Genomic DNA, 118,292 nt, shown 5'->3' on the forward strand with positions numbered 1-118,292 from the left:
AGCTGTATTACTTCATTCAGATTCAGTAAGAGACAAAACTGAGAGCAAGCAAGGTAATTAAGTGGAAATACAGGCAGTAACAGTCACATGTAGCCTGGGTGAGAGACTGAAGGTCTACCACACGTTGCCAGCCCAGATTCAGCACTGCAGCATATATGATGGAAGTCCCTGGTACAACTCTACTCCAGCTGGCAGCGGCCACCAGCTCAGAGTCTGGGATTTCAGTACACACAATAAAATTTACCTGTTGCCCATCTTCTCATTCAGGTTTTTTCCAAACTGCTTTGACACATCTGTGCTGCTAATTCTGTGACTCTCTTTGGTGGCCCATTTTCAAGTCTACAGCATTCAAGTGTCTTATTTTACAACAGAACAAGATAGCAAGCCAATATAGGATCACATTGTTAATGTAATCTCACTAGCAGTTACTCATATTACAAGGAATTTAGGAGACTAAATTCAAGATTGTTAAAACATGGTAAGTAGATTGTTCTAACTTTTTAACTGCACTTAATGGGAAAGGTTAGCTTCATTCTGCAGGTAGACATTGGTGTTAGTTAAAAATTTGTGTAAAAAATCTTTTAACTAAACTGTTCCTAATTAATTGCACGCAAATAAGTACCTTGGGCCGAAAATGAAATGTAGCTGCCAAGGTTTTCATAGGCAATCTGCACTGACCATAAAATGGTCAAGTTTTCACTCTTACTGACCCCTTGTTGCTCCACCTCCGTTATGGATGCTCAAACACCACTGAAAATGAGGCTGCATTTATCTAGGTAGGTGAACAGAAATGTAGTCACCCAAACTGATACACCTTAGTCCTAATAATCAGGGTCCTTTCACTACCTACTAAGCCCACAAAATTGCATTTACCAATATTTTCTAACTTACTGTTACATAATTAGAGGATGAGTTTTAATTTTAGCTGGAGTTTCATATATATAAAGACAACACTAAAACCTTCTGGCAGACCGAAGCCTAACAAAAACACAGGGAAGCATCATGAACTATAAAAATCCAGAAAAGGGACTTATTTATAGAATAATGATAGTAGTATTGGTACACCGATACTAAGATGCGAGTGAAAATACACAGGCGTTTCCAGTGCATAGTCAGAATTAAAATAATGGAGGCATCTTCCTCCATAAAGTAACAGCTGTAAGTTGTTTTAGATCTTGGAAGGATTAATTGAAATTCATCCATTAATGTCTAAGGAAAACGTTAACTTTTTAAAAAATGTTCTGTCTAACTTAACATGTGTTACTTATCTGTTTCTTTTCCACGAACCTCATTCTCCGAGTGCTGAGATCCACGTCCCAACCATTGGAACCAGAAACCTTCAACAAGTGTTCACTCGCAAGCTCTTTTCCACAAATGCATGCTTTATTTTACCTAGGGACATAAAAGGGCTTGGAAGGCGCCGGCTTTCTTGTAGAACTGCAGCAATGCTCAGATACAAACATGCTCTCAGCTACCAGATAAGGGTGTTAAAACAACTGAAAAATGGTTGAGTTTTCCTCCATCACCGTTAACTGAAAAAACATAGCTCCTGTTCTTGAAGACTAAAGGTGTAGATTTCCAAACAGCTGACACTGTGAGACCGTAAAAGTTACTTCACGCTGATCTATCCTAATGGATACATAGAAAAACCATACATAGTAGAAATTAGCTTTTCTACTCTATTTAAGAGAAATATTCTGCACCATCAGAGCTGTCAGAACTTCCAGGGTGTGGGACAAGCCAGCTGCTGGAGATAGAGGACTTGAGAAAGTGAGCAAAAGCAATGGAGTAAGTTCCCACATCACGAAGGTATTCTGTTGAAGAATTTATGGGAGGCTTGAACTTTTGGGGGGGTCAAGGCAAGGTGGAAAAGCCAGTAGTGGTTGTGTTTTAGAGGCAGATCTTATCAGGACATTGGGTAGTGCTTAAGGAGAAGGGCTGGGCCAGAAGGGCTAAATCCTATGGAAAGATCTAGGTGAGGTTAAGACCTGGAATAAACTTTTGGAAAACTATTATCCAATAACTTGTTATCCCAGGCAATAGTGAGGAAATCCTACAAAACTTTCCTCTCGGGTACTGGGATCATAGGGGCTATGCCAACACTAGTATTGCATGAAGCACATGTGTGATACTGACCTCTATTTCCTTATTCCCAGTCAAATCCCTCACACCATTCTTCATACATAAAACCACATGCAATCCTAGCAACAATAGGATATATTTATATAATTTAGAAATCTTTGCCTGAAGTACCCAAGAGATCAACTGAAACTTTAAAGTAGAGCGCACTCTATACACTTCAATGTAACTAAAACTGGCCTTGCTTGATTAAAAACAATTAGGTTGTGCAATCATTTGGCTCCATGGCTTTTGAAATACAGGATGCTGGGCTACATAAGGGACAGGATGATTTTGAGCTCTAACTGGTCGAATCAAAGAACATCGTTTGCTGTTACAAGAGCACCTTCTACTGCCTGTGGAATGGCATTGTGTTAGGAATGCTAAATCTTAAGACAGGTCCCTCTGAACCTTCAGTCCCATCAGTGCCTTCCTAAGAACTTCTAAAGGATGATCTCATGTATAATGTGGCAAAGGAAATTATGTAGATTTCAGAGTACTTGTATTTTTAGAAATAAAGATTCTTTGCGCTTCAATTCAAAATCCCATATATTTCCATGCTTATACTCTCTGATCCATAGAGATGCTTTCCCCACTTTGTAATAGATTGTACATATGTTGAATTTCTAGGTCCTGTTTCAGTTCATCAAGTATGGCTGTTAGTACTATTTCCAACTTTGCAGGAGTGGGGTATCACATAGCTCACAAACCACCTATTAATCAAGCAGTAATTTTAATTACAATATGTTTCTAATGTTTAGGCATATGAATTTCACATTCTCAAGGAACAGTGTCCTGCCAAACTATGCACTAAAGGAACTCTAAATGTTGTTTAGCAAAATGCTACTACAACCATCAGATACATTTAGCCATTACAGACTTATCTGCCAGGGAATATTGGAGCTTTTCCTTCTCTTTTTTCTTTGTTTTGTCCTGTACCCTCTTGATAAATCTGCCCAAGTTAATACTGAGTATCCTCACCTAAATATCTCTTTCAGGGGAAAAATATCCATTCATGAGCTGCATGTTAACTATTACATTAAGCATTAAGCAATTGCAATATGAGACCAGAAAGAAGCTCTGACCTTAATAAACCTCATGGACACTAAAAGGGATGACTCAGCAATTGAATGCAAAACAATAGGCTACAGAAATCATCCATTAAATCATTTAGTGGTGACAAATTTCTGTGCCTTGCAAAAGACTTGTGTACATCATGTTATTTCCAGTCTTTCCATGAGTTAGTTACCTATTTCTCCCCTAATATCAGGAACCTTTGCCACAAAAAACAGCGTACTGTAGGCACTTGTGCTAATGGTTAACACCCTCGCTGTTCCCTCAATCACCAAATGATTGCCATTAGGTAAAAGAGAGGCTGTATCCTCTTCAAAATCTGTTCAAGTTTTCTACTGTACCTCATAATTCCCCTTGATTTCATCCTGATGTATTTCCACCTCTGCTCTTGACATTTCCTCTGCAAGATCTCTGACACACACACACACAAAGCAATTTTCCCCAATTACACCTGCATTTCCCTTCAGTTCCTTCGGTGTCCCCTCACCCACACAGTGTGACATCTTCCCAGGGGAGGCTGGTTTCACCCCCCAGGGACTTTAGGGGATGACTTGCTAAGTCTGCAGAGCCTGAGCTCCTTTCTGAAGGGGACTGGATGGAACTGCCAGCCAACATTACTGAGCAGCAACTGGAGGAAGAGGAAGAGGATGCCAACATTTTGAAGAAGGGCCCAGCATCCTGAATCGATAGAAGACTTTATGGGCCACCTCTTGAAGGTAGACTTCCACTTACAGGAAATAATACTTTCAAAGACACTGAGTTCCAAATGTTTCCTAAAAAACACCCACTCCATTTCAGATCCCCCTCTCTGCCAGTTTGTATATAGATAACCTACGCTTTTTTAAAATCTAAGGAATCTTGAAAAATCTAACCCAGGACTCTGTTCCAAACGGTTCCTATTTCAGACATGCTATGCAAAAAACAGCCTACACAAAAACTCAAAGAGCTTAAAAACTAATATGCATGGCCACCTGCAAACAAGTAAAGAAAAGAGATTTTTGTTCTCTTAGAAAACCGGCTTGGGACTGGCACTGCAATACATCTATCTGATTCTGGTTTTATTCTGTCGTCTTTGAAGGTAAGGCTTCCAGGAGCTGTTCCATGAATATTCTCTCTAACGATGTGTATAAGCACTTGGAGTTTATTGTATTGTTCAATCAGGATGCAACAAGATAGCCTTGTGTATATGCTACTGTCATCCCTTTGCATAACAGTGCCCCAGCGTACCTGAACACTAAATGAGAAGGCTAACGAAATAATTTTCAGAGATGAATATTCAGCAGAAATCTTAGCACCTCATTTTTGCATAATATTTTCCCTTTTAGCTTTTCTCCCTTTCCTAAGAGTGTCTGGATAATATAAAACGCTTGCAGTTAGGCTAATTCTGCTCTTGTGTGAGTGAATTCATTTTGACATCATGCTAGACTTGGCATCGGTTTTGGGTACATACCACTGGGGACAGGTGGAATTTCAATAATAACTCTTGTCTCCTTGGTTGTGTTATAAAGCTAATCTGTGGAATCCAAGCAGATGAAGCAAAAGTGTGCTGAGGTAAATTGTATTTTATAGCGACTGAACTTTTTTATTATTGAGTATATATCTTAAATCCTATAGACAACTCTAGTTTTACCACTTTTTATGTCGTGAATCATACAGAATAGTGATTTGCTTTTATAACACTTATTTCCTTTGCCAACTTCTAAAATTATGTTGTAAGAGCCCGGATATAACAAGAATTTTATAGAACATTTGTGGAATAAAAAATTTGAGGAATTACTGCAGTTTGTTTATTTATTTAAAATGAACTGCAGTATAAAGCTAGTTACACTGCACTTAAAATATTTCCCCATATGCTCTTAATAAATAGTGCTGCTGCACTACACTGGTATGAAATGGATGAGGGTAACCATCTGGGGCCATTTCTCACACAAAGGGAAATGGCTGAATAATTTCATTATTTAACATGACTGCCGTAATTAGCCAAGATGTAACATAGTCATATAATTACTCCAAATATAGACTTTTTGAGACTTCGAAGAGCTTGGCTGGCTGTTTGTAAAAATAGTTTCAGCCCCCCCTCCCACAAGCAGTTTAGCAATACGGGCTAGCGGCCGCTCTGCTCGGTCTATTTTTGCCCCCGTGTGTTTGTGCATTGTGTGTTGACAACTGTAGCATGTTTGTACTATAAACCGTGCTTTGAATGAGGGCTTAAATCTGTTCAAGTTTTCTAATGTGAAAGGAATGTTGGCACGGCTAGAGAGAAAAAGAAACCCTTTTAAAAATCTTCCTGCATGAAGAAAGAAACTTTTTCTCCACAGTAAATGTGATGTGAATAGAACAGAAGGACTAATTGTTTTCCTCTTGTTCTGGCACATATGTTGTGAATCGGGTGTGACCATATTTAACTGCAGCATCTATTCAAATTGGTAGCAAATAATTAAGCACTAAATAATAGTTTTATTTGGGAAGGAACTTTTGTACAGCCCTTGCTGTAGATTTCAACACGTACTCCTCCAGTGGAACGCTTTTTCAGAGATTATGCCTTAAAAGACATAATATACATATATAGACACACCGAGCAGACAACTCAAAGGCAGGTAGCCTAAGTGACAGACATGATAACCATCTTTCACTGCAGGTTACTGCAAGGAGTAATCTTTTTTCTCTGTGTCTTTGGTGGAAACAACAAGGAGTCACAGGCTTGAACTGAAATGAAAGCTGCTTAGGATAGGCATTTTGAAAAGTTCTTTCTAATTTTAAGGAAAGTGTAGAAGTGTAGTAGATTGCCTAGAAAACTATGGAGCCTGCATCATGGATATCTTTAAGGACACACCATGTAGGTATCCGTCAGGAACAACCACAGTGCTTTTGATCCTGCCTTGGACGGAGGGATGGACTGCCTGCTCCCCTCAGGTGGATGGAAGTGGGTGTAATGGTAGATTTAAGCATCTTTTCTATTTCTTCACCAGAAAATGGGTCAGAGAAGACCCCTGTACAGGCCTTAACTCTACAGGCCTGTCCAAGACTTGTCTGTGTCAAGTGCTCCACGTAGCTTTGAATCTGCTCAGCAGTATGTGTAGCCCTCCCTCACTGCTCCCTCCACCCTCCATGGCTCCTGTGCACCCGAATTTGCAGGTGGTCATCCAGAGAGAGCCCAAAGCTGTCCTTCCCTGTGCCACAGTGGTGATGGACCTGCTCTCCCACCATCAGGAGGGGAAGGCTGGGGTACCTATTCTGGATGGATGCTGCTCAGGCCTTTGGCAGGTAATTTTGGGCAAGAGGAGCTGGTCAGACAATAAAACACTTCCTTCCATCCCTTGGATGTACTGGAGAGAATGCAGTGTATTAGGAATATCCCTACATATCTGCCCTGTTCTTATGCTCTTGTCCAGGCATCTGCTCTTGCCCGCAGCCGGAGACAGGGATTTGATCCAGGGAGTTGACAGTGCCTTCAAGCAAAGCCAGGGGCATCTTAGCAGGTAGCTGTGCCACGCCATCACCATCCAGACACCATCCAGAGGCATGGTCTTATGTGCTACAGGGGTGGCAGTGAACACCATGGGCTGCCTCCCCACATGCCAACATGCAGCTACCCGCAGCACCCGCACGCCCATCCCACCACCGCGATGGAGGAGACAGCGTGGCCAGACTCAGTGCTCCACAGGCAGCAACGGCCCGGCAGCGAACGCAGCAGCTCTTCTCTACCCATCCCGCTCACTGGGGAGATCCCCCTTGGCAGATCCCATCTGTGGGGCACCTGCAGAAAGCGGGAAGGGAAGCAATCCTGCTCGCAGGCTGCCGAGCTCCTGCAAAACCTCCAGTCCCTCAAAGCCAAGGGGCGAGCTCGGTGCCATGCTGGCTCTCCATGGCAGAGGACATGCAGGGGCAGGCCCGCACCCCTGCTGCACATGGCACCGAAGGCAGGCAGCCATGTAACTGGTGCTGGTGGGAATGCAGAGGAGGAGCAGAAGAGTTGCCAGGACTGGCTGCTGCTCCTCGGTCAATAGCTTCTGAATACTCAGAAACCCTTCAGCCCGAGCTTGCCTCTCATGTGACTGGGGACAGGGACAGGATCTGCACCACGCTCCCACTGGGCATGGCACCGTTCCCCTGGCCATCACCCACCACGTTTGGGGTGAGGAGGAGACCCCCAAGCAGCATCTGTGCAGAGATGTCTAGGGGGCTGTATGGGCTCAGTCCCCCAGGAGGGAGCTGGGCGCCTGCGCTGGGTGGCAGACAGATGGGCTGTCTTTGATGGTACGCAGCAGCCGTACAGAAAGGCTCTCCCGCAGCCCAAATCTCCAGGGGGACTGGAGCCAGACTTGCCATATAGATCCCTTCTCCGGAGCTACGAGCCAAAGGTCCCAGCTCCTCCATAATCCTCAAGCACTCCCCTCCCACTGCATCAGCTTTGCAGGAGAAAGGTACAAAATGTACAAAAAGCTACACATCTACCAGGGGCACTGGCACAGGACAGTGGTGGATGTGAGCGGCAGGGAACGGGGATCCTGGAGGATCTCGCAGAGGGATGCAGCCTACACCCCGACTCACAGTATCCCCATCACGGCCTGGCATGCAGCTGATGAGGAGCTTCCAGTTTGGTTTCCTCTAAAGCGATGCCCATTCACAGATACCGAAACCCCTCCATATGTTGGATCAATGCATGGTAGAACAGAGGCAAGCAGTTCATTTTAAAACCCCTCTACAGCTCCAGAATAAATTGGTAGTGTGGATGCAGCCTTAACGCACAAATGTCAGGTGAGATTCTCTTTTATTCCTTTCAATCTTGTTTCTTATCATACTTTTGCTTTTTCTTTGTGTGACTTCCTCACAGCAAAACATGTTGAGCAAGATGATAATAGAGATAATATGAAACTTATCTGTACTGTTTGGAGCAGTCTGTCAGAAGCCATTAAACATTACCATTAACAATGAAGAAAAATATCAACATGAAGGTCTCCAGACAAACTGCTTTTATTGCAGAGATATCCTTTACTTTTATGGCAGGTTTTGGTGATTTTAGAGTATATTGATTTAGTGCATCTTCTTCTTCCTTTACATGCTCATTACACATTTTAACTACACTAAAATAAAATTACAGTTGTAAAGTGAGGCATTCACAAGTTAAGGAATATAAAATTTAAATTCACCTAGGAAATTTTAATTCAATCCCCTTGTTAATCTATTAAAAAGACAATTATTCTGTCTTCTGCATCTTCTTCCTTCTATGTGCTTTTCAGTGAAAATCATCAAATTGCTGCGATTACTACATAATTATGCATAACAATCCTTTAAGCAAGGATTTGCAGGGACTTTGGAAAATCTCAGTTGGCTCTAAGCTACTTCTGTCAGTACTAAATGTACACGTCATATATATTTAGTATCCTGAGCTCTTCATTAATATATTCCTTTTCTGCCAGGAGGAAAGACAGACATCTCTGTCAAGATACTGAAACTGTGTATCTCATTGTCTGTTTGTCTAAATAGCTCTCCATTTCTAGAAGTCTTTTCAAGCTAGCTGCTGTTAATCAATAACCAAATATTTGAGGACGTTTGCTTCAGGTATGGGATACTGAGACAGAGCTAGAAAAGGGCTGAAAGGGTGAGGAGCCATGCATAATTTTTTACTTTTAGTTAAATCATTAATGTTTATTACCTGTATTGCTGACATTTCTAAAAATATCGCTCATATTCCAATGTCAGTGTGACATTAGAAAAAATATTTGAAAAAATAATTTTTAGATAAACTTCATGTTAGTGAAATGTCATAAAGTCAAAAGAGATATGAAGAAAAAAACATTTCAGTTCATGTTATGGACTGGCCAAAACAATGAAGTTCTGTTACTTGCATATTTTCTTATTAAGTTCTTTCAGTCTCCCTGAAAATAAGTAAAAATCTGCATCTTAGCTGGTAATCCAAGATGTACATCAAGCTGCTTGGTATATTAAAACGGTGTTGCAAGCTATTTGAGATGGACAGTGCCTATTCCTTCCTTCATGTTCATCTACTCACTCTTCTTTTCCCAGCAGTCAGCTTGGCTGACCCCTGGAAATCTTCAGTCTCTTGTCCCTTGTTATGGCAACCAACTGCCACCTCCAGCATCCACCGCTGTCCCCAGAAAACAAGTCCTTAGCTGAATTCAGCTGTTTTTATGAACATCTTGCTGCAGACTGAAGATTTCCATCGTTACCTCATCAGACCACGGAGCTTCAAAAGATAAACTCCCTGTCGGTTCCTGACCTGTTCTCTTCCTTCTTCCCCTCCATTACAAGATACCACAATTGCACTAAAACCAGACTTTTGACTAACTTCTGAACTTCTTCTCATTTTATCTCAGTAACATCCTCTTACACCTAGAGAAAAGTCAAATTATTTGTACTTTTCTATCATGAAAATGTAGTAAGAAAACTTTCAATAAAATGTTAACTTTTTAAAGAGATTCATGGATTTTTGGGTGCAGCTTACGTTGCATGAAAATAGTTCAAAGGAAGGGTTTATAAAGTTATATATAGTGTGTGGAGAAAGATGGCTCTTCTCCTCATTAAAAAGTGCTTTTGTCATAACACCAGTCCTTATAAAGTAACTGCATTTTGATGCTTTTTCTTCTCTTGGGAAAAACCACTCCTTCGCTTGCTCTGTCCGCATCTGCACAGAGCCAGAAATTACATTGGCAATAAAACATTTAGTAGCTGGTTTATTTCTGTTCCTGGGGGGTTTTGCCTCTCTGACTGGCAGACCTGGGAACACTGGGAAGACATTGTGATCAATTGTTTATGGGAAAAAAAAAATGCCTTACATCTTTCACTCGTTATCTTCCTAGTTGGTTAAAATACAGCAATTCCACAGCTTCTCATCCAATTTTCCTTAGCCAGAACACTGCTGGTAGGCAATGCAGGGCCTAGATTGGTAGAATACTGAAATGAGAAAGTCACAAAGAATGGAAGACGATGAAGGATGCTGTGCAATTTGAAATTAAGTAAGATCTTGTCTCTTTAGCAAAACCATTTACAAACACGCCAGTAATGACTAAGGGTTCAGAACACAGTGGGGTTTTGGGGGGTTGGTTGTTGGTTTTTTTTTCTATTCTAATGGGTGTCCCATTGCTTCTGAGTGAAGAGCAGCCAGCTTCACAAGACCTGCAGGGAGCCCGCTACCATCCCAGGTGGAACAGGGGCTCCACAGTGAAGCAAACCAGGCCAAGCCTGGCCTCTGGCTGCTACCAGCATGACGTACAACCGGGCTGACATTATTCAGCCTGCTGATGACTGGGGAATTCGTTTTTCCCTACTCCAGTTATGGAGTGCTAGAGATGCTCATGGTCGGATGGAGAATAAGCACCCTTGCCCAGGTACGACTTGTTATTGCAGCATTAGCAGCACGATAAATTTCAAATTTATCTTTAAATAAGATGTGTTGCACACAGCTATCTATTTGTGAGCAGTTTCGGGAGGAGGAATGCAGGCTAAGGCCCGCTACTTTTCTCGTTCTGCCAGTATACCCCCAGTGCGGCGGGAGCCCCTCAGCCCACTTGTGTGCGCCTGAGAGACCGAGCTGGACTTCTTCAAAGAGAAGTGTAAACTTGTGCACTTTGTACCCTGCCAGCGCTGAGTTTCACCCGAGAAATGACCCGCTTCATTCCCGCACCCCTCCTTCGGGTGCGCCGCTGTGCGCCGTGCTTCTTTCCAAGCACCACATGCAAGGCAAGAGGCAGTCTGCAAATCAAATGGGTATTTTTATAAAGGATGTTCCATATACCCTATTTGAGGTTATACAGCTTCTGTTCTACAGGAGGGTGGTCTGCACTATAATAATTAGCCTCCTTGGCCTTTAAAGCCTTTAATTTGCAAAGAAAAGTGTCTTTGCTTAAATAAATTCTACAGACATTAACTTACACAGCTAAAGTATTCTAGGATGTCTTTCTACTCAAATTCCTGGTTTCTTGTTTGTTCATTTTTGGAGGGAAAAGGAAGCTTAGTTAGATCCAAATTTAACAGTAAGACCTTTGACACCATGAAATATTTATGTCTGATTTCCGTCATGGGGTTTGTGTTGTTTCTTTGTTTTTCCAGAACTGCCAGTTCAAACAGCTGTAGAAAGGAGTATCATATCACTTATTTTTCTTCCTATTTGTTTCTATATCTGGAACTCTGGTGAAGTTCTTAGTGCTTGGAAAGGCAACTCTGGTTTATATACCATTATCAGGTATATAAATATCACACCCTTAGCACAGACAGACAAGGAAAAATGGTCTTCAGGAACAAACAGTAACATCAGCATTAACTAGAAAAATCTCATCTTCTAATTATAACTCAATACATGGCTATTTGTAAGGTCTTAGGCAAATCACGTCTTCTCTCTGCCTCGTAATCTCCATCTATAAGCTGTAGCTAAGTGCAAGAGTTAACTATGTGACAGGTGGGTATGGAAAAATAATTGATGAGCAAAACCCTCCCCACTCATTTTATACCTTCATAAAAGCATTGTTCTGATTTGCACCATTTCCAGTGAAAGGAGAATGAACAGTGCTTTGAAGAATTACATCAAGACAAAATATTGTATTTGGCATTTAAGCTCAAAGTTGATAGCTGTTTTAGAAATGCCTGAACCAGATAGTCAATGCCAAATGCTACATTTTTCATATTCTGTAATATTCTTCAATAATTGCTCCAAGACTCATACAGAAAAAACAGCGCACAATGAAGGCTGTTACTAATACTTTGATCAAAGTTATATGATTTGCCTTTCTGATTTTTTAAGGTTTCAAAGCTGGTTTTGCTTTGTTTTCTGTTGTAAGAGTTCTCAATGCGAAGTACCACTTACATATTCACCACAGCTCCTGAGGTTTGTACATGGGCTATGTAAGTACTAACAGTCAAGGTGGAGTAAATTTCCTGAGGATTAATGACCAGCTGGGAGGAGATGAAGGTCAGCAGCACAGCCAAGGATCATTAACCCAAGCTGATCATTAATCTCAAGAATTTACCTCGTGCCAAGGTCAGTATTGTTATTTTAAGCTGGAAATGAAAAAAACATGGCCATGTGAATTTTTATTTGATAGATTTAACTGTAACATCTAATGTATTTTAGAAAAAAATAATTTTATTTGGGAGAATCACATTAGCCCACCTTTCAGTGTTTGACTAGTTTTGCTTTCTTTAACATATGCACTGGACTATGATAGGCAGAAAGGATTTATAACATTTTTCTTCCATGTGCAATTGCTGTCGACCTATTAAATAGTGACCTTGTTTATGTATCTATTTACAAGTTTTGATTTCCATCCCAAATTTTATATCTGAGAGCTTACTGACATCTCTCATAAAATATTTGTTTGACTGAACATCTGTTCGAGTTATTAGAGTTTTGAAAGGGATGTTTCAAAAGATTGTTGTTTGTAAAGTGAGGGTATTATAGATAACTAGAGGGTGTCTACAATTTAGGGAGCATTTACTCCCTTTAGAAAGCAGTACTCCCTTTAGAAGAAAAATAAAATGGCAATTTTGATATCTAACTAATATTCACATTTGCATTTATGGTCATCTAGTATTTAAATTAACACTGCCAATTAATCCTTTCTGTAGCTATTCATCCTATTTGTATGTCAGTACAAATATGCTGGGCTTAAAACACTTTAGATTCTCCTGATTAGGAAGGATCCAGCCATCAGCTCAGCGGCATGCTTCATGAGGGCAGAGACCCCCCACACTACCCTGAAATAAGTCTCAAAAAAAGCAAGTGCTGCCAGTTCTTGTGTCTAGGCACCAAAGGTGCCCCAGGAGATCAAATGTCCCCCAACTCTTCTGGCACATTCCAATTTACCATTGATATAGGTGACAGTTGAAAAAAACATGTACAGACTCAGCAAAAGGAAAACAAATTGCAATTTATCTTATACAATACAAGAAATATTTAGATCTTTCTAAAGCAAATAACATTTTCCTTGTTTCAAGGTGGAGCTTGCCTTTTGTTTTATAATGTTTCTTCTTGCTAGGAAATTTGTCCCTGTGAGTTCCTCCTCAACATCTCAGCCTTTGCAGCTTTAAATCTCCACTCTTATTTCCCTCTCTGCTCCCAGATGGGGATTTGCTGCTGAAAGGGACCAAATGGATCTTCAGTTGGAGTTCAGTCCTCCAAGTTTGCATGCAACTGTGCAACAGACGCAGATCCATACAGCTTTGACTACGTTTGACCCAACTCACCACAGACCACAAAATATTTTCCAATACTTCTTACAAACTTTAGCTCCACACTAAGAGACCAAAGTGAGAGTATAATGTGCTACACAAAGAGAGCAGGAGTGACAAGGATCCGCCACAGCAATTTTACTTGCTCAGCTATATCCTGTTTCCAGCTGAGGTCAATCTGCAATGCTTTAGAGCATGGCTCACCAACCAGGCACCTTGAAGATTGTAATACAATTCTAAATCACCTAATTTATTCTTACTGACATATGTTATGTCTCTACTTGTAACACATTTTTAGTATTTCCTTTAAAATATATTAACAGGTGTGCATGTGAAAAACGGAGGTTGTTGTTGCTGGACAAAGACTCAATTTGAGTGTAGTCCAATTAAAATTTTAACCATATTGTTACCATATTAGTTAACCATATTGTAACCAATGTTAACCATAGGTTACATTATGTATCCTTACAAGCCAAAAAAAAAGTTCCCCAAATCTCACATTCCGATTGTAGATCAGACTAACTCAGCCAGAAAGAAGCTAATCTACAGGCTCCTTCCCACAATATATTTAGCTTCTTTCAATCATGCCTTTTTGTGTCTTCTCCTTCTACTTTTCCTTAAAAAAACTAGGAAACATATTTAAAGAAAAGTCTTGATGTAAAGTTATTTGACAACCTGCATAACCCATGAAATACAGGATTGCTTCATTATTTATTAAGTGCTAGCAAATGTTTGTTGCTATGGAAAGCCATAGCAAATGTGGACTCCCATCCATAGTCCTTAGCATTTAATTAGACTGTTTTGGTGGCAGTCTTATCTTGACTGCCTTGTACTGTGACAAAGTCCTTCATTATGGGCCAAATTTTGCTATTCTTTTTTTGACTGAACAATGTATGATTTCAGAAATGATTCTACTAAAATAGCCTTATGTCAATACCTGTGACCTGAACTTTTACAATGTATACTCATCAATCATCTAGAATATATGCAGCTATAGACAATATATATTTTGCATAACATTAGTGTCTTTTTCCTAAGTCTGTCAAGATGCTTTATTTATAAAACCCTCAAGAAAATCTCTCCTCTGAGGTGCCTGATGACATATTCTATCCAGTACCTACTAAGCTTGCTACATCAACATCCAGCGTTTTGGTAGACAGCTGCCTACTCCCCCCCACCCCCCCGCTTTTGAAGCATGACTGTAATGGAGTATCAAATGTCATTATGAAAGACATTTCAAGGTTGTTTTGAAATGAAAATCCTTTTTAATATCTCTTTATTAGATTTTCATACTAAAATACACACAGGGAAAACTGCCACCCAAAACATAATTATGTGCAGATTTTGTTTAGTTTCTTAATAGTCACACTTTCCTTTACTGACTATATGAACACATTAAAATTGTCCAGGAAATAGTATAGATAAGCACATGCTGGCAAAATGTTCATAATATATCCAAACAAAAAGAGAAAGAGAGACATAACATTTACAAATGCAAGAACCACAGCCTGCCTAAGCCGAGTATCAGTGTCAGTGTAATCAATATTGGCAGTGTCAGCCAGAACACAGTACACAAAGTCTTCTACAGGGAGGGTGGGTGTTTTCCCTGACATTTTTACAAGCATGTTGTATAATAAAGGACTACCAAGCAAGTTTTCAGATGACAGCCGGGAAGACCAGTTCTCTGGTGGAAGGACAAGAAGCAACGGACACAAGTTGAAACAAGAGAGGTTCAGGCAGGATATAAAGAAAAAGATTCTCGCCCTGAGGACAGTCAAGCAGTGGAATCAGTGAGGTTCGGCAGGCTCCATCTTTGGAGGGTTTCAAGACCTGCCTGGAGAAAGGCCTGAGCAGCCTGATCTGATCCCAGAGATGGCCCTGCTTGGGGCAGGTGGTTAGACCAAAGACCTCCTGAAACCCTTTCTCACCTGAGTGACTCTTTGATCCTATAACTAGAGGCCTTTTAATAGAAATAGATAAAAAGATAGAAAATATAATAATAGAAAAAATAGAAAAAGAAGAAAAAAAATAATAGAAAAAGATTAAAAAAAAATCAGGTCAAACCTTCTCACAATGTTTGGTTGTTCTTAGGGAACAGTCCTTAAAGGTGACTCAGTTCAAACTGAATCACTTTGCTTAGTGAGTTTCTCCTGGTACTCCTGGTGTAACCTGCTTCAGTGAGTCAACAGAAAATGACATTTTTTCTACTAATGACTCTCAGTAGCCACTCTTAATGTAGAGTAACCCCATCAGAATTAAAACTAAGTGCATAATGTTTGAATAACCTGACCGTTCAATAAATCTTACTCTAAATGCCCATTTGCAGACAGCTGCTTTTCATTTGAAGCAAAAGGGTTAGTGTCTTTTCTTGCCTTTTCCTTAAATAAATTGCTTCAAACTGTTGGCTTCATTTACATATTTTGAAAATTAGTTCTATTACTTAATTATATACTGTGGAAAAAAAAATCTTTCTTGCCTTTAAGTTTTACGGGTTCCTGAGAACTCAAAGTTTCAATTTCTTCAGTTCATACAATGTAGTTTTCAGTATTCACTGCTTTAAAAGCTTCAGTCACATTTTATCCTTACTCTCCCCTTCTCTAGCATTTAATCTATTCTCCAGAAAGCCAGTCTTTCCCTGGCTTCAACAGCTTTCCATCATCCATTTATGAGCTTCTTTACAAAACCAATGCACAATAAATATGATTATATATGTATATAAAAATATATATACACACATCATCATGTAACATATATTATGTATATACCATTTTTATATAATGCCATTATAGATGTATGTATGTTTATTATAGTAATTCCAATTTTACTTTCTCTCCTCTTCTAACCTAAGCTATTCCTATGCTACCTGTTGCATTTGTTAAAGAGATTTTCACTGGTTTTCCATGACAGTGATCAATTTTCTGGAAAGTGACAACAAATTTACTCTGAAATGTATATGGACAATTATAATTGTTCTGTCCATTTTTTGTGTCTTCTGTTTATGAACACTAGAGTAGCTATAACTCTGCTGAAGTCAATAGTTATAATAATTTAAAATAGGTAAAGATTTAATCTGCTGTATTTATACCTACTCAGATGCCTACGATAAGCATGCCTACGATAATAATGCCAAGATTGGTGTTTATTATAGTTTTTTCTAACACTGACTAATTTAAATAACCGACTGACTGTAGTGTTGCTGCTTCTCTACACAGTCCTGTACAATGTCAGAACTATTTCAGATAATTTCAGCACTTTGTCAACCTGTTTTTATCCTGGAAATTGAGCACATATTCTTTCATTTCCTTGTTAAATGTTCTCTAAGCCAAAAAGGAAGGTGTTATCTCTGGCTAGCTCATAGACTTTAATGTTCTATCAAACAAGGAGAGAAAGATTTAGCAACCAAAGAGCTTTCTTAAAGAGATGCAGGAAAAACTGTCCCTCTTGGGATAACTTCTGAATTTATTCAGTCACTTCTGCTTAGCTGTTCAGTAAGTTCTGTTTCACTCCAGTTCCAGTGGACTGACTCATATAGAAATTATCCATTATTCATGTAATGAAAGTGTCAGTTCAGCCTGAGTTCTGAAATAGGAGAGATTTTTCATCCTTTTTAGAACATATCTGCTGAACATGTATCCTAGAAGATTTTTTTCTATTGTATACAACCTTGGGAGAAATGCCCTTCTAGCCAGTATGGTTTTCTCCTGTGTCACATTGCTCCCTGAAGATATATACATTTCATTGATAATGTAATTAAAAAACAATAAAAGCCTCTGTCTTATGTATGCATACATTCACAACAGCTATTTCTCTGGTAAATTCCTTGACATGATCCTACTGAGCCTGACCGCACTGCAATTTTGCTATTTGTAAGAGATTCCAAATCAATCCCTTACATCTTCCTGTAGGTGATGGTACAAGCTAAAATGTACATGGAATACAGCTACGTTTTAGACTATCACGAGTGCTGCTGACAGACTAACACCGTGATTAGAGTAATCCACATTATTTGTAACCTTTTCAAAAAGGACTCCTGATCTTTTATAATTGTAAAGAAGGAATATTGCCTTGTGACTGCACATCATTTTCCTGTTTTCTCTCTTCCTCTCTGAATTCTCCATTCAAAGTCTTTGGACACAAGAAAGCACACTCAAAACCAGCAGTCATGATAGAGACTTCTCTTCAGTATTTGGGCAGGCAGGAAGTAAGGGAATCTCTTATCTTGCTAGTTGGTTCATCAGAAACCAATGCAATAAAACATTTTTTAGCCTTATTTACCTCTAAAACCTAGCAGTTTAAAGGCAAGAAAAAGCAGAAATGCCCTGAAAACAGCTGAAGGAGCCAGTCTGCCTGCAGGCACTGCCTGTAGGTTCTTGGGGAAATCAGGTATCATGCCTACCCACTGAAGGAGGCAATGTTGGTAACCCAGTTATAAAAGAAAGCTCTGCTATGACTCCGCTGCTTGAGGTGTTGTGTTTTAAGATGTAAGTGTAAACTAAAGGACTTGATCATTTGTGACTTAAAAATCCCAATTCCATTTTTTTGCATTAGCAGTAGGTTTTTCCTAGGTTTCTGGCCTACATCCAGTTAAAACAACTATATATGACTACTTACCTAAACATTCTCTTTCTGCTCAGTTGATTATGGTATTATTCATTTTCTCTCCTGAAGTGTTGAAATACTTTTGTACACTATTAAAAAGTTCCTTGCCTTCTCCCTGAGGTAGCTGCATTTCAATGATGAGTGATGCAATTCCTTCAATAGAATAGGCTGTAATTGGTTTGTAAAGTTTAGCATGCACTCTGGGATCTTTTCAGGAAGGGCTATGAACAAGTATCCATCATTCTTACTCTCTAATATGTCATCCTTGGACCTTTCCTTAGCAGGTCTCAAAATTCCACAGCTGTGATTAAATATTACCATGCCACGGTATATTGAAGTAATGTCATGATGTAAGGGCAAGAACTGTCATCAGTCAGTAGGGAAGCAAGGAAGTGAAAACAGATTCAATCTATTCACCTTAGAAATACAAAAGAAAGAACAGTGTGTAAAAAACAGCATTGACTCATCCAAGAGTTATCTATGGAGAACGGGGAGTTGAAAAGTTTTATTGGAGCATAAACTCCAAGGCTTGGCTTTTGGTATGGTCAGGGAATTCAATAATATGATTAGAAAGGGAAATGTAATCGGGAAATGTGACACTTGGAAAAAGAACTTCATTATCCAAAGACTAGAAATGAGTAACGTCCAAGTGTTCACCACATCAACAGTAGCATAGTTCTTCACTTAATAGTCAGGGAAGCAGTAAAAAGATGATACTACTTTTGACTTTGTTAAGTAATTAGTATGTTACTTCAAGGATGTCAAGGAAAATAACCTTACATGACTGACCATGGAATAATTTAATATAATTAAACAAAGGATAAACAAAGTAGGTCTGTAACTAAAACTCACTGTTCTAAAATGACAAGCTTTAATAATTAAGAGAATAATTGAATGAAATAAATCAAACTATAGAAGGGATTTCAGGATGTGAATGTGAAAGAGGTCTTAATTCAGGTCAAAAGGGGATGAAAATATTTGATCGTGGGAATGAATGCGTGCAGGAATAAGTTTCAAACCTAATTGGTTAAATAACCATCTCAAGCAAGATATTATGAATATGCAGAGTGTCAAAAAGTAATAGAAAAAAAGACTGATCCATAAAAAAGTTATGTCTTAGAAGCTAAAAAATACAACGTAAAATAAGAATTGTTAAAATCAATTTGAAATAGTCTTAGTGAAGATATTAAAACACAGAGCAAAAAGGTTTGCATGTGTGTTCAAAAAGACAAGAAGGAAAGAAGCAGGATCTCTACCGTTAAGCGGAGATTATGATTAAAAACAACAGATGGATGATGATTTTGGCCATGATGGCAAAGGCAGTACATCTTGCTACATTACTGCAGTGTCTGTCTCCATTTTTAAATATGAAAAATGAAGCACAATGAATCTACTTAGACTCCCATGCAGCTTTTGATGTGATGTTACATGAAAAAGTATGAACTAAGCTGGAGATGATGGAATTGGCAGAGGAAACATGAGGTGAACAAGAAACTGAATAAAGGTTAGATAGTCATACATCATACTGAAAAGGAATAGTATCAGGTTAAAAGTAAGTCACTAATGGTGACTTCCTGAAAGATCAATCTTGGGGCTGGTTTTACTTAGTGTTTTTATCAATATCCTTGACATCATTCTGATGACAACACGAAGTCAGGCGACATCATGCAGGGGGAACAAAACAACAAGAACATGAGTAACAGGCATGCAAAGTGGACTAGTAAAAACAATAAAATGCTACGGAATTCTCACTTTGTAGTCAGTTATTTGGAAACCATTGAGGAAAAACTGAGGAAAACCAGCTGATCACAAAACGGCAAGAAACCACTTTTGTGAGGAAAATGCAAACATGATCCTGGGATATATCAGGAAAGTTCCAGGAGAGATAATGAAGCCAGTAAATTCTGCAAAGCATCAGTAAGGCGTTACCTGGAGTATTTTGTACAAGTCACATTCAGGGTGAAGTCAGACTTGAATCCATACGCGGAAAGTCTAAAAGAGTGGTAAGAGAAATGAAAAGAATGTCTTATGACAGGAAACTTTTAAGAGCATGTCTTATTTAGTTAGGCAAAACAAAGGCTGATGAGAGGCTTCCTTTGTCTACAAATCCATCAAACAAAAACTATGAAAAGAACCGCTTAAGCTTACATACTTGCCAGAAGAATAAGTGAGTATAAAACCTATCACCACTGCATTTAGGGTGGGAATTATAAGGTTTCTAATCATTACACCACTAAGTGTTATAATAGCTTTTCATTAGAAATACTGATGGCAAGAAACCTAGCTACTTTTAGGAAGATACTTGCTCAGTTTAAGAAAGAGATTATATGATGTGGTTGCCTGCTGGACTACATAGGTAAAGAGATTTCCTCCAGACCTCCCTTAGCAGTTCTGTCCTTGCAGTGATCCTGGTGGCTCCACTTCCTCAGATGCACCAAAACAGGAGTATTCACGAGTCCAGCACAGGCCTAAGTCTCTTCCAGGATGCGGAGGGCCAGACACAGCCATGAAATGTTTGAGAAGTTTACGGTGGAGACCTCTGAGGGTTTTCAGGCAGCTAGGAAGTCACCGGTTAAGCATCACTGCATGACAGGAACAGCACTGAATTTCAAATGGGATAGAGCCATACAGCTTAGTTAGTGTAAACAAATGGTTATGATTCCTGTCAAGAACAATTTTTCATCTCCATAAAGCCTAGTTTAATAACATGGCACAGGCACCACTGAAAACGGGAATATTAGCTTTCCAACAATTTCCCAAAATTGAAATAGAATCTGTTTTGGCAAAAACAGTACAGTTGTCTACCAAGAAAAACATTTTAGGTAGTTATATAAGCAATAAAAATAAATGTTTTATAAAATTCACCCAGAAGGACTTATAAGTATTAAAAAAACCAATAATAATTAACCAGATTTCATGAAGTATGAAACAGCCAAAAATAACAACCAGTACAGCTGAAGATGGTGAAGTCATTTCTTCTACTGCAATCCAAAGCCTGACCACCTGTAGAGATTAAAAAATATGTCCAAAGAATTAATTTTCCTAATATGGATACAGTGCAAAATTCTGTCTCTTAACATGACTTCATTTTACCAAAGTAATGGAATTTTATGCAAACTTAATATGTTTTACAAGTACTTGTTCCTCTGGCGCAGAAGTAAATCATTGGGAAGACGGATGAAATGAAGGAGTATCTACTGGGTTTCCTTTTGCATTTAAAAAACTGGTATTGTCTCCAGCCAGGCTCCTGCTCACTTCTGCCCCCTGAAGCAGCCTATCTTGCTCCACTGATGATGGAGGTAATTCAGGAAGAGCAGACATTGTTAACCTCTGTCAGAACCCGCCATTCTGACACAAAAGTGATAATCCTACTCTGCATCAGCCACAGGATTTCCAGTAAAGGAAACCATTAGTGTCTTCTCACAGGCTAAGATCTCATTTAGTCTGTATGCAGACACCATGCTGAAAGGCAGAATAACTCCTCCTATCAGAAGAGGTTCAGGAAAGAGTACAATAGGGACATAAATTAGGAGGCAACAATGGTTAATTTTGTTGGTGAAATGAAGGTTGAGATGGGTTATGACACCACTTCATATGGGGGAATAAATTAAAAGAAAGTCACTTTTTAAACTAAAAGGTAATATTAGTACAAGATCAGCTCCATGAATAAATTTATTTGGGAAATTGAAGTTTTCTGGACCTCTGAGTTTCTACAATTGCTTTACATGCTAGACAGTGGAGCAAGGAACCTAAACTGTTTTAAGATAAAGCTTGATGGTTTCATTTCTATGATCCTTGAGTTAAAATTTCTTCTTTGTATCTCTGATTATTAATCTCTGGATATCTGATTGCATTGACTTACCCCAAAAGATTGGACATAAAGGACACTTGCTTACTACTGGCTTATCATAATTCTTTGTATGTATTTCTGGTGTATTAGGTATGATTCTCCATAATTTCTGTTGGCTACTTGAAAAGGCATTGGCTTTGAGGCTAAAGAGTAGCACGTTGATTTTACTCGGAAGCGTTGAAGGTGGGACACAGCTAAAGGCAGCTGTAAGGCAGGATGCACTACTACTGAATTTTCAGCTGAGTCTTCCAGATACCTGGCTGGTGAGCTGGTGTCCAGCACTTGGGTCAGATAACACCAGTCACCACATCTGCAGTAAGAGTGGAATTGTCCCCTGCTGTAAGAGTCACGAGCATTCAGTTTTTGCTGATCTTTTTTTGTCTGTAGTGTGCAGGCATAGTCCCCTCTCTAAGGATTTACCCAAACAAATTTCCTGTTACTGCAGGACTAAATATACTGATGACATCTTTTTTTCCTCACATGGGTATGTGGGATAGATGTTCTATGAACTTTCAGGACAAAGTATCTATTTCACAGTTCTTTGCAACGGAGGGTAAAGGGTGAGACCCCCCCATAAAGCAGGAGCTCCCTTTCTGTGTTTTCCTATATTCCCATGCAAAGCTGACCTGGGTACAGAAATAAACAGAATAAACCTAGCTTAAAAATTAGTTAGCTGCATTTATGAACTATGAGCTGCTCAAAAATCGAGTCGTTCTTCTGTAGGAATGAAAGATACCCTCTGTTTTACAGAGGCCATTTACAGTTCCAAGTGAAAAATAGAAATTGGTTATCTTTCCCTAGTTCCAGCGCCGAAAATGCAGGCTAGCAAACAAGACACACCTCAATCCTTAAATGTACTTAAGGAAAGAAAGATTAATCTACTGGATTAGTCATGTTCTTTTTTTTTTCCTTCTTTTCCCAGAACTGACCTTTGAAATTATTGTAACGTTTTAAGATTCTGGCCTGTTTATTAGCATCACCCTTTTCCTTCATTGACCTAGACATTTATCTCACTCTCAGAATTTGAGCGTTCAGTGCATTAATAATTGAACACAGACATCTCATGGGAATTAGAGCTTGTACCCCTCTCTCTCCTGCTTTTCATCAGAATTTGTTTGTTCATTTCTGTTTTGTTGTGCAGAGCAGATTATTAATCTGGTCTTTCCTCTGGAATTTCTCCTCAATTCTCAGCTTTTGGGAGAATTTGGAGTTCATAGGGTTGGACCTAAGGATGCTGTCAAGTGTCGCTGGCAAAGAATCACAGAAACATATTCTTTCCTCACTGGAAAAAAGAGCTTGATTTGAGTATCGATGCAAGCCTTTCCCCTGCATGCTTCGCTGTATAGAACTGCCACACAGAAACTTCCTCAGCACCTCTTTTGTTTGGCTTCCTGCTAACTTGCCATGCAAAGGTGGTACTTCTCATGATGGAAAATCAATTTATTTGGGATGCTGACGCAAAAATAATAAGCAAGAGTAGCAGGTCCCTTTGACATCAAGCCTCAGGGATGGCCAGGTCACCTACTGTGGGGATTGCTATGCTCACCTAAACTCACTTTTCCTGACTAGCGAAGATTTGTCATGTGGATCAATTAAATCAGCATAGTGAAACCTGACGTGGGAATTTCACTGGAAGCGGCTGTTACCAGTGGCAGTTAACACTGGCACTCCACAGACATGTATGTTAGGGAGTGTTTGGATAGTTTAGAGCTTAATGGTGGTGACGATAGGGTGGAGTGTCTATGGGTAAGAATCAGGGGGAAGGCCAACAAGGCAGATATTGTGGTGGGAGTCTGTTACAGACCACCCAACCAGGATGAAGAGGCAGACAAACCATTCCATAAGCAGTTGGGAGAAGCCTCACGATCGCTAGCCCTTGTTCTTGTGGGGGACTTCAACCTGCCAGATGTCTGCTGGAAATACAATATAGCAGAGAGGAAACAGTCTAAGAGGTTCCTAGAGCGTGTGGCAGGTAACTTCCTGACACAGCTGGTGAGTGAGCCAGCTAGGGAAGGTGCCCCGCTGGACCTCTTGTTCACAAACAGAGAAGGACTTGTGAGCGATGTGATGGTTGGAGGCCGTCTTGGGCAGAGTGATCATGAAATGATAGAGTTTCTGATTCTTGGAGGAGCGACAAGGGGGTGCAGCAGAACTGCCACCTTAGACTTCTGGAGGGCAGACTTGGGCCTGTTTAGGAGGCTGGTCAACAGAGTCCCCTGGGAGGCAGCCCTAATGGGCAAAGGAGTCCAGGAAGGCTGGACATTCTTCAAGGAGGAAGTCCTAAAGGCACAAGAGCAGGCTGTCCCCAGGTGCCGAAAGACGAGCTGGTGGGGAAGAAGACCGGCCTGGCTGAATAGAGAGCTCTGGCTTGAACTCAGGAAAAAGAGGAGAGTCTACGACCTCCGGAAGAAGGGGCAGGCAAGTCAAGAGGACTACAAAGGTGTAGCAAGGCTGTGCAGGGAGAAAATTAGAAGGGCCAAAGCTGAGCTAGAGCTCAATCTGTCTGCTGCTGTAAAAGACAACAAAAAATACTTCTTCAAATACATTAGCAGCAAAAGGAGAGCTAAGGAGAATCTCCAGCCCCTAGTAGGTGGGGGAGGGAACACAGTGACCAAGGATGGGGAAAAGGCTGAGATACTTAATGCCTTCTTTGCCTCAGTCTTTAATAGCAGGGACAATTGTTCTCTGGGTACCCAGCCCCCCAAGTTGTAAGATAGGGACGGGGACCAGAATGGAGCCCCCATAATCCAGGGGGAAATGGTTAGTGACCTGCTACACCACTTAGACACTCACAAGTCTATGGGGCCTGATGAGATGCACCCAAGAGTACTGAAGGAACTGGCAGAAGTGCTCACCAAGCCCCTTTCCATCAATTACCAGCAGTCCTGGCTAACTGGGGAGGTCCCAGTTGACTGGAGATTAGCAAATGTCACGCCCATCTTCAGGAAGGGCCGGAAGGAGGATCTGAGGAACTACAGGCCTGTCAGCCTGACCTCGGTGCCAGGGAAGGTTATGGAGCAGATCATCTTGAGTGCCATCACACAGCATGTAAAGAATAACCAAGGCATCAAGCCCAGCCAGCATGGGTTAGTGAAAGGCAGGTCCTGCTTGACTAACCTGATCTCCTCCTACGACAAGGTGACCCGCCTAGTGGATGAGGGAAAGGCTGTGGATGTTGTCTATCTGGACTTCAGTAAAGCCTTTGGCACTGTTTCCCACAGCATTCTCCTGGAGAAACTGGCTGCTCATGGCTTGGACGGGTGTACTCTTTGCTGGGTGAAAAACTGGCTGGATGGCCGGGCCCAGAGTTGTGGTGAATGGAGTTAAATCCAGTTGGCAGCCAGTCACAAGTGGTGTTCCCCAGGGCTCTGTGCTGGGGCCAGTCCTGTTTACTATCTTTATCAATGATCTGGACGAGGGGATTGAGTGCACCCTCAGTAAGTTTGCAGGCGACGCCAAGTTGGGCGGGAGGGTTGATCTGCTTGAGGGTAGGAAGGCTCTGCAGAGGGACCTGGACAGGCTGGATCGATGGGCCAAGGCCAACTGTATGAGATTCAGCAAGGCCAAGTGCCGGGTCCTGCACTTGGGCCACAACAACCCCATGCAATGCTACAGGCTTGGGGAAGAGTGGCTGGAAAGCTGCCCAGCACAGAAGGACCTGGGAGTGTTGGATGACAGCCACCTGAATATGAGCCAGCAGTGTGCCCAGGTGGCCCAGAAAGCCAATGGCATCCTGGCTTGTATCAAAAATAGCATGGCCAGCAGGACTAGGGAAATGATTGTCCCCTTGTACTTGGTACTGGTGAAGCCACACCTCGAATCCTGTGTTCAGTTTTGGGCCCCTCACTACAAGAGAGACATGGAGGTGCTGGAGCGTGTCCAGAGAAGGGCAAGGAAGCTGGTGAAGGGTCTAGAGCACAAATCTTGTGAAGAGCGGCTGAGGGAACTGGGGTTGTTTAGCCTGGAGAAAAGGAGGCTGAGGGGAGACCTTATCGCTCTCTACAACTCCCTGAAAGGAGGCTGTAGAGAGGTGGGGGTCGGTCTCTTGTCCCAGGTAACAAGTGATAGGATGAGAGGAAATGGCCTCAAGTTGCGCCAGGGGAGGTTTAGACTGGATATTAGGAAATTTTACTTCACTGACAGGGTCGTGAAGCACTGGAACAGGCTGCCCAGGGAAGTGGTTGAGTCGCCATCCCTGGAGGTATTTAAAAGACGTTTGGATGAGGTGCTTAGGGACATAGTACAGTGGTGGTCTTGGTAGTGTTAGGTTTACGGTTGGACTCGATGATCTTAAAGGTCTTTTCCAACCCATGCGGTTCTGGGATTTTGTGACAGCGACGCCGAAGGTGACACCGCGCGGCCAGCGACCGTTAGCGCCGCACGAGGGGCAGGGCCAAGCCGGCGCCCTCCCATTGGCGGTGTCGGTGGCGCGCGTGCCCTGGCGCGCCCCCGCCTCCCTGCGGCGGCGGCAGCCCCGCGCAGCGCGGCCCTTCCCCTCCTAGCCTCCGCGCGCCACGCAGAGCCCTTCGCCCCGCCCCCTTCCCCCGCCGCGTCGCCAGGACGGGTGGGCGTGCCGGCGCATGCGCGCCAGGGGGCGGGGCGGGAAGGGATGGCGTTGCCCGCGCTCCCTACCCCGCGGTACGACCACGTGGGGCCTCACGGCCCGTTCCGGGACGTGTACGAGCCGGCCGAGGACACCTTCCTGCTGCTGGATGCCCTGGAGCAGGACGCGGCCCGCCTGCGGGAGGCTCGGTGGGCGCGGCGGGGAAGGGCGTGGGAGCAGCCCTCGGGAGCCGCCAGTTGGGGGGAGGGGGCGGGGCCAGGGCGTGCCGCCGGGGGGGCGGGGCTAACGCTTCCCCGCGCGGGGAGGGGGAGGGAGGGAGCTGCCCCCTCCTTCGGGCCTGCGGTTTCTAAAGGCTGGGGAGGGGGCGTCGAGCCCCGCAGCCGCTTGTCCCCAGGGCGTGGGGCCCCGAGCCGCTAATCGGGTTCCAGGCCCTGGCGGGCGGGCGGGGGGAGGCGGTGCCCCCCTGAGCTGCCCCCTGGGTCGGGCGGCTGGCTGAGGGGAGGGCAGCGGTGCAGGGCCCGCGGCTCTCCTCAGCGCGGCTTCGGCCCCCGCTTGTGGGCCGTAGGGTGGCGGGCTGGAGGGTGATTGCACGAGCAGCCGTGCAGAGGGCTGATCCTTGTTCTGTTGGCAGCAGCGCGCATTTGAATGTGGTAAAGTGTCCGTGTCTCAGCCCTGAGGAAGCTACAGGAGGTAGCTTCCTAGGGTCACTAGGAAGGTGCTGCTAGGGTCACTGCCCTGTGTTAGTGGCTGTCATCTCCACAGCTGCCAACATAACTATAAACGCTATAGGAATCGCCCAAGGAGTTAATCTTATGCGTGATTATTTTGAAATTGCCTGCCACTGCTGCTTGTCCAATGCTAGCTGAAACTCTCCTGAGGTATTCTGTGTTTGAGTCCTGCTTTCGTTGTGGGGCTTTGTGGTGATCTTCCAAAACTTCTGTTGGAGTTCAATCTTGCTGCAAGAAATGTGTCATAAATGCTGTAGAAACGTAGCCTGTGCTGTTGAGATTGTGTAGTTAATGGAAACTTTAATGGTCAGCACGGGGGAAACATAGGTGTTTCCTGAAGTGGCTTGTGCTAACCAGGAATTGTCTGTATGGGCACAAGTAGACCTGGCAGCCATTATGAAACAGATGACATGATGTGGGCTTTGAGGGCCATAGGATCAGCAAGTATTTCAGCCTGTTTGGGAGGAGGGCACTCCGGCAGCAGGTTTCATGATGCTGTCTCGACTAATTCTGTGTCTGTTGCAGGTGCTCTTACATGTTAGAAATAAAAGTCATCCAGAGTTTTCTCTCTTTAGAGTTGAGGTCTGCCTTGAAATAGGATCTGGATCTGGTGTGGTTTCAACATTTCTAGCTTCTTCCATTATCGGATCCAGTGCACTGTACATGTAAGTATAATAGCACTTATTTAAACTGTTGCATGCAATAATAAAGAATACTTAGCCCTCATATATATACTTTTCATTTTCACATTTTGAAAACTATTCTTTTCACAAATAAATATTAGCTCAATTCTGCAGATATGGAAATCAAAGCAAAGGGAGTCTAAACTATTTAATTCAGGTTATGCAACAATTAAGTAGTCGTGTGACTAAATTCCATTTTCCCACTTCTTAGACAAATTGCTAAGCTTACACTTGTGTTTGCTGTGTTGAATCCTAAATTTTAGCCACTGACTAGTCTTACTGAGGTCTGATGACATGACATTAGTTACCTGGGTGTTGGCAGTAACTGAATTTTATTAGAGACTTGTATGCATATATATTTATGCAGAGGTAGTATTGAAAAGGAAATCCTATATTTCAGCTTTCAGACAGTCATTAAAACTTCCAGTCTAGTGTTGAGTGGTTTAGCTGCTGATAGATTGTGTGCATTTTACTGGCTATTTTTTGCTATTTCCTTGCAAAGTAAAGGATGCTGGAAAAGATATTTTTATTGAGAGTACATAAATTAGCATGTGGTTCACAGGTTTAAACTTCCAGATACAGTAGCCAGTAACTTACACTTAAGATTTTGCTTTTAGATGTACAGATATCAACCCAATGGCAGCTTACTGTACACTGGAGACAGCTCTGCTTAACAATGTTCACCTTCAGCCAGTCATTACTGACTTGGTAAGATAGATGTTTCAATAATATCTTCTTTATAGTTTTTGTAATATTTTTTAATACTACTAGAGATACTGAAAAGTAACCATAAAGTCTAGAACAAACATTCTTTTAATAAACACAGATGAAAAAAAAGAAAAAAACAAAATGCCAAAGTGTTTCTGAAAGAAGGGAAAAATAAACTACTCAAGCTCTAAAATTAAAACTTAAGCTTTAAAAATTAATTGCATTAATTTAAAAAATAAATTCTGTAGATATAGTTTGGAAAATGCTGCACAAGGAACTCTGCAGTGACCTACCATAGCCCTTCGTCTAATGCTACACAGTTCTTGGTTCTCAACTCTTTCTGATTTAATTAGGAACCTCATATGTTGTTACTTTTTGTTTCTTACAAAAATTGATATGGAGAAAAGCTTAAGGTTCTCATCTCTTTAGCAAGATATTTGTTTCAAATACCCTGAATATATATGTTTATAAAAGATGGTGATGATAGGCAACAATAATTGTCATCTAAAATGGATGAACAACTGCTCATACTTAAGAACCGAACTGCAGTTGTCACAGATTGGTCAGTTTGGGTAACAAGTGTTAACTGATGATAAATTCAAAATTCTTTTATATCTAACTCAAGTACTGAACTGGGCAAGAATAAAATACTGCCTTTGTGTCCACATATGTGTCTCTTGCTCTTCTATATCCCATACATAACATAGTCTTAAGACTATTGAAATTGTTCTGCTGTGCACAGGTACTTCTTGATGCTTCTCTTGCATATAGAAAGTAAAGTTTAGTGTTCCTGAGTCAGACTGAAATGCTCAGAATATGTAACTATGTAACTGTATTTTTACAAAATGTTTGCATTCTTGATGTTTCAAAAAAAAAAAAGTAACAAAAGAATCATCAACTTTATCTATAGGTCAAAGGACTGTCTCCAAGATTAAATGGGAAGGTTGATCTACTGCTATTTAATCCACCATACGTGGTAACACCTTCTGAAGAGGTAGGAAAAATTTGAAATACACAATAAAAATGGTATTTCTACTGTCAGAGTAGATGGCAAATCAAATAAGCTCTGGTATGAAAACTGTAGAGTTTTTTTGAAATAGTAAAGGATGTTGTAGGACCAGCACTGTTGTAACAGCACTTCTAACAGCACTGTTTTAGTGAAAATGATTTACTAGAGCTGGGAATGTGGATTGCTAGCTGCTGCTTCTCAATACCTAGTTTCTCCGTCAAGTATAAACCATGTCACACTTCTGTATAGAATACCTTAGCATGCCGAGCAGAAGACATTCAATGGAAAATGCATTTGTTCCTTGCAAAATAAAGATCCTCTGCTTCTGCAGACTCTGACGCTCAGAACTGGACCCAGTAACACTTAAAGGGTTTACTGGCCACCTTCCATTTGGCAAGCAAGCTCATAAAACGTTACAAGAAAACACATACAAATCATGTGACAAAATGTAGCTCTCTTAATTCAGTTTTAAGAACAGAACTTGAAACAAAAGTAGTATGTTCATTGTGTAGGAAATAGTTTTGAAGTAATTTTGCTGCATAAACTAATCTGCTGAATCAAAGTTGTCAGATTTCTAATGGCAGACACTTAAAGGTAGAGATTATGGTGACGTTTCTCTTGTAAGTACCACTGACACTTCTATCCTTCTGTATTAAGACAGTTTTTGCTTTCATTCTTCCTAGGTGGAAAGCCATGGAATAGAGGCATCCTGGGCTGGTGGCAAAAAGGGCAGAGAAGTAATGGATAGAGTTTTTCCTTTAGTACCAGACCTACTTTCACCAGGAGGATTATTCTACTTGGTCACAATCAAAGAAAATAATCCAGGTGAATGCTTTCCTTGGACCCTTAAATGTGCCAAACCAGATTTAACTCTGTATTAATGAAAATGTTGATCACAGCAATGTTCTCTAAGTTATCACACTTCAGTAAACAAGAAAAAGTAGTACATAACATCAGTTGAAGCTAATGTGGTGATAGCAACTAACTGAAGATTGACAGCATGTACTGAAATTCATATAGGTGTTCTAGGTCATTTTTTAGAAATACTACAGACAGCTAGAGTTTATCTGCATGCTTCATACAAACCATGGCATCTCTGTGGACTCTTGGGCTTCTCATCTTTCAAGTTTGTGTGGGTGTCTAATCTACAGAGCGACTTTTACATAACCTGATACCTCTTAGAATCCTTTTTCTGAACTCATGCCTTGTGCATCCAGTGTATGGTGAGCTAGACCAAAAATATAAGCAAATTTACCAAAACTAAGAGCTCTCTAGGCTAGTTTGGAAATATGGTAATATGTAGGTCCTGAGCCCAGCAGCTCCGCAAGACTTCGGTTCCAAGTCTGAAAGGTGACTATAAATCTTCTGAACTAAGTTACAACGCCAGGCCAACCCTTTTTCATGAAAGAGAATGGCATTGTAAACTTAAAAGGCCTTTAGTTGGAAATGTGAGGTCTTTCATTTTAACATGTGTAGAGAAAAGATTCAGACTTGCTCCTTCCAATCTAATACTTAGCGGCTGTATGTTAAGTAGTTTCAAGAAGAAAGATTATTTTTTCACACCTGATTGATTAGGCAGCTTTTGGGAGGAGGTGCTACAAATTTCAGTTTCTCCTACAAATTAGCTTCATAATTGAATTGGTCATTGCTATTAGTAATACCAAAATACAGAACTTCTGTTAGTAAATTGTAAACTTTATTTGTTCTTGGTGGAAGACCACTTTGCATAAAAATTACTGTCTGAAAGAGTAAGAGGACACAGTTTATAATCTTTGCTTTACAGCTTATGTTTGGTAGATACTTTAGCACTGCCTCTTATAGCTGATTTCTATATAAACTCAGTTGTAACACTGCACTTTCAATTGCAGATGAAATTCTGGAAACAATGAAGAAATGTGGCTTAGAAGGCACACGAGTACTTTCCAGGCAAGCAGGACAAGAGATGCTTACTATCCTCAAATTTAGGAAGTCTTGATAACTGCCCTTAACATTCCAGATACTAGGCATGCAGAAAGTTGAACACAGAGTACTGAAGTTGTCAAATCAATTTTTAAGCCAAGATTTTCACCCTCTTAAGGTGTATCCTCACTTCCTGATTACTGCAGTGAAACTGATCAAGACTCTGTATTTTTATTCTGGGTGTTAATCAGCTATTATCTGTTGTCAGAGGTACAGTTGTCAGGGAACTGTGAAATAACCTACCCTGTTGCATTTGCACTTAAGCACTAAAGACTTTTCCTTCTATAAATAGGTATTTGTATATTTGTCATTGTGGCTTATTAAAATAATGTACTTGATATAATTCTTCCTGTTTTAATAGCTAGTCTATACCTATGCTGGCTGTAAATAATTATTTGGAATCAGTGTTACTCATTTTGATGTAGTATCAGGCACTGTTACAGTCTAAGGCACAGTTATTGATTTTGTTTCTATAGTAAGGAAACAGTGTAATTCTGAAGAGAAAGATGCAGTAAGTGTATCTGAAGAGCTGGGAGGAAGGCAAGCTATTACTCTCCTGAAGTCTTCTGGGCAAAATATTGTGGTGATTGTGCTCCCTTTTATGCCATTTTATAAGGAGGGTACTACTATGGAGATGTAGATTAGATGAAGAGTTCTCATCATGAAAAGGTGTTAAGGGGGCGGGGGGAAGCATATGCTATTAAAAAGGCTAGGTAGCTGAAAACAATGACTATAAGTAGAGAAGTGGAATAAAAGTCCTCTCTCAAAATCACTATCCAAAATAGGAAGCTATTTCCTGACCACCAGACCCTGATGAAGAGCTTTCCTCTGCAGCTTCCTCCCCCTCCCAGTGCCCACAGAAGGCTCTAATACCACGTTGTCCCAGCAGCATTATGAGATGTGCTGTGCAGTGGGCACAGTCCTATGAGGGAGGTGATTTGCTCACATGCAGCACAAAGGTAGAGACCATTCAGGTATGCTGCACCACTAGCCCTGTTGGGGTGAATGCTTTCAAAGAAACTGACCTTTAAGGGTTTGTGTCAACAGAAATTTTAAGTGATGGTATGGTAAACCATTAGCTAGATTTTTTTATGGGGACTAAGGTCCAAGGTTTTTTTGTAGGGTGCTGAACCACTGAAAAGACTATTCCATTTAAGGCTTCAGAACTAAACTTACAACTCTATACCTACCCAACTTGTATAAACATTAAAAGTTCTTCCATGTTTTGATCTGACCACCCAAAAAACTTCTGTAGGAGACTGAAAAAAGGAGTTTTTGGACAGGCAGAATAACACATAAGAAGGGTAGGTACTGTTTGCAGAAACATGTGATTGCAAACCTAGCTAGACCATTTGAGGTATCTTACCACAATGGAATGTGAGAAGCTGCTTTTGACTGATACAGGTCAAAAGTCAACTTACAGTGGTCTGGCATAAAAGTTGTTCCTTATACCATCCTGAAGAAAACACAAAAAGGATTGGATAGCAGGAAGTATGCAGCGGTGATTGTTTTACATCCTAAGGGTCACCATTCCCCAGCTTAGAAGACTACTGAAGAGCAACACTGCAATTCAATTCAACAGTTCAAACATACCTAATACATCCCCTTCAGTAACTTTTCTGTCAATTTATTTTTATATAGATAAACATGAATAGGAACACAAACACACAGTAGGAGGGTTTAGAGGGAAGACTCAGTCATGCGATAGAGAAGAAATTCTAGTACTTGAAACTACTGAGTCTAAAAAAAAAAAATGCATTTCATTGACCAGAGTGAGGCTAGACTCAGGACTTCGTTGATTCTTACCTTCTGAATAACTTGTCTAAGGAATGTCAAAGTTGAGAAACTGAGAGGAAACTTTGTGGCCATCTATGAAATAACATGTTTCCACAGTTTTCCATTGACAAATTTAAGTAGTTTTTTCTTGCAGCTTACCAACTAGTCAGTTCTGAGAAGTCGTATTTCAATTCAACTGCCTCCTACTTCTAGAACCTTTTTGACGTGATAGCAGACCCTTTGCAAAGCCACACTTTTTTTGGTGCAGTTTTCCCTTACAAAACTGTAAGGAGAGGAGGTTTTACACTTAGCAATTTTGCTTTTATGTAGTCATGGTTTTTGAGGTTATAATTATAGCCGTAGGGTTGTCTGAATGAACCAACATGCTGTCATCCTTAGACCACTCTAGGAATTTTATGTTGTTAACCACTTTCGCTAACAAAGTTCGGTTGCTGAGCAAGAGTCACAACAATTTTAAGATGCAGTCAAAACATGTAATAGAATCAAACTACAAGTTTAACAAAAGGGAGTTTTAGTTAATCTGCCTAGCTTTTAGTTATAACTAAAGAATTAGTTTTAAAAGAGGTAATAAAAGATAAAAAAGGGCAGTCATCTGGCACAGTAGATCACAATGCTCAACAGCGTATGCGGTTTTAAATTATACAGGACAGAATAATGAAAGTCAGAAGATCAGAACAGAAAGTGTAATAAAACATAACATGCTTTCAACAAAACACGATTGCACTGAACTGCCTAACAGCTGGATATTTGGACAAGAAAATATATGTGTCCACTTTAATAAGTTGTGAGTCAGTTCGCCTGGCCACACTGTATTGCCGTCTGCTGTAACTTTAGCGGAAGCACTTGTCAAAATGCAATCCAAGTAAGAACATAGGTGAGTTCTGCAAGAACTGATCCTTGTTACACTACCATGATCCTGGTGAAGACTGGGAACTAGTGACAGGCCAGGTAACTTTTTTTTTTTTTTTTAAATTCTGAAACTTGCTGTGTCTACACAGAGGCCTGCACACATACTTAGTATTTGCCAGGGCACACCTATTCCCTTCTCCTAGAAGGCCAAAGAATGCAACACCGTTTTCTGGAGGGTTCTGGGAGGCATATTGCTGCATTCAGTGCACATGAGAATAACCTGCATGGTAGATAAAGACTTTCTATGTAGTGTCAGCCTTACCAAGAAGAAAGCAAATATTCTGTTCCCCCAGACCCCTAGCCACTGCTCTGTCAGCAAGTACCAGCGTCAAAAGACATACTGCTGCTTTGCAAGTGCGTGCACTTCTTTGTTCTAACAGAGCCAAGACAAAAGCTCTCCACAGGCTGTTCCTAGTAGAAAATTTGCAAGTTAGGGTCTGCTAGAGGAGTTTAGGATGTCTCTTTTCAAGTAATACCTGGTTAATCACAACTAGCCTTCAAATCAGTTATTGAATTTGCAAATAAGTAATTTAGAATAACCAGTCTTGTCTGAAACAAAGTGATGTAAGGGACACAATCCTAGAGGTTTAGTATCAGTAATTATGAAAACAATAGAGCTTGTTCCTTAATCTGTGTTTTCAATTAGACCTTTTCAATATAAGCTTTAAATCCTTTCCATTCTCTCTCTCTCAAGAAATGTCAGGAAATTACTCTTCTGGAAGCCCTTCAGTGTTACCTGTTAAAAATACAGACTTAAGTTATCAACAGCTAAAAGTCATTTCTAGAGCTGTCACCTCAAAAGGGATCAACTTCAAGAAAACACACAGAATCTGAAAAAAACAGCTGTTGAAGTACAGCCAATTGAGTATGCTATAAACTTGCCATCTGAACATTTATACTACTAATTTCTGAAAGTTTAGCACACAGAGAAAGAGACAGCAATCCAGAGACTAGAGATTGACTGAAGTCATTTATTCCTCCCCTTTTATTGACTTTTCAAAGAAATCCACCACAAATACCATCCAAGTTAGAATTTATCAGTATGCTAGTGCTGTTAAAAAAAAAAGGCATGAAAAAAATGCATAGTTGAAGACAATATTAAATTCTGATACATCTGTCATGTTCACTTAGAGTCATTATTATTATGGGACAGTGGAAGTACAGTGTACATTCAGTGATAGTTAATTTGCCAGCTAATGAAGACATCAACTGAAATAATGAAAACAAGAATTGATCGGTGTGTATGCCTTCTCTTTAAAAGCCAATTGTCAATAAATAGGTAGTGTTTTTCATTGTCATGCAGGAATGATTGTACTCTCTCTACTTACTTGGGCTTCCAAGTTCTCAGGTTCTTAGGGTGCTGGATGGCTGAGGTTTTTTGGGAAAACGAGACTGTTAAAGGTGAAAGCTCAGTTTATAAACACGTTAATTTAGAGCATGCTATGTTCAAATTTTATGCTTTAACAGAAGGTTAGCACCCTAGTTCCATGCCTTAATGTCTAACAGCAACAACATTCTTTTTTGCCCATAACAGGAACTATTATGAATGCGCTATAATGAAAAATGAAGTCTTTATACTACCTATGTTAAATTCACCTGTTCTATTAAGAGGCATGATCTGGGTTAAGTGCATAACACTGTATTAGAATGTAGCTAAAATAAAAGGTTTTAATCAACTATGCTGTGGCTTAAACACCACTCTTCAGACATAACTCTGCATTATTTCTGAATTTTTAACATATCTCAATACCTTAAAAATATACAAATTAAAATAAATTATTCTTATATATTTCTTTATATCAAAGAAGAATCTTCAAACTTACAAAAAACAGTCCAGAGGTAAATATGTGTCATATCCCACTAGTCAAGAATTTAAAGTAACTGACATTATTCCAAGTTAGCTTCTTTCAACATAGAGTTTATTGCCTCCTCTTCATTTATTAGTTAGCTCACAAAAAGAAGACAGACCGTTCTATTTCAGAAAAATGTCTCTCGACAGAGTGGACAGGTGGATTTGTTGCTGGATGTGAACCATTTGTACTGAAAGAGAAATACAGCTGTTTAATATACAAATGCAAGCTGAATATCAGGAACACTGGTTTATCACCAGTAATAACCATTATTTGCCAATTAATATAACTATAGAAACATTAACTAGACTTTTAAAAAAACAACAAGGAACAGTAAAAAAAACCCTTTCCACTTGTGTATGTATGCCTATGTATGTGTATACACATATTACACACACAATACTAAAGTTTTATTCTAAAAAACCTGACACAAAGGAATTCTCATCCAGTCTCATTTTAGAATAAAAAGATAGCGTTCTTAAAGCAACAATAATTCCTTCATTGTATGGCCATACATATGCCAAGCTGTTCCTGTATACTCTGCAACCATACAACCAATGCCTGTGACAACCTGGATATAGTTAAATGTTAATTATCCAGATCAGCATAGTTTACTAAAGAGCATACTGCATCAATTTAAATTTAACCTTTTCTATTCCCATATCTGAGGTGATAACAACAAGATGCTATTGCTACACCCTACATAGATGTAATGACTTGTGTCTTAACAGACAGTTATTATCTGTGAAGTGTAGCAACCCCTCTCTCATTACATGCCCTTACAGCTTAGTACAAAATCCAGACAAGTAATTTATGAGTTCAGTTAATCCCAGGTACTCCAACGACATAATGGAGAATTGACGGTATTACAACAGAAGTTCCTGGTTCAAACTATAAATGGATATTTTGCCTATTTAAAAAAATTCAGTCTAGGTACTTACCAAGCAAGCTGAATGAAACTTTTTCTTGCATGTTCTGCAAGCTTTTTTGGGAAGAGAATAGTTGGAACCATGAATGACTGAAAAACAGATCATGCAATCTTCAATGCCCTCAAAACGTTTATCCACATTATTTTTCCACAAAGATAAGCCTTCCATAATACTTCCATTCTAACAGAGGGAAAAGAGCTGTTAATACTGTAGAATTCCTTCAGAATATTTTTATTCATAAGCACATGAACAAAACAAAGCCTGAAGGCTTTATAATCTGAAATTATACGCAATATATATGCAGTGAATAATTTATAAAGCCAACACATGAAATACAGATGTGCTAGTCTAATCTATAGAAATGCAAGCATTCATCACAATTAAAAGAATGCACTTAGGAGCACTTAAAAGGGGATTTTAAAGTTTTCAGCCACTGTTTTGTTTTGTTGTAACCACAGATGATGCAACTTCAGCAACCACCAATCTTTTAGAGAATTTAATGTACTGGGGTTTTTTGTTTTGTTTGGGGGGGGGGATTTTTTTTGTTTTGTTTTGTTTTTTTTTTCAAATTATAGTTGGGATGGCATTGCCACATGGGGCAAACACTGGCCCATGTCTTACGAGATCTAAATTTTCAACTTTGGCTCTGGATTTAACAGAACTTATTAGGCAGATAATTTTACCTCTGTTTCAGCATCTGGAAAAAAGCAGATGGTAAGAGTGACCAATTCTATGAAGTCCTTTGAGATCTACTGATGAGATCCATTATACAGATCTAAATAATATTACATTACTAGGAATATTTTTCTATTATCAGGACTCTTAAGTTTCAAAACTATGGGCTTTCTCTAAACTCACCTGATGTGTAAGATATGTGCTTAACTGCAGCATCCAGTTGCGCCATTGCTGTACAGCCACACCAACCCTCTTTCCACTCTCAACTGTTATGGATCCCAGTGGGTAATTTGATGGAAGCTGTATTATTAGTTCAATAAATATATCATCAACTGAATAGGTAGCAATGACTTCCCGTGCTGCAGACCGAGCTTTTACCTATGAAAAAAAATGCACGTATTAAAAAACTCCTCAGAGAGATACGCACCATCTCAAGTCTTTTTATTTATACATATACTATATATACACACACATATGTAGATATACACATATATATGTATGTATATATGTAGTATATATAAAAACCATAAATACTTTATTACACACATTCAATAAATTTCTTAGACCAGGAAAACACTTTTCTCAAAAGAAAATGAAAATCCACTCATATCTTGGCAAACCAAAAAGAAATTACCAGCCATTTTTCAATCTACTGATTGACTACATTTTTTAATAAACCAAAAAGAAGCCGTATATTGATAGCCGTATCTTCCACTTACCTCCTCAACTTCTCCAACATCGTAAAACCCATTCTTTTCTATTTTTTTCCAAACAGAATATTAATAAACATCAACTTAATACATCGATACCAAGCTAAATTAAGTTTTCATCAGTCATTTAGAACAACAAAAATGCAATCATATAAAACACTGTAACACAGTCTGGTTCTGAGAAGTAACATTTCTTAAAATGTCTGCAAAAAACTAAAGTAAATCAAAAAAGGGACAAAAAGTCTTACTAACCGTCATGCCATTAAACAACTGTGTGCTAGTCTGAACAGAAGATATTTCTTGTGAAGAAAGCACGCTGCTGACATATTTGCTTGTAAATTTATCTACAACATTGAAGACACGTTTCTCACAGCTATTCCACCAAAGCCTGACCATGGCTGGCAAGTCTTTCAGTGTCATATGGTACACAGAGCAGGCCAAGTGCGGAATCTGGGATGACAGGACTCCTGTCCCTGGGAGGGAAAGGAAGGATATTGAAATACTCTAACACATTAGTCACAAATGTTGGTTCCTCCACACCACGTACAAAAATTTGGATACCAACACAACTGTAGTAACCGGAATTTCATGTACATGCTCCCTCTATATTTGCTACTATAAGTGCTTGTTTGACTCTGCCTTTCTCCATCACTCTGGTTTCTTTGTTTCTTAGACTAACACTTCACAACTGGCAATTCATCTTCTAATTTTGAGCTGAACTCAAGGTGGACTGCCAGAAATCAAGAATAATTTTAGATTCTAGAAATGACAAAATGCTCACTTTGGAGTGAACAAACAATAAGATGTTTGGAGCACGTTTGATGTTTGCAGTGTTCTATAGAAGTGCATAAAGAGATAAGGGAAATCTTTCTCTTGGCATGTCATGTTAGTAATTCTTTCTTGCTGTCATCCCGATAAATTGTTCTGCAACATACAGTGATGTTCAAGCAAAAAATTAAGAAATTAAAACTCAGTATCTTTGCTTACATCTACACAGGTACATAAAATAACAATTTCAATGAAGTAACTTTCAATACTAATTCTCTTCTTCATGTTTCTCAGCTAAAAAAAACAGCATATCTTCTCTCATCATGGTTGATTAACTGGGTCTTCTGAACAGCGTGATGAAAACAACACACGATTTAACTTCTCAAACATTTAAAAAACACATATTAAAATGGATTTTTAATTTGCTTGTATTTATGTATTAAAATAGAAGGGAAAAAAATAGAAATTCCATTTAGCATTAAAAAATATCTAGAAGGAATGGAGAAGTCCCAGAATAGATCACACATTTTTAGTATTTTGGAATCTTTGCACACATTCCGGATTCAGATAGTAGCAATTTATTATTTCTGCCCTAAGAGAATAATCTAAGCATTTCCTGTTTTGTTTTGGCTTTTTTTTCTTGATTTTTCTGATAAACATTTCAACTTTGGTTACACTTCAAATGGGGAGTGTTAGCCAAAGATTTTTAAACATATGTATGTCTTTGTTTATGTGTGTGTATATTTTATAGGCAAGATTTTCTAAATATGTATTTTTAAGCAGAAAAGCATATTTAAACTTCAGCAGTATCAAAACTCTCTCAAATACACAAATACAATTTTTACTAACCTTTGACATCTAAATGAAGCTCTTCAGTAAAGAAGGTTTTTGTGTCCTTATTTGGAACTTCTGAAGCTGGCCCAGAAAAGACAGGGTTTTCAGGCATAAGCCTGAACAAGTGATAAAGCAGTTTATTCAAGCTTTTAGTTCTTCTAAGGTATTGTGAGTAGAGAACTCGCAGCTGACAGTGTTAAAAAAAAAAACAACACACACACAAAATACAGATGAGACTTAACAAATACAGCTTACTCTGTAAATAATATAAATATGTTCCTGTAGGGAGGAGAAGCAAGACTGTGATTCAGAACAGGTATTTAGAAGAGTGATTTAGTTCTCTGCACCATTTTGAATGATTAGAAGATCATAAAATGTAGCAAGCTTGTTTGAAAATGCCAGAAAGAATCCTCAATTAATGAACCTTAATTCTTTATTACTCTAATATTACCATCCTTAACTATAGCAGTGCAGAAATCTGTCTATTGATGCTTTCAGAATTCCACTAATTCCACGAAAACAAGAGGTAGGAAGATACATAATTAAAAGAATAAAAAGGCTGGATGAAACTTCAAGATTCAAACCAAATAAGCACGTTAAGAAATTCAGTTAAAAGGAAAAGACTCTGAACACATACCTGAGAAGAAGCTGCTTTGAAGAAAGCTAATGTTAACTTCCAAGTGAGAAGATATCCTAGAACAAGGCAGAACTCATCACTCAGGGGCTGAATAACTGCAAATTCTCCAACTGGAATGCATTCCAAGATGTTTTCTAGCAAGAGTTCTTGAGTGGCCAGGACAGACATAAGAGCTGCTGGAGGTGATCTATGGAAAAAATGTTATCTGGCACAGTAAAGTCGAATCTTGAGCAGAACACTAACTGAATTTATATTCACAGCTTTCCTAGAAACCTGTTAGTAAAGCCAGGTATGCAGAACTTAAAAGGGGCCTTTTACTGTAGGAAAATTTACTTTCAGATTCACACATTAGTGCTGGATTTTAAGATTTTAATTTTTTTTCCTGAAATGGACAGTTGGTGTTTTTACCTCTTGCAAGACAAATACAAACTGAATGCTGATCACTTAATCTGAAAGTGGGCTATGGCTGAGCTGATTTAACCTACATCATGGACAGCTGGTTTGCTTGCTTGCTTGCTTTGTCAAGTCACACCAAAGGAGCAACTGAACACTGGATCTCCTAATCACTGAATGTGTTGGGTTTGGGTTTAGGCTTTGGCAGTGGATTAAAAAGCCTTTTGCAGCTCCATAGTAAAAAAAGGTATTAACCATTGGGCTGAGGTAAAACAATTTTTTTTTTTTTAATCAGTTACTGTATTCCCTCTTCAAACTGTTGACTTTATTGGATTCAAGCTGTATAAAACACCCAGGTCAATTTTGGAGGTTCAAGAAACTGAAGTTACCTGTGCAGCTGGACACATTCTGAATACAGCATTCCAGTAAAAATCTGTCAAGATTTTACAATATAGAGCATATATGTTGCACTTATTCTAGTAACCATACCTAGAAAACAATTGCAAATATTGTTTCCAGTTGTTTCCAGGCAGGTTTCTAGGTAACCATACCTAGAAAACAATTGCAAATATTGCTTCCAGGCAGACTTAACCAATTATATTGAATATTTTCAGTATTTATGACCCTACTGTCATAGCCCTGTCATTTTTTTTCTTTTAACATCTCCCGACAGATGACTACTCTGTGACGAATCTCAACTCTTGTAACACATTTTAAAGATACGGAAAACAGTTGTAAAAAAACGTGAGGAAAAAATACACACAATGCCGATTCTTCCTCTTCATCACCATAAGATTTGAGATCTTCGTCATCAAATTTAGGCAATTCAGGCATTAATCTATAGAAATATGGAAAGGAAATCAGATTTAATTTTTACTATTTTAATATATGTGATGCATAGTTCTTTTCTTATCAATATGTCAACATCAATGATAAGCAATAAAATAATGGCAATTCCTTAATAACAACACAGAATCTTTAAGAGACATGTCACCATTGCAAAGCTGGTTCCTGAATGACAGCCAAAGAGCATGTAGCTTTGTTCCGTTCTTTTCCAGACCTCTTACACCTTGTGAGTCATACTAAAATAAACTTCTCTATCTCAGAATAAAGCTATTGTGACTTTATGCCTCAGTGTAAGTGAAAGATAATGGTAGCTTCTTATGCTTAAGCCATCTGCCTCACAATCTGCATTTTGAGCAGTCAAATGCATATACTATTTTTCAAATCCTGTATTCTCTCTTTCGGTATTCGAGATACCCAAAAAGTTCACAAGAATACTACACATTTTTATTCACTTTCTTCATTTTCTTATCTAAACTAGTGAAAATAAAAAGGTCATACTATTTAATAATACTGTCAAACCCAGATCAAAACTGAAATATTTCAGTTTACATTTTAGGATTCTTTGAGTGTTAAAATAGGGGCTAAAAATAAATAGCTTTACAGTTATGATACTGATATCTATGTAACTATGGTACAGGAAATAAAGTTGTATCTTCATGTACTGCAGGAAAATTTCTCAGTATATATTTAGTCTACTTTTACAATTAAATTTAGCATTCATAGCTTTATATAAAAGTTCTCCAATACAGAACACAAATTGCCCGGTTAAGGATTTTCTCCGATAATGGAACATGACTTTGCTGCACACATCTATAAATGCATGTTCTACAGCACATTTTAAAAAAAGGCGGGGGGGAGGGAAGTGAGAAATTTGTTGATTCTTACTTATACAACATATGGTAGACAGAAATCTGTACTGGTCTAGCACGGAAAAGCAACAATGGAGATAATGTATTTAGTAGAGTCTGGAGTTTATCTGGAAGATTTGTTTTCTGGCCTGCAACAAACTTCGCTGGCAATTTATGGTTTAACAACTGGTCCTTCGATATGTATGTTAGAGCTTCACCCAAAGACGTTAACACAGAGTTCTGAAAGGAGCCTTCGGATGCATTTTTGGTTTCTCCTATTTAACACAGAGAAAGACAAGCTGTGATACAGAATGTATGGATGATATCATAAACAAGCATTACTAGAAACAACTCAGACTCTGCTAATCAGAATCCATCTAATCTTAAAAGTCCCAATGTTAAGTGCAATTACTTTACTAATTAGCATGTAAGTGTTCAAAAAAGTAAGTTTTTATAAGCTATGTTGACATAATATTCCTATAAATTCAAAAGTACGGCCTGCCAAGTTCTATTTCAGAATAGCCTGGCAGGTACCATTATTACCCTCTTTGCCATATACTTGCCTGTGACTTTCACCAACAAAGGTAACAGCAAATTGTGAATTCCTTCAGAAAAGAATTCTTTCCATTCACTGATCAAGTTGACAGGAAGGTTTTCAGTAGTTTCAGGAGCTGCAGCTTCAAAGTAAGCACTAAGGGCAGATGCCAAGTCACAACTGACACAAGCAAAAATCTGCACAAGTGGGATGTGATAAAGTGAACAGTTTTCACTTGTTGTCTAGGAGGGGAAAAAAAAAAAAAAAAGAAAAAGGGAGATTTCTTAACTATAAATTTGCTTTAAAACATGTGTTTCACATTCCTTGTCTATACCAGAAAGTACAATGTCAAAGAAGATTCAATTGCAAAGACCATTTTAAAAATTATTTGGGGAAAAAAAAGAAAAAAGTTTAAAAATATAATCTGTATTTTAGTAAGGCTTGCTGAAAATTATTTCCACATCTCATCACATTTAGAATCCTGGATTGCTTCCCTTATGTGACCTTCCTTATAATGACAGAAAGAAACTGCCACCAAGTGGATTCAAATAGAAATGTACACAGCTGTAGCTTATCTGGAGCACTTGTGCAGCCAAGTGAGCCAAAACCGATATGTGAAGTGCTCTTACTTTTCTCTCCCAAACATAAAAGCCATACCAATATCATGCTTGTATTTCCAAATTGCAGAAGGAAATTTGCAATACGCTATTGTAAACTGGAAATTATTGAAGTGGCGATCAGGACAATATTTCCTCTCCCCCAACCTAGCTCCTTCTTACTAGTTTCCCCAAAAAAGGAATATCATTAAATGTTAAAAATATTCCCAAGCACTTAATCTATGCAACAAGTTTTTCATACAAGTTTGTTGTTTGTTTTTTTTTTAAATTAAAAAAAAAAATACAGTTTTGAGGGACACACAGCATAGGTAAGAAGAATAATCCTCAGACCAAGAAAGGCCAAATGGAAGTTTCCAGCCTGCCCTTATGAGTGTGTAGTGACAGAGGGTGCTATCAAAAAAAGAAAAAAAAAAAAAAGCTACAGGGTGAGAGATTCTGTATCCTGTTTTCTAACAGCGTTAGAATATAATTTTGATGTTTTATGTGATCATTTAGATGTTCAAATGCAGATACTGCCTTTCATTCAGTTAATTTTTATATGTCATGTTAGACTTCAGTGTTAAAGGGATGTTATTTTTCAACATAGAGACCTACAGCAGACACATTTCAAAATTATTCTTCAATTACCAATGCCGTTACTAAACATCATATTACAGGGAGGGGGACGTAATTTCATCTCCATATACAAAAAAGAAACAGAAGATACAGTATTGCTTGTGCTTTTAAGCTACACATGACCTTTTTCAAAGTTAAATGAAAAAAGGACTTTGTGCAACTCTTTTTAACATTGTGTCAAATATTTGCTAAACTGAGATAACTATGTGCCTGCCATATCCAGAGAATAATCTAAAAAGGTAAGTACACCGATATGGAACATCAGGACTCATGAGGTAGGTAAAGTTTATTTTCTTAGTTCCATTTTTCAATTGAGATGCTTTTTAAAATAAGTTATCTTTGAAATGCTGAGTACCCAGCTATTAATATTGATCATTACTCTAAAGTACTAGAAAGTTAACACGCACATTAGACGAAACAAAGTTAAAACTGTTAAGACCACTGTGTTCTAAACTCTAAGTAAGAGCCATTAGGAGCACTCTGATTTCCATTCCTCTTGGCAATCCTCATGCATCTTTGTCCAAATTTAATTGCGATGTGGCATAGCTTCTACAATCTTTTACTGTATCATCCTGATACCCAACATTCCACTTTGTAAATAGACAGGTGAACTTTTAACATACAGCTTTCAAAGATTTAGGATGAAATGTTGATCAGACAGCCCAGTAAGATTATAAAAACGTATAGCCTATTTTTTTTAAGCCCCCCCTCCCCTGCATCACTCCAGTAGGTTCAGAGGGCATCTGGAGGATCCTATTAAAAGCTGAAATGCAATGGTTAGTAATAGTCTCTTTCATATTACCTCTAACCAAGCCAGCATGGAGCACATGATAAAGTCCCATTCATTATCGGCCAAAGGAGCTGTGGAATACTTCAACAACAAGGGAAGGTAACGGATCATCTCTATGTTGAAACCAAGCAACTGAGCACTTGTTTCTTTCAGATTGCTGCAATAAAAATACAATGAAAGCTTACATATCTTCATGTTGTAGACATGAGTATTTATATTCTTGCCTTCACTCCTCCTCTTAGGACACATTAGTCTTGCACCAGGCTCTGCCCTGTGTGCTTTTCATACTCTGTCTTTCAAAGTTAGACTACTACATCAGCTGCCAAGGCTAAAGCAGTCAGTCAACTGGTACAAAACAGTCTATCAGAGCTACTTACTCATTTGCATGTTATACAGATTCCTAAAATGGTATAATTTACATATTCACTCAAGTAATATACTTACATAAACTATGAAATTTAGCAATTTTAACTAAATCAGTGCAAGAAAAATAATCATTTAAATTACTAATTTTATGAATAAAATATAAGCCCTCAAGTGTACAAATAGTGTACATTATTTCAAGACTTTGTTGCCTGGATTTTTCTCACTATACTCAAGACAAATGAACCTCAGTGTATTTTCACTCCTTGCTGGAAGCTTTCTAAGTTAGATTTTCAGGTCCAGAATTTTAAAAAACAGACACCTAAGTTTGGTATCCAAGTTTTCTTTCTGCTACCTAAATAATCAGAATTTGGAACTAAATATCCAGCAACATCTACAGAAGTTGGTCAGTTCTGAATGCTTTTGAAAACAGTTGACATCTAGGTGCATTAAAAAAGCTCCTATATTCCCAGCCTTCAACCACCCAGGTAATTTTCTTTAGCATGAGTTACTACATACTTAAAGACAGGTATATTAAGCTGAGGGATGCAGTTCTACAAAGGCTTAAAAATGTAATATTAGAGCAGTGGATGGCGGTTGTAACTTACAAATTGATTTTGTTGATTTTGTCTGAGTTAACAACTACTCTGTATTTTTAAACTCTTGTTTTAGGAATTTTTAAAAAAGTCAAATTATCTCAAAGTTGCACCCACCAGCTGAAGAGAAAGCTGTCCTCGTTATCGTTTTTCCAAGATATTATGATTTTTAGTATTCCAGGTAGTAGGTGATCACAATCAATACTTCCATCATTCAAGCAGGAGTTCAAAATGGAAAGACAACCAAACGCTCCTATAAACGTGATAAAAATATCATAGTCGATAGGTCTTAATTATCAAGACAAAACAAACATTGGAATGTATGTCAACTGACTGTATCATTTTATTTGAACTTAACATTAATATCATAAGGTAGTTTGGATAATACCTAAGCTTTCTTCTTTGAACACTTAATCCAGAGATGCCATTGTTAAATCAAAAATACTATATCCAACCCAAAATTAAAAGAAAAAAACAAAACAAAATAACTCCTCAAACCAAATCAAAACAAAAAACTCAAACCAACCAAAAACTCCTATAAGATTAATTGTTGGTTTATATAATTAACAAAAAGAAAAAATACCTGATAAGATTTAAATCTGTTTGTGCTACTAAAAATGTAGTGTGCTAAGCAATAATTTGGACAGATAATTAAGTAAATGTAACTGCAAGTTGTGAATTCCAATATTATTGTAAGAATGTTAATTTTTACTTTCAGAGTGAAGTACTACTTTTGCATTAGTACTGTTTTCTATTTTTAAGGAAAACTGCATGTATCTAGACTCCTTGGAGAACATTTCTTACAAGCATGATGACAAAGAACTGAGTTAATTAAAGTACCATTTATGCATAGCAAAAACAAACAAAAAACCCACTTCACTTCAGCAGCAGTGCAATGATTTACAAGAACTTTACCAGCACTTTCCTGATCTGAAAAAAAATGGTAAGCCTGCAACCTAAGTCACACTTCATGGGAAAATTTGGGTATATATTGTCTGCTCAGGAATCCCTAGGAAAATGAGAAGCAGTGGAAAGGAAAATGCAGGCCAGCGTTACAAACAAGAGCACTCCACAGCAGGGGAGGAGTGAGGATTCTTGTTCCCATTTTCAGTTTAAAGTTTCACAGCCACATTTGGGCGGTTCACCAGTTCACTCAGAAAGCCAGGAAAGCTTAACTAAGTCTGAAGAGTAAGAGTTAGGGAAACTACCACAGTAGAAAGATCCAAGATTGCTGCATGACACTAACACTGAAAATTTTCTCACTTTGAGGACATCCATGTGAAGAATTAATCTGAAAACCTGAGGACACTGCCAAGGGACAGATGTCCGTAGTTTAAAGTCACCAAAGACAATTTTTTCAATTTAAGTAAGCACAGTCCTGTTAAAAAATACAAAATCAACTTTCAAGTTTTTATATAGACTGATCAATAAGAGTATATGCAAGAAAGCAAAAAAGCAGTACTGAGAAAAAAAAAAAGTTCTTTTTTTTAAACGACATCTAATTCAAACACGTAGAAGGACTGTGTGTGAGCATTTCCGAAGAATTTTCTTGAAAAGCAACAAGTTTGTGAAAATATAAAAGGTTTTCTAAAGGATATTCAGAGCAATATTATAACACACCTCAATCACCTCTAAGTAATTTTTCAAAAGCTGATGAAGCGTATGTACAGCAGTTCTGACTCAGCACACTATATCCCATGCACTGGAAGAACTACTCAAAAATCATACATAAACTGTCAATGAGTTCTTGCTAAAGCATCCAAAGACAATCATGACACTAACAGCTGACAATAATAATATTTTTGCATGCTAAATGCCTAAATGATTAATTGAAAACTTTTATATTTACAGATGTGTTTAAATCAGATAGACCAAACAAGAAGTACGGCAATATCAAAATTCTTTTAACAGTATCAGCCTAAAACTTTTAGTTTTACTTTTGTACCAGGCAGTATAGCTTGTACTTCCTTATTAAGGCAGAAAACTACTACATCAAACAGTCTAGAAGAAATATGCAAACTAAGACGACATTTCTTTCTAGGAAAAATGATACTATTATAGTTACGTTTTATCTAAAAGCAAACATTATTACAAAATAATGTTCTTAAATTCTAATGAAGTGGACTGAGGTAAGAACATACTCACCATCAGTGCTGGAAAGCTCTGTCTGTGTGCATGTCATAAGTTTGGCTACACAGTGGAAGACAAGTTCTTTCTTTTCTTCCTCAATTAAAAAAGGTGATAGACACTGAAGTGTATGCAATCTGCCCTCAGTTAATGGCAGAAACCTATTCATACAAGCAAAACATCAAGAATGAAACAAACCCAAAAATGTAACTAGTAAATAAAATGTCATTTGGTTCATAATGATCTAATATCCTATGATGTAGGTAATCCCACACACTAAACCAAGTCTCACTTTTACACACCATACACCAAATTTTCAGTCTTCATTTGTCATTCATCAGAATCAGTATCATTTAACTTTATCAACATTTGCAACAAACTAAAAGATTATAGGCAGCACTATTAAGGTACCCTTCTGTTGTCTTAAAAAGTTGTTTCATCTCACAGGATACAGTGTTTTCCGCATGAATCACTTTAGCCATGGTTAAGGACCAGAGTCTCCCACGTTCCTCTGATCTTCAAAGAAGAAGAAAGACCCTGGTTAATATATACAGATGCACAGTTCACAACAAAAGCATTTGGATGAAGTTTGAATCAATACATGTAAGGAAATATGGTGGCACTTTACACAATGCAAAATAGGAAGACGGAGTTAAGGGTTGTTTTACTTGTTCTTACATACCTATCAAATATTGTTTGCTGAAGGCTAGTTGTATTACCAAGTGTACTGAACTTCTCATACGTGATGTGCATTTCTTCTAACATATGAAGATATTCCAGAAGCAGATAAGGAGGATTCTCCAATTCTTCAATCCATTGTAATGAGTACAACAGCTCTGCAACTAATTAAATAAAGGTTGTTGTTTATAATAACTGCTGAAGATATTCAGTGCATAAGCAAGAAGTTTCAGGTCAAGGTTTTGTTGGTTCTTTTAAAGTATGTTTTTAATGCATTAAAAAGATGACATTTACATGCAATCTCAGGTGCTTCAGAGCATGAACTGGGTATTTGCCATTGCATCATAAAAGACAAGAGAAGAAAAGGCTACAATAAGCTATTCTAGATGTTCAGGAAATTTTAAAGCAAATCAAGCATGACAAGAGCTCTAACTCCTCTCTATTCTCTCTCTCTCTTTTTTTTTTAAATATGTATTTCTTGCAGACAAGGCAATCAAGACGTAAGTCCAGGAAAAAAAACAAACAAATTTGATGATAATAGTTAGCATGTGGTTTCTTCATTAGCTTACAAAGACCCACACTGAACAATTACACTTCTCATCATGGTGAGACTTTTGGAGATAAAATTGTTAATTTGATAATGCTGGCTCTAATTCAAGCATTTATAAATAAAAAGAAACAAGATTCCACCAGGTGGAATTAAGAAAAATTGCTGCCTCAAAATATCTTTACATTATGGCTAAACACTCAGGTTGTTTATTGGATGGCATGGATACAGTTCCTATTGCCCACTCATGACAATGCACCACATGTTTTGAAGTTCACTGTAAATTCAAACTTCTCCACATTCAAAGTTCTGTTGAGATAGCATGTATATAATCACAAAAAGTCCTAGAAATATAAATACTATACTTGTGCATACTTATGCTTTTAAAGGAGAACTAACAAAAAAAAAAAACCAACAAAAGGTAAAAGGATGATTTCTCATACCTCATTAATTCTCATGTTTTCTCAAACTTTAACTATTCATTTCTAATTATCAATTCAGGTTAATTTACAACTACTATAAAAACAATTCCCTTAAGTTTTACCCTCGTAACTTACTTATATTGTCAATCTTCTTTCTTTCAGCTTCATCATTTCCATGGACTATACCATTTTCCAAGACAAGTAGCACCATTTTACTTAATAAGGCTGAAGTACATAGATGGCCTGGAAGTTTTGTTGTGCCACACAGCTTGACACATGATCCCAAAGGTTCACAATTCATACTAAGCCTTCCTTCCAAAAGAGGTTTGTGCATCCACTGTAATATGTATATAAAAAGAGTATGAACAAATAATTGACGTTTTAATGATGCATAGAAGAGCTTTGATCTGTTTAACCTTGAAAATTCAGAATTATTAAAAAATAACCACAAAAGATACAAATTAACTCCAAAAGCACAATGGTGAGGATGACCCACTCCAGCATATTAAAAAACCCCTATATGCACAGCTGTAACTTGAAACTGCATTGCTGCCTCAGAAATAAATATGTATCTTTAGAACTCTACATATTTTACAAGAAATACTAGGGTTACTGAAGATTGGTGGTTGGACAGGAAATGTATGTCCTTCTCCACTCTATGTATGTCAGCATTTTGTTGATAGTCAGCGTATCATGTTCCTCTGCAGACACTGGTGTATTTCACAAAATGAATCTTGCAGAAGAATTAACTTAGATAAGAACATCTTAATGACGTATATTCTGTCAGAAAAAATTCTTGAATTGTAAAGTAAGTTGCCAGTGTTCCATGCAGAAAACAGTAATTTCATAGATTTTTATTTTCTCCAGTAGTACTGGATGGGAACATAAACATACAGATTGTCCTCTGTCATGGACAGAGGCTGAAAAGAACCTCTACACAGACATACACATATTCACAACTGCAGTGCCACGTCAAAATAAAGAATGCTTATCACCCTAAAGGACAGAGACTTGAGATAAAATTGACTATCGCATGCAAGTCCATTATGATTTTCATACCTCAGTGGACAGAGACTCCTGCAATTTCACCCACTCAGTTTTGTTTGGTGTGACATGCTCAACATAAGCTCCCACAAGATATCCAGACTGTCCATCAGCTTCCATAAGCTTAGACAACAAATCACTAACTGTAGAGATCAAAACCTGAAGGCTGAGAAAACGAGAAAACACTGCAAACAAGTTTGGCACTATCCAGTAAAAGCAAGCTGCTTTATTTTACATTGATACAACGCTATATACATTTTCAAGTTTTAAGTTATGCTCTATGCAACAGTTCTACCTCTGACAGGCTGAAAAAACTCTCAGTAACACAGATGCCAATTAAATAAGGAATAGCACAGCACTGATCTTAGTTTGTTTCAGAGAACAACATATTATGAAATGGACATGTAAATCACAATTACCTTTTAACATCCAAAGAGGAAGACTGAATTTGATTCTTGACCCACAGTGCAGATTTATGCAAAAAGGTACTCTGTTTCTGCATACTCTGAAGTTGATGCACAAGTGAATTTACACCAGACATCCACGTGTGTTTTAATTTACATACAAGTAAATCTATTGTAGGGAAAAGAAAAAAAACAACAGACAAGCAAAACCACCACAAACAGGTAAACTCAAATTACAACCTACAGCATACAGCAACAATCGCATGTCTAAAGGTCCTAGAGCGGGAGAAGAATTCTCTTTTCTATGTGGTTATATGCAGTAACTATCACAGGCAAATATATAGGTTTCTTGTTGTAGACCAATTTTATTTGAGAATAAGAGTGATGTTCCTATTGTCTACTACAATATGTTCATATGGTCTTCAAAACTACAGATCTTCTTAAAATACTGAAATACTGAACTTCCACAACATCAATACTCATTTGCAAAGCAGCAGTGGTTTTCAGGTTAGTGTTGTCCTACTTCATTTCTACAACAACACTGCAACACTTCCTCCTTTGTATCTATGTCAGTAAATGCATATACTAATTTATCACTCTCAAATTCTGCATTCAAAGAATGTAAATCAGGATCTCAGCCTGAAAGTCAGATGCTGGTGGAGAGAGAAATGGATCACAATTTGTCAGAGCAACTTCACCAATATGAATGGTTTCAGAATAAATATATGTATCTTTAATGAAGTGATTGAAACATTTTTTTCATAGGAACCTCACACTGCAGAATGAACCAAAAAAAGCTCATTCTTTGTACTTCATAGACCTTAAATAATTTATGTAACACTCCAGAGAGTGTGGAATATCACAGCCCCAAAGATAGCTGAAGCACAGGGATACTCACATCAAAAAAGTTTAAAATCCTCGTAAAGTTGTACAGGACTTGCTGTTTAGTAGTAACTACTGGCATTGTAAACTAAAGCACAAATTTTCATGTCAGTTACAGCTGCAAGTGCTCAATGTCTGTGAACTCAATATTCTATTATATACTGAATCTGTTTCATGAAAAAGAAGATTTTAGATGTAATCATCAACTACGAAAAGGTTTGGCTGAAGTTTTTTCCAAATTACCTGTTAAGTGTGTAGCATCCTGCCTCTGAGCGCACAATTGGAAGATGGTAAGCAGCAAGTCTTCTGAGGATGGCATCAGTAAACACCCTTTAACTGAGCTGAAAAAGCTTGAGGCTACATCGCAGATGAAAGATACTGATGGTTCAGTATTTCCAGCTTCAGAAAGATCCTTAGCTTTAGACAGAGCTGCTTGAAGTTTATCAATAATCCTTTCAACAAAAGTTTCACCAATTAAAGATTCTATTGGGAAGAGGAAAAAGACAGTATGCTTTGATTACTTGATAAACACGATCATTCAAAGGCATCATAATAGTATGTACTGATTTGTTTTCATTTACTAATTTTGAATGCAAAATAAAGTGCAAAGTAGTTTCAGTTTGATGTATACTTAAACTCTCTTTCTTATTCCACAGTCATCCAGGATCACCTAGCCAAAGTTTCACATTGCCAAGTATCCTTTCTCTAAACCAGCTGAAGCAGCTTAGACAAAAGGTATATAAAATACAGCAAGTGCAGAGCGATCCCTTCCCTTTTTATTCCTTCCTAGCTTCTGGTAATCAATTGTGAGCCAGAGATTACACCTGGACCATTGCATATAATTAACCCAATCAGACCAATCTTCCATGAATATGCTTAGTTCCTTTCTCACTGAATTGAAGTAGGCTAATCCCATTTATCCTCAAACTCCACAGCATCCTGTGGCAATGAGTTCTATTATTTAATTATGAACTGCATGAAGAAGTGTACTTTTCTCTTTCCTCAAGCCTGCTATCTAAATATCTGTAAGCAATCTCAGGCTCTTCCGTTTAAAGAAACAATGAAAAATGTCTTCCTATTTGCTTTTTCCATACAAATTATGATTTTATGGCTCTTTACCACAACCCCATCCCCAATCACTTTCACTGTAAGCTGAAAAATTCTAGCCTGTTTTATTGCCTCTACAAGCAGAGGCCACTGCGTTTGCCTAACCATCCCTGACATCTTTCTTTGGGCATATACTAATTCTACCACACCTTTTTTCAAAAGCATATAGGAGAACAAGAATATTGCAGTGACCAAAACTACAGGCAGTATTCAAGATATTGACACATCAATGTTATAATAATTTTCCTTTGTCCTCTGTTCTTTTCACAGCAGCTCCTAATAACCTGTATACCTTTTTTATTGCTGAGTACCAACCTGCCACTTACAGGGAACCATCACAATGACTGAAGATCTCTTTTCTGAGTTTTGACAGCTCAGAGCCTACCATTGAACAGATACAGTTACAATTGTGCTCTTCTCATGTACACTTTTGATATTTATTGGTTTTGAAATTCATTTGTAATTATATCAGTTAATCATTCAGTATCACAACACACTGCTACAGCTCCCTGAAGTTTCAGTTTTAATTACTATGAATAATTTATCAGAAACAATTATCATATTTTCAGTATTTATCCCTTCTCCCCTTTAATTCCTATCATCTGATAGGTTACTGATCCATGAAAGGCCCTTCCCATTTACTCCATGACAGTTTACCTTGAGAAACTTAGATGAGAGATCTCATCAAAAGTCTTCTTGAAAGTCTACATACTCTATTTTGGCCTAAATCACTAAGTCAAGAAGAACCATAGTTCCTGAAGGTCTCTTAGACTTCATCCAACATGCATTAAAAACAGGTCACACAGCACCCAGCACAAAACGAATACCTGAGCTCAGCAATATCTCCAGCTCTAGAGCCAAAAAGCAAAGCCACTGGACAATCAGCCCTAGGACACCCCTGACTCACAAATCAGCAAGTTTGTTGAACTCGCTCTGGAGAGAGGGAACAGGTTTTCCTGATGCTCCTCTACATGAAAAGTTCCAATAACAGAAATAACAATCTTACAACACCTTCAAGATGCACTATCTATGAATATCCACTGCAGTCAACTTGTGGTGTGCATCTTTGAAACTTGAAAGCATCACAAATATGCCCAGCATTCAGATAAACTGAAGTATGTTACCTCAGGGATCAAAGCAAATGCCGAGTTTAACAAAACACAAATGACAAGTTTACACAGAAAACATCAAGAAAATTGAACTCCACTAGAAGTCTGTATCACAGATACCACAAAACACAAGGAAGAAATTAAATAGGATGTTATTAATAAAAAATACATTGTATATACAGCGTGACTACACATACACAGTTTTTAAAATACATGAATCTAACTGAAAATAGCTCAAAGCAATTCATAGGTCCTGTAACAAGGCATTACCAACACACACATGGGTCCATAACTATTGATTTTTTATATTCTAGTTTTGAAGGTAAATTTCAGATGGTATGGTTTAAAAATTATTATTATTTTACTGCACATCAGCTAATAAATCAAACTTACTTAAATTTTCCTAGTTTTCCAGACTTGTACATCTGAATCTGTTCTTTAAACACTGACTTTTGTTTAGCAATGCAGACCAAAAAAATTGCAATGTCACTGCTGCAAGTTAGTGTTTACAAAATTAAACTGGACATGGTTAATTGGCTCAGGTTAAAAACCCAAAACAAACAAAAAACCCAAAACAACAACAACAACAACAAAAAAACCAGAAGAAAGCCTAGCTGTTCCAAATTAAGTATTCTGGAAGATCTCAAATTCCTTTCAACCTTTTACAAAGCATAAGCGCAGTATTTACACTTCACAGACTCCAAAGAATAAATATGCTTACCATTTTTAATGTGTTGCGACAACACTAAGCTCAGGAGGGTCCACCTTTCTGAAGAGGATGATTCTAATGAGGCTGCTATAGGTTTTAAACTCAGGTGACACAGATCATCTGCAAGCATTACAAGTCTTTCTCCAAGTGTATCTCCTTTCAGCCAGTCAGAGACTAAGGAAAGTTTTGTTGTGCTTGAGCATGCCTGAATCACAAGAAAATAATTCTAATAATCTTTTGAGGATATTAACTTTTATTACTAACTAAGCATAAGATTAATATGTCAAACCTGCAAACACAGAGTGGGAATCATATCATCTGTCAAACAATAAGTCTCTACGTGTTTACATCTGCAACAATCTCCCCAACTTTCTTTTTGGTCAGAGACAGCAACTTATGGCTAGGTCAGACCTCTACTTTAGAGTGAAACAAGTCATCTGAAAGCTCTTCTTTTTCCTTTCCTCCAACTATAGAGCCCAGGGAATGCCTACACTGGAGTTAGAAAGATAACTTTTGGATGACCAGGTTGGCTGAAATAAAATCTATTTACAACATAAAATCTATTTACAGCATCTGAATTTCTCTAAAAAGAAATGGAAGGTCACAAATCAGAAAAACATTATTTTGGCGATAAGCCATTATGAGTTACAAAATTACAAAAACTGAGGATTCCTAAAATATACAGTATCTGTGAGGAAAGATATTACGGTCAATGCATTGGACTGTAAATTAAGTGCTATGAGTTCTTGTCCAAAAATTTGTAATACACTTCATATTTCATCCCAGGCGATCACTTAAATGTCAGTCCCTCAATATCCCATATGAAAAAACGCTATACTATCTTTTCCTTGTAAGCACGATGTAAGGGTGATGATACAAAATAATCATTTAAATTATTGGTCTGATACCCAACTCCATTCTCTCTAGGTTAGAAGGGATGACCAGAAACAAATCAGGAATCCCCCTGGCTCAAAGAGCAAACTGACCAAAAACAGAAGGGACAAAGATGCTTTTGTTTTGGTATCATAATTTCATTTCTAAGGCTGTCCCCAGATTTAAATGCAGTTAAACAACACTATGAAACTATTACTACAAGGTTTTCACATTATGGAAGTTATCACTACTTAAATAATAAATAAAAAAAAAGTCAAACACACACATGTAACTCTCAAAGCTAACACCAGGGAAATATTCAAAACTATGCAAAACAAGAACAAAAAAGTCTTAAGAGGTACCTTTTGAATTATCTGGATAAAAATAATCCATTTCAGATCCATCTGAAAAGAAAAACAAAATTCCACAATATTTAACAAATTCTTTGCTGAATAGGAAGCATTTAATACCATTTTAACTGTTTGTTTTACAACTTTATTTTCTGCAAGGGACAAGCAAAAGTTGCTAAGTTTTAGTAACAAAGTTATTGAATATATTAGTTTTGGCTTCCAAGTCTTCCTCTGCCACACAGATCAATAAGGGACTGTATTTATAAGAAAGGCCACTGATGACTAGTATAAAAGCACACTGTATAAAGAAGCAAGAACAGAGAAATTCTGATGTTACTTTTTTTTTTTAATGATTTATACCGTATAGAAAGGTACATATGTCATAAACTTTCACCCCAACACTGTCACATCAACCTTTCCTAAATCTACCTTCCTTACGCTGAACTTATCTAAGTTCATGTAGAATATCTTCCATTCCATAGCCCCAAAATAAAATGATTAACCAATCACAGCCCACAAAGAGTAGTCACTTTGACAAAAACTAATAACAAAATGTACAAGAGTCATACCTTTGTTAAATCATCAAGAACGATTTTCCTTTCATCATTACTGTTGCAACAATTAAGCACACTGTACAAAATATCAACCAGAAAATGGGTGTCTTTCCTCCAGTCTTCTTTCAGCCAAGTTATTAAATTCATATACAGAAATTGTACAGATGGACTTTCATGATGAGCTTTAATTTCGTTTTGTGATTCAGCTTGCGCAGAGCTTGCATCATTTCCCTGCTCTAAAAGTACTTGAAAAACTCTGTTTGAAGAAAAAGAATTGAGCAGGGCAGAGAGAAATTTCAAATGCTGTTCTGACTTCTGTTCATTGACATACACAATACTCAGTTCAGCAAGGTTGCAGACTAAATTCTCTAAAGGTTCTTTCCTTAGAAGTGAACTATGCTGCAAGTCAGCCTGTATTTCAGAGTCACTATTTCTCACTTCCGTGAGCTTTCCATTCTCTGTGTTTCTTTCAGATTCATCCTCATCTGTAAATCTGATTTTTAAAGATTTTCTGTTGTTTGGTTTTGTAGCGCTCTTTGGATTCTGAAGAATTTCTAGCATACCAGATATGGCAAACAATGATTTCTCATCAGCATCCAATGTATCAACATGAAGTACACACATTTTTAAAAGATGGTCCCAAAAATTTGACAACAGTTTCTGGAAAACTTTATCTGTGCCATCACCATTGGAGAGTTCTGCTTTAGCTTCCCAGGAGCTCAGTGTTTCTGCTATTTGATAAAATAACGGTCCATTTTGTAACCTGGGCTCCTTAAGTACAGCGTTGGTAAGAGGAATTAGCTATAAAAAGAAAAAAAAATTATTAAAGAACAGTGATCCAACTAGATGATCATTTTATTCTTTTTAACACCACAAAATTCTATAATTTTGAAGCAATTCCAAAAACATCAGAATTACTCATGCTTGAACACTTAATAAAAATATACAAGGTGGGATGCTTTTTTTATGTTTTTTAAATATAATTTAAACTGCAGAGTAAAAGGGATAATTTTATAGGAAAGAAAAAATTGACTAAATTCAGTAAGATTATTTTTTCCATAAAAACCAGTGAAACTTTCAACAGAGAAGTAAATCCTCACAGAAATTTACATTTTTCTTTAACTTAAATTATTAAATTTACACACAACAGTATTAAGTATTTCTAATAAATACCTGGTCATATATAAGCATTTGATGAATTTGTCTTTGGTCATCTTCATCTATTTTCTGTAGTATGGCAAAGCGCAGACATTCCATAAATGCAGTTATAATTGCTGAACTTTCTGAAGGGCTGGCTATTGCTCGCTCACTTGACAACCTGTTGAAACAACAGGTTGGAGGGAGGGCACGCTCAGTCATCTATGCTTCTGAGAAACCCAGTATGTATGTAACTAATGCAACCTTGGTTATGTTGTTCTTACCCAGTGTGGCGGCGTGCTCCCCGCGCCCCCAGCTCCCTGCACAAGCAGTAACCATCAGTGGGAGTCATCCTGATAGCTGCATCCAGCTTATGCTGGACCTTGAGGACGAATGGCAACAAAGTAGCCAAGGGCTGCCTGAAGCAGGGATCTAAACCTCTTGCTGATATGCAAATATGACTATAAGTCAATCATCTCACTCCTTAAATAGCAGACAGCCCAGGGCCCTTTGAGCTCTCCTGCACGGCAGCGGGCTGCACGCCAGGATCTCCCCTTGAGCAGGGACGCCTCTCAAGGTTACTCCTCAAGGCTGAGAGATTCCTTGCCGCAACAGATCCTCGGTAAGTGACTAACAGCATGCCAAACTTTGAAATCTTAGCTAAGTGATATAAAGGATTGATTGCGCACATATAATCCTTTAGACAGAAACCATTGACCAAGTCTGGGACTAGGACTGGATCCAGCCACACCTAGACTCCTCTCTGAGAAGGAGTTTAGAAAGCAAGGGGATCCTTTCCGAACCTAATGACTCAACGGGAGGGTCTCCCTGACAGTTCTGTCTGACCCTGTCCTCTACGCAATAAATGATCAAGTGTGCCTCGCCATCGAATCTTGTTAAAACACTGTCGCATTGAACTTTGTTAACTCCCTATTCTGTATCAATAAACTATATTTTTACTTCTCTCTTATGAGTGAAGTGCACTCTCACTCCATCCGCAACACCCAGACACCACCAATATCAGAATATAGAATCAGAGAATCATAGAATCATTGATAGAAGTCAGATCAAAACAAATTTAACAGGACGTATCTAAGGAGTCAAAACAATAAATCCAGGCATTTAATGTAACTTATATTAAAATAACTTTTTCATCTAGTTTTAGCATTCACAAAAAAATACCTATGTAAAAAGAGGAAACATATCCAGTCAAGCATACTGTCTACTGTTTCAGCTGTTTGTCAAAACTCCTTTGCAATTTTCTACACACACCACAGAGGTTTAGAAGGTGTCACTTTCTGACATTACAGAAAAAAGAAAAAAAAATAAAACAAAAACCCACCAAAAGACAGTTTCACCATAGCCAGTTTGAGTCTGACCAACTGTGATTTGTTTGCTTTTTAATGAAAATTAGACTACACAAATTACCATACAAATATTACAACCATTTTACTACTTGTAATAAAATTCTATACACTTTTCAAAACCGACCCATACATAACACTCTTCTCCAAGAGCTCTGCTAATGGCCACGCCAACATCAATCAAGAACTGATTTTTGTTTAAATAAGTTACATATTAGTCTTTCATAAAATAACTTATATATGCTTTTGAGTACGCAATGCACATGCATCTATTTGAATTAGATTTGATAGAAAGTTGGTTTTGATGTATTTTAAAGGCAAAAAATTATAGCAGTTTCAATCCTTTAAAAATCAGTACCACAAGATTTAAATTTCCTGCATATAGGAAATTTCACAATCACAATGCTAATCCCCAATAACCTCCGTAATAATTACACACTGATGAGAAGAGCCTGTTATCTTCAAAGCCACTCTTAATTTTAAATTAATTTCCCATTTTAAAACTTATCATGGAATAAACATGAAGCTTTGACAAGGAAAGATAAGAATGCTTTACTTAGGAAGATATAATAAAATCAAAAAGGTGGTAAGAAGACAGGGACAGCCACAAAGGATTGACTCTAGTTTTGGATATTTAAAAGTATTTTAAAAATATGGTTTTCAAAAATCATAGTGAAAACAGTCTTTTCTCAAATAAACAATTAATGCCTATTTAAATACCCTCAAGCCAAATGATACGTTACTTATCTTTAACTACTTAAAGAAGATTAGTTCTCCTCTTTCCTAATGTAAAGAGACTGATTTCAAAAAAATAAATAAATAAATTCGTGGTTCATACCCTTGAATTATAGAGCTGAAAAAAGTTCTGAAATATTCCAGCTTTGGTTCTGCAATGCCAGGAGGTACCTTGCTAATGAATGGCAAGAGATTTGGGTATATAACAGTAGCTAGTCCTCGTCCACCTTCTCGAAGCACTGTCCATAGCTTTGGTAGAACTCCCTTTCTGGCATTTACATGACTCCAACAGTCCTACAGAAAGAAACACACCTATCATAAATTAAATGAGAATACGTTGCCTTGGAAGAACTCCCAAGCTAGACATTCAATTTACCTCCCTATGTTGTAGCTGAAAAAAGTTATTGTAAAATTTAAATTCACTTGCCAGTATTTTTAAAAATTACTTTCTCCCTATTTCAGCTTGTGAATTTAACAAGTTAACATGATAAAACTGTTTCTGTATTGTTTAAAATCAATGGACCCTCCTTGTTAGCAAACTGCAATTAAAGGCTTCTGTTTAATAATGCTTTAAGGATGCTCCATAAAAATCATTATTGTAACTGGTCCTGTATTTAATTCTGAGTTCTTATTATCAAGAATAAGCAATGGACTTCAAAATCCTAAATTCAGAAGCATCACTAACTTCAAAACTCCCTTCAAAAATCTTCTGATGGTTACAAAATACCTTGGCACCTTCCCCGCACACCCCAAAGTTTTTTGTCATCTGATTTGATTTATCATAGTTCCAGATACCTGTATTTATAGCAAGCTGAACAAATATTTTTTTTCCCCCATAAATTGTTACAGTTCATACCAGCAGTTACAAAAGAGATCTGCAGCACTGAACCCTCAAAGCATCCCAGCCTATGGCAACAGCGCTCATCCTGCTAATACATTCAAAGCTGGTATTTCACTTAAAATTTAAAAAAAAAAAAAAAAGTTATAGAACCAAGCATAAAATTAGAAGGGAAAACAAACAAACCAAAAATGCACTGCAGGTCATTTCTGTAACCATCTTTATCCAAGAAAAAGGTTTTAAGTATTATTTTACTTATTAGTAACTATTTTTAATCAAAGGGATTCAGGTTAATTTAATTAAACTTATAAACAACTCTGACTATCAGACATGCTGGACACAATATATTTGAAAGTTACACTGAAACCCTAAGGAGGAAGAAGGAGCATGTAGCATTTATAAGTTCATGTTATTAATCATAAAGAAGACCCAGTCAAGCTGTTCCTCCTAATTCTACAGAGAGAACAATGGTACTTGATGAAAAGTTAAATTTGAGTAAAATATCTGCCCCTTAGGTTTCCCACGTTACCTCAATAGTGGTGACAGCATAAAGTACAGCTTCCCAAAGAGCAGGACACACCACTGCATCACTGTCGTCAATGCTGAGAAGAACAGCAGGACAAACTCTTGGTGCTTCAGTTTTCACCAGCTCAGGCAAGTACTGGCAAAAAGCAGAAGCCAGCTCAAAGAAAGCTGAGCGAACCTGACATAGGCCACAGAAAAACAAAATGTTAGTCAAATGACAACACTCTGTCACTACACATAGTTTATAACATTCCTTTTAAAGTCACTGTAACTTACAACATGCAGTCCCTCTATTTTATCACATCAGCAAAGGTTAAAATATTATTAAAAATAAAGAAAAATAAAGAAATTATTTGATAAGCCTGTTTATCACTAAACACGACTTCAAAATATTAAAATGCTTATCAAAAATTTTATTTTAATATACTTCTCAAAAGGCATGTTTTTCCAAAAGCACCTTAAAAATTTTAACAAAATACTACCAGAATCAATTCATCACTCTATGCACTATTGGTCTTAGCAGTCCAAAGACCAATAAAATGGTTTAAAAAAATGAAAATCCAAAAGCACTAAGAACACATGCAGTAAGCTGACACAGTTTGTATCTTTTACGTGAATTTCAAATGATGGCAGATTGCCAAGAAGTAGATGATGGCGATATGGAAATAACAAATCAGCCTATTGGGCAAATTTTAGAGCAATATTGTCGATTTAGGGCCTAGAAATTTGAAGGCTGTTTCAAACATAATTCAGCGAAGTACAAAGTTCATTCTTGTAGAATACAAGTAATTAATACTTGCTTAGGTTCAGTGTATTATCTTTAACTCAAAACAACCAAAATAAAGAAGAAATTAAAAAGTCACCTGTGGTATGCTGTGTTTGCCATATTTCCAAAATTTGTTTTGCGACAGAAGTGACATTAACTTTTCCTCCAATGAATGCATCTCTTTCTTTGGCAACGTGCTAAGCAGCTTTTTTAAAGCTAACAAGGAACAAGTCAGAATCCGGAAAAATTTGGCTTCCCTTTCTTCCTCTGGTACAGTTCTCAAAAAACAAAACAAAACAAAAGTGAACCATAAATAAATCAGTAGGCTTCTCAAGCTCTTCTAAACTGTCTAAACTAAACCACCTTCAGTTTTTCTGTGTTCTTCTTTTGATTTCAGATGCCAGCAATGTAAATATGTAAACTTTCCACAGGTTCTAATGCTACCAAATTACATTATAAAGTGTTAGAAAAAGAGAGAGTTTCAAGTCATCTCATCTTCCAGCTATTCAAAAATGCTACTCCTAAAAGAGCTGAAACAAGAATTAGACAACTGATAACACTTTCAAAAGCATTTATACTTTAGTCCCAAAGAAAGTTGCTGGGATCTGGACTCAAATAACTATTCTGCCTCTTGAAACAAAACTAAATCCACTATCTCCAGGGACAGAGAACCCAATACAGACCAAGACTGAAACCATATACGTTAAAACAGGCTAACATACTGGGCGTCACTGAGTGTATCTGGTGTTTCTTTCAGAAGGTGATCTTGAAGTACCTAGGGGGAAAAAAAATACATGTATACACATGAGAATCTAATATTTATATGTGAATAATATAGTCTACACATTATTCAGAAACAGCTCTACAATAAAACTTCACAACCTCTGAGTCAAGTCTTTTAAATACATTTTAGACATGCTAGTGAACAATAACATAATTTAACTGACTCCTGCTGAACATAGTAGCTGTGGTACTGTTTGAAACAAGAATTCGTAATACTTTCTAAGTTGCAGTCCTATGGCAAGAGGCTTCTGGTAAAAAGAAGCCAAACAAAACGGTTAAGTTTGCATATGATGGGCCAGCAATGCAAACTTTCACCTTTTTAAATTCGGACAATTCAATTTCATATATGACTGGCAGAAGAGCATCAACCTTGGTCAGAACTAAACTTGTAGAGGCTCTCCAAAACACTGCTCAGCATTCTTTAATCCTCTACCACTGCAGCTAAACTACTCCGGCATCATTATTCCATCTGTCAGCAACATTATGTGATGACTGAGCATCATTACATAGAAATGCATACAAGAAAATACACTTCATATTCATTCCTCTGGTTCCAGTCATTCTAACCACAAGTCAAAAAGACAGAGGATGTGTCTTTGCCTCAGTCTTCTCTTCACATTAGCAGGAGCAAAGTTTCAGGTCAGAAAGAAATTTAACCATGAAGAACAGATGGGGGCAGGATGAGTTCTAAACTTGTAATAAAAGTTGACATATACTCAACACAAAGCCTTGAAGAAATACATAAGTATAAACTCACATTAAGAATTTCATCTTTACAGAATGCTAAGGCTTCAGGTTGTTTGCTTGAAGGAAAAGCTTTTTCAAAAGCTGCTTTTGCAGCAGAAGCAGCAGGGGAGTAAGTGTCACATTGAGCAATCAGCCAGTATCCCATGATACTTTTTAAGTAAGGAGCTAAGTGTTTCTTTACTTTAAGAATCAGTTGCTCAAAAGATTGCTGAGTTGCTTCTCGCACACGGCGATCATGATCCTGTTAAAGAAAAAAAAGAAGAAAAAAAAAGGGAAAGGTTTATTGTTTTAAGAAATGTACCTTTGATGCCGGGTATTTCAAAGCAGAAGTGATGATTAAAAAAAAAAAAGCTCTCTCTCAGTTCAGCCATTTTTGCAATGAATTGGGCTATATAGATTTGAAAATACGCAACAACAACAAAAAAGTCTTGGTATCCCTAGATAAAGGGGAGAGTTCTAACTTAGCAGCATCATATTCCCAATGTGTCGTACATCCAAAATTGTAACCTTTTCCTGATATCCCTAACTACAGTTTCTATTTCCATTTTATACAAACATTTAACAGAAAGACAAGAGGCAAGAGAAACAGGAAGCCTTGAAGACACTTTTTGGATTAAAACGACCATAAGCCTACACAAACTGTACATCATTATCCATTATGTGTGTGTGAATTTAAACATCATGATTTCCTATGCTCTTGGCTCCTGAAAGAAATACTAGGAATTGCTCTAACGGATCAGAATAGTGATTCATTTCGTCCCATATCACATTTCCAACAGTAGCCAGTCCAGATAGTTTGGAGATGTATTAAATACATCGGAAAAATTATGGATTATATGGCTACGCATGGTCTTTTCATGGTTGTGGGTTTTTTTGTGTGTTTTTTTTTTTTTTTTTTTAAATATTAAGCCTGGTTAGATATTAGTCCTAGATCAAAAAGATTTATAATTATGTTAACTGAACAGTACATTCTGTTTAGCCGTTCTGGAATCTACGTAAAAGAACTACTCATGAAAAGAAATATCTTGTTATCTTTTTAACATAAAGGCCTAACAAACAGCTATCTCCATCCAGCAAGTGCAGCCCAGGCATCAACAGTTCAAGATTCCACCCACTGCCAATACTGAAACATCTCCACAATAAAGAACACTACTTTCCTTCAACTTTGTGCTTTTCCTAGAACAAGTCAGTACTTCCAACAAAGTTAGATATATCAACAAAGACTGCCTTAGAGGTTTTCACAGGAAGTATCCAGAGAAGTTTTTAATTTAGATACTTTAATACTTACTAGTGAGATTTTACAATAAATTCTTGGCCAGTAAGGAAGAACGCCTTTAACAACTTCCGCTTCTCTTTCCTTGCACATTTTCCCAAACTCTTGCATAGCCTAAAATCAAGATATCAAGAGCATGATTTAAGAAATCAGATAGATATGTTCTGTAATTTAGCAGCTTCTACCAGACATTGCAACTCTCTTTTTCAAAAATTAATTCATTTCTTGCAGTTGAGCATCTATAGAGTTAATTTTATGAATGCTCTGTCAGCATTGCGTGACGGACCTTTTTATAAGTCCTCCAAGATACTGTCTGGTTTGCAGTTCTAGCAAATTTACCAATATTAGATTAGTATTAGCTACCTTGATATATACCTCTCCCATCCTTAAGAAAAATGTATTGTCTTCCGATAAAAAAATTTAACGGGGGACAAAGGATACACCTACTTTTAATTTTGTTGTGATATCCCTTTTAGAAAGTTTTCGCAACACCATTCGAAAATCAGCATCCACAAGGCTGTCTATTTCCTCTGCTCCTTGAACTGCCGGAACATATCCTAGATCACTTTGAGATGTTCCAAAGCCAATAAACCCAGGTACTGTTCCACGTTCTTTGGCGAGGAGCTCTGCAGCTCGGCCACTGCTAGAAGGCTGACAAAAAACAGGGAAACAAGTCAGTTATCTATTTCAGTCATTTTATTTTATTTTGCACGCATCATGCATTTGAAATAATTATCCTATTTATATTGTATAATTAACCTTCTATTTAAAACAAAGTCTCACAGAAAAAGGTCACCTATGCTTTATACATAGAAGTTTGACCCAGAAAATTATTCTTGTCTTTCGAATCAGTATTCCCTTCTCTCATAGTGATTTTAATCCACAAATACTTATGGAAAATTATATTGTTTTTATATACATACAAAAAAGTATAACAGAAAAGTCCTTCTCTAAGTGAACAACTTATTAAGAAACCATTTACCCTCCTTCACTACTTGTTTTTACTAGTTCTTCTCATGTTATTGCATATGGACTGATACAGCTCCCAAGGAATGCTCTTCATATCACTGGGAAAAATAAGAGCACACACGAAACAAAGGATGCTACCAGCAACAAAGGGGCCAAGAAGGATTTAGAGGAATGGAGCAAAAGGGTACATATGTAACACAGCATAATACTATCCCATTAGTATTACAGTGCGTGTTTTGGAGTTCAGCATCTCTTCTAGTTTGCCTCAGTTAAGTCAACACCTTGCTCATCACATCAGTGGCTCATGTTTATGTCAACCACGCTCTTTTGAAAATACTGTCCCAAAACTGACTGATGCTTTAATGTTCTCTGTGATACCTTATAGTCCAAATACCTTCTATTTCCTAATGACAGTTGCAGTTTTCTGAGTTTGTTTTTTATTTTTTTAAAGTAATGACAATTCGCTGAAGTTCATCGTACTTTTCTGATTTTCTTGAGGTATGTAAGACACATTTTACCCAACTACTATATCTACAGACTAAGTCATTTTTTTCCTGAGCGTGAAACCTCAACTATAAGGACACGCTTCTTTGCGTTCCCTAGTCTTCTCTAAATACATGAGAGGGAGAAGACTTGTAGCAATTACCTACCCTGAACGCAACACTTCACCCACAGTTCTCCCATCCTGAGCGAGTGCCACATATGACGGATGTCACACCGCTTCAGGCCCGGTGGCAAGTCGGAGACACCACAACAAGTGCACTCTAAGGCTCTCCACAGAAAAATACACTAAATGTACCCGCCGGTACCTTGCGGAACTCACACTCGTGCTGATTTTGCAGTTACACCCCCCTACCCGTGCCCCTCTCTGGAAAGCGCGTACAAACGCCCCAGGAAGTTGCGGTCGCACTCCCCTAAAGCACGGGCCCAGCCCAGGAGTCGCCCCTGAGGCCCGGCGGCGGCCCCAGCCCCAGCTACGGCATCCGGGCCCGAAGACAGCGCCGCCTCCCAGCGGGGGACGGGCTTCGGCGGCCTACAGCCCCCTTCCCAAGGCACTGGGAAGGGCGGCTTTCACCTGCCCGCCGCTGCCGGAAGCCCGAGGCCCGAGCCCCGCCGCCCTCTCCGGCCAGGCCGCCCGCCGGCCCCGCTAATGCGGGGCGGGAAGGGCCCGCCGGAGCCACCGGCGGAGGCCGCGCGGTACCCGGGGCCCACGGGCGCGGCCTGGCAGTCCCCCGCCCCGCGGGGCGCGCTCACCCGCAGGTTGCCCTTGGTTCGCTGCTTGTTCTTGCCCCCCATGGCGGCGGCGGCGGCGGCGGCGCTGGGCACCGGCCGGGAGCGAGGAGCCGCGCGGCCGGGGCGGGAGAGCGCGGCGCTTCCGGAGGGCGGGGCCAGGCGCGCAGCGCCGACATCAACGGCGGGAGGCGCGTGGGTCCCCCGGCGCTGGCCGGCCTGCGGGGGTGCCGGTGGCCGGGGCACCGCGGGGGGAAACGGCACGGGCGGCCCCTCTTCCTCGGAACGCGTCTGTAAAAGGTGAGCCGGTGCTGACAGGAAAACTGCAAACAGTTTAAATAATCGCCGAGGCGTTGTTGTGAAATACAGCGATGTCATCTAGTTGAAATAGCCTTAAACTTTGTACCCGTCAACGGATCTTCAAAGGGCAGAGACTTCAAGCATACCCTGGGTCCTTTATTAAGACACGGTATCCTTCCTTGTACACTGACAACGGCTTAGGACTTGGCGAAGTTTCAAATAGAGGCAAATCTGCATTTCTCGAATGAAATCACCGCAAAGTGTCGCTAGAAAAGGTGTCCGAGTCCATACCAGACATCTAAGCGTTAGGAATTTTACCGGATCTATGCAGAAATATTTAATCAACATCAGAAGCAACCAATGTCTGCTTTTTATGACAAGTACGCGATTTACATACAGAATCCATAAGCAAAGAAACAAATCAGCGTTCATTGATACAACTTTGTTGAAATCAGACTCAAAAACACAGGCAGCATAACGCACTTTAAATTAGTGGACTGCAAACTTGTAAAGTCAGCGGGATAAGAATCGTTTTACTGGTTTGGAGTGCACTGTAAGGGAGCCCAATCCTTGGTAAACTTCTGCTTTTACGTGAGTACACAGACTAGACTCCTCGGCTACAGGCGTAGTGCAGCCACCACAGTTCCTCTCTTACCTGCATACATGAAGATTCTGATGCCTTAGAGTAGGCGTATCCTGTTTGCATGAAGGTGGCTTTTGTGAACTTGCTCCCTCCTTTTTTTTTTTTTTTTAAATAAAACATTAATCTCATGGCTTAATATACTTTCAGGTAGAAAGGAGAATAAAAGATTGTTACAAAAAAGTCTTCGTGTAGTGTATGTAAACAGTAACAAATAATGTAAACATCACATTTCCTCTCCTGAGATATCCACACTTCACTTTTGTCTCTTATTGATATATTAATTCACTGTAACTCCATCTATTCATTCATCTATAATTCTGTAACTGCCCGGTAGGTTATCAAACGTATTTTCTTTCATGGTACTTAGGTATGTACCCTAAATGTCCTTAAAACCAGAAAGTGTAATAAAGCATTCATTTAGTCATTTTCATTATTCACGATTTCACTGAATATTTGTTTTCATTGAAAACTGGATTCATCATATAAACCACAAATTATTAATTCCCTCTCTGATCAACTGTTGCAGAACAGCTAAGGAATCTGTTACCAGGATTAACTTACAAAGATCACCACTTGGACCTGCGGTGATCTTCAACCCCTTCAATGCCCTTCAACCCCAAAGTACATTTGAAAAATGTCAGCACATCCTTTTTCTTCTAAAAAATGATATAGCTGCCCCAAATCCATATGATTTCCTCTGGCGCCATGTGCATCAAAACATTTTTCTTCCAAAGTGGAGAATTTCCTTTGTTTCTGAATCTCAGCGTGTCCTCCACCTTCCAAAGAAACATCTTCTCTGTGCCGAATTAGAATTCTTTTCCACGTTAATCTTCTTACTCTGAAAGCAATTGGAGAAATATGAATCTATAAAATAAAGACTGTTTTAGAAAATACTATGAAATAGCTATTACCACAGAAGTCAATGAATTCCATTTGTACATATATGTTTACAGAGATAATGGTTCCCTAGCTGGTCATAGAAATACTATTCACATGTAAACACTCCCATAAGCAGGAGTTTGTTTCTTTTTATCTCCCCAGGATTCAAAAACCTTAATGTTATTCCTCACAAAATAATTGACAAAGATGTGGTTCCCATTTCAGTGCTCACTTCTGCCTTGCCTGTGCTAGGAATTCTCATACTCTCATACTCTCTTAGCTGTTACAATCAAACAGCAATGTTCATTTAGTCTGCATCACCCAGAAGTATAAATAATGGGAGCAGAATAAAACACAAATGTAAAGTGATATAACAGCATACAAACCCAACAAACCCTGCAAGTTGGGTACTGCAGTCCATCGCTATACAACTGAAATACAGAGGAAGGTAAAACAGAAATAAATGTGCACCGTGCGGTACTAGTAGCTTTGATTGCTGTAACCAACAGTACAGTGGCTATGCAGAGTTGTAAATACATTATGATAAACACAAATACTTTGTAGACTTTTATAGGTTGGAAGGTGGTTGGATTTCTCACCTTCCTGCCACATATACGACACGAAGCATGTAATATTCTAACTACTAATGGCATTTAAGTACAAAGAAAAACTAACCTTGACCAAAACTCTTCACAACTACTTTGTAAACCTTCTACACAAACAACACCTGGTTTCCCTGGCATGCAAAATCCTGACAGAGAGAGCTCCTTGGCCCAGTCAATAATATTCTTTCTTTTTTGCTTGTTGTAAATGTGATGACTATAGATCCACAACCGAGTGAACGTGATGTCTGCTGACAGCATGGCATTCGATGTGGTCACTGAGGAGGACGAAAGCTCTTTGTCAATATAAGCAGCTGCATGGTCTTTAACCCATTCCCTTGCACTCAACATGCAGGGCTCACCACTGCAGTTTTGCATCAAATATGTTTTTAGATCAGAGTTCAGGTGAATCTGCTGAGAGCGGCTTAATAATGATGACCTAAAGAAAAATAAAAATATAAATGTAGTTGTAATATGCTTACAATTTAGCATGTTTTTCAAACAGTTTTACTTCAAGCTGCCAAAAAACAGGCCATATCTAGGTGGCATGCACTTGCTATTGATACTTAAGTCATATTAGCTATGAAAAGGTCTTAATTGGTATTTAATTGGTATGCTAACTCTTGAGTTCACATATCTACCAATGTGTAAATCAAAAGCAAGAAAAAGGTACTTGAAAAGTAAGTATGGCGGCTGAACTAATTTACTGTAATATGCAAGGCTACTTCTTTAAACAGGAATGTTCCAATAAAACATAACAGAAGCCAGGGAGTAACAGCATTTTGATAAGGGAAGAATAAGAGCATTGACTAAGTTTTCCCTCCTTTAGTTACTGTTAAGCCATGTCAAAATGGACAACAGTCTCTCTTCTTGAGCATCAGACCTATGAACGATATCTACATATAACCCCTCTGTACAGAAGATGGCACTCCTCCACACTTTTCCCATTTTTCTCACTTATTTGCTCAGGACACCAGAGAAATCATAACCTCAGAGATTTGTTTTTCTTCAACATTGTTGTCCATTTGGCTTAATTTGACAGTAAACTATCAAAAAAGGACTGATTTTTCCTATTTATTAGCTGTACTTTTAATGCCATACCTCACAGTAATTTCTGGTAGAACAGTTGGATATTTAAATGGTAAGGCACAGACCATAGAGAATTCCACCTAAAAACAAATGAGCAAATGTTCAGTTCAAGTAAGCTCTAAAATCCCACAAAATAAAAATTAAAATTTAAAAAAAGTCTTTACAATACCGTAGAGGCATTAGAGACCTCTGGCTTTACATTCAGTATAAACTGAACTTTTGAAGATGGCATCTCTGCAGACTCATTTTCAACATAGTGCTTTAGTTCTGCTACAGCTAGCTGGTCAGTCACAATAAACTCTTCCTCATAAGGAAACATGCTAGAGAGTAAATCTAATTCCGAAATTTGTGTCTCAGCTTCTTCTCGGTTAGTCATTTCTGTTGTTTCCTAAGCAAAGAAGAAATTACGGAAGAAAAACAGGGCTTGAATATGGGACTAAGTTCATTAACTACCTCTACGTAAATCATATTAATCCTTATAACCAAGTTCATCAAAACTAACTCATATATGTTGGGCCGTTAGAAGCATGAAGATACTTTGTGACAGTCCATGAGGTCTGCACTGATCTTCAGACAGGACAGGGTGTAGCGGTGCGTCACCAAATAAATTTCTCTCTCACAGGGCCGCAGCTCCCTCTGCTGCTTTGGCGGCCGCGGAGGTGGACGTCAGAACGTTAGGTGGACTGCCGCGCCTCCACTCCCCCACCCAGCCAGCCGAGCGCTGCCTTGGCCCCGTCCTGGCCCTGGCCCTGGCTCTGGCCCCGGCCTGGCCCCGTCCCGTCCCGCCCCGCCCCGTCCCGGGCGCCCACCGGCAGCAGCGGGGGGCGGAGAAGGAGGGGCGAAGTGCCGCGCATGCGCTTACACGTCCCCATCCCCGTTCCCTTCAGCGCCCTCGCCCCGCCGTCTCTTCACGGCCCCACAATGCAACGCGCCGGAAGCTCGCATGGCCGCCGGTGACCCTCGCCCAACCGCCTCGGGATGAGGTGAAGTTGCCTGGCTGCCCCGAGACGGAGCCATGCGCCACCAAGTTGTTCGCCCCGCGGCACCGGCAGGTGAGGGACGGAAGCCCCCCGGTCCTGCTGTCGCGCTCCTGCCACCGCGGCCGCCCTCCTTCCCCCGCCCCGGGACTCACTTCTCCGGCCCTCCGCACCTTCCGCTCCGGTCGGGACACCCGCTTTTCCCTATTGGCTGCGGCGCCTGTCAGTGAAGGCGCGGGAGGCGGGCGTAGGCCAATCGGAAGCAGGCGGGGCGGTGTAGCGCAGCGCGGTGGGGTGCGCGGCGGCGGGGCGAGTGTGCGCGGCGGGGCCAGAGAGCACGTGGGCGGCGCGGCCCAGCCGGCGGGACGGGACGGGACGGGACGGGGTGAGTGGGGCGGTCCGGGGGGTGGCCGGGGAACGAGCCGAGCGCCCAGCCGTTTTGTGCCGAGTCCCGGGGCGCACCTGCTCCCCGCCGCGGCTGGCCGTGCCTGCTGCCCTCGGGACAGGGAGCGTCGGCTCCCCGCTGGCGACAGGTGTCCGGCGGAGCCTCTGCGGCCCGGCCTGCAGCCTGGGGCAGGCGCCCGCCGTGCCCCGGTGGTTTCCCAGGCGTGCCTCTGCGGGCATGTTTCCCGGGTCATCGTGCGATGCAGGTGCGCTTTTGGTCGTTTGCAGACCGCTCTTTCTTTGGGGGGGGGGCGGAAACAAAAAAAAAAAACCCAAAACAAACCCAAAACGGTCTTTTTATCGCTTTAGCTGTTGGGCTCTGCAGCGCTTTTCCTCGTTTGGGCTGTTCCGTGGAAAAGGCTGGTGAAGAGCCTGTCAGACAAGTCTGTCCAGACACAGCGAGGGTTAAATTAGCAGCTGCATGTGTTCATGTTGTCCCGCCTTCCTGGCGGGAGCAAAGTCAATTTGGGAAGGATTTTAACGGTTTAGATTTGTTCATATAAGATCAAATGTTGTAGCTTTTTGTCAAAAAACGTGCAGTAAAGGGAGTTTGTTGGATGAACGGTCGCTTCTTTTTCTGAACAAATCAAATGCTAAGTTGCAAAAGTTGATAATTCTCCTCTTGGTGAAGCGGCTGCCGACCTGTCATTTAACAACTGGGTAATCTGCCCTAAAAGTATGCTTCGAAAAGGTTTTTTCGTACAAAAAGTCCTCAGTGGGTATCATGCCTAAACCCTTGCCAGCTTAGTTTCTCTCTGATTCACTTGGGCTGGCTTCATTTTTCGGCTGCCCCAAGCGGGCAGCTGTTCTCTGTGGTTGGCGTGCTGCAGAGCACGAGCTAAGAAATGGTTTTGAAAGGACGGATGTTGCAAGTCGGATTTAGTGCTGTGCTCACGTGTTTACATGAAGGGTGGACAGCAGGGTTTTAGGCCAACCTGCAAAGACTGCATAAGGCTGCAGAGACTCGATTTTGAACCCTTTTAGCTTGCATGTTTTCATTGCATAACATATGTCGATTTTTAAGTTTACCTGATCTTTTTGAATGATCTTTTGTGAGATAAGGTACAGGGCCTTACATGGGCTACAGACTAGAAGTTAAAAACGTCCTACCATATGTGCAATAGCCAACTTTTTGAAGGCAAGCACTTGGCTTAGGACTCCATAGTGGTAGATTGCTCTTGTCTAGAAGGGTTTACAGGCATACCAAATAACAGACACCATGTGAATTATTTGCTTGATATGTTGGGAAGGTGATGATAAATCTGCCCCATTGAAGAAACTGAAAAATCGGAACTCCCATTGTCTGTATATTTTCAAATATGTTAGAGTATTTGCCTGTGTCAGACTTCATCAAAGATCAAGAAATTTGCAGTAAAGAAAACTGAAAGATTGTAATTGCAAAAAACTTGAAGATGTAGTTGGGACAAACCCAATTCTTTTTCCCCAAAATTCCTGTGTTATTAGTTAAACTACAAGTCCTGAAGACTTATAGGATTTTTGATACCTAAGTTTCCCATCTTGTTCTCTTGTTCAATGCTTTTTATTAAGGTTTTAAATCATGTGGTTTTTATAATTCACACTGTGCTCTTGCCTCTAAAACAGTTACAATTGTTTCATGTTAAATTATAATTTATGTTCTTTTGAAAATGTCAAATTGAAACAAATTAATTCACCTCAAGGGACATCTTGGCCATATAAATAATTTACTGTTTAGCAATGAACAAGTAAACCCAAAACTTAGTTTCTAATTTACTATTTTTCTTTGCTAGGTCACTGTTCCATGTAAGAAAAATTACAGACTACAACTATGGGAAAGAAACGCATCAAAGGCAAAACTGCAGAGTCTGATGAGTCTCTGGATATGCTAGGTATGTTTCCTCAGAGAATTCTGTGGTCCTAATGTTTGTTTTAACCTCAAAGAGGGCTTGAAAAGTCATTAATATTAGAATACCTTTATGCTAGTCACTGGCTTTGAAGTCTCATTTACAAAGTGTGGGTTTGTGTAATTGAAACTGAAGTCCACCAAGAAACATTAGTGTTGCTACTTTTGTGAGTATGCTAGAAAATAATAATCCTGGCTTGAAAACTGGGATTATTTTCTGGTTTTCAAGGAACTCAGAGACACAAGTCTTTACTGATACACAGATCATATTGAATCATATAAAATTCCTCAGAATATAAAGGGTTTGTAGAGTCAGCTGCGAAGCTTGTCATGATAGGTTTAAGTAGCATTTTCCTAGTGAAGATTTTGTTGCAGAAGATTCTCGCTTCAGCAAAAAAGATTGTGATTAAAATAATTCTGTGAAACCATTTGCCTTTACACTAGCAACTAACTTAGTACTGGCCCTGGACAGCTCAGCTCTCTAGTCATAGTGCTTTTTCATTAAAACCTCTTTCTCTTCCTTGCCTTCTGTGCCTTTAGAGAGAATCCCAAATTGTTCATGTTATCCTTCTAGCTGGATCTCACCCCTGTGTTGAAATTTAATTTGTCTTGTTTACCCTGGTTACTCTAGCACTTGTGCTGTGGAGCATTCTCTTCTACCATCTTGTCTACCAGGTCACAAATTGTGTCTTGCCTATCTTCTTTTCTTGATCACGACTGGGGAAACAAGTTAAGCCATGCTAATTTAGCTGGGAGAGGGAGCACTTACAGTTTTAGCCAAGAGGCTCACTGTGATGGCCTGTTTATCTTAAATTCAAGTCTACTTTACTTTGGTTTCCTGGTTGTCCTGGTCTTGTGGTAGCTTCTGTCTTCTATGGCTTTTTAGCTTCTTTTGTCCTTCCCCCCCCCAGCCCCCGGAGTCAAAAATCAATGTCTGCTATGACTGTTCCTCATTTTTGTCCAGAAAAAAAATCAGTTATGGTGCAATTGCTGATGGCATCTCACTTCTTTGGCTAAAAATAGGCTAGCTTACCCCAACAAAGTCCTGTAAAGCCACAAATGTAGACTAAGACTGATCATTGTGAATAATTCCACTGTATAGTAGCGGCCAATATGCAAAAGTTTTGTTTAAAAAGTTGAAGTTGTAGGTGAAGCTGGTGTTTTTTAAAAAGGCTTAAAGAATGCATCTAGATATCTGTATTTGGTTCTTATTGCCTAGCATTCATACTGTGGTAAAATCCTATAATCTTGGGCAGAAACAGAACTGTAGGTACAAAACTTTTCACCAGTTTCAGCTCATGCCAAGAAAAGTTTGCTATCTTGAGGCTGTAGTCTTGCATATGGTCCTCAACAAAGATAGATTCAGAGCTGTTATGCTATCTGAGCAATAAAAATACTTCTGTAGCAAAGGACTTAAGACAGTTGAATTATGTAAACAGCTATGTCATTATTCTCAATAATAGTTTCACAAAAATGTGATTTTTTTAACATATTAAGTACATACAGCATTTTTCTTTTAGTATGGGTTTGTTCACTCTGCTTCTCGACTTTTGAGGTAACTCTTTATATTGTCAGGTATTTGACCCTTTATTTGCAAATGTAGACATTTGTAACTGCAAAGAATTAAGAATTGTAGGCTAATGATGCTAAATGTCTTAGAAACCTTCACTGTAAAAGAAAAAAAAAATTAAAGTATGTTTCTCATTTTTTTTTTTTATTTGGAAGAACTTGAATCAGTTTGCATATGCATTGTCAGTCAATTGCAATTTCTCTGTACATGACTTAGACTCTTAGGCTTACAGACAGCTTCTCTTCACGCAAGTGACAGTGTAACCAACAACCTTAAAAAATAAACAAAAAACAAAAAAGAAATAAGATAATTAAACTCCTGATTCTTAGCAACAGATGCCTGTTCTTGGTGTAACCATTCTTAGCAGAGTTTGGTTAAGTAGGTGGAGTTCACACCAGGCCCAGAAGGTGCAGCTCCAAGTAGGGTGTAGTATTGTAGTGTGAAGTGATAATGGTATAGGTAGGATGACTCTGCCATTCTTTTTTACCAGTCTGCTGCATAATTTCACTGAGGCAGCTCAGCTGGAAGCATAACCTCCATAATCTCCACTTTTATAGGCCAGCCAGGTGCTGCCTTGGTGACTGGGAACCGTGGCAGTGGGCTGTGGCTGCTCCCTGGGAGGTGTGGGAATCATAACGCTACAATAATAGAAGCCCACAGCCTGGCACAGTAGGTAGGTTTGTATCCAAAGGTTTTGTCAACTCCTCTGACTAGATGTAGATTTGAGTGATATTTTTTTTTTAGTAATGCAGTAGTTTAGGATGCAGCAACAATATCCCCAGATTGTGAATGGGGGTGACAAAAGGTTTCTTTCTGATACATCTGCTAAATTGTCAATGTTTCTTTGACTCTAGAAAGGCTATCCGAGCTTCTGGATTGCTGCCTGTGTCTTTGAAGCCTAGAGACATTTGCATTTGTTATGATACCTACATCTTTCTTGTGCTTTGTATTTTGTAGAACCTGTGTGCAAGCATATTCGTAAAGGATTGGAACAAGGTCATCTGAAAAAGGCACTGCTGAATGTGGAATGGCATGTTTGTCAGGACTGCAAGGCAGACAATAAGACACAAGGGAAATCTGAGGAGGAGACTGATGAAAGCCCTTCGATATGGTTGTGTCTAAAATGTGGCCATAGGGTATCTCTTGTTTTGTTGTTAATTAATCTCAATATCTTTCAGTGCCTCATAATATAGTGGAACAAGAGAGCTTCTAATTAAACTCTTATATTCTCTTTTTTTTAATTTCAAATGTGGTGCTACATAAATGATTTTATATACTTCAGTGTGATAAAAAATGTCTGCTCTGAATTCCAAACAAAGTACTTAGAAGCTTGGCTCCAAGGCATTTAGCAGACTTAATGCTAAAACAGCATCTTGAGGACTTATTTTCCTAGAAAGTCCAAATTATTTTGCTAAGAAAATAAAAATTTCTGCTAACGCTCCTAATTTGTGAGTTTTACAATAAGATCTTGTGCTAACATTAGTTTTATTAAACTTAGAACAATGCATACCGAAGAGGTTTTTGGTTTTGTTCTATTTCGTTCTTAAAACGTTCGTTAATTTTTTTGTTCTTATAGTTATACCTAGTAAGTTACTTCTCTCTGCCGAAATAAGTGTCTTGAAATAGATACCAATCTGGTCATCCAAATTAGTTAAACATAATTAGTTTTCGTTTTAATCCTTTGTTTATACTCTGACTTCATGTATGTTTCATTGATAGTCAACTGGATTTTCTGACACTTCTGGTTATCAACATTATAGGGCTGTGGCAGAAATTCTCAAGAACAGCATGCTTTAAAGCATTATACAACACCAAGATCAGATCCCCATTGTTTGGTTCTCAGTCTGGACAACTGGAGTGTGTGGTGAGTTTGTCAGGCAAAAGTTATAAGACATAGCTAGAGGTCAACAGAGGCTGGGGTATAATTTGTGTGTTCTTTTCTTTGTGATTTCTGAGACTTTTATAAAGCAGAAACTTATAAAGCATTTCCACACACAAAATTCCCAGCAGTCTTTGCGATTTGCTGAGTTAATATTACTTGCTAAATTTATAGCTAGAAAATGTTCATAATTGAAGTTGAAACTGACCAACTAGTAAATGCTGTTGGCTTCATATTTTACTGCTTTTACTTGGTCAGAATACTGACATGTAGAAATCTATGTCATTATGTAGCTCTAAATCTTAAATTTCAGCCTTGGGAGAAGCTACTTTCTGATGCACATTTAGTGGCAAACTTAATTACTTTTATTTTCCCAATAAATATGACTTCTTAATACCATATGTATAGTTAAGAAGCACAACTGTAGAATTACAAGATGCTACTGGATCAATCAACACAAATTCCATCTCTCTGGTAGTATTTCCTTCTCTTAAAAGGAATATTCTTAAAAGGAATATTCTTAAAAGGAATATTCTTAAAAGGAATAGCACGTTACTATATAAGGGGGAACCTTAATTTTCCAAACTGTGCCATACAGAAATACTGTGCTTTACATAAAGAGTTTTCATTTTGCTTTGTAGCCTTTTTTAAACTTATTATTTGTCATTATGTTAATTTTATATAACATTATCTCTTTACTTGATCGTGTTTAACACTCTTCTATGCAATGATCAATATTTTTATTGAACTCTAGAATGGAAATGAATGTTAGTAACATATATTGCTAATGAACTAGTGAACTGATTTTTGTGAATTTAAGTTTTAAAATTATTATTTTAAAGGGCTTTATTTTCTCTGCTCTAAAACTTACATAGTTTTTAAATCAAAGTACTTGTGAATGAGAGGAAGTTGTCTAAGCAAGATACTTTGCTTCCTTTAGAATTTCTTGGTTATACAAACTTGCACAAGAAATTATTCAGAGACTGATATATTGGGTACAAATTATGGTTATAAATCAAACCTATAATCAAGAACTGTATTTCACAGTGGACTTAGTACATAAAAGCAAAAGCCAGAAGCCTTTTTGATCAGAATTTATTAAAACTATGAATGTATGAATAAATCTCTCTATAGTGTGCATGTGTATGTGGTTGAAATTGGACTTGAACAGTACCTGTAAATGGTTAAAAGAAAAGGTTTTGAACATGGAGAGAAAGAGGAGAGTTCTAGCAATTCATTAAGTCCTGCTCTTCTGGGGTTACAAGAAGTGCTATTGTACTTATTTTCAGTACTAGTATGACTTACCAGTTGGATCTACTTAATGTTTTTCCCCCACTGGTCAAACAGCCATTGTTGAAAAAACTTCTTTCCAATCCCTTGATTCCTTCAAGGCTTCTTATACAATTTTTGATGGATGAAAGGTTATGATGTTAAAAATTGCCCATGGAAGTAACTATCATTTGTTATTCCGGGAGTGGGAATGCGTATTTTTATAATTAACCAAACAGACAATAAATACATACTCAGGGATCCAGCCAGTTTTTTCAATGAGACCCAAAGAAATGTGAAAATTGCAGCTAATTCCAGGGATGCTAGAGACTTAGGGAAGCGCTTTGCTGCAGACTTCCACTGCTTTTAATATCAGAAAATAGAGTCTGACTTATGGTAATCCTGAAATCCACTAAATGCATTTGTGCCTAAGAACTGTAATTGGTGTGTTTCAAAGTGCAGAAGTATTTGCATTCTGTTCAATACCTTTTATCACCTCTTCAGAGAGTTGATTGGGCAGAACTACGAGATCGATACATACAACTCTCCTTCCGCTGTATGTGTTCTGGTAGAATTTTACTCTTACTTGAGCCTTTGTTACTGCAGCTTCTCTCACAATTTTGTTTAAAACAGATTGGTGGCCTAACCATGCACTTCTTTGCTCATACAGAGACAAATAGATTTATATCAGCAACGGAAGAGCAAATAAAAGCATGCAGGACTAATGGAGGACAGTGATTTGTTTCTTATCCAATTTATATATAACGAAGTACTTGCTTGGCTAGAATACTCAGAATATTTTTCCATGCCATAACATTTGTAAGTCATTTCCTTTAGGACTTGATATCTTAGTTTCTTGATTTTTGGCAAAACTTTCCCTGCATTTATTTTTCTTGCAGACTAGGTTTCTAAGCACATCTTTTAAGGGTCTAATTTATATTTATAAATTGCAACCTCCTGTCACTGAAATCATTTAGGAAAGATAATTTAAAAACTTATATTTTCTTGATCAGAAATAGATTGAACTCTTCTCTAAGACTTTTAAATCTTAAAATAAATCTCGTAATTTTATAACTGTGTAATGAATTGCATCAAACAAGCAAATAGTGTAGGATTTTTAAACAATAGAAAAAAATAGGATTAATTGTTTTTCTTTGGGGGGGGGGCGGAGACAGGTGCTACATATGCGATAATGAAGTCCCATATAATACTTCAACCCGATTGGGTCAGACTGTGGATTATGTTAGAAAACAAGTTTGTACAGACTCATCACGTACAGGTAAGTAACTATAGTATACGTAGAGTAAATCAGAAAGTCTCTTAAATGTAGGAGACAGTACTGTACATCAATAACATATACTAAGTTAGATTTAACTTTTGAAGCACTTTATGGTAAATTAAAAAGCTAATTTCTTCCTTCTTTTCTTTTTTCTTTGTCAGAATTCTGATAGCATAAGTAACATCCTAGCCCGTGGACCTAATTGGACGAGGATTTTGCTCAGTGTCCCCTAAACTTTTACAGACCAGAAATATAGGAATAGAAGGAAAAAAATACAATTTTACTCTAACCTTTTTTTAAAAATATGACGTTCGGTTTTTCTGTGAGTAAGGAATTGACTTTCAGTACTTAGAAGTGCTGTGTTTAGTAATCAGTATTGCTCAGTCTGTCTTGAGATTTGAAGGAAAATTGTCATTGCTTAAGGATAATTTGATTTGATTTTTTAAAAGTATTTTTGTAGATATTTGTGAATGTATCAGCTGGAATGACTAAGTCTCTGGCTGTTGCAGCACATTTCCTAATGGAAGGAGTACACAAGAGGATTTGTCTGCTGGGCCTGTACACGTAGTATAGGTAGCTGCAGTGCGTTCAGAACTCTCTAAAATAGCGTGTTCAGCCTACAGTCTGTCTGCAAATGTGGTTGTTTGAAAGGAGGCAAACCCTGCCCTGGTTTCCACAATGGTAAAACTGTTTTCGTACAAGGCATTTCCACTAGAAAACTAAGAAGAATTTGCACATCAAAATAAATGCTATAACTCATGGCTATCAAAAATTCCAACACCATCCTACATTTGGGTGAAATCATAGCCCCCTTGGGAAGTAGATCACAACCATCCAGCAGTGCCAAGTGGCTGTCTCTGAGTATTTGTTCAGGAAGCAGCTGAGGTTTTCCCACAAGGACCAGAATCTTTTAGTGGTTTTAGTCAGTCTTTCCCAGATACATAGTTTCTCTACATCTAATATTTGAGCTTCGTATCTGTTGCCAGAATTTTCTTCTCAGGTTTGAACTGGAAAATGGATGAATACCTGGGTGCAGTTGTTGTCTGTTTCAGATGTTCCATTGTTGTCCATCTGCAAAGATTGTATTGCCTGGTTTCCTTGCTTTCTCTGAGCTGGCATTACTTTATTTTAAAGTTAATCTTGGCTCACAGCCCGATTTATCAGAAACCTTATCAATAGTAAACTGCCAAACTGGCAGAACCAGTGTGGGTGTTATTCTGAAGATTACCTGGAATTCCCCTATAGTTTTATTAAAGAGGTCATTGAAATTTTGAGCTATACACCAAAGTAATTTCTGGGAAAATATCTTTAATGTGTCTTGAAAAATATAAACCTTCCAGTTACATCTGTTTAGGTTCATGAAATGAACATGAGAATGCTTGGACAGTGGGAGGCCTGTGCATTTCATTTCAGACAATAGTGCCGTGTCAAAAGGGATGTTATCTCAGATGCCATCTTGTTGGATGTTGTATAAAGCCCTAACATAGGTGATTTTGCAACAGGAATGAAATTTCAGATAACACATGCAGAGTTTCAGAGGTTGTTGGCATAAATGGCTTGTGGGCCAAGTGGCATGTTTAAATGGTATGCTGATCTGAAATGGCATTTCAGGGATTTCTTGATTTTTTTTTCTTTTTTTTGTTTCTTTTTTAACTCCTGTTACCTAGACAGTTTAAGAATCTAAACCAGTAGTGTTACATTTATACAATTACATAATTAATTATCATATGTTTAAGTTTTAAACATTGTAGATTGCTGCTGCCTATAATAACTTTTTCCTAGCCCATTCCCTGTTACTGGGTTAATAAGTGGTATGTTTTTATTATTATTTCAGTAGAAAAACAACAAGAGAACAAAGAATATGAAAATAAAAAAGTAGAAAAAGACAGCAAAAATGAGCAAGAAAAAGAAGTCTCGCTTAAAGAAGAGAATTCTCATTCAAGTACGAACTTGGAAGTGACTGTGAAAGGACTTAGTAACTTGGGGAATACATGTTTCTTTAATGCAGTGATGCAGGTATGGTAGTTAATGCTGCTCTTAAAAAATTTTTTGAATAGCAAGAGGGGGGGAAAAAAAAACAACAAAAAACCACACAAAACAACCCACACCAAGCCCACCCCCAATATTGTACTATGACATAATTAGAATGTGATTTTTATCTGCCAAGAATGATGGGTTCATTCTAAAAATAGTGTGTTGTCCCAGAGAAATATGAAGAAATGGAACTGCAGGTTCAGACTTGCTCTAAGGGAAGATACAACAAACTGCCCTATCTTTGAGGGACGGCATCTTTCACTGACGCAGATTAAGCATGCCAACTTCCTAGTTTAGTAAAAAAAAAAAAGTCTGGCACATCACCCTTGCTGAGCTCTTAGAATATAAGAGATTAATACCCAAAGACTGTGGGTGTTTACTGAAACAAAAATGTTTTTCTCAGCAACAGGAAAACAAATACAAGTAAATATTAACAGGATGAGCATATTGCATTGCTATCTTGTTGTCTTGCTCAGCTAAGAAGTGTTTGGATAGACTAAACTTGCTCTTTCATGTGTATTAAAACTTGCACGTAATCTTGTACTCTTTGGCTCTTGATACTGAAGCTTTACTCAAACAAAATTCCCACTGTACTTGCAGGTGTTAGTAAACCATTTGATTTTTTTAAAACATGTTTTAAACCAAGCAAATATGTGCACTGCATTTTACTTTTTGATTTTAGAAACAGACACTAGTAAATAGACTGTCAAAAGATCAGTCTGTAGAAGAATAGTACATTTATGGTTTCTGCAATCTAAAGTAATATATAGAGAGGGCACTTGGAAGTCCCATTAGCTGTATGGAACGTACCTTTAACTGTTAAACACTATTAGAATTTCCAGATTGGTAGTTACCATTCTTGTTCTGTGTTTGGGAAAAATAAATTGCTGCTAATCTGGCTGCTACAAATTCCATGACCAGTGGAACTCAGCTGCCCTTCCTCTTGTTCCCCAGTTACCAATCTTTTTCTTTCTTTTATGTTCTGCAGAATTTATCACAAACTCCAGTCCTGAGGGAGCTGCTTAAAGAAGCTAAAATGCCTGGCACAACAGTTAAAATTGAGTCACCTGAGTTATCCATGGTATATATGCTTCAACCTCCATAGTTTCTCCCCACCCTTCCAATCTGTTAAAGAAACAAACAATACTCATCTCTGGATTTTAAAGCTGTTTCAGCTAACTACTAACAAGATAAAGATGTAAAATCAGTGGGAACTTCACCATTGACTTCCATAAAGCTGCTTCTGAAGTCAGCAGAGGTCTTTCATTCAAAGTGAAAGAGCAGTGATTCAATACTCTAAGTATTAGTTGTCACCAAAGGAGTACTTATATTATGATTAAGTTATTTAAAGGATGAAAATATGTAACCTGCTATAGTGTCACATGTCTAAATGCAAAATAGGAAACTAGAGGATGTCTGCAGCACTAATTTAAATAACGCACCTGCCATTACAGTTAGGGGTTTGGATGGGAAAGAAAGGCTGTGCATTTTAAGAAATTTTTTTTTTTCTTAATAGAGCAAGAAATCCAGAGTTGCAACTAAGCAATAAATAATTAATGATTCTTAGTCCAGTGTTTTGGTATCATCTCATGAGAAACCATGTGTTGATTGTTTTTGTCAGGTTAATTTATTGTAATTTTGAAATTTTGTGTATTCTAATTTATAATAATGTTTTCAAGAACTGAAGTGGTTAGATAAGGAAAAACTTACTCCAGAAGGATCTGTCACCAAATTAAGGCAAAACAACTTTGTTTTTGTTTAAAACAGGAACCTCAGCTGATAAAACTAGATCAGCCAGGTCCTTTGACATTAGCCATGTATCAGTTCCTGACAGAAATGCAAGAGACAAAAAAAGGGGTAGTCACTCCTAAGGAACTTTTTGCTCAGGTTTGTAAAAAGTGAGTATCTGTACAATTGCATGTCATAGTGAGTATGAAAAACGTTTGTTAGTTGTTTAAAAAGAAGGTCAGTTTTCTCCCTATTTTTGTCTTGAGCTCACATCACAGCATATAAAATTTGTATAATACTTAACAAGTTTTGAAAGAAGAGGATAAAGAGCAAAATATAAATGAAGTAAAATGAAAGATATTCAGTGACATATTCTGATTAGCTAGCTTCATATTTTTAGAAAATACCATATGTAGACACTTGTTGCTTTTATATACATACGTGCTTGAGACTTTGTCCTTTTGTGTCTGGTATGAATTGTTTTTACTTTGGCTAAGTTCAGTTATACTTTACAATTACTGTTTCATTTAACAGAGCAATACGATTTAAAGGTTATCAGCAGCAAGACAGTCATGAATTACTTCGCTACTTACTTGATGGAATGAGAGCAGAGGAAATCCAAGTGAGTGCTAATTTCATAGTTGTGCATACCTTTCTTCTTCATACCCCAGACCAAGACTTTTTCCTCTGCTGAGGGGAGAAAGAACATTGCCTCTGAGATAAGTCAACCTCTGTAGAGTGGTTTGTGCTGCCCATAGCATGCACTTGAAGCAGACTAGCAACAGAGCTGTAGAACTGGGCAGCCTCTGAGCAGTGGGGTTGTGAAGGAGCAACCACAGGTATTACTATTTTCATTTAACAAAACTATTCAAAGAAATAAGTTTGTTTGTGGCCTGTATCTCTTGCATATATTGCACACATTGTTTAGGTTTCTAAGGTAATGATATTTTCTGCCTTCTTGGAAAGCAGTGTACTGATTATTCTCTATGCTCTTCTAATTAAATCAAGTAGAAAAGTTCAGTTTTGCTTGCTCTTTGGTTAATTCAACACTTCTAATATAAACGTCTGTTGTCCTTCAGAAATAGATTGACTTGTCCAAAACTTCTACAGAAAAAGTGGGTTTGGAGTATGTGTAGTCACCCTAAAGAATGCTCTTTTGTCTTAATTTCTGAAATGCCTGAAAGTTCACTTGTGGAAATTCCATTACTTTTTTTTTTGCCAGTTTTAGTTTGGGAAAATATTTCATCCTTAGACTGATTTTCTTACATACTAATTGCAACATTACAGTTGCAAGCTTGTTTCTCAGTTGGTTATTGTTTTAATATCTGCAGGAACTATTTTGTGTCTCTACAGGCAGTTGTGTTGTTTGTATTGATTCTCTTAATTGGTGAAGATTAAACTTTTTTCTCCACGTGAAACACTGTAAAATGAACTAGTTAACTGCATTAGTTTAGGAAATTTTACGGTGTGTATTTGTTTTGAAAATTTCAGCAAATAAGTGTTGGAATCCTGAAGGCACTGACTGACTCTAACAAACAAAATGAAGAAGAACTTAAAAAGAAAATTAAAGGTAAAATACATGTTACTGATGTTGTGATAATTTAATATCTTCTGTTTCATTGAAGTACAGAAAATAACACTGATAGTATCAACTAAAAGATATATGTTTAATTGTACAACTTTATGCCATGTACAACTTTTTGAATATGTGTGTATCTAGACTATAAGGTTCAATAGTGTTAGTCTATTTATTTAAATGTCTTACTGAACTTGGTGATGTTTCCTTCTGACCAGTGTAAGAGAGAGTTGATTCTATAGACATTATACATTAAAATATGTTTGGGTAGTATTTAATCATTCAAATATTATGTAAGAAAATAAAATATTAGTACATGAGTGTAATGATTTATTCAGTCCTAATAGTCCATTGTTACTTAAGTGGTATAAAACCAAAACAAAAACCAAACAGTGAACAGAAGAATTTTTAAACTTTTCAACATGACTTAGATTAGAAGATGAAGAGCAAGTTTAAATTCAGACTATGTACTACACTGAAAATATAACTTGAGGAAATTGGTTTTGTTTGTAGGTCACCTATACAGACAAAAGTTGGTGCTTATTTTTTAGGTTCAGACAGTTGTTTGAGTTAAGTCCTGAGAGAAAACAGGAGCTCTTACTGGGATGCGGAACTTCTGAGAAAATAGAGAAATGCATTTGAGTTGAGAAAGTGGTAAAGGTGTTGGTTTAGTCATACTGTCTTCTGCAAATGTGTTTTCGCCCCCATTCCTTTGATACATTAAAGGATCTTAATTTTAAGAATCTTGCTGTACTTCCTGAGGAAGCTAGAACAGGCTACCACCTTCCATCATATGTCTTGCATACTGTATTATCTTTTTTGTATTTGGTATGCCATAACTAAATTGTTTGCTAGTGTATTGTATGTAATGTTATTAACTTTACTATATACTTTTTCAATTCTCAGAATATGAAAAGAAAAAGGGAATACAAAGTTTTGTAGATCGAATCTTTGGTGGAGAACTAACCAGTACGATTATGTGTGAGGAATGCAGAACTGTAAGTAAACTGCCTGCTTTGAATAGCCTAGAGTATAATTTTATGTAACCTGCAGGAGAACCCCAAAGTAACTATATGTAGAAATAAGTGAAATTGGAGAGGTTTGCTTCAGTTAATACACTTCTAAGAGTTAACTAGCTGCACGCTTTTCAAAGAGGCGCATGGTTTGGCTGGAATCTTTCTTCCCTTGTGTTATAAAGTAAATCTTTCAGTCCCTTTCAAAAGACTTGCAGAAAAAGAGGTCAGCAATAGCAAGCTGCCTCTGCCAGAAGAATTCACTCTCAGATTCCTGTTATACACCTTCCAGTGGTACAAATTGTAGAGTGGATGAATTGTTCTGGTACCAGCAGTATGCTGCCAGGGGCCCTTTCCTTTTTCATCAGACAATTAGGTCTCTCCCTTTCCCACACTGGAATGATTGTGGGATTGCCAGAAGAATAGTTAAGCAACAAGGCACTATTGGGATAACGCATCCTGAGAATGAAGTAATTCAGGGTATTAGTGAGTGGGCTAGATGAATGTCACGACACATTGCAGATACCAATCTCATAGGCCCTAAGCTGGGTTCTCACATTCTAGGCCACTAGAAAATGGAAATTTGTAGAAGTATTTCTTGGGTATTTCTGTGGTGATATGACTGCTAGATTTTGGTCATGGATAACTATTTGCGAAGGTAGATTAGCTGTGTTTTATGTTTGTATGCACAAGTGAAAGCATGCATTGAATGCAAACAAGGCTACATACAAATAAGCCTATTGACAGCAAGCCAGCCACTTCCAAATGATATTGAATTGGACTCTTAAATATTCATTTAAAGGTATCCTTGGTCCATGAGTCTTTCCTTGATTTGTCGCTTCCTGTACTAGATGATCAGGTAAGAAATTGTACGTGCTTGCTTTTTGGCTTAGTTTTTGTTTGCTTATATGAAAACACCTTTATATATGATCATTAGGGAATGAATTTATGCATCTTTATTTGTCCAAAAAGATAAAGAATAAGAATTTCATGAGTCATTCCTGTAAGTTGCAGCTCATTAGTTGTCTCTGGAAAATCACTGATAGTCTGTTGGTGATGTTGCTGCTTTGTCGGTTAATGTTTCTATTCCCTAAGCCAATATCTACATTAATCTAGTATGTTCCAGTGTTGTGTCACTATTGTAGAAGACTGAGTTGCAAAGAACAATGTTTCCCAATTCATCTTCACTGTTGTAAAACTGAACTAAATTGCATGGCAGTGATGGGTGCCTACTGGTTGCTTGAATGCTTTATTTACTTATTTTTACTTTTTTCACCCATTTTTCTGCATTGAGTGCAAGAATACTTTTCATAATATTCAGGTTATTGAATAAAGTTAAGAAACATTGGTAGGATAGTATGTGAATACATATTTGATCAATATTGATTTATTTGATCGATCTCTAGACACTCAAAATACTTGATTTGCTTTGTGTTTCATATTGATAATCTGTATATGTAGTATTTCAGATTTGTTATGTAGCACTGCCCACACAAAAGCTAATGAGTAAGTACTGAAATGAAACCCCCTCAGCCAAAGGGATCGTATGTCTTCTGCAGCAAACAAATTTCATTTTAGCAGAAGCAAACAAAATCTGTGGCAGGCAGTTCAACTCAAAATGTCTTTGCTTGTGTAAAATGTTACTCTTCAGTGCATTTAATGTGATTTACATCTGTTAGAGCCAAAGGTGATGTTGCCCTTTTACAGGTCCAGATTTTGGCCCTTGATAGCCTTAGTTTTTCATACTGTTTCATTCTGCAAGTCATTGTTTCACATGGACTCCCTCTGGAGTGAGACACCCCTTTTGTAATCATTAGGGTGGCATAAATGAGTCAGTTGTATGTTATAGTCACTAAAATGTTATATCTTGAGCTGAAAATCCAGGTAACATCTCATCCCTGCAGTTTTCTTTGGAATACTATTTTGTTATTCAGGACAGTAACATCTCTACTTCTGTGGTTGTTTTGTGGCTTTTTGCTTTTTGTAGAAAGTAAAAATTACACATGAGAGAAACATTAAAAAAAACAAAGAAAAGGCATCTGAAGATGAAGAGGATAAAAACAGTGACTGTTACCTTAAGCAGAGAGATGAGCCCCCTGGTACAAGTAAGCACCTTCAGAAAAAAGCAAAGAAACAGGCCAAAAAACAAGCTAAGGTTGGTTTCGACAAGTATTTCACTTTTATTAATGAAGTGCTTGCAACTTCTGGTAAAACAAATTATTTTTGCTTCCTCGGTTTAGATGGAGGAGAAGGAGACAGCTTAGAATTTCTCCTCACTCAAATGCACAACTGAAAAGACCAATTGTATCTACGTCTGCACTATTAAGAAGTTACATGTTCTGTTAAGAGTTGCTGTGCTAGGAATAAGCTAATATCCAGAGGAATGTGGCATTTGTGTTGCCTGTCTGAAGTAGCATTAATTTGTATCAGACAGCTGTTCTCCAGTCACTGATTGCAAGAATATTTACAAAACTTTAGAATACAGACATAAGAAAGGATTGGGAAGATAAAGGGAATCATTAGTTGTATTTTGAAGATACTGTGTAACAAGGAGCAGGGGGAACTATATGAGTGAGGATAAACTCAGTATTGGTTGAATTGATCATCTCTGATCATTACATCATAGATTATTTGCCCCCCCCCCCCGCCCTTTGCAGCTCTGGCATGCTACAAAAATTTTGATAAATGGTAAGAAATGCTAAATATAACTTAAACTTGCTCCGTTTTTTGTATTCTTATGTATTCCAATCACAGAGCCAGCGCCGCCAGCAAAAACTTCAAGGAAAGGTGCTTCACTTGACAGATATCTGTGTAACTGAACAGTCAGAAAAAGATGTTGAGTATAACCAAGAATCGGAGGCAGAAATTAACTCTGAAACTCCTGATATGAAGGAAGAAGAGGAATCATCAAATGATTGCAAAGATCACTGCTTAACTCAGAAAGACTTGAGTGTACAGGGAAATGCTACAGAAGTTCAGAGCATGCATGCAAATACAGGAAAGCCAGAACAAGAGTGTGTAGAAAATGAGTGTCTTGTGGATCTCCCTATGGAAGGCTTAGATTTTCCTATAAAGTTTGTCAATGGCCTTGACAACCTGTCTCTGAAAGATGAAGATGATGAAAATGAAGATGAGGAAGAGCTTGCTACTGACTTTTCGAAACTACACTTGGGTGCCAATGCTGAACCTGATACGAGTATCTTAGATGACCTTCAAACTGTTCCCATCAAGACGTGTGAAGTATCGACTGAAGATCCAGAAACAGCATTTTGTACTCTTGCGAACAGGGAAGATCTGAACCCAGAAGAAGGTTCAATCTATCACTGCTTGTATCAATTTACCCGTAATGAAAAACTTACTGAGACCAATAAACTACTCTGTGATGTATGTACACAAAGACATTATGGACCAAAGAAGAACATAAAAAGTATGGCAAATGATCTTTTAAAAGAAAACTTAAATATGTCCTTATCTGCTGCTTGGGTGGGTGAGGTGGGAATGTTCCTAAGGTGGTATTTGTATAACTTTAACTTGGATCAGTTGAACTAGTATTCAGTGGGTAGGTTGTGAGAACCTCTTTCACACAGATTAATACAAGTAAGGTCTTAATTGAGCAGAATAGGCTCACAAGCTTGGGTACAGAATATAGCAGGACTGAAAAAGAAGAGTGAGCAAAGGGGAGTGGGTTTGGGTTTGGGGGGAGGGAAAGGGCATTTCAATCTAAAAATTTGTTATGTGGATGAAGGTAGAGAGTAGCTATTTAGCAGGTGACTTTTCTGTTCTTTCCTCAAATGTAAAACTTCTGCTGTGCCAGTCATAGGGAAATCATGCTGGTGTTTGCTCAAAAGGCCAATAAAAGCCGCATGCAATTTCTGATTATGAGAGTTGTAGAGAACGAGCAGGAATTCATCCTGCTTGTGCTGACACTGCTCAGACATGGTGTGAGCGGTTACTTTTGTGATACGGGATCTGCAAGATGGCAGCTGCTGTACAGTTCATCAAGTTAAAGGGGAATGTTCAGTTTCTCAGTTGTTGTGGTAGATGACATTATGACAGTCTAAACAGTGAAAATAAAGAAATTCTTGCTGTAACGTTTGTTTAGATGTTAATCATTGGTGGTTTTTCTTTTCTGCAGGTGAAAAGAAGTATGTTTATACTAATGCCAAAAAGCAGATGCTAATCTCTCTTGCTCCTCCAATTTTAACTCTTCACTTAAAGAGGTTTCAGCAGGTAAGTAGCAGGCTGATATTGCAAAAATGTGTATGTATATACTATCAGTTTAATATGAATATATGCACATAGCACTAGCTTAACTTAAAACTAATGTTAGCATATTTTCAGTTTCTACAAGACTGTTTTGGTTTAGGTTTTTTTCCGAGGTTTGGAAGGCATTGGTGTGCAGTGTTGGTTTTTGTGGTCTTTGAGGAGTTGGGGTGTGTTTTCCTGAAAGAATATTCCATTAGTTACCTGGAAAACACTGTTTTGTGAGCTGATTTGCAATATATTCCCTCACTATTGTTATAGCTTACGATATTAAGCAGTATCTTAGCATTGTTTCCTGCTACTACAGCAGTTCATGGTCTCTTACATTTCAGTGCAGATAGAATAGGATCCCTTACTAAATGAATGTAACAAATAGGTCAGTAGAATTGGAAAAGAGAGGATTCCATGCCTTATTGAGGTTGGGCTGGGGGGAAGGGGGAAAAGGGATGAATGGAAAGCAGTGCAACTTAAGTCTTATTTATAGATACCGAAGTAAAGTGGCTTACCTTTTTTCCAAGTTGTAGGAAAATTTTTAATTTAGGGCTTTAGCTTTTCAAGAAAGAGGAAAGGAATGGGGATGGGAGACAGTAGCTGTTCAGTATTTTGGTTAAAATACTTGAAAAATAAGGGAGGTGACTTTAAGTAGATGAAAAGCAATTCCACAGAGAAAATGGAAATGTGTAGCCTATTCCAAAAGACTGTAACATGATTAAGGAAATGACATTTGTTGTCATCTCCTTTTGTTTTTCCAGTTTGATACTGGAAGATTATTTAAATAAGGTGGGAGTAGAAGTTAGATCAGTTTTGATGATATAAAATCAGATCCTCAGGCATACTACAGTATCTGAGAAGCAAGAGATGTCCTCATAGTTACATAAGTACATTAGAGCTGATTCTTTTTCCACTTTTGCTACCATTAAGTTACCATAAGAATGAGTTAGTCGTCTTAACTTGTGCTCCAGTGCAGCATGTGGGGGCAAGGAGGTAATGCTGGAAATCCTTGGGCATTGGAGAAAAATAAACAATGTTGCTTTTTCCCGATTTTGTGTAATGTAAAACTAATTTTGTATTGTTGAAACTTTGACCTGAAACATTTAGTAACTAAGCATGGGCTTAATGTGCTTAATGGGCTTTAACATCATGGGGTTTTCCTCTACTTTGTCTGTTTAAGGCTGGATTTAATCTACGGAAGGTTAACAGGCATATCAAGTTTCCAGAAGTGATAGACTTGGCTCCTTTCTGTACAGTTAAATGTAAAGTAAGTGCGGAAAATAATCAGATTCTCCTTTATCATGTTCTAATGTGCTTTGATTCAGCTGCTTAGCAGACCCTTTGTAGAATGCTTGTCAAGCTTCAGTTATTTTGTGTGATAATACAGGATAAATTACAAGTGCAACTTGTACTTGAGTCAGTGTACTTCAGCTCATCATAGCTGTAGCACTTGCATGAATCTGTAATGACCAGCTTCCCTTTCATCAGCAAACAAATCAAAGCAAAGCCAAGAGTTTACATTCTAGCCTTGTTTAAAACCCAGTACCTGACTGACATACCTAAACTTTTGCTTTTATAGAATGTGGCTGAAGGGAATACAAAAGTACTGTACTCTCTCTATGGAGTTGTTGAACATAGTGGAACAATGAGGTCTGGGCACTACACTGCTTATGCTAAAATGAGAAGTATGAACAACCATCTCTCTGATCTTGTCCTTCAAGGACAATCTCCTCAAGGTAAATAATTAGAAATATTTTACAGATTATTTCTTACTGCAGAACAGTAACAGGCTTGATTGCTTCAATTCTTTGTAATAACTTTTACTCTTAAATTCTTCCTTTCACAGCTTTAGAAACTGAACCAGTAAAAGGACAGTGGTTCCACATCAGTGATACCCATGTACAAGCCGTGTCTGCATCAAAAGTGCTGAGCTCGCAAGCCTATCTCCTCTTCTATGAGCGACTGCTCTAACTCACCTGAGAAGCCTTCTTCTATGTGCAGCCATCTTCAAGTGGTCTGAAAGAAGGCAGAGACTTGCAAATCATGTTGTTAAATGTTGGAGCTACTGTATGCAACTGCAGGAATATACTTTATGCTTCTTAGACACACTGACAAATGGTTAACTTATACTTTTTCCAGTGTTTTCACTACTTTTAAAGAAAAGTTTTTTCAAAATTACAGCTTTGAGCTTCTATTGAGTAATTTGTGTGTTGGCACAGACAAGCAACTGCTACTTTTAGTTTCCTGCAAGTGCTACACATCTTAGTCAGCAACTCTTTCACTTTTTAAAGGGACCAGCTATAATTTTGAACAACTATAGTTATCTCTGGTATCATCTGTTCTATGTGTATTTTAGGACTGGGTTCCAAGCATAAGAAGCTGTTTCTTCCTACACATCTTAAAGCTGAGACAAATTCAGCATCAGCTCTCTTTCCACTGTTGGTTTATGTCCAACAGAGGAGCCCTCAGTTTGCAAACTCTCTAGGAATTCTTTCACATGGGAACCTTATGCTGGTATTTTGGCAAGGCTGAGTGCTCAGATATCTCTCCTTTTTGCTACAGGCCCTCCAGCTTAGCCTTTCTACCCTGGAGGGGTAAGAAAACTAGTCCTGCAGTGACTTGTAACTTTAAAGCTCTCTTCTCTGCAGGCTAGGCTTCACAATGGGTTTCACATAAATAAAATCTTGGCTCTTCTATGCTAGAGCAGCAGCTGCTTACGTTCAGTGCATTTTTCACAGCAACCTTACTGAGAAAATGGGCAGTCTTATGTATTCTTGTTACCCTTACAGTCATCAGCAGTTGCACTTGTGCAGCTGACTATATCAGTATGCCAACCCTTCTGAAAACTTGCTGAGTTTATTTTTCAGCCACACCAGCAACTGACTATAAAGTGAGCATTAGTGTAGCTGTTGTATGGCAGCCTTATTTGGGCATAAGATAGTTCCAGACTTGATTTAGCCTTCCACTCCCTTTTGGCTGTGACATAGAGTAGCACTGGCAAGAGTAATAAAAGGATTAATTATTGAAGTGGCTTGAATTTCAAGTGCAGTTCTCCTTTCAAGCTACTCTGAGATATGCAAGCTGTTTACTTTCCAGGAAGAATCTTAACAGGGGGCTTCAGTTGAAAGATTCCAGTACTCTGAGCAGCAATAGCTAGCATGATGCAGTGTTTATTTTTAAGGCCATTAGAATGAGATGCACTTCACCGCTGTCAGGCTGCCATTTTGAGAGTGTGGAGACTCTTAAAGGGTGAGGATCAAATAGATGCATGTAACAAAAATGAATGTAGGCCTGGACCACAGGCCTGCTGCCATGCTTATTTCAATACTCAGTTGACTTTCTACACCCCAATACCAGGTAAGGAGCACAATTAAGAGCACAAAGACCTGTGACCATTATAGATGATGCTTTCCTGAAGTTATGAGCTCCCTGCAGCAGACTTGTGGTCAGTCTCCCTCACCCACAGGTGTCAAGATGGTAGGACAGGCTGCAGATGTGGCCTCTCTGAGGAGAGGCAGGGCCTGCCTGATGCTGGACACAGCTGGTTCTAACTGACCCACCACAGGGCAGAGCTGAGCCCCTCAGCCATGATGGTAGCACCTTGAGGAAAGCCTGTGTAAGAAAGGGCAAAACACTGCCCAGGAGTGAGGAGAAAAGTGTGAGAAATAGTCCTGTGAAGACCTACATGAGAGGAGGAGGAGGTGCTCCACAGGTGCAGCCCCTGGAGAGACCACACTGGCGTAGGTTGTCCTGCAGCTCATGGAGAGGACCATGCTGGACCTCCACACTGCAGTAGGGGAGGCCCCCAGGCCAGAGCAGGTGGCTGTGTGCCTTGGAGAAAGCTGCAGCCTGCAGAAAACTGCAGCCTTCCAGAAAATGCAGTCCATGGAGGACCAGTTGTTCCTGACAGAATGTAACCTATATGGAAGGCCCCATGCTGACACAGCTCACACAGGACTCTACCCTGTGGGAGGGGAGGGGGGGAAAAGGGTGAGGAAGAAGGAGCAGCAGAAAGGAGCTGTTATGGAATGACTGCAACCCCCCGTCCCATGCACCACTGGGGGAAGAGCAGTAGGTAGAGCAGTCAGGAAGAATACAGCTGAGCCAGGGAAGGAGGGAAGGTGAACAGGAACATGTTTTAGTTTTTGTTCTTGTTTCTCACCCTCCAACTCTACTTTTAATTGGTAATAAATTAATTTTCCACATGGTAAATATTTTTGCCCAAGACAGTAATTGATAAGTGATCTCTCCCTCTTTCTCTCAGCCCATGAGCTTTTTCTAGTTAGTTTCTGCTGATGAGGAAGGGGCATCTGGCTGCCAGCCACGGTCAGCCCACCACACCCACACACTGTCATCCCCACACAGATGCCTGCATATTCACATGTTGGGAACAACCATTATCACACTAAGTCTAAATAAAATGACAGTTAACATTTTAACAGTGAGTACATTTATTGAAGTGTTTTAAGTTCTGTACTCCATTGGACACAGTTCATAACTTAAAGGCAACACAGCAAAACATTGTGACAGGCTCCAAGTGGAGTATTAAAAAACTCACATTAATCATGTCACTTAAGAAGTACAGTTAAATTGTTCAATCATTTTGGTCTTCATCCCAGTCTTTCTTTCCTGATGGAGGTTTAGGGCCACCAGCTGGTTTTGCCATAATGATCTTGAAGGTAACAGGGAAGCAGAAAAAGATAAGGTTAGAGTCAGACTCTTACCCCACTCTTACTTACAGCCATATGATGCTGACTGTCAACATTCGCTGAATTCATGCAGTTTCCCTACTCTGAACCTAAGCCAGTAAATATTATTATCCATCTGATTTGTGAATATCTCAATAAGTTATCTTTTTCTTGAAAATGGCAGAAACTGAGCCCTGATATACAAAAAAAGGCATTTTACCTCATTTTCACATGCAAGTTAAGACTTCAGTTAGTCTACAGAAAGTGAGTACTTAAACAGGCTAATGAGTGACTGGTTTACAGGATGCACACTACAGAACGTGGAATTATCAGAGCTATTGTTCTGAATTATTGAGTCTAAACATCACACTTTAAAAGCATAAAGTCCACTAGTCCTACCACGTTAAAGGCTCATTTTCTGCACTTGCTATAGTGACAAGTAAGATAAAACTAAAACTGCACTCATCATCCCTTCAAGAAAAGCCTGGTTTTAGGAGTAAAATTAATTTGCAAAGGCACAAATACAAAGTGCAGCAATCAGCACACATAAGACAGCAGTGTTACATGTCCTCAAGAAAGACATCATCTGCCATGTGCTTGTCAATATACTCATGCATGCACTCACACACAGATACCTCTCTGCTAGAGAAACAGAGCTTACTGCATACTATTTTTCAGGCTCATCTTTCCAGTCATCCTTATCCCAATGTCCTTGTTGCTTAGGGACTTTTGGACCGCCTGCTGTTTTTGCCATAATAATCTACAGAAATTTTACATGCAAATACATTTTTTCTAAAGTTCTACAAAATATATAAAGTAAGATTTTTATCATTAAGATTATAACCTACATTTTTCCTAAAAGTTGGATTTTCATGTAAAAACAATATATGAGAGAAGGTTTCTTCTGTTCAATATTGTTCCTACAAAAGTTAGGATAACCTTCTGGATACAAGTTATCAACTCAAATCTTAAAAAAAACCCCACAAAACAAAACACATTACTAGTGCTCCTATGGAAGCAGCAACATTACAACATTCCAAATTATGAGCTCTTGAACAAACTACTTCATGGCTTTCAGAAATAAACAAACCACGTTTTCAAGTATCATATTTTTATGCCTTGCATTCCCAGAAGATTCACATATTTTGCATTAGTGTTTTGCACAGAGTTAAAGGTTTCAGTTCAGCCACTAAATTATTTGTAAGCTTACCTGATCTACCCTTAGGACAGTTACTGCTGCATTTGTAGCTAGCTTGATACCCCAGGATTTTCCAAGGTACGTGTCTAACACACCAGCTTCCAACATATCCTTCACAGCAGCAGCTTCGGCCTGTCAGATGGAGGGGAAAACCATTATTCAAAACTTTCTCAGGCTTCTGCCTATCAGGTTATTGGGTTTTCAAGGTTACAGGTTTAGAACAAGTTATGATCTCATCTTCTTTTCTGATCTCATCTTCTCTCTTCAGAAAACCTTCATCCCTAATCCATAATCAGGAAGACAAAATAAGTAATAACTAAAGACTTATTTTCCATCACATTAGTTCAGTATCTCACTTGACCTCCTACATAAGGCCACAATACTACGTTAAATTTAACTGCTTGCTGATGAAAAAAACCACTTTGGTATTACAATTGTAAGAACTTATTCTTCTAGACTGTGCAACACAGAGCTTCAATGACTTAAATCAATCTATAAATACTTCATACTGATAGAAGTACTTTTAAATACAACCCTGTACTGCAGAGCACCAAGTAATGTGAGAGACTATTTACCTCAATATCAAATCCAACATTTTTGTTCCCTTCCTGATGCACAGCGTAAAGTTTGGAGATGACCTCATTAGCCTTTACTCCAGAGTTTTCTGCCAGGGCTCGAGGAATGGCTTCAAATGCCTCAGCAAACTTCTTGATGGCATATTGGTCAAGTCCAGGACAAGTCTAAAGTGAAGTTGAAAACCACGTAAGTATTTCAAAACCCATAAGATAGGGAGGCATTTTCCCCTACATTTTTAATTGATTTATATGCATTAATACACATATATATTTTGGTATAAAATAATATGGATATATTTTTATAAGTCACATATGTATTTAAGTACATATATGTGTATGTATACAAAAAAATAGAACGTCAAAAAGCCCATTTGCTGTACCTCTCCGTAAGATGTGATCTGCTTGGCTAATTCAATCTCTGTTGCACCACCTCCAGGAACAAGACGTTTATCCTGTGAACGGACCATCCCAAAATGCAATGTTTTACTTAAAGCATATTAATTTTTAGTTTTTAAAGTTTATATACTCTATCAAGAACGCAACAGAACTTTATCCCACACGGACTTATTAAGAATCCACTTCAGAACAAGCATGCATTATAAGAGAAATTTACTAGAATTTACTCATTCATTCCAAATGTCTTTGAAGAAAAACAGCTTCTTTTGTAAAAAGCAAAATAATAATGCAGTGGGTTTTGTGTCTGGGGTTTTTTGTTTGTTTTTTAAAAAGGAAATTCAACTCTTGGCTAACTAATAACAGAATGCCTAGATTTTCGTATCTTTTCCATTAACTTGTTGGGAAATATGCAGGAAACCAATCTACTGTACACTAAGTTTAATACGTCAACAGGTATCACAAGGTGTTGGGGTTTTGGGGTTTTTGTTTTGTTTTGGGTTTTGTTTGTTTGTTTGTTTTTAAATTAAGCATTTTGTATATCCTGTGGCAAACCAACATTCACTTAAGAACTCCCAGTCTTTTAAACAGAAAAGTAATCATCATAAATCTTAAGTCAGGACCACTCGTGGAGACAATCATAAACACACAGTCTATGGCTGTTTCCATACTCTAAATCAATGTGCATGTCTTGGTATGTACAAGACATTAAGTGTCAAACAGGAGTTTAACATTTTTTGCATGCCACCTTCTGAGTAAATACATAAACATTTCCTTTTGTATTAAGAAAAAAAAGTGGGGGTGGGGGATAATATTCAAGTCCACAAAAGCTGCTCAGAAAAAAACCTGAAGAACTGAGTTCTTCCATCTATAAAGCATATCTGTAGTAGGTGGAAGAAGCATGTCTTGTCACCAACGAACTAGAAATTTAGTTTGCAACCAGTCAGTTCCTCCTGATCCCCAGTAACAAAAAAAAGCTATCTAGATTTTCTTCTGTGCCTGGTTTCCAAGGAACACTACAAAACGTTTAGGGAAGTAGTCAAGAAAGAGCTGACTGCCATTAGAAAGTGGTACAACTAACTAATCTTCAAGAACTCACTCATTACTGGAAAACTGAGTGCAGTACATGCTGAGCACCATCTTTTACGTATACTGTATTCACAATTATGTCAGCAGCAACGTTCTCTATGCAGCCCTCTACATCTCAACACTACACAGCCTTCACTACACCTCAAGAAGGCTCTAGCCTTCTGATAAGCTGATAACCTAAGTATCTGTTACAGCCTTTGTAGCAAAGAAGCACAAAACAAGCACGAGTCTTGCCTCAAACTGACCCATAGCTCATTTTTGATAAGTGAAGGGTTCTGGTTACTTACTCTTGTGAGTACTTTGAAAGTATTTACACCATCATCCACTGCTCTCTCTATGTCATCCATCAGATTGTCTGTAGATCCACGAATGAGTATTGTAGAGATGGCACCATCCTCCTTTTCTGTTCAGACAGACACGTGCATTACTGAATTAAGTTTGTTAGATGTAAAACACATATGAACATCGTACTTCTAGAACAGTAGCATTAGGAGTTCTACAGAACATACATACCATGCTTAAACACAACAACTTGCGTATCCCCAACCTCCGATAAATATACACTATTGCAGTGACCCATTTCTTCTGGAGTAGGGGGAGTCTAGAAAGAAAAACAAGAGTTAAGAGGTGAACCTGCTCATCAGTAGTCTCCCTTCTGCTCCTCATTTGAAAAGTCCATACCAGTCTGGGTAGGGCTGTTGCACCAACGGTTTTGCACAGTCTTCTCAGATCCCACTTTGAGTTCAACCTTTAAAAACAAAAACAGTCTTTATAGTAACAAGTTTCCAGAGCAAATGTTAACACACACAAGTAAGTTTTCTCTTAACTCGTCAGCATTTTGTAAACTAATGACATCTACAAAATGTACTGCATCAAGTTATAAAATCTACTCATCTATTTTTTCAAGTTATCATTATCTATTTTCAGGGATGCTATGCAAAGACTATTTTCTAAGAATTTAAAAACAAGTAAGTAGTGCAAATACATGGAAATTATCAAACTTCATCTTCTAGTGCATAAGACTTGAATTAATCTTTACACCACCTCTATAATAATCCCTCTTTGTTATGCAAGAGATTACAGTATCATGCTCCATTTCTGGAAGTTCAAACTTTTTGAACACCACCAATAAAGTTTAAGCTTTCAACAAAGGATCACTTATTTGTGTGAGACATGAGAGCTGCTGCTAGTAATTTGACTTTATGTTGTGCAGAAGGTATTTCAAGGATGTACAGACATGCTTTATTTACAGGTAAGAAGATTTAAGGCCCACAAAAATGACGGAAAAGTATTAAGAATGAGTTCTTCCATCCATCAATACATTAGTGATGCACAGAGGCATATCTCATCATTGCGAAAGCATCACATGAGGACTGTGACCAGGAGAAACCATTATGGTCTCATACGCCTTTGAGGCCACATCCCTCTTTACTAGATCCACAAATTTTGATATTCTTGATTTCAGTTGTGCTAGAAAGGCACTTAAACCAGAGTAACAGTACCATATACACAAGTTACTCCCCAGTTAGCTGTTATACAGAAGTGAAATACTATCAAGAAACATAAGCTATGAAACAACCAAATTGCAGCTCAGGTTTTGATCCACTAGAAAACCAAACAGTCTGCAATATTTTGTTTCTAATTTTATCTGTGAGGCAAGAGACAATATGGCAAGTACATTTTATAAACCTGGTAGATCAAATGTTTTTATGCTCTTCCAGTACTTACCTGACTAACATAAGATTGTATTTGTTGGCATAATGAAGTGCCATGTCTGCCACTTTGCCACCTGTTACTACTACATTTGCACCACTATCAGCAATAGTTTTGACTTGCAAATCCATTAGGTTTTCTTCTCCCTTACTGAAATTCATCAGTTCTTCAGCATTCTTTATAAGTACAGTGCCCTAGTAAAACACAGACACTGTTATCAATTCAGCGTTAACTACATGCCTAAAAGCTTTTGACAAACCATTTTGTCTCCCAACCTATGCATACACCTCGAGTCATCCTGTTTTATAACACTGTCACCCTTCCCAGGCAATGGGGTAAAACAAGTCAAAAAAAAGGGCAATTCTAGCATTTCTAGACAACCTTGAGGTTCAGACATTCTAGCACGTAGTTTGGCTCAAATAACCCAACAAAACCAATAACCTTGTAAAGCAAAATTAGGTTCAGACGTTTTCTATGAACTTTTTTAAACTAATGAACTCAATATTAACAAAAATATCTCAATCACCAAGTGTCAAGAATATTTATAGTTAAGTCTAAAAATAAGAGCACATGAGCATAAATAGATATCTAACTTATTTTGAGCTTCTACATACCTTCGTTTCAGTTATCATACTATCAAAAGGGCAGGAATACACAGCTATTTTTGCATCTTTGACAGAAGTAACATCTCCTTCAGTTTCTTTTTTAAAAACCATGCCATGCAGTACTGAGGAAGCAGAAATACCAGCACCCTGAAAGGAAAGAAACAGAATGAGAGAAAGTCGTATTATTGATCATTTATTGTCAGAAAGTTATACTACCCTTTATGAAAAGCAGTCCTTACATTCATTTGAATGTAGCAACCTAAGTTTTCATTGCAGCACAAAGAAATAAGACTCAAGCTGATTTAGCAATATCAAACATTGTCTTACAGGTCTTACATTTTAAGATTAGTTGGTAGCCCAGCTTAAGGCCTGTGACATTCATTTTCTGTGCTCAACTTGTTACATATTTATTAGCAGGGAAAAAACACAGGGGGAAATTCATAGCAGATATAAGCTTGTTCCAATCCTACATACCATACTGAGGCCTAATGTCCCATTGACAAAAAGAACACAAGATTAGACCACTACATTTCCACCAGCCTGCATCTTAGCCTAATCTTGTGACTCCTTCTACAACAAAGATGCAATCAACAACCCTGTGTATAATTAAGTTAATGCATCTGATTTAGTGTAAACTTTCAATATTTATGATTTTTGTTTCTGAAAGCTGCTATTGGGCACTTTCAGAATGTAAACAAGGAATGTAAAGACCAATTTCCAAAACTTATTATGCATGCTACAACACAACAGAGATTAGAATAGAAAAGGCACTTTCCAAGTTCAAAGATCTAAAAATTAACTTTCATTAAACTGTTTACCTTAAAAATACAGTAAAGCTAGCTACTTCCAACTTACCACAATTTTGCACACTCTGATGTTATCAACATTGAAATGACCAGAATCAGGAAGAATAGAAACTGTTTGGGGGGGGGAAAAAAGAAAAAAAAAAAAAAGAAGAATGGATTTGTATTGCTTAATGAAGTAGAACAATGACACCATAAATAATGCCTGGATTTTTTCTGAAGTACTAAAATTCAGTGGTATGAGATGCCTGCCTAAATTTAAGGCAATTATAATCTGGTAATAACCTGCATCAAGAGAAACTGAAAATTTGTTTTTACAATGTAGTAATCAGAAAGCAACATCTATTCAAGCTGCTCAGTTAAATTAAGTCCGAATATGCATTTACACATGTACACTCAAGAGTGAAGTCTGACCCAGAATATTTTGAGAAAACACTTAAACTAGATATGAAAGTTTTTTCTTGGAAATCTAAAGGGAGAAAACAACTCAACACAACTACAGTCTTGCTTCCGTTGTTCTGTGGCTGAGACTATTAACAGCCTACCTGAAGTATTAATACAGTATAATACAGTATAATACAGCCTACCTGTATTACTACATCTTCCTAACGATAAAAGAGGAAGAAAGATGCGTTTCTGCTTTAAAAAGACTAGAAAGATATTTCTAAAAACATTTAGTAGAAGACACAGACCTTTTCTGAGCCACAATGCCAATTAAAAGTTCAACACAGGAAGGGTTATACTCACTTCAGAGGCTAAAGCATTCCATCCAATTCAACCTGATAAAATAACCATACCTTTTATCTTACATGAAGACATTATTAATGAGCATAAACAAACTTACTCAGTTTTTTAGATGCATGCACACATCTGTTCTTGTCCACTTACCACAGGCCTGAGCAATAAGCTTTGCCAAAAATTCCTCATTGCCATATTGTTTGCTCATCACTGAAGTGTGCAACAAAGATGCCACTTCTTCAACATCTCGAAGGTTCTTTGCAGAACAGCAGACCAAGTCTGGAAGAATTTCTAGGGCTTTCTTGCAAGCCTTTTCATATCCTTCAATCACCTGTGCAACAAACAATAAATATTCACTACACCACTTCAATATGCATTCATACTGCTTATATCTCTTTTTCAAAGGGCCATAAAACATGAACAAATGCAAAAGCTTACACAAACATATACTGTTCTTCTTCGTACATCTCTATCTAAAAATTAGTTCAGAAGAAAGCACATGATTCACAATATTATGACCCAAGAATACTGACCAACAGCAATCTGAATTCATGCCATGTGAATTGTAATAACAATATAACTTGCCTCTGAGACTGATAACCCCATCCTCAGAAGGTCTTCTGCTAACTCCAGAAGAACTCCAGCAAAAACAAGGACAAAGTTTGTTCCATCTCCAACTTCTTGCTCTTGCATGTGGGATGCCATCACAAGCATTTTTGCAGCAGGATGCTGGACCTTTACAAGAAGTTACACATCTTAGTTACTAATACCCCACCGAGACTACAGCTCCAGGTTTTTCTGTGAATCCAGTATAAGCTCTCTTATTTCAGACTGTATCTAAAGATACTAAGAATGCACAAAACAGGAAAAGAAAGCAGCACGAATTGTCTTAATTGGCTAACTTCCCTAATAAGCAAAAGTACAAACATACATGGAAAAAAAAAAAATCAGAGAACTGAACATTCCCCCTAAAACATGAATTAGACATGCTTGACATTGGTTCTGTGCCATTTTTACAGGATGCAGTGGCTTCACAATCAAGCTCTGCAACAGGGAAGGAGCCTGAAGTTTAGATCTCCAAGCTGAATTCATATGTGTAACACACAAAGTACATGTCTAAATTACAGTTTAATTTGAGTGTTTTTTCTGCTTAAAGATCACACTGCTTTCCCTTTCTTTCAAAGAAATGCAATAAAAATGCTGTAGTCTTGAATATAATTAGAGCATTTGTCATTTTATCCCAGAAAGTAACATGCAAGACTCATTAGATTAAGTAACTAGTCTGCAGATTATTTTTTTAAAACAGAACTGAGACTTCCAGAGTTATTCTACTTATACCAAATGCTAACACAATGCATTAAGTAAGGAAATACTTAATACTTATACTATTTCTATCAGTAGGTACAGAATTCAGTAAAATATTATTTGTGTTATGATACAAATACAAATTTGATAGTAAGAGAAAAAGTTGGACAGGTCAGGCTTTCCACGCTTTTACTGTATTCACAGGAGTATGCTGCTATATCCTTGGCTTCTTAACTCCAATTAACGTATTCTAAGCAGACAGGAGAACATGGCAAACACCAATAGTGCGAGATTAACACAACAGCTATTTCATTCAGTTTTCCAAACACTGTATTTATGGTCTAGATATACCCTCTTCTAAATCTACACTGGTTTGTAAAAAAAAAAAGTAGGCAATTATTAAACATCTCCTGCAACTACTTAATGCTGCTTTACAAGAGAGTTCTATTCCTCACTGTGGAAACAGCCTATTGACTTTACTCAAATCCAGTGAAAAATGTAAGTTATTTACAAAATTACACATATAAATCACCTGGCAGGGCAACATGTATTTCCTTATTAACATTCAGAACCGTAGCAGCCCATGAACAGAAACACCAGTTCACAACTGACATCTTTTGAAGCGAGAAAACTTACCTCCAGCTCTCTCAAGATAGTAGCAGCATCATTTGTAACAAAAAGCTTCTCCAGATGATTGATAACCATTTTGTTCATTCCTAAAGGGGGGGGTGGGGGTGTGATTTAAAAATCATTCATTAGGCAAACATCATTTTGAACACAGATACTGCTTCATAACTTTCAGGTACATCTTACACATTAAAACATTAGCCCTATTTATAATTTAAGAACCTTCAAGATTTTTGTGAAATAACGCTTGGGAGCGTGTTACATTAAGGAGAAATCAATAATTTCTGAATAAGCAGTTTTCTCTTCAGAAATATTAGTACAACATGTAATTAATTGATACCGGAGAACACTTTTTGTTTTGGTATATCCCACCGGACATGGTATGGTTATGTTCATTATGACTATCTACCAAGTTATTGTCTTTCCTTTAATTTTTGTAGGTATTCCATATAGCAGTAAGACAGCAAAGAGGACACAGTAACTGGTACAAAAGCCTGGCAAAGGCAGGTACATTGTGCATCACTTAAGAGCTAACCAAACAAAGTCTGATCTGTACAGCCACAAAGACTATATTTAGTGTTCTAGAGAAAGTCAAATGTGTTTCCTCAAGAAACAAACAGTTGCTTCTTTGTCAAGGTAGGTTTCCTTCAACCTACCTTCAAACATAACATTTTGCTCAAAAACACTACAATAATTTTAGGATTTATTTACCATTTGGTCCATAAGCTGTACGGGTGGTTTGAGCAAGTTCTTTGCATGCCTGGATGTTCCTATAGACAGCTTCTTCTAGTCCTGAATAATGCTGAAAAGAAAAACGTTCTGCTCAGAATTGGGCTTTCTAACAAAAAAGAAAGGGATGAACCAGTCATTTCTCATCAAAGCAGCAATAATCTACTGAGTCCAGGAAAGTTTTTGATTAATTTAGATTTAGTATTTCACTTAAAAGTTTAAATGGAAACTAAACCTTACCCAAAGAGACTGAGAAAAGAACTACTGTGTACTCCTTCTCACCTAGGCAGCTCAGCAGGCACCATAAGTTTCTGCACAGAAAGTCTGAACAGTGACTCAATTTTCAATATAGTTTACATCTCTTAAGTCTTCCAAAAAAGTCAGTGGCATGCCAAAGGGAAATCGAAAATAACCAATACCAGATTGGAAAGGGGCAAGGGTTTTGTAAGCATGCATTTTTGTACATGCTTCTTTACTCACAACTCTGTATTCCACAAAAATCATTTAACTCAGTTCTGTGTTCAAACATGTGCAGTTTGAAAATTCAGAAGCAGAATGATTCATAAAATATTTGTATTTGAGAAGCCGATCAGCTTGGCTTCAGTTTGGAAGCCTTAAGAAAAGGAGGGATCCCCAGAAAGGGCCTTAAGGAAGAGCAGGGTAAAATGTACTGTGTGGCCCTAAGAGAAGGGAGAAAGGTACTATTTAATATTTACTCTCTAAATACAAAACAAACATCTCAGAATGCCAGCTGCCTCCTTGTTTTGTAAAAAACAGTACTTGCTATTCTGGCCTTGAATTCTCTTATTAGAGAACTGGCATCTAAGCCACTTTGTTTCCTTGCTTTCCTCTGCCCTTGACATGTGCCATTCTTTGTCTCCAAGGAAGATTCTGAAAAGAAAAACAGAGGGCTTTCCGAGTTGCTAACTTCACTTTCCTTTTTATTAAGTAGCAGCAACTAGAAATTTTCTTTTTTTGTTTTGCCCTACAATTAAAAAAAAAAACAAACCACTTGCTTTGCCTTGACTACTACCAAAATCTACTATGTCAAATGTACTAAATTTAACTACTATGTTAACGTTAAATACAACGAAAATGGATTTACGGAAAAGGAACATATGGAAAATATTGTTACTCTGCAATACCGGCAAAGGTACTTTTCTTGTGGACACAGTAACAGAAAAGAGTCAAAGAATGCACATAACAAGCGGGACGCTTCTGAACAGCTAAATCCATAGGACCCGGTGTCACTTTGCAGACCACCGCCTACAAAAGCTCTCCACACAAAACGCTTTCCTGACATCGTTTTCACCGCCAAAGCACCACTCAGGCGCACAGCCCGGGAGAGAGCATGGGCGCCCGGGACGCTGTCCGGCCGGCCCGCCGCCGCCCCGCAAAGCGGCGGGAACCCACCGAGCGTCCCCGAGGCGGCGAGAAGCAGAGGCAGCGCCTCCGGGCAGGGGGGGAGGGAGCGGAGAGGGGATGCCGGCCGCGGCAGAGCTTTCTCGAAGGCCGCGTGCGCCAGGCGCCGCCCTCCTCCCTCCGCCGCCGCGTGCCCGCGCGCTGAGCAGCGGCGCGGGACAGATCCCCGCCTCGGCCTCGGCCCCGGCCCCGGCCCCGGCCCGCAGCGGCCGCCGGCGCGACTAAAGCCCGGGGGCGGGAAGCGCGAAGCCCCCCCAGGCCCCCGCCCCGCCCCGCCCCGCGGGACGCGTGGAGCCGCCGGGCCCCGCCGGCCTTCCAGAACCTTCCCCGCGCCGCCACGCTGAGACTCCCTCCCCCCTCATCCTCCTGAGGGAACAGCGCCTGCCCGGCGCCGCTCTCACCTTCGCGCCCTCCTTGAGCATCTGGGCGAAGCCCGGGGCCTTGGGGACGTGCAGCGCCATCTCCGCTCCGCTCCGCTCCTGCCAGGCAGCGCGCTGCGCCGGGGACGACGGGAGAGAGGGCACGCGCAGGCGCGGTGAGGCAGCCGGGCTGCCCGCAGGCCGGACGAGTTGCTCCCAGGGAAGGTCGATGGCGGGGCGCAGGCCGCCGCGGCGGCCGGGGTGGCGGTGGGTGGTGCTCAGGCTTCGGCTGTCAGCTCCGGCGGAGGCCTTGCCTCTCGGTGGGAAGGGCTTCCCGAAAGCCGGGTCCCCTAAAACACCGTCTCGCCTGACATCTTTCTCTCCTCGCGGTCTGCAGTCCTTTCCTCTTCTCTGAGCCCGCCAGGGGCCCGCCAGAAGCCCGCCTAGCCGACAGCCCGACCGCCGGATAAAGGCCTCTCAGCTTCTAAGAGAGAATGGAGATTGGTAGAACGGGTAGCGTTAGGGACTGCTGACTTGAGGGATGACTGGCTTGTCCTGCGGCTGTGCGTTTTGCTTTGGGTAAATGAAACCAACCCAAGTCGATGGTTCATCTCACTTTTACAGTATTTACATACCATTTATGTCATTTACTTAAAAGGAAAAGAGCCCAGGTCATGTTTTTCTGAAATAGGTAAGAGAGCGTTGCTCGATTCATTGTACTATGTGCAACTCCCTCTTTTTGTCAGGGGAGCGGAGCGGTGGGGTTCTTTCCTGGAAAACATCGTCCATGCAGTGAAGTGATGCGCGGTATTGTGGCAGTGGCTGATGTTGGCTCCTTCAGAGTCTATTTCACTGTCGAGTCCAGCATACTGTCTCCCAGGCATTTCTCTGAGTACATTTAGTGATACGTGTCCCAGAGACAGTCAAGAGCCTTCATTGCCACCGATGGCAAAAACTGGTCATAAACCTTTGCAGACTCCAGTCCAGTATTTCGTTTAGTACCTACCTGACTTGTTCAAATGGAAGCAAAATGTACTGATAGGAAGACTAAGTACAGTCAAATCCTTGGGATTATCCAGTGTAATCCCAAGTAATATGCGTGCTACAGAACACACTGGAGTACTTTGGACACTCACTTTGACATCTCTCCAAGTAGTGGAGGTCCAGCCAGGAGACAGTGGAACTGCTTCTGTATGGAGCTGCTAAGTTTTATTAACTGTCTTCTGTGCCACACAAAATGAAACATTGTTTCAAGTCAAGAACTTCAAGGCCTTAGAAATAATACTGCTGTGTTCAGGCCACGCAGTATCTGAGCCTGTAACCCAACAGAGACTGAGTTGCTCCACCTCTGCAGCACAGATAGGCCACCTGCAAGGTTAATTACATCACTTGATATGTGTTGCTTAAGCAACCTCAAGAGGACACACTTGGGTTAGTTTTGCCATCCTATAATTCTTAAAATTCAATCAGTTTTAACCTGTAACACATCATGGCAGTGTAAAAAAGAGTGCTGATAGGAAGCAAAACTGCATAAAGCATCCCATGAATGAACTTCAAAAAATCTGTATGCAGTTTTGCTAGAAGTACTTAAGAGGCAGATGCCACTTGAAGCAGAAGAGGGAACCTATTCAGTCCTGACTATCGTGACCAAGGAGTGTGGGCACTTCCAAAAGGAAGTGCTGGGGTTTGGTATAGGGGTCATAACTCCATTTATCCCTCTCTTCTCTCTTCCAATGTATCTGCACCACAGTGCAGCTAGGAAAGAAGGAAATGTCTGTCCTGTTCTACAGCCAAGATACCAGAAACTATTTTATAAAGCAACTTCTGTTATCTATTGTTAGCCATGGAGATCAGAGGAAGTACTTACTCCCAAGTCAATGCAGAAGACTTTTCATAGTCATGAGCGTGAAGTCACGTGCATTATATCAATAGTTGAGTGCATTCTAGTTAAATACATTCATATTAGGGCAGAGGGGAAAGATAGTTCAAGTGGTTAGACTGTTGATTAGTAACTGCAGGATGCATTTTAGTTCTGTGTGACTAGTAACCTGCATGACCTCAGGCAAGTCTCTAGTGATTCATCAACACTTAAAAGCTTTGTCACTTTTTTACCGTATATTTTACATTCTCAGTGCCATCATCTGGATCCTCCTCATTGTTGCAGGACTTAACACGAGTACATTTTCTTCCAGGTAGGAAATAGAATGGTTAAATGATGAAATGGCTTCCTGGAAATTGGCTTCCTGGAAATTTTGCAGTCTTCAGCCAGGAAGTCCATGGCTCTTTTCCTGTAGGATCCCATCACTTGCCTAGGTGGATTGCTAACCTGGGCTTAAATTATGATGCCCCAAACAATATTGATTTGTATTAAAAAATGTTTCTGAGATATTGCTATACATTGGTATTATTCTCCTTCCTTGATTTTTACCAAGACAAATATCAGAGGAATCAAGGCAATAGTATGTAGGATGCTAAAGAAATGGGATTTTACTGTTAAAAACACTTCTCAAGTTTACATTCATTATAACCTTTCCATAACAAGAAAGGCTGAATATTTATCTTTTCATAACTTCTGAACTCTGTTCTCTGATTTTTCAGGGGTGGCCTCTCCAAAGCACTCACTTCATCAGAACCTTGGTAAATGTTAGCTCAGAAATTAAATCAAGGGTTATTATTGCCTGGCAATGTGGCATGTTAACCTTGTGAGCATTCATCCTACTAAGAAGGTGACATTCCCTTTTGGAGTCTTCAATAATTAAAATGCTGTTACTTAATTAGTCTCTCAAGTGATTATATATAGGAAATGTAGCTTGCATAATGTTGGAACTACAGCAAAAAGCAAAGTCTGCTTAGCTCACGTAGGCCAACAGTAACCATTGCTGCATTGCATGGCGCTTCTTGTTAGGTCAGCTCTGCTTGAGTAAAATAAGCAACTTGGGGGTGAAAGACTCAACTCTTCTTATTCAGCACTTCAGCTGTCCAGTTCACTCCAGTTTAGGCTTCTTCCTAAGTGTTGCTTTTGCTTGGAGAAGTAAATTTACCCATGTTTCTTTCTACTCATAATATTGCAGATTCATAAAGTCAGCGTTGCTCAATGATTCCATATTCCAGGTCCAGTATTTTAAGCAAAGACAGTGGCCACAAAGGCAGTCCCATCTCTGGGTCCTTGTTTCACCTCTGCATTCGCCTTCCTCTTCTCTCAAATCCTCTCTTGCCAAACATTTGTGCACCAACATGATGAACCAGGTTAGGGAACTGATCTGCATTAAGACTAACCCAAAAGAAGCCTGGCCAGCTTTCCTGCTCACTACATGGCTGTGCAAAGCCTTGGGCTTGCACAAGGAGAGATTAAGGGAGACAGGGCAGCAGTCTCTGTGTGGCAGTGCTGCCTTATACTATCTTCAAATATTTCTGGAACTGCCCTGATGGTACAGTCCCTTAGAAGTGCCTGTAGAAGCTTATGCTAGCTACATTTTTTAAAGCCAGAATACCACTAAAGCTAAAATATGTATGTATGTTTGTGATTATGAATATATACAATATACGCATATATTAATCTGTATTAAACTATCACTAAAACATCTCTTTCTGTTATAATCAGGAGTTATTTGGGTCTCGCTGTCTAATCATGACTTTGACTTGGCCTTGATCTTTTTTTAGCTACTCATCTACGCCATTTATATTCTGCACAGACATTGCCATGCTAAAAGACCATCCAAAGGTCAGAGGGTTGGCTATTGGCAGTTGGCTGCCCTTTCACCAGCCAAAATCTATTACTGTACACATGGAAATCCCCAGCTTATCTGTAGGTACATGTTTGTCAAATTCTAGGATGGCAAAATTTTAACAAGATCTTGGGAAGTTCATAAAAAGGACAGAATGTTAATTTATATTTGCTTATTCAGCAGTGAGAACCTGAGCAATTGGAAAACAAGGGATAGAAAAGTATCTGCTGAAGTTGTGAGTGTAAGATCTGGCTGTGTTTGTCCAACAAGACTGACATCTGGCCAATGAAAAAATGTGAGTGGCATGTTGAGGGAAGCCTGAGGACCATACCTAGTTTGCAGAGAATCATGCTTATACCTGAAACGGAATTGTGAACCATGCAGGGCTGAACATTCAGGGTGAACATAATTCTCTTAGTAACAGCACCAGCAGTTACATCAGCTTTTCCCAGACTGTGCTTATCTCACTTGTGACATAATGAGAAGGAGCACTCTCATCAACTAGAGTACTGGTAATCAACTAAGTACTTCTTAGGTCATCGGTCCACAGCTCCTGGGGTAAACACTACCCTCATCCTGGGCTTATCTCGCTTGCTGGAGCAGAGGATTGCAAGCTAGACAGGAAAGCAAGGTTTCCTTACCATTTGTGTATTCTTACCTCAGTATATATGCTTTCTACTATAGCTAATCCAGTTAACTCGAGTCACTGGAAAGCACTTCTGGGGATTTTAGAGGAGTATTGCCTTTGCATGGGATCAGTAGGTTAAATTGTTTGAAAATGTTGACATATTAAAATAGTGATGACAGTCCCCAGCTGAGTTAAGGATCCAGTATGTTTGATTCTACCTGCACAAGTGGCAAGAATTCAGAGGTTACTCTAAACAAACAAGATTGGAAAGGATGATAGTCTCAGAAAGGAATTGATGTGGTTTGTATTGATTTTGTATTGTAGGTACAATCAAGGTATAAAATCATGCTGTGACACTGGTACAGTACACACCAAAATACAGTTCAAGAGTATCTATTTCATGAGAGAAAGCAAAATTATTGAGGTCTTTCTGGTTTTGATGTCATGAGAAAGAAAGCATAACTGGGCAAAAATGGCACGTCTTCTAGATGGTGAGTTCTGTTTTGCATGAGGAGGTCAAATCCAGGATCAGATAAGGGCTAGAGAAACATGTCTCTTCAGTTTTCAAAGTGGTCATATAGGAACTTTTTTCCAGTGGAGTGTACAGGAGCCTGGAAATATCTGGAAATACAAGCCAATTGCTATTGAAAGTTCAGCTGTTCTTGTTGGGGTGGGAAGAATTTATCAGTTCCTATGGGATGTGGAAACTTGGAGAACATCCAACTGAGGAGTGAGGGAAATAGTAATTTTAGGCTGTAATTAGAAAAGATAGGAAATACTGGAAGAGGGTGGCAGGCTCAGGATTGAATAGCTAAAGACTTCTGCAGAAACAGCACACCCAAATGAAGTCATAAGGAGTAAAATAAATAACTGTCGCAGACTCCTGGAAACAAGCTACTACCACACCTGATCTGCATTTCTTTCAGCTCTGCAGACACTAAGCAGAAAAAAATGTAGCTAAAAGGTAGGATTCTGAGATCAAGACCACAACTTATGTTGGTTGGTGGCTGGGACACTGAGATCTGTGATCTTCTTTCTTCACTGTGTCATGCCTTGACTTGGATTGCCAATGTGGAATTTTCTAAGGATGGTCTAAAACAGTACTAGATCTTCAGGACAAAGACAGAGGTTTTTCCAATTTGTAACACTTTTTTTCTCTACTCAAATAATTTTAAAGACCTTGTCCAAGTAACTGCAAATTTTGTTTCTCATACTGTCCCCATTCTTATTTCAAGATTAACTTCAGGGTTCTTAACTGTGTGTCATCTGAATATACCTGTTGAGAAATCCATTAATTCTCCAGAACTCAGGTCAGTGGGAGTCTCCTGGCCCACCTGTCTCTGAATCAGGCCCAGGGTATGCAGAGCACTCTCCTCCTTGCTTCCAGCATAGAGCGTGACCCACCAGCATGACCTGGGGAACTTCTTTGTGTCCCATTATTTCCTGGCTACTCTGTCAGCCCCATATATCTGCCAGCAGCTAGGAAATTGGCCTGAATCCGTGCTTGGTTGTGAATCAAAAGAATTCCAAAGACACCTTTGCAGCCCTCGTTCCTGCACTGCATAACCTTCCTAGCTGTAACTATGAATCATAGCTTGCACAGTAATGCATAGTCTTTCCTACATGATTCTCAGAGTGTTTAAAGAAATATTAATGAATAAATGCTGTGCACTTCTGCAAAGCAGGAGATACTATACCACTTAGGACAAATAAGGGAATCATGCCATAGTGTACTAGGGGCCAAAGGTCATGGAATGGATTCATGCCAAAAGTTGGGACTGTCGCACGGGACTTGTTCCCAGTATTGCATGCTAAATCCCAAAAGTGTGATCTCATGTCTGAACAGTAGACACATGGCCTACTGCCTAAAAAACCTGTTAAGTTGAAGACTATACCATTGCTATTTAAGTTCCACAGTAGAGAAAAATAAAGTAAGAGATATCTATGAATAAAATAATTATGGACCACTACCAAAGTATCATTTAAGCAGTGCAACACAGTTTACATATAAAGAATAAGCAGAGAACATTTTCTAATCAACACCTTCAAAACAGGTAATTGTGACTGTACCAGCGTTGTAATGTGTACAACAAAAGAAAAGTTAATGTCCTGGAGGTTTATTTAATAAGAAAATCACCCTAACATCTAATCAGCAGGAACTAATGTTTGTACTGTGCTATGATGATATATAAAGCCACTGAAATACTGCATTGCTTTGTTCACTCAGATTTGCATGTATTTGCTAAGCATTTGATCTCTGGATGCTTTGTGTACTGCACAATGAATGGGTGAAATGAGAACAAGAGAACTAGGCTGAGTGAAGCAAAAGGATGTTACCATCGAAGTTGGAGACATCCGAAGTTCCAAGGTGAAGGGGGCAACACCACATCCCTGACTCAGCAGTATCAGTAGTTTTCCTTGTTGGCTATCAGCCAAATTTAATTCCGAACCCTGTATGGGGGTTAAGATTCTTGAAACAGTAACCGAGCAGTAAAGAAATCTCTGCCTTTTTTGCTTTTGAAGGATAATTGTCCCAACTGTTTTTCATTGTCAGTATTGCTTATCCTACCAACTCTGTAGGCTAGGTGTTCATTGCTTAGCAAAGAATAGATTTCATCTTCAATGCATTTGAGCTTCATTTCGTGGTTGTTTTTTTTTTAACATAGTAAGGTGAAGTGAATGTCTAAATGTTTGTTATGCATCTTTATGGTCCAGGTTCTGAGTTCTATTGACTAAAATATGGGCATCAGGAAGCCATGTGTGATTCTCTGCTAATCATTAGCAGAGATTCTCTGCTAATCATTCTTTTGCATGAAAATGGCCCAAAACATATACCACAGCATCACATCAGTTATTTTTGATCCACTAACAGATGTCCTTGTTGTCAGCCAGCTGGCGAAGAGACAGCAGAAGACATTAAACTGGTGCTTGAAGTGGGACAATATGTGGCAGCGAGCCATACCACCACTTTTACTTTGAACATCAGCATGTTGCAGGTTTAGGAGGGAGTCATCTATGTTCCCAACACCTGCAGAAACTCTGAGAGAGCAAATGTCTTGTTTGATCACTTACAAGGGCTTTGGGCAGGTTGGCCCAGAAGCCACCACCTTCACAGAAAGGAGTGGTGGAAGGCAGAGTTTACAGGACTCCAAACCATACTGCTATGTTTTTGCTTCATTTGAACTTAATTTGCTTCATTAATAAAAGAAGATGTTTGACAATTAGACTTGCTTTGTGCATGAACTCAGAAAAATACAGTGGAATAGGGCTCGGAAAGATATCTTTGGGAAAGATGGGAAACCCAAAGCAGACATTCAGCAGTGTGTGATTCCATTTACGATGCTTTTGAAAACACAAGTGTAACTCCCTTTGCTCTCATCAGCAGTTTGATGCCTGCTTTTCAGGCCTTCAGAGTCCCTGAAATTTGAACTCACACCTAGTGGGGTACTTGATTGTGCCTCCATGCCTCCAATCCTCTACGATACGGTCTAACCAGCAATTTGTCTTCGATCTTGAACTTCTGTTACCACTAGCATGTACAGGAGAACTACGAAAGAAAATGCTCTGTTCTGATGAGACTTACAAAGGATTATGAATTTGAGAGCTAATAATTGATTTTACGTACTAGAATCACAGTCCAAGCTGAAACAGTGAAATACAGAGTGTATGCTTTTAAGGGTGCCATGTACAGTATTTTTACTGTTAAAAAAAAACCAAATAAAAATAAATTCTTATGATTTTACCCACTGATGATGTAGGTTAAGTTACTAGTAATGCTGTGGCTTATTCAGTTAATCTATGATCAGATTTAGTAGTTATAATAAATTATCCCAGGACCTTCAACAGGGTGAAAATAAAGGAACTCTTAGAACAAGTGGGATTACAGGTTTTTTACTGTTGTATGATATGTGGTTCCAAAAGGTTCCAAATGCCCCAGTAGCCCTCCTGCAGGCTTCTCAGCAGCTCTAAAGAAAAGGTTGTTTTCAGTTGTGCCTCTATCTCTAGTTGCTCGTGTTAAAGGATTCCAGAAATGTGCTTTCAATGTTTCTCCCTGAAATCTTGGAGAAAAGAATAAATCCTCTGCATAACATATTACAATCTCATAGGAACCTACTGCTTTACGTTTTTGTGTCTATTTCTTGGTTTTAGGAGGCCGAAGTGAGGTTATGGTGAAGTCTGTGAGTGGTAGTGTGAAGATGAATAGCAAAAACCTTGTAGTATTTGGATATTCAGAACTTTAAAAAAGGAGTTTCATCAGCAAGTGAAATTAGACAATGTTTCTCAATTTTAACTATTTTGTAATCATTATGGCAAATTATGGCTTGTAAAAAGAGTTTTAAGGGAACAAATATTTGAAACAGTTTTCTTTTTCTTACTTTTTTGCATTTTTTAAATTCAAACACAGTCTGTCTTGTCTATGTGCCATGTTTTTTGTAACTTTTGAAAGCAATGCTTTAAAATTGACATCTCGTCAACCACTAAGCTGTGGTAATACAAACTATCCAGTTCTAGTAAACAGCACTCTATTACTGGATTTAACATTTCAAGAATTGTGGGCTTTATTAATAGCTAGATTTTTCATTTTAAACCACTGTCTTTTATTAATGGCTGTAAAACTGTAGGAACTAAGTGAATGGAACGGGAGTAATTTTCATTTTAGATATGTCAATAGTAATTTTCTAATTTTGCACTGTGTTTGAAGACTTGTATACTCAAGTGGCAGACAAGTTGATGATCTGAAATCTAACTTGGAATGTACAATTTTCTTCAAAAAATGTATGTGCTACCCCACATATCTTACAGCTTTTCTTATGATGCCATTGACGGCTACTTGAGACTGCAGTCTTGTGTTTCATAATGTTTCATCTGAAATGGAGGGTTACCACACATTAAGATCTAACCGCTCATCTAAAGGGAAGGCATTCAAGGTATGATGAAGCTTCACACATAGATAGAGATGTTGTATTTTGCAAGATGAGAATCTTACATATTTTTATCAGGAGCCTGTAATTCAGATTATTTAAAGATCAGTATACCCTGTTGCCTCCCTGTGAAGGTGGCATTCCTGTCACTCTCACATGAGAATCAGGATTTAGAAAGCTCAAGCAGGAGCTACGGCAGCCTGCATATAGTTCATGGTGTTAAAACAATTAGCTGGTATTGCCAACAGAGCTTTAAAAAAAAAAAAAGACATTTTAAAAGATTCAATACAGGTTTAGTTTGGAGATATCATTTTGTTCTTGGATTATCGTGGATGACCACATGAAGAAAAACAAACAATTGAAACCAGGATGTCATTAGGAGCTTGGATGAACATGGTATGGGGAATCAAGGGGTTTTTTTGACAAAAATTGCTGTAGCAAAGGCAATTTCTTATTAAAGAAATTACCTGATTAACTCTGATCAAGGAGTTTTACATTAATATGCTATACTGGTGAACAGTCAGTATCAAACTAGTCAATAGGTTTCAAATGGTGCAACATTACACTGTCCTGATCCAGTTCTTGTATTGTCTTCAAAGGCTTTTTGACATGAGATGGATGAATTTCTCCAATGTGTCCTCTAAGGGGCAGCATTGAAGAGCAGGTCTCGGTAAGCGGCTGCTTCTTTTCATAATATGGAGTAGGTGTCAGTAAGTGACTAACAAATTAGTGCTTATTCTCTGTTGTCTGGAATTACGGGTTTTCAAAGGTAAGCAATTTGTTTAGGAGTCATTACTGCCAATCTGTCAAAAATCCTGTAGCAGACATGTTTCAGTTTAAGTGATAAAACCATTGGAATTCTCCCCTGCAGAGTACTCAAAATCATACAAAAAAGTTGGGTATTTTGTTAATTTTTTTTTTTTGTAAGAACCTGATGGCAGAGCCTATTTGCATTTCTTTCTTGTGAGAAATATCAATATTATGTCGTTTCTGGAAGCAATATGTCATCTTGACTAATGCTAATTAGATAATGTCAAGTCTTTCCCATCAGTATTGCACTTACTTAAACATTATTGTGTGGGTGACTTAATATGGGAATATTCTGGGGTATTAATATCACTGGCTTATTCCTCTACATTAGATCACAAGAATATCTTCTTCTTCCTTATTAAAGTCCTATAATAAGGACTATAATAAGGATAAGAGGAAGAGCTTGGCATTAATAATGACAAAATGGTAGTGCTTGGTCCTTCACTTCCAGTCAGCCTCACGGGCATGGATACTCATTTAGGAAGAACAAAGTTCAAGTGCTCTTTTCCCCCTCTGAAAAAGCAGCAGTTTACTGTCCTTACCCTACTTTGCCTTGTCAGTGTCCCAATAGAAAATGGGTAGAGTCTTGTTTTCTGGGTAGGAGCTGTCCCTGGGTAAGATGGCCTTTGAAATTGTCTTGTATAATTTATCTGCCAGAGCAAAGTAAGTTTTTTTTTTCTAGCATGCCTTTATAAAAATATAATATCTTTGGATTTATAAAAATATAATATATTTCATTGGAACAAGCAATTTTGTCTGAATTTGGATTCATGGGGGAAAGTGGTGTGAGCATCCATCATTAAAGACCATATCAGAGATGCACAAGGGTTCCAAACCAACTGTAAACAGGGAGGCAGGTCATAAGTCTGACAGTTTTTGACTTTGTAACCATAACCATTTCTTGTTTAGTGTAGTTCATTCTACAGAACAAGATAAATTCATGCGCACACATCCTGTCATTGTGGATGTCATGTGCCTGATACATCTACCACACTGCTGAACTGTCTGCTCTGCTCTTGCTAGTTATCATATGTTTTCTCTTCAGAGAGGGAGGGAGGATAAATACCTAGAGGAGGTGTGAGGACTTCCTGGACTATTATAAGCCACATTTAGTAATGAAAAATTTTTGCTAATAGGTATTCTAGCATTTATTGTTTCTAAACTTCTCCTCTATGTTTGCAGC

At 38.6% G+C, this 118,292-nt stretch overlaps 5 protein-coding genes and 1 long non-coding RNA gene across 17 annotated transcripts; 2 read left to right on the forward strand and 4 right to left on the reverse strand.

The window, feature by feature from the left end:
- Nucleotides 1-9,984: 9,984 nt before the first annotated feature.
- Nucleotides 9,985-20,454, reverse strand: LOC140649035 (uncharacterized). The gene is made up of 3 exons (XR_012041446.1): nt 20,354-20,454; nt 19,906-19,968; nt 9,985-10,107 (listed from the first exon to the last, which is right to left on the reverse strand). It is a non-coding gene; the product is annotated as an uncharacterized lncRNA (long non-coding RNA).
- A 5,960-nt stretch (nt 20,455-26,414) lies between these two features.
- On the forward strand, nt 26,415-35,551 carry HEMK2 (HemK methyltransferase 2, ETF1 glutamine and histone H4 lysine). 2 transcript variants are annotated; one of them, XM_072844944.1, is made up of 6 exons: nt 26,415-26,578; nt 27,694-27,783; nt 28,419-28,509; nt 29,420-29,503; nt 30,202-30,343; nt 31,387-35,551. In XM_072844944.1, exons 1-6 carry the CDS (start codon nt 26,436-26,438, stop codon nt 31,491-31,493), a joined length of 657 nt encoding a protein of 218 aa, XP_072701045.1. In that variant the 5' UTR covers nt 26,415-26,435; the 3' UTR covers nt 31,494-35,551. The 2 variants fall into 2 exon arrangements, with proteins under 2 accessions (XP_072701045.1, XP_072701054.1); XM_072844953.1 differs by lacking the exon at nt 26,415-26,578 and adding an exon at nt 26,707-27,268.
- Nucleotides 35,552-35,973: 422 nt separating this feature from the next.
- On the reverse strand, nt 35,974-67,669 carry LTN1 (listerin E3 ubiquitin protein ligase 1). Its single transcript, XM_072844807.1, has 30 exons — nt 67,387-67,669; nt 65,611-65,814; nt 65,179-65,277; nt 63,901-64,131; nt 63,083-63,135; nt 62,458-62,638; nt 61,599-61,772; nt 60,335-60,525; nt 58,169-58,313; nt 57,011-57,796; nt 56,454-56,495; nt 55,231-55,423; nt 52,537-52,776; nt 51,427-51,580; nt 51,023-51,173; nt 50,099-50,300; nt 48,999-49,158; nt 48,728-48,832; nt 48,335-48,477; nt 46,307-46,442; nt 45,243-45,387; nt 43,237-43,450; nt 42,711-42,948; nt 41,743-41,817; nt 40,587-40,773; nt 39,965-40,136; nt 38,600-38,820; nt 37,821-38,015; nt 36,975-37,142; nt 35,974-36,223 (listed from the first exon to the last, which is right to left on the reverse strand). Exons 1-30 carry the CDS (start codon nt 67,426-67,428, stop codon nt 36,161-36,163), a joined length of 5,310 nt encoding a protein of 1,769 aa, XP_072700908.1. The 5' UTR covers nt 67,429-67,669; the 3' UTR covers nt 35,974-36,160.
- Nucleotides 67,670-68,012: 343 nt separating this feature from the next.
- RWDD2B (RWD domain containing 2B) lies at nt 68,013-72,139 on the reverse strand. 7 transcript variants are annotated; one of them, XM_072844930.1, is made up of 6 exons: nt 71,685-71,737; nt 71,045-71,263; nt 70,888-70,955; nt 70,149-70,225; nt 69,860-70,064; nt 68,013-69,143 (listed from the first exon to the last, which is right to left on the reverse strand). In XM_072844930.1, the coding sequence occupies exons 1-6, from the start codon at nt 71,727-71,729 to the stop codon at nt 68,906-68,908; spliced, it is 852 nt and encodes a 283-aa protein (XP_072701031.1). In that variant the 5' UTR covers nt 71,730-71,737; the 3' UTR covers nt 68,013-68,905. The 7 variants fall into 7 exon arrangements, with proteins under 7 accessions (XP_072701031.1, XP_072701006.1, XP_072701016.1 ...); XM_072844905.1 differs by lacking the exon at nt 71,685-71,737 and adding an exon at nt 72,008-72,139 and having other exon boundaries at nt 69,860-70,225; XM_072844915.1 differs by lacking the exon at nt 71,685-71,737 and adding an exon at nt 71,738-71,985 and having other exon boundaries at nt 69,860-70,225.
- USP16 (ubiquitin specific peptidase 16) lies at nt 71,774-92,958 on the forward strand. Of its 5 annotated transcripts, none has more exons than XM_072844819.1 (18): nt 71,774-71,927; nt 74,066-74,164; nt 76,706-76,884; nt 77,509-77,612; nt 80,072-80,175; nt 82,010-82,191; nt 83,198-83,290; nt 83,977-84,107; nt 84,472-84,559; nt 85,429-85,507; nt 86,420-86,511; nt 87,329-87,385; nt 88,514-88,681; nt 89,281-89,953; nt 90,662-90,756; nt 91,961-92,047; nt 92,360-92,516; nt 92,627-92,958. In XM_072844819.1, exons 2-18 carry the CDS (start codon nt 74,104-74,106, stop codon nt 92,749-92,751), a joined length of 2,475 nt encoding a protein of 824 aa, XP_072700920.1. In that variant the 5' UTR covers nt 71,774-71,927; nt 74,066-74,103; the 3' UTR covers nt 92,752-92,958. The 5 variants fall into 5 exon arrangements, with proteins under 5 accessions (XP_072700920.1, XP_072700947.1, XP_072700938.1 ...); XM_072844846.1 differs by having other exon boundaries at nt 82,013-82,191; XM_072844837.1 differs by lacking the exon at nt 71,774-71,927 and adding an exon at nt 72,141-72,237.
- A 2,261-nt stretch (nt 92,959-95,219) lies between these two features.
- On the reverse strand, nt 95,220-107,225 carry CCT8 (chaperonin containing TCP1 subunit 8). The gene is made up of 15 exons (XM_072844866.1): nt 107,067-107,225; nt 105,226-105,316; nt 104,524-104,603; nt 103,168-103,317; nt 102,733-102,913; nt 101,897-101,958; nt 101,051-101,188; nt 100,452-100,630; nt 99,405-99,471; nt 99,237-99,324; nt 99,011-99,126; nt 97,622-97,693; nt 97,242-97,406; nt 96,679-96,798; nt 95,220-95,452 (listed from the first exon to the last, which is right to left on the reverse strand). Exons 1-15 carry the CDS (start codon nt 107,124-107,126, stop codon nt 95,375-95,377), a joined length of 1,647 nt encoding a protein of 548 aa, XP_072700967.1. The 5' UTR covers nt 107,127-107,225; the 3' UTR covers nt 95,220-95,374.
- Nucleotides 107,226-118,292: the final 11,067 nt, after the last annotated feature.

Source organism: Ciconia boyciana, chromosome 1 (assembly GCF_034638445.1).
Source record: "Ciconia boyciana chromosome 1, ASM3463844v1, whole genome shotgun sequence".
Classification (NCBI taxonomy): Eukaryota; Metazoa; Chordata; class Aves; order Ciconiiformes; family Ciconiidae; genus Ciconia; species Ciconia boyciana.

Bases quoted from the DNA above. Each gene is read 5' to 3' on its own strand.
- HEMK2 (XM_072844944.1), top strand. From the start codon at position 26,436: ATGGCGTTGCCCGCGCTCCCTACCCCGCGGTACGACCACGTGGGGCCT. The intron at 26,579-27,693 runs GTGGGCGCGGCG...TTCTCTCTTTAG, and splicing joins GCCCGCCTGCGGGAGGCTCG to AGTTGAGGTCTGCCTTGAAA. The intron at 29,504-30,201 runs GTAGGAAAAATT...CATTCTTCCTAG, and splicing joins TGGTAACACCTTCTGAAGAG to GTGGAAAGCCATGGAATAGA.
- LTN1 (XM_072844807.1), bottom strand. From the start codon at position 67,428: ATGGGGGGCAAGAACAAGCAGCGAACCAAGGGCAACCTGCGG. The intron at 62,639-63,082 runs GTATGTTAGCCT...TTGTTTTTTGAG, and splicing joins GATACACTCAGTGACGCCCA to AACTGTACCAGAGGAAGAAA. The intron at 60,526-61,598 runs GTAACGTGGGAA...TTCTTTCTGTAG, and splicing joins ATGCTGTCACCACTATTGAG to GACTGTTGGAGTCATGTAAA.
- RWDD2B (XM_072844879.1), bottom strand. From the start codon at position 71,729: ATGCGCGGCACTTCGCCCCTCCTTCTCCGCCCCCCGCTGCTGCCG. The intron at 71,264-71,684 runs GTGGGCGCCCGG...TTCTTTGCTTAG, and splicing joins TCCGCCCCCCGCTGCTGCCG to GAAACAACAGAAATGACTAA. The intron at 70,226-70,887 runs GTATGGCATTAA...ATTTTTCTTTAG, and splicing joins CTACCAGAAATTACTGTGAG to GTCATCATTATTAAGCCGCT.
- USP16 (XM_072844819.1), top strand. From the start codon at position 74,104: ATGGGAAAGAAACGCATCAAAGGCAAAACTGCAGAGTCTGATGAGTCT. The intron at 86,512-87,328 runs GTAAGTAAACTG...ATTCATTTAAAG, and splicing joins TGTGTGAGGAATGCAGAACT to GTATCCTTGGTCCATGAGTC. The intron at 87,386-88,513 runs GTAAGAAATTGT...TGCTTTTTGTAG, and splicing joins TTCCTGTACTAGATGATCAG to AAAGTAAAAATTACACATGA.
- CCT8 (XM_072844866.1), bottom strand. From the start codon at position 107,126: ATGGCGCTGCACGTCCCCAAGGCCCCGGGCTTCGCCCAGATGCTCAAG. The intron at 103,318-104,523 runs GTAAGTTTTCTC...CTTCTTGTAAAG, and splicing joins CTATCTTGAGAGAGCTGGAG to GTCCAGCATCCTGCTGCAAA. The intron at 95,453-96,678 runs GTAAGCTTACAA...GTTACCTTCAAG, and splicing joins CTGTCCTAAGGGTAGATCAG to ATCATTATGGCAAAACCAGC.